This window comes from Balaenoptera acutorostrata, chromosome 12 (genome assembly GCF_949987535.1).
Source record: "Balaenoptera acutorostrata chromosome 12, mBalAcu1.1, whole genome shotgun sequence".
Taxonomy (NCBI): Eukaryota; Metazoa; Chordata; class Mammalia; order Artiodactyla; family Balaenopteridae; genus Balaenoptera; species Balaenoptera acutorostrata.
The window spans coordinates 57,554,687-57,698,865 of NC_080075.1; the positions used below are offsets into that span (position 1 = coordinate 57,554,687).

The 144,179-nt window shown below is 37.0% G+C and overlaps 2 protein-coding genes across 4 annotated transcripts in view; both read right to left on the reverse strand.

Moving 5' to 3' along the window:
- The window catches only part of SLC3A1 (solute carrier family 3 member 1), a 48,162-nt gene extending 42,466 nt beyond the window's left edge, over positions 1–5,696 (reverse strand). Inside the window, exon 1 of the mRNA XM_007190087.3 lies at positions 5,556–5,696. The gene's annotated coding sequence lies outside the window, so the exon portion shown is untranslated. The remainder of the gene's footprint in view (positions 1–5,555) is intronic.
- Positions 5,697–25,275: 19,579 nt separating this feature from the next.
- On the reverse strand, positions 25,276–106,165 carry PPM1B (protein phosphatase, Mg2+/Mn2+ dependent 1B). Of its 3 annotated transcripts, none has more exons than XM_057557941.1 (6): positions 106,025–106,165; positions 58,416–59,275; positions 44,004–44,121; positions 38,958–39,069; positions 38,507–38,564; positions 25,276–27,033 (listed from the first exon to the last, which is right to left on the reverse strand). In XM_057557941.1, exons 2-6 carry the CDS (start codon positions 59,259–59,261, stop codon positions 27,004–27,006), a joined length of 1,164 nt encoding a protein of 387 aa, XP_057413924.1. In that variant the 5' UTR covers positions 59,262–59,275; positions 106,025–106,165; the 3' UTR covers positions 25,276–27,003. The 3 variants fall into 3 exon arrangements, with proteins under 3 accessions (XP_057413924.1, XP_057413925.1, XP_057413923.1); XM_057557942.1 differs by lacking the exon at positions 25,276–27,033 and adding an exon at positions 27,883–28,935 and having other exon boundaries at positions 59,133–59,275; XM_057557940.1 differs by lacking the exon at positions 25,276–27,033 and adding an exon at positions 27,883–28,935.
- Between the last annotated feature and the right edge of the window lie 38,014 nt (positions 106,166–144,179).

The window sequence follows — 144,179 nt, forward strand, 5'->3', positions numbered from 1 at the left end:
AAAGCATAATTAGGTCCTTCTGTGACATCATCGGACAACAATGTAATTGAATCCACAGTGTAATAGGCTGATTTATAGAGGGTTTTAACCTTGGGGTGTCTCAATTCTTTACTGCTTAAAGACTTTGTTCTCCAAAACAGTCCAGAATCACAAAAGAAACAGTAACACATAATATCTGGTCTTCAACAAAGTTCTATTGAAAAAGATCACCCAACAACTAAATGCTAAGTTACCTATCCCGTGACAAATATGTCAAATTCAGATACACTGAGTTGTTCTGGAAAACTTGTAATTATTAGCATTGATAGACATTGTACTGTCACGAATAGTCTCACTGAAAATTCAAAGAGCATGAATCACATGTTATTTTTAAAATGCTACAGTCATCTGAGAACACTGCATGCTAGAACTTCATTGGGACACAAACATTATTCTCTGCAATCTACAGCTGCAGAAATGTGGTTCTTGGCTGTTGAGTGAAGTCCTCAATTCCCAGGCTGACCCAGTATTCCTGGGGGAGGCTTTATGATCCCCTGGCCTTTAATGGATGGTCTCCCAGCTAGGCCTGACTCAAAGCCCGGAAATGTTCAAAATGGTTTGGGTGCTGGGTCAGGGTCTTTGAGAACATACATCAGAGGAACAAGTGTCAATATACGTAGAAAAAACACTAAACATGTCATACTTTTGGGAAATTGCTTTACCCACATTGAGCCATGCACATAAAACCATTGTGAATGCATCTCTATTTTTTTTTATTTTTCATAAATTTATTTATTTAGTTAGTTATTTTTGGCTGTGTTGGGTCTTCATTGCTGCACGCGGGCTTTAGTTGCGGCAAGCGGGGGCTACTCTTCATTGCAGTGTGCGGGCTTCTCATTGCGGTGGCTTCTCTTCGTTGCAGAGCATGGGCTCTAGGTGCGCGGACTCAGTAGTTGTGGCTCGCGGGCTCTAGAGAGCAGCCTCAGTAGTTGTGGCGCACGAGCTTAGTTGCTCCATGGCATGTGGGATCTTCCTGGACCAGGGCTCGAACCTGTGTCCCCTGCAGTGGCAGGCGGATTCTTAACCACTGCGTCACCAGGGAAGTCCATGAATGCATCTCTTTAAAATGAAGCCCACTTACACTGCACAATTTGTCAGACCATTAATCTCTCAACACTCATACTGCAACTTGAAAGCTGTCAGTGGTTTCTCATTATAAAGAGAACAAACTCCAAATATCTTAGCCGAGAAGTCTAAGCTACAATCTACACACATACTACATTTCTAGTCTTATTTCTCTCTTAATTTCTCCAAATCAGGCCCTCTGCTCACTGTCCCCTCACTGGAGGCTAGGAAGACCTAGTTCAGGACATTTGTTCCTGTCTCTCTTATAGGCCCTGCTCCATCCGCCTTTCCCCTACCACCAATATCACTCCAGTGGACACTGATCTAGCCTTCCCAGAATTCCTGTCTGTGTTATTCACTTGTATATCCATCCTTATAATGACAGTTACTTTAATATATGACTTTTTTGCATTTTCCCACCCTAAACGACTGAGAGTTTTACTTCTTACCAAAGTGAATAGTCCAAGGTTTGGCCCATGGTCAACATTCAGAATTTTGTTGAGGGAAGGACTTTGGAGATCAACTCCAGCAGAGCTTCTCAAACTTTAATCTGCATACAAATCGCCTAGAGATCTTGTGAAAATGCAGATTCTGATTCAATAGATTTTGGGTGAAGCCTGAGAGTCTGCATTTCTAACCACCTCCCAGGTGATGCCAGTGGTGGGGTGCCTGGATCACACTTGCATGAGGGTGCAATGGTGCATATAAATGAATGACGCAGGCAGGGTGGGACGCAATGGAAAGTGGTGGGGATGCTACTGTCTAGCACAGAGAACTACATTCAATACCCTATGATCAACCATAATGGAAAAGAATATTTAAAAAAGAATGTGTATATATGTGTGGAACTGAATCACTTTGCTGTACAGCAGTAATTAACACAACATTGTAAATCAACTATACTTCAATTAAAAAAATAAATAACAATAATAAAGTAGTAGGGATGGGGGATGGTGGCAAATCAGGAGACTAATGCCCCGCCTGAGGGACAGCAGCCACTTAGCTCCAACAACAATGAAGAACTAAGATTGACAGATCTACTTTTCATAGAGAAGCTGGAAATCTGTATTAATATGTAAAATTTCCCAAATTTCATATGTGGGCAATTTCTTCAAATCCATGTCTGAGAAGATCTATACCACACACCCTTAATCTCTTTAAAGTACCCCCTGTGTGACTGAATAATACTTCGTCTTTGCTCTTTCTGAAGTTTTAGCTTTCTCTCTACACCAGAGTATCTATCTATCTATAGACCAGAGTAATTAAAACTGAAAAAAAAATTTTTTTTTAATAAATTTTTAAAATTTATTTATTTTTGGCTGCATTGGGTCTTCGTTGTTGGGTCTTCATAGCCATGTGTGGGTTTTCTCTAGTTGTGGCAAGCAGGGGTTTCTTTTCATTTTGGTGTGTGGGCTTCTCATTGGAGTGGCTTCTCTTGTTTCAGAGCTTGGGCTCTAAGCACGCGGGCTTCAGTAGTTGCAGCACGTGGGCTCAGTAGTTGTGGCTCACGGGCTCTAGAGCTCAGGCTCAGTAGTTGTGGCGCACGGGCTTAGTTGCTCTGCGGCATGTGGGATCTTCCCAGACCATGGCTCGAACCCGTGTCCCCTGCCTTGGCAGGTGGATTCTTAACCCCTGTGTCACCAGGGAAGTCCTGAAAAAAATAATCTGTGTCCTAAACAATAAATATTCCATCAGCTAGTTTGTGTGTAATTAGAACAATGATGCCCAAACTTTGGGATTTTATAGGCAAGGAAAATTAAAAAAAAAAAAAATTGGAAATCAAAATATGGTACCAGCATTTTATTTTGCTCAATAAAGATATTAACAAATAATCTAGGATTCAGGCCAAGATGGTGGAGTAGGAAGACCCTGAGCTCACCTCCTCCCACGTAAATTTGGCACACCAAAGTCACAACTATTTGCAGAGCAACTATGGCTGAGAACAACACGGAGAATAGCAGAAAAGATCTACAACTAAAGATGTAAAGAAAGAACCACAATGAGACAGGTAGGAGAGGCAGAGATGCGATGTAGTCAAGACCCATACCCCAGGGTAGGCAACCCATAAACGGGAGGATAATTACAATTGTACAGGTTCTCTGCAAGGAGCAAGGGGTCTGAGTCCCACATTGGGCTCCCCAGCCTGGGGGTCCTGCACCAGGAAGACGAGCCCCCAGAATGTTTGGCTTTGAAGGCCAGCAGGGATTACTTTTGGGAGAGCCAGAGGGCTGTGGGAAATAGAGTCTCCAATCTTAAAGGGCACACACGAAAACTCACATGCTCAAGGACTCAGGGCAGAAGTAGTAATTTGAAAGGAGCCTGGCTTGGACCCACTTGTGGATCTTGGAGAGCCTCCTGGAGAGGCAGGAGACAACTGGGACTCACCCTGGGGACACAGATGCTGGCAGCAGCCATTTCTGGGATCTCATCCCAACATGAGGACACTGTACTGGCAAGTGCCATTTTGGAATCCTCCCTCTAGCTGATTAGCGTTGGGACCTGGTCTTGCCCACCAGCCATTTGGCACTAGTACTGGGACACCCCAGGCCAGGCATCTAGCTGGGTGGGGACACGGCCATACCCACCAGCAGGTTGGCTGCTGAGAGTCCCCTGAATCTGCAGTCTCCCTGAGACCTGGCCTTGCCCTCCAGAGGGCCCAGGACCTGTCCCCACTCACCAGTGGGCCAGCATTAGCTCTGGCACCAGCCTCACCCACCAGTGGGGTGACATGAGCCCTGGGGCCACAGTGGCCCCATAGCCAGCCATGTCAAGACCTGGCCCACGGGGCTTCCCTGGTGGCACAGTGGTTGAGAGTCTGCCTGCCAATGCAGAGGACACGGGTTCGAGCCCTGGTCTGGGAGGATCCCACATGCCACGGAGCGACTGGGCCCGTGAGCCACAACTACTGAGCCTGCGCGTCTGGAGCCTGTGCTCCGCAACAGGAGAGGCCACGATAGTGAGAGGCCCGCGCACCGTGATGAAGAGTGGCCCCCGCTTGCCGCAGCTAGAGAAAGCCCTCGCACAGAAACGAAGACCCAACACAGCCAAAAATAAATAAATAAATAAAATTAAAAAAAAAAAAAAAAAGACCTGGCCCACCTACCCAGCAGGCCAATACCAGCTCCAAGACACCATGGATCCCACAGCCAGCATTGTCAGGAACCAGCCTCACCCACCAGCAGGCTGACACTAGCTCTAGGACCCCAGACCCTGCAGCCAGCCAACCTGGGACCCAGCTTGCCAACCAGTGAGCCAGCACTAGCCCCAGCACCCCCGTCCCTCCCACGAGCTCTGTAGCCAGCTGCCTTGTGACATGGCCCTGCTCCACCAGTGGGCTGGCACCAAGACCAGGACTCCCTTGGCCATGCAGCCAGTCATGCCAGGACCCAATCCTGTCCACCAGAGCCTGGCAGCCTCTGCACTAGGCAGGGCCTGACAACCAACCAGACCAGAGGCCAACCACACCTACCAGCACACCCACAGTACCCTCTGACACAACAGAAGGACTCAAGCAGCCCACATAGAGGGAACTCCTAGAGCATATAGCTCTGGTGACCACAAGGGAGTGCGCTGAGCCCCACAGGATGTTTCCTACATAAGGCCACTTCTCCAAGACTGGAAAATGTAACCAACCTACCAAATACATAGAAATAAAAACAGTGAATTAGGCAAAATGAGGCAACAGAGGAATATACTACCAAACATTTAGAGAAGAGTTAACACCTATTTTTCTCAAACTATTCCAAAGCAGAGGAAGGAATGCTTCTGAAATCATTCTATGAGGCCAGCATCATCCTGATACCAAAACAAGGTAAAGATATCACACACAAACACAAATTACAGGCTAATATCACTGATGAATGTAGATGTAAAAATCCTCATCAAAATGAATTTAATAGTATATTAAAAAGATCATACACCATGATCAAGTGGGATTTATTCCAAGGATGCAAAGATGGTTCAGTATTCACAAATCAAACAATACATCACATTAACAAAATGAAGAATAAAAATCATATGAGCATCTCAATAGGTACAGAAAAAGTTTTTGAAAAAACTCAAGATCCATTTATGATAAAAACTCTCAACAAAGTGGGTATAGAGGAAATGTACCTCAACAGAATAAAGACCATATATGACAAGCTCATAGTGAACATCATACTCAACGGTGAAAAACTGAAAGCATTTACTCTAAGATCAGGAACAAGACAAGGATGCCCACTCTTGCCACTTTTTATTCAACATAGCATTGGAAGTCCTAGCCATAGCAATCAGATAAGAAAAAGAAATAAAAGGAATCCAAATTGGAAGGGGAGAAGTAAAATGGTCATTGCACATGACACAGAAAATCCTAAAGATGCCACAAAAAAACTACTAGAACTCATCAATAAATTCAGTAAAGTGCTCTCCTCTCTTCTTGTGGGTAGAGTTACAATTTCATGGTAACTTACCTTCACTAGCATGGTGAAATGGGAAAGTCTGGGGCCAGATAGACATGGGTTTGAATCCCAGATCAGCCGGTTCTAAGCTTTGTGGTCTTGGGTAATTCATTCAGCCTCTTTAGATGGATCTCAGCTTTTTCATCGGCTACACTTACTTCATAGTGTTGTTATGAAGATTAAATAAAATACACATAAATTTTAAAATTTAATTAAATTTAAATGACTTAAATTTAATTAAATAGCATATACAAATTACCTACCAGTGGTAATAGGCTCCTCCTGTAAAGGTTGGTTAGGTTCCTCCCCAGCAAAGAGCTTTGCAGAGCAAGGCCTATGTCGTTGATAAAAGTTGCTACTGTTAACATTATAATTATAATAACAATTACTATCAAGTATTAAGTATCAGGACAATGGGGTCTACTCACTACATTTACAGAACTAAAGGGAACCTCTTAAATTATTCTTCACAAAACAAGAATGATCTGCTTAAAGGTAATTCCTCCATCCTCAGTTATCCCAAGAGGCAACTGGAAAGTTCTCTCACTAAATAAGAAATAAATATTAGTTTTAATAAATATTAGTTCTAAAACATTAGTACTAAAACTAATAAATATTAGTTCTCTTTCATAGTAAAAACTGACAAGAAGCGGCACATCATAATATCTACCATCATATACTTCTTGCTTCTATTTCCTCTATTTCCACTTTAAAAATATATTTGTTTAATTTGAATAAGACCATGAGGACAAGGACTCAGTTCTTCCAAGTTCTACTTAATGATAGTACTTTTACTCGAATCATAATTGATCATTTGTTAATCCTTAATTAGTAACTCAGCTTTAAATCGGGGGAAATGATCTCAGTATAGGGAGCACCACAAGTTGTATAGGTTCTAGTCACTGATGTTAGTCATGTCCTTATCTACTCCTTATAACCAAGAATGAAAAATTGTGGAACTAAATCTTCAACAGAAGTGAATTTGATTTGTTGGACTATTTTAACAAGAGTAGTAGTCATCTGTGGTTACTTGCTAAATATAAAAAAGTATAATCTTATCAAAGGGGAAACAAAATAGAAGTAAAACCTACTTTCTGAAATTTACACTTGTAACTAAGGCAAACTTTACCGAGCAAAGTCATAATCGAATACATGAAATATTTTGTAAGCTATCTTGGACAAATATCTTCATATTTTCTAGGAATGAGAGGTTTTTGTACACAGTTAATCACACAGAGTCACAGAATATGCATACCCTGATTTTCTGATATGGAGTCTTCCTAATGAACACTTTAGTATTGTAGGGGAGGAAAAATATCTTTCTCCTCTACCCTTTTAAGTTCTCGACTGAGACCCCTATAACAAAAGACATATTAACAAGAAAAAAGCATACAAATTCATATAATGTAAGTTTTATCACGAGAGCCTTCATAAGGGGATGAGAACCCAAAGAAACGGGTTTTTATGCTAAGTTTGCTGAAGAATGGAAAGATATAATAGGACAAAGGGTATGAGGTAAGTGTAGGAAACTGGAGAAACTTAGCAAAGCTAATATTTATTCAGAGTCCTCTCTGTGTCCCTTTGTCTTCAGAGATAAAGATGCTCCTTTCCTCCTGTTATGCGGAGGGCACAAATCTCTCACGAGAGGGTTTTATGACCTGCTTCAGGGAAGGTTAGAACATCTTTCCTGCATGTGCCATTTCTCAAATTCCTTCAGCTTAAAATGCTCAATATGCCAAGGTGCCATATTTTGGGGTAACATGTCCTGAACCCCATCGTTACCATTATTAGTTCTCTTCATAGAAGTACCTATGTTATTTGAGTCTACGAACCCTTTGTCACAACAAGTAGTGGATTTGCTTTGGGGGGTGTTTATAATTTCCAACCAGGGTCAGCTAACTTTGTCCCAGGTCAAATCCAGTCCAATACATGTTTCTGTAAATGAAGTTTTATTTGAATACATCCACTTGTGCTTGTTTATATCTGTGGCTGCTTGCCACAATAGAAGAGTTGAGAGACAGAGACCATTTGGTCCTCAAAGCCTAAAATATTTACTCTCTCGCCCTTTACAGACAAAGTTTGTCAACCTGGACCTACAGAATAAAGAGCAATAACTAAATATGTTAAGGGATTATTATTTTTAAAAAGTTATCACTCTGGGCTTCCCTGGTGGCACAGTGGTTAAGTATCCGCCTGCCAATGCAGGGGACACAGTTTCGAGCCCTGGTCTGGGAAGATCCCACATGCCACGGAGCAACTGAGCCCGTGAGCCACAACTACTGAGCTCTAGAGACTGCGCCACAACTACTGAGCATGCGTGCCACAACTACTGAAGCCCGCACTCCTAGAGCCCGTGCTCTGCAACAAGAGAAGCCACCACAATGAGAAGCCCGCGCACTGCAACAAGGAGTAGCCCCCACTCGCCACAACTAGAGGAAGCCTGCGTGCAGCAACAAAGACCCAATGCAGCCAAAAATAAAAAAATAAATTAAAAAAGAAAAATTTATCACTCCAAAAGCCTCTAAGGATGCAACCCTAAGCCTATATACCTTTGTACCAGAAAGGCAATAGTCTTGCTTTAAAAAGTAGAATTCTACTTTCCTAAGCTTGAGGAAACACCAAAATGAAAGTCATAATTAAAATGGAGGCACTCTACTCCTTATAAGTAGTAAATGAAATTGTTTTTGGTTTGGGGAATGTTGCATTAGTGAGGATGCTGTGCAAAAGAGAGTTCTAAAAGGTTACAAAACTGTGGCTCTTGAGGAAATCAACCATGGGCATCTTCTATAGCTGGATTTCAATAAAAATTTTAATTACTTACAAAATTTTAACGTTATGTTTTATTAGTAAGTCTTCCTGATTGTTGGGAGAGGGTAGCAGATGGGATTATATAATAAAGTGGACTTGATCAATTTATATCCATCAATATCATATAATTCAGTCCATTTAAATAGATTACTTAGCAAAGCTTCCTGATCATCCAACCCCATCAGCCCAGCAGCTGCTCAAGAAAACCAAGTAATTACTCAAATAAAAAATACATTCATATATACAGATAACTACTAAATAAATACATAAATAGTAAATCCCTGGTGTTACTTACCCTAAGCAGGTTACAAAGAGGAGCGCATGTGAAAAGTAACTCGGTATAAAATTTGGACTATTCTTCTCTTGTGAATTTTATCTCAAGTTCATATCTTTGGAAATATGTTAAAATGAAAATTATTAAATATAAAACAGATCTGAAAGAATATTATAGCAAATACCCATAAACCCAAATTTACATTAACACATTTTTATTCTTTTTATTATTTTTTTCTTTTAGTCAGATTCATGACATATAAAATACATACTTAACCACTTCTAGGTGTATGATTGGATGAGTTTTGACAAATGTCTACAGTTATGTAACCACCACCACAATCATGGTATAGAACAGTTCCATAGCCCCCAAAAGTTCCCTCGTGTCCCTCCCACCAGCCCCTGGCAACAACTCGTCTGCTGTCACTAAATTTTGCCTTTTCTCAAATTGCAGATAAATGAAATCATAAGAGTATGATGTTTTTTGTGTCTTTTTTCACTTAACATAATGCTTCTGAGATTCACCCATGTTGTTGCATGAATTAGTAGTTTGTTCCTTTTATTGCTAATTAGCATTCATTGTATGGATGCGGTTTACCCTTTCACCAATGATGAACTTTTGAGGTGTTTCCAGTTTGGGACTATAATAATGCTTTTATGAACATTCATGTAGATTTTTGTGTGGACATGTTTTCATTTCTCTTGGGTATATACTGAGGAGTGGAATTGCTGGGTCATAAGGTTAGTATAATATTTAAGTTTATAAGAAATTGCCAAACTGTCTTCTGAAGTGGTTGGACTTTTACCTACCCATGAGCAATATGTGAGCGTTCCACTTACTCCACATTCTCGCTGACTTCTGGCAATGCCAGTCTTTGTAACTATAGTCATTCTAGTGAGTTGTAGCAGTATTACAATTTGCACTTCCTTAATGACTAGTAACTTGGAGCATTGGTGCTTATGTGCTATTTGTATGTTTTCCTTGGTAAAATACTCAGTTTTTCAATATTTACGTATTTAAAAAATATATCTATTATAAACACCACTCCTTAATCAGAGATGTTTTGCCTAAGGCTTGCCTTTCCATTTTCTTAACAGTGTCTCTCTCTGGAAGAGTGGAAGTTATTCTTAACTGAGCTTTGCCTAACCCAAGTTCCTCCAATGTTTTCATCTAGAAATTTTAGTTTTAGTTCTTACAGTTAAGTCTGTGATTCAAGTTAATTTTTGTGTGACATAAGGGGATAAAAGTTGATTTAAAAAAATATATAGCTATGTGTTTATTCCAGAACTATTTGTGGAAGAGACTTTCCTTTCTCCAATCAAATTACTGTCAGCTTTGTGAAAAATCAAGTGACCATATAGGTGTTACATACAGTGTCTATTTTTGGACTCTCTATTGTGTTCCACAGATTATATATATATATATACACACACATATATGTATATATGTATATTTATATATATACACTGACTCCAAAAGCACATTATCTTAATTACTGTAGCTTTATAGTAATTCTTGCAATCAGGCATTATAAATCCTCCAATTTAATCCTTTATCAAAGTTGTTTTGACTATTTGAGATCCAATTGCATTTATATATAAATTTTAGAATCAGCTTGTTAAATTCTACCCAAAAAATGGCTAAGCATTTTGATTAGGGTTTCATTTAATCTATAAATCAATTTGGCTTTAATTGACATCTTAACCGTATTAAAACTTTCATCCAAGAATGTGGTATCTCTCCATTTATTTAGGTCTTCTCTCAAAATGGTTTGTAGTTTTCCATGTTCAGGTCTTGCACATACTTCATGAAATTTATCTCCAAGTATTTCATGGTTTTTGATGCTATGGCATTATTTTCTCATTTCAATTTTCAATTGTTTGTTCCTAGTATATAGAGAAATATATTTTGGAACATTGACATTGTATCCTGTGACCTTGCTAAGCTTGAGTTGTAGTATCTTACTTATAGCTTATCATTTTCTACTTACACAATCATGTCATCTGCAAATACGGTTTTATGTATCTTCCTTTCCAATTTGTATGTTTTTTTTTGTTTTTGTTTTTTCTGTCTTGTTTTTTTTTAGTCTTGTTGCACTGGCTAAAACCTCCAGTCAGTATTGAATACAAGTGGTGAGATCAGACATTCTTGCCTTGTTTGGTGTATTAGAGGGAAAGTATTCATTCAGTCTTTTACCATTAACTATGGTATTAGGTTTAGGTATTACATAGTTACCCTCTATCAGGCTGAGCAAGTTCCCTTTTATTTGTAGGTTGCTGAGAATTTCTACCAGGAACGGGTCTTGAGTTTTGTCAAATGCTTTTTCTGAATGTAATGAGATATGGTTTTTCTTTTTTCACTCCCAGTGTGGAATTACACTGATTAACTTTCAAATGTTTCCTCTATGGTATCAATTTCATGGGCATAAAATATTTCATAATATTCCCTTTTTTTAAAAAGAAAGTCTATAGGACCCATGCTGGTATCTCCCCTTTCGTTTCCTTTTTAAAAAAATTGTATTGGAGTATAGTTGATTTCCCCTTTCATTTCTGATATTGATAATTTCTGTTTTTGTTTTTTTCCTGATCAGTCTGGTTAGAAGTTTATCAATTTCATCAATATTTTCAAAGAGCCAGCTTCTGATTTTTCTTTTTTGTTTCCTATTTCACTGATTTCTGTTCTTATTCTTCTTTCTTCTTTTCTTGCACGTGTAGTTACTTAATTTGGAAAGTACCAGTTAATTAGCTGGAGACCCTACATTCTTTCTAATACGTGTTTCAAGCTATAAATTTCCCTCTAAATATTGTCTTAGCTGTAGCCCACAAATTTTGATATGTTGTGATTTTCATTTTCATTCTAGCCAAGATATTTTCTAATTTCCCTTACAATTTATTCTTAGGCATATTGATTATTTAAGTGTGCTGTTCTTATTTTTCTTTTATTGATGTCTAGGTTAATTCCATTGTGGTCAGAAAATATATGTCTTGTATGATTTCAATGCCCCTTAAGTTTAGTGAGACTTGTAAGAAGCAGGTGTACCTCTTCCTTGCTCACTTTCCTCTTCTGCTGGTTGGATACAGATAGCAAGGCCCTGGGTGATGATATAGCCACAAGATGGAAAAAGTCTTAGACTTGAATCACTACACGGAAGAAAGAAGCCACTTACCTGGAACACTCAACTTGGTCTATACATGAGCAAGAAATAACCTATTTTTTGAACCATTACAGGTTTGGTTCTGTTTGTTTTATCAGTTTAGCTTACCCTGATTAAAATGCTGCCTATTTTTTGAAGGCTCCCCTCTACCTCCCACTTCCCTGAGTTTTTCACAAAACACATGATCTATATTTCAGTTCACACTATCTAAAGCATACCCATCACATCTACTCAATATTTTCATGTCTTCCATTAACAAGTAAAACCTTCACATAAATAAAAATAAATATATAGGAAGTTTACTGCACCAGCCAAGTTTCTTTTTTTAAAATAAATTTTTATTGAAGTATAGCATGTACACAGAACTGTGTGCCAAGAAATATACTACCTATACATTATATATAATTCATATATCTGCAGAAATTTATAAAGCTGTCTACAATTGGGGCATTTTCTTCCATTCCAATATCTTCTTTCTTACTTGCTATTTTTGGAGCCCTAGTAATCAAAAAAGTCAAGAAAAACAAGTGAAAAAAAAAGCAGCCAGAGTGTATCACAGAGAGGCTCTTCCAAGAAGTCTGAACTCAAGGCTAGAAAGCCAAAGCTGGTCCTTTTCAATCACCTATATGCTCCTCAGTTCCTCTGCCACACTCCTACAGTGCTACCTTTTCCCATTTTTTTTTAATGGAAAGAGGATATAATATAGGTAGGGAAGAATGTAAAGAGAGAAGCTACATCATCTCCTTTCCTAGAATAAATACCAGGCTCCAGCGCTGCTGCTGGCCCTTGTGGCATCTTTGATAAATTAAAAAAAAAACTCTCTAAAAAGGACTCCTTTCTCAAGTCACCTTACTTCCCACCTGACAGATACTTGTTGTAATATAACTATATTAATTTTATTCATAAGAACACCTTCCTGCCACTTGCTAGAAAGTTGTATAGAAGAGCCCCCAATGTCTGTGATGTGAATAGCATCTTCTGGACGTGGCACTGTTCTTTTCTGTCCAGTCCACATGCTGCACTTGGCCTCAGGCTGTAGGCCAAGTTGTAGCTTTGATTTCTTTTTTTTTTAAATGCATCAGGGTTATTTTTTTAAAATACTTCTTAAATTGAAGAATCATATACATACAGAATTAAAAGGGAGATGTACCTAAAAGAAGTAAAACAACAACAAAACAAAAACAAGAACCACGAGTTTACACAGGAAGAAATGTAACAAGTTCAGAATCTCAAAAACACATAAATGATACAAGAAACACCATAAGCAAAAATAAACACCTAAATTTGCATGGGCCTACAGGAATAGGGTCAAAGTGAAAATTCCAAATAAGTTGAATTATACACGAGTGATAGGGCCAATAAGAACTCGATTTCCTATTTTATGCTAATGGAAAACAAGGAAAGGATACTGAAAATCTGGGAATATTTCTGGGTGGTCCACTGTAGTTATACAGTGGAGTGGGTGTTGGCCACAATATCAGAAAGGGTAAATGTCATTCCAAGTTTTGGAAGAGGTAAAAAATGGTGACAACTTCTAGGGCCAGGAAAGGCTCTAGAATAGATCCTTATTTATAATGATAATGTTTTTTAAGCCTTTTGGAAGAGAACATTGTTCACTACGTATCAACAGGTTTGACTTAACTTCATGAACTTTTGGGGGCAGTTACCTGACTAGGGAAATGCAGGACTTCAGCAAGGAATGTAAGATCCCATGATATTCTTATAGACAAACTTGGAGAGAAACGGGCTGATAGATGAATCAGTAAATTGCTGAAACTCTTACCTAATGGGTGCTGATTAATAGATTGGGCAATTTGTATCACATCAAGGAGCAGTTTCTCAGGCCACTGTCCTCAGACTTGTTTCATTCAATACTGTTTACCTATCAAACTTTGGAGTGACCAAAAAGAATAAGATAGCATATATATCTTAGATGAATCCAAAAACATTTCAAAAGGTTAATAAATCTAACACAAGAAAACTTATGAAGGTCCTGCAAAGCAGGTTAAACAAAACACCAACTGCACAAGTGTAGGATGGGGAAAGACTATTAACAGCTGTAAAAATAATTAACCTCAGAGACTGAAACAGTTTCATGTGGGTGTCAGAAAAGCTAGTTCAGTATTTGAGTGTTAAATAGAAGAACAGAAGAGCATTAACTAGAACAAAAGACAACAGTTCTACTACCTATAAATGTTCAGTTCTGGGTTGTATACTTTAAGATACAGAAAACTAGGGCTTCCCTGGTGGTGCAGTGGTTGAGAATCTGCCTGCCAATGCAGGGGACACAGGTTCGAGCCCTGGTCTGGGAAGATCCCACATGCCGTGGAGCAACTAGGCCTGTGAGCCACAGCTACTGAGCCCGCACGTCTGGAGCCTGTGCTCCGCAACAAGAGAGGCCGCGACAGTGAGAGGCCTGCGCACCGCGATGAAGAGTGGCCCCCACTCGCCTCAACTAGAGAAAGCCCTCACACAGAAACGAAGACCCAACACAGCCAAAAATAAATTAATTATTTAATTTAAAGTAAAAAAAAAAAAAAAAAAAGATACAGAAAACTAGAGCCTTTGCAGAATTGGGGTTTGAATGGTAAAGACAATTGAAGCCACAATGTATCAGTGAAATAACTGGTGACAGAAAAGAGAAGATACTGGGAGTCATCATAACAGCCGTGGTTAAACGCTTGGCCCCAAGGGGTTCATAAGACAAATGATAGGAAGAAACAGAACCAACCAGGACAGGCAGAGCTGCCCCAAAATGGAGGTAGATTCTGGTCCCCGGAGAATCGGATCAGAGGCCCATCTGGTATTCAGGGATTTTCCAACTTTGAGATTTCATAAATATGTATTTAAAGATCTGTCCAGTTATAAAATTACTCTTTGAAGAATACACAAATGACAATTCTTCAGAACTACTATGTTAAAACTTTTGAGGATGTAAAACTACAAAACATTCAGAGTTTGCTTTACGGGCCACAATTTCTCTCTCAAATTGACAAACATTTGTGAGTGTGTTGCTTTCTGATGTGAAATTTTCCCAAGTGTTAAAGCAGCCAGCATTGACGTGTAAACTTTTGATTGTGAAAGACATTTGACTAGCGTACTGTATACGCTGTTATATTATAATAGGGAACATTGTCTTAACTGCCAGATTCATGTGTGTCCCTACCTGAAAAAGCCAACAGCCCTAAAAAATATAAATATATACAAACATGGGTTCTTAGAAAGGAGTTGCTTCCTTTTCAAAGATAATTTTACACAGCCAATCTTCCAGGTGTATTTAACTTATGGCTTTATTTATATAATTTAGGTTACCCATAACTATTTGAAAATATGTGGCGTGAACCTAATTCTAACTGATTTCAACTTGTCTTAGTTAAAGGTATGTCTTGGTACACTACACAAAAGCTCTAGGCATAACTACTGCATAGCTGAGATTCCCTTAAGACCATTTCAACATTCATTCTCAGAGATCACATAAAACATGAATAAATCCATGTAATATATGAAAGAAATTTGCTGTTCCACATAACTATATCCTAGAATCATCAGGGATTTAAAAGGAAACTTTTTCATGATTTGCCTTAAAAGAAATTATTTACTGTTTGTCAACATTTTATCTATATTACCTCCTAGAATATTTACATCAATTTTCTTTGGAAAAGCAAGAATTAACCTTGGCATACCATTTTGCATAAGGACCAAACCTGTTCTTTTTGTTCTTATACTTTTTCATACCTTTCAATCTCAGAGTGGAAATAAAATCTCTCAGAAAGGGAATGTACATAGTTACTGTTCAGTCAATTACTAGTCCCTGATTATACCAAGAAGGTATGAATTAAAAATATATTGGAAGAAAAATAGTTCATTCATAACACAATAAGAAATATAAAATAAGTAAATTAGCAAATGGAATTGTAATAAAAGGTACAAAAGGGGAGCTTACCTAGATGATGTATTGTTGTCCAAAAGGACTCTCTTTTGGCCACTGGAAAAAGCATCTATGAGAAAATACTTGAGCCAATTCCTTGCCTGATCAAGAAATTCACTACCTTCTATATTCCTAAAGGCAGGTCTTTGAAGTCATCAAAATTAAGCTAAAAAGTGTCTAATTTAGGGGGGTTATTAAGATTTGTATTCATGTAGAATAAGCCACTTACAAACCTATTTTCCTTTACATTAACTATAAACACTGGTACCTCATATTTCAGATGAGATCTGGGCATCATAAAATCAGAGTCACAAGATGCTCTTACATAAACATTTAGAAATCCAGTAACTTCTGATTTAAATGGTGCTTTTAGAAGGGAAACAATAATGACATTTATTAAAGCCTGCCTTTAACCATGAAAGTCCCTAGAATAAAAGCAAAAGTACTGCCAAGAAGCCACAGGTATTTAACACATGCACAGAGAAAAATACGATTTTGAAGGGTGCAGTGACCTTCTTCTCTGCCTCCATTAATGAATGGGCTGTAAGATTAAAGGTTAATAGCAGTATAAATACTATAATTACATAATGTTGGGTTCGTTTGTCTTTCATGTTTACAAAAAACCTTTTTGTTCCTGTACTTTTAAGGCCTTGTAAGGTCTGCCAGCCACTGCCTTTCTTGTCACCAGAGTTCTCAGCGGGTTTACAAGTGGATGTACCCATGACTGCCATCTGGTGGAAATGATAGAAATCGAAATGGTTTTTGTAAGTGATTCAGTTGTCTACTAAGAAGGTATGAATTAAAAATATATTGTAAGAACTTTTTTTTTTTTTAGATTCCATATGTATGTCAGCATACGGTATTTGTTTCTCTCTTTCTGACTTACTTCACTCTGTATGACAGTGGCATGGACATATATACACTACCAAATATAAAATAGCTAGCTAGTGGGAAGCAGCTGCATAGCACAGGGAGATCAGCTCGGTGCTTTGTGTCCACCTAGAGGGATGGGATAGGGAGGGTGGGAGGGAGATGCAAGAGGGAGGAGATATGGGGATATATGTATATGTATAGCTGATTCACTTTGTTATACAGCAGAAACTAACACACCATTGTAAAGGAATTATACTCCAATAAAGATGTTAAAAAAAAAAAAGTCATGAGGATGTAATGTACAGGAGGGTGATTATAGTTAATAATACTGTATTGCCTATTTGAAAGTTGCAAAGAGTAAATTTTAAAAGTCCTTATCGTTAGAAAAAATTGTAACTATATATGCAGACATGTTAACTAGAGTTATTTTGGTGATCATTTTGCAATATATACAAATATTGAATTGTTATGTTGTACACCTGAAACTAATATAATGTTATATGTCAATCATACCTCAATAAAAAAACTGTAAAAACTAAAAAAAAAAAAAAAAAAAGAGAGAGACGATGGGAAAACAAACAAACAAAAAAGACTGGCTTATGTATTAGCTACTGAGGGAATAATGGAAAATATTACATTACAGTTTTGCACTATAGTAATACTCCAAGTAAGTTCTATTTGTATTATATATTTATATATATATAAACTTATATTTATTTATAATAAAAAGGTCAAAATCGTAAAAGAAAATATATGTACTTACTCAGAATGTGAAAAGGCTGTCTAAGTATACAACTGAAGGTTCAAACTGTTAAAGAAAATGATAAAATTCTAAAACTACTGAATGTAAAATTCAAGAGACACTTCTCAAAACTCATCAAATTGAACACCTAAGATCTTTGCAGTTTACTTCATGTAAATTTTCCTTCAATTTTTTTAAAAAAAGTAAAACAAAAAATACACCCCACTCTATTCTTAAAACAGCATATGGAGAATAAAAGATAATTATTTTTGACCAAGGAGAACTATCCAGTACTCCTCAGATGACAGCATCTTAGCTCTCTCTAGTGACTCTCCAATCATAGTGATTAGAAAGCCTTTATTCTGCTTATAGGAAAAGCTGGCATAGAAACAAAAAGTTATTGTGTAAGAAAAAGCACAGACACAGAGTAGCATGATATAAGATTTTCTGGGGAAAAATCCTGTCATTGAGCTTGTAGCTTTTCAGCAATTAGGAGGTTTCAGTATCAGTTAGATGTGTTTTGTTTGGTCCCATCCATGCCTTGACATCCTTATTTAAACAAACACACAAACAGTATTGAAAGGTAACTGGTGAACTCAGGAAAATAATTTGTGACATATGTAACAGAATAATGGCTAATTTCCTAAATACATAAAGGGCTCTCACAAATCAATAAAAAAAAATGATCAATGTGTTAATAGAAAATAAGCAACTTATGTGAACAAGCTTTGATAAGAGACATACAATTACCAAAATGAGAAAAAAATTCAATCTCACTAGTAATCGAATAATTGAGAATTAAATCAAGAAAATCACAAATAACAATATTTTACCCACAAGACTGGCAATGTGCAATACTGGCAAGAAAGCAGAAAACATGAGCATTGTTGTTGTATACTGTTGGGATTATAAATTGGTGCCTGCTTCCTGGAAGGCAACCCAGAACCACTGAATTCATTTAGTTTCTGTATTTTATTTTTTAATTCAAAATTTTATTAAAAATTCAAACATACAGAAAATTACATAAAAGAATGTAAGACACCCTTACTTACTACTCAGATTTAACAGATGTTAACATTTTTATAACTTTATTTTTGAGGGAGGAGAAAATAAAACTCTCACACTTCCCAACGCTTCTGAAGAAGTAACTACTGTCTTAATGTGTATTTTTCCCATGCATGTTTTATACATATTATGTGTCTATAAATTATGTATCATACTCCCATCAACTTTAAAATTTCATTATTTACGCAGCATTCCTTTATGTATAACTAAGAAAAAATGCTGCCAATTAAACCATGAAACAATCCTTTAATAACACTTAGGATTATTTTATACTTACTGTAACAGAGGTTTTTAAGACTTAGACTTTGACAAAACCGAATTATGAAATTAAAATATGAAGTTATGACAAGTTGGTGCAACTATGCCATGACAGCTGCCTAGCCAATGGCAATTGTAAGATGTCACTGATTTAAGACACTTCTCAATTTCAAAGATACTAAAATATTTTTTTTAAAAAGTTCACTTAGAAATATATTTTGGAGATTTAAGCTTTTCCATAAATGACATCCTTTTGGAACTTGCTATTGCCCTCAGCATTATGTTTTCAAACTATAAAAAGATGGCTCACCGCCTAAGGAAGCAAAGTCAGTAGCAACTAGCCGCTTCTAGAGCACAGGATTCTCTTCTTATACCAGCCTTCCCCCCATTTCTCTAAGTGCCGCAGGAAAAAAAAATTGATCTATGCTAAAGGGGACTAGTAGGGAGAGTTATTCCTCCGTGGTAATGTCTGCCTTTAAACAGGAAAACTGTCTAGAGACAGTCACTTCAAAGGCCCAGGAATTAACATATTTATCAGTTGGGGCTAAGGTGATACAAGTGAGGCACTTGCCTTGGAGACAAAATATAAGGGGTGCCTAAATTTGGTAATCAAGATAAATATTTTAATGCCAACAGTTAAAAGAATCAAAATGAATGCAAAAACCATGACGCATGAAATATCAAAAAATTTAAAGCGACAATTATTACTTAATTTTCCTTTTGCCTTAAGCTCCAACAGAGCATGCCAGGGCACTCTTACTGGTCCAATCTTATAGGGGAAGGAAGGAGGTCAGAGTGATGGATGTGATTACCAGGCTACAGTTTAAAATGTAAATATGCGGGACTTCCCTGATGGTGCAGTGGTTAAGAATCCACCTGCCAATGCAGGGTACATGGGTTCGATCCCTGGTCTGGGAAGATCCCGCATGCCGTGGAGCAACTAAGCCCGTGCGCCACAACTACTGAGCCCGAGGGCCACAACTACCGAAGCCCGTGTGCCTAGAGCCCATGCTCCACAAGAAAAGCCACCACAATGAGAAGCCCACACACTGCAACAAAGAGTAAGCCCCCGCTCACTACAACTAGAGAAAGCCTGCGTGCAGCAATGAAGACTCAATGCAGCCAAAAATAAATAAATAAATAAAATGTAAATATGCAACAGGAACACACAAAGTAATCTTCATAGGTAAGGTGAACAGTTTTCAGTATTAAATCTCCAAAACGGATGCAGGCTACTAAGAATTAGAGAATGTAGATTATTGATTGTATTTTTATTAAAAGTAACTAGGTTTATATAAGATGAAGACAATGCATGCCTGCCAGGTATCAGCATTTATGAGGCTACAGTAATTAAAATGGTATCATATTTGCATAGGATTAGACAAAAAGACAACAGAACTGAACTTAGAAACTAGAAATGGATCATATACGTATGGGAAATTAGTATCGGACAGGGCTGGCATGGTGTTGGCACAATTAACCTGTTTGCAAAAAAAAAAAAAAAAAAGGATTATTTCATACCATATACAACAGTAAGTTCAGGATGAAATAAAAATCTAAATATATGTGCTTGGGAGGTGGGAAGAAGACTCTAAAACTCCTGAAAGAAAACAGAGAATACAGAACTTGAGATAACAATGACTTCTTAAGACAGTAACACAAACCATAAAGAAAAAGATGGATAAATAACAAAAAACTCCATACACAAAGTAAAAGAATAAAGACTGGGTTTTGCAAAACATGTAACAAAGGACTAGTATCCTCACTACATAAAAAAAACTACAAATAAATGAGAAAAACACAACCCCAAAGAAAAATGGGTAAAAGCCATGTGCATTCAATTCAAAGAGAAAACTCAAATGGCCAACACATACAGGAAAATATGTCTCCCTCACATGTAATTGTAAATGCAAATTAGATATTATTTCACATTCAACTGACTGGCAAATTTAAAGCCTGACAATATTTGCTGAGTGTTACTGAGGATAGGGAGGGACAGAGGAACAGAAATTTTCATACATTTCTAGTGAAAGTATGTTAGTACACCTTTGGTATAATGCATTTGCAATATTAACTTGAAGATATGCATACTCTATATCCCATTAATTTGATTTCTAGGCAAATACTAGAGAAACACTAGTACACGTGCTCAAGGGACATATGCCAGGATGCCCACTGCATTCGTTTTTTAAATATTAAAAAGTTGCAAATAATCTAAATCTCTCTCAATGCGGGAATGGATAAATACATTGTGGTGCAGTCACACAAAGGAATACTACACCAGTTTATTTTTTGAAACATTAGCTTGTTTTATGGAAGAGGGGGATGTAGAGGTACTAATGTGAGCAGATAAATTCAAATCTGACGCTGGGAATAACACCCTTTCCTCCCCAATACTCCCTGAAAACTCAAAGCTAACCAAACGTGGTATGTAGCTGTGTAGCTGACTCTTGCTCCAACCCAACACCCCCTTCCCCACCTTTATAAATATAGTTGAATAACAATACTTGGGTAGATCACCAAATCAAAGCCTGTAAATATTGTTCACAGCTCAAACACTGTTCTTATCGAGTTTCCTTTCTTGTAAGAGTAATGTCTAGTTTCCTTTGCCTAAGTCACGTATACACTCTCTGAGCCTACTGATTTTCAAACTTTTCAAAGAACCTTTATTCAAATGAAATATTAGATGGAATCCCAACAAATAACAGAAAAAAAGCAGAACCACTCTGGAGAACCGGTACCCTAGAACTTCCTCTAGTAATCATAACATTTTAGGGAGAGTTTAAACTACATGAAAATTCTCAAGACTATTAGCTTATTTTTGACTATACGTAATTTAAAAATGTGAACTCTTCATGAAAAGCTTTGTAGATTCCAAAAGAAACTATAACAATTAAAACCACTGACTTTCTATTCAGGAGTATTCTTCAATAGCATCAAAGTGCTACAATAATTATAACCAGTCTTATCTAAGACTAATTTTTTTAAATAAATAAGTAAGGGAGAAGATACCATTGCCAGGAAAGCCAGCAAGAAGTGAGAATCAGTAGCTATGCTGCCTGAAAAGCAACTTACTCTGTATTAGTAGCTACACTGTTTTCCTTCCAATTACAATGTAACATACATAAGTCACCAAAACAATGGGCAAAAATAAACACTTGCTTAGCATTTTCATTAAGGTTTACAGAATAATCCCCAAAGTTGAATAGAAAAAAAAACTCTTACACAGCAATTGAGCATAAAAAAATGACAATGCATGGGAATTTCCTGGCAGTCCAGTGGTTAGGACTTGGTGCTTTCACTGCCGTGGGCCCAGGTTCAATCCCTGGTCAGGGAACTGAGATCTCCTAAACCACATGGTGTGGCCAAAAAAAAAAAACAGAAACAAAAAGACAACGCAAATTGTTATAACGTGCACCTAATAATTTATTTGCAAAAGCAAGTAACTCTCAGGATTGCATTGAAATAACTTAAATTCTAGTCTTAATGATTACATTAGCTTTTGACTATCTTACAGATTTTACGCACATTGTGCATTGTTTTAATATGTGAAAATCACATGGTATTTTTTCAATAATACTATTTAGCTACCCAAAACAGAATGTGTCCTAAAATCTTTATCAAATTCTTTCCCTTATCAAACCAGACTAATTTCAAAATACAAATAAAGGCAATTTGGAAGAAGAAATATAAATACGAGATGTCATTTAAAAATGCAATCTAAATTCAGGAGAAGGATAAGATTTGGCTAGCAAAAGGAAATCAGTGGACATCTTCAGGTTAACTTCAACGACTGAAGCTGAATAAAAACTCAGTTTAACTCAAGCAACATAAATTGCTTGACAGACCATGAAAAGACAAGACCCAACTGAATCCTACATATCTGAGAATAAACCTGGCTTAGGGAGAAATGAGAGTTGCAGTCATTCTTGGCTATCCAAACACACTTAAAACCAAAAAGCCAAGTAATAAGTATCTTAAGTAAATATTATAATTACGTAACTGGGTGAGAAATTTGTAACAGAAATTGAGTGCTTTTTCTTTTTTGGCCGCCCTAACCAGGGATCAAACCCATGCCCCCTGAAGTGGAAGTGCAGAGTCCTAACCACTGGACCCCCAGGGAATTCCCAAGAGTGCTTTAAAAAAAAAACACTTCCATGGTAACTTTGCCCAACCTTGTTGAATGTTCAGAAAATTTTAAAATCTAACAACAAAAAAAAATTCAGCATAAAACCCTGATCCACTTAATCACCATTAAAAAAGAAAAGTCCTGTCTTTATCTGGCCCACCTGAAATGACATCTCAGTCATGGTAAAATGATTTTATTTAAAATATGAATTTAAAAATTCAATATTGGGGCTTCCCTGGTGGCGCAGTGGTTAAGAATCCGCCTGCCAATGCAGGGGACACGGGTTCGAGCCCTGGTCCGGGAAGATCCCACATGCCGCGGAGCAACTAAGCCCGTGAGCCACAACTACTGAGCCTGTGCGTCTGGAGCCTGTGCTCCGCAACGGGAGAGGCCGTGACAGTGATAGGCCCGCGCACCGCGATGAAGAGTGGCCCCCGCTCGCCGCAACTGGAGAAAGCCCTCGCACAGAAACGCAGACCCAACACAGCCAAAAATAAATAAATAAATAAATAAATTTATTAAAAAAAAAAAAAATTCAATATTGAAGTGAGACCGTCTCAAAGAAATAACATAAATCTACAATAATTGAAGACCTCTTAAAAGATTTAAATAATTCAAATATATGCCATACAAAAATCAAACTCTACTGTTAAACAATCTTAAGTCATGAGTTTTCCAAGTTGAAACCCATCACAGGAATTTTCTGGGAGAAAAAAAAAAACCAACACAATATTAAAGCCTCCACCTTGTTTATCTTGCTAAGTATCAGTGTAACAGTAAACATATAAACACCACCTCTCTCCCCCAAGTAAATTTTATGTCAGATCTGTATGTCTTAAGATTCACTTACTATGACACTAATATTTGGAATAAACGACACTGTCAATTTGTCCAAAAGGATGAGGCAGCAACTCTGAAAGTCTGGGGGTCCCAGAGAACCTTTCAAGGAGGTCCAAGAAATCAAAACTATTTTAATAATACTAATACTTATTCTTTTTCAAAGTACTGACATTTGCACTGACTATGCAAAAGAAATGGTGGACAAAACTATAGGCACCCCAGCATGAACCAAAAAAGTAGCATCAAACTAGTCAATTTCAGTTAACAATGTTCTTTAGCAGTAAAAATTTCATTACACCTCTACCCTTGAGTACACATCTTTTTAATATCCTATATGATGAAATGAGAAGTACTGGCTATATAGTATGCTGTAGTGTGATGGCTGTCTCTTATGTGATTATTTGAGATGCGTGCTGAACTAGTAGCCACTTTTCATGAAAAATGTTTTTACTTGAAAGAATGACTCACAGACTATGGTTGTTCAGCAGACATTTTCTCTGAAATGAATGAAGAAAGCCCTGTCACTTAAGGAAAACAACTGACAATATTTGTTGCCAATGATAAAATTTCCCCTTTCAAATGAAAGTTAGAATTTTGAAAAATCTGTATCCATCACTGTGAGCTTGACAGCTTTCTAATACTTAAAAGATTTTTCTGATGAGATCAGTTATATTAACATTATAAACATAGCATAATAAGATGTCAATGTTCTAAAGAACTGCATAATTCAATGAACCAGTATTTTCCAAATGACCAATGCATGATATTATAAAATCATGCAAAGTCAAAGATCTACTATCCACACTGCGAGATAGATCAAATCTATCTTTTAATGTAACAGAGAACAAAACTGATTGATAAAGTTTCAGATTTCACACTGCAACTAACCTTCAAGAAACTACCCATTCCGAAGTTTTGATAATGTATCAAAGAGGAATATCCACAATTATCTGAAGCTTTTAAAATACTCTCTTCCAATACATATTTGTGTGAAGCCAGATTTCTTCATATACTTCGAACACAGTGCCACATTGCAAGAAATTGAATGCAGAAGCAGATAGGAGAATCTAGTACAACATTAAAGGATTTACAAAAATGAAAACCAGTGCTACTTTGTACACTAAATTGTTTACAAAATAATTATTTTCATAAAACAATGCTATTTATGTTAACAGGTAATGGTTTTATTTTTAATGAATTAAAACAGTATGTAAAATTTCTCGGTTTTAACTTCTAATATAATAAATATCAACAGATATAACCCACAAAAGCAAAAGTTCTTTGGGATCTTCAATTTTTAGAAATATAAATGGGTCCTGATACCAAAATGGTTGAGAACAGCTAGACTAGGGAATTCAGATTAATAAGTATTGAATATGGGTTTTTTTTTTGCTAACTCACACATTATTTATATTTCCAGGACCACCAAACCCCCTAAAAAAGATTTTTTTACGTAGTATAAAAAATGTTTTTGGAGTGGATAAGGGGTTACTTAGTACTGTCCTTTAGAGTTTAGTTAATTCTTCCTTGGAATTATAATTCAACTACATGGTTTTGTATGGAATTTTTCATAATAAATATTCTAACTATATAAAATGTTTAAAATAACATTCAAAACTGGACTTTCATTTTTAAATATCATATGAAATAGTAATATGTCACACTGTTTTTATCAGTTCTTTATTTAGGTAACAAGTTGGTTATGTTCACTGCATTGTATGAAACATCACAATATCATACTGGAAAGGTACTATCAGTACAGGGTTGGATCAGAGTGGACAGTTTGAACAACAAACCATTTTGCATTCTTCATTCCCTAGCTTTTAACAACCCCCCAAACCCAGTCAAGGGACAAACAGCTTTTAACATTATCATGTAAAGCACTTCAACTTACAAGGCTAAAATCTAAAGAATAAATAAAATATGTTGTGGCAATAATTCCTTTTTAGACCAAAAATCAGGTGCACAATAAATCAAATGATCAAGAAAGCTGTATTCAAATGTGTGGCTCTCCAGAAACAGCTTCAGGAAAATGTTACAGAAAATACCATGAATTCCATTTCACACAGGACCAGATGATGACTCATTTTAACTACACACAAGGGCAATTACATCCTGCTGAAACACAATTTAAACAGACAGAAAATGTTTACAAAGCATCCACAACATGTAAACCATGTACAAATGGATACATTCATTGCTTCTCCTACCCCAATAGCTTCTTTTAGATAAATATTTCACTCTTCATGTTCAGCATTAACTGGATACATGCAAAACTCAAAAGAATTCAAGGATTCAAGGTTATTGTAAAAATAGAATTAAACTAATAATCTTCAAGTACCTTATGTGACAGCCACTCCGTACCGTGCCCAATGTTATAAAATGAAAGGTTACTGAACCCATGAAAATATCTCTGTAATATTTCCTTAGATCTAAAATAGATAATTTTAAATGTATTTATAGTCATTTCAGTGTGATATTCTGAGCTTTTAAAATAACGTAAACAATTAAAAATTATACCAAATTACACAAAACTTGTTGTATCTTAAAAGCTGAAAAATTAAAACTATAGAAACCCACATGTAAAACAAAATCACAATTTACATTATAAAGGCAAATCTCATTTAAAAAAATTTGCAGCAGTGAGATGTCAAAGCAAATTATAAATAGCTATAAATTAATCCATTTGGTTTCAAGAGATTTTTCTAGTGAGAGTTGAAGGATGTAGTAGGTACATGCATAAAATTTGTAAAGGTTTATAATATTATTGCCAAATACACTTTATCTTGAAGCAGGCAACATTACAATTTGGACATTATTGGAGAACCCAGTTTGGTAATACAGGTAAAATTGGAAAAAAATTAAATAACAATTAATAATAAATATAAATCCTATAGTAAATTGCTCAAATGAAATTTTAAGTCACAGAGCTGCAAAAGGCTTCCAACTTGGTGAACTGAAAAAAGGAACATCTCATACAATTCTTTACTCTTACATGCTTATATGTTGTGTGTCTTGTTTAAAAAAAAAAAAAAAACACATAATGTATCTTCAGAGTACAGCTAACTATATTCCCATGCACCTCAGGCATATTCGTTATTTGTGGTGAAATAACTCCATTGGTGTCTAGGGTCAAAAGTTCAATATAGATGTAACCAGTGTGCCTGAGGTTGGCAAAAAATACTGTAGTACAGGCAATGCTACAAGTGGCAATTACCAGAAAACACAAATATGAACAAATGATGGGAAATGCTAATGATTTTCTGCTCATATCACAAAACGCTGGGAATCCACAAGAATATTTTTTCCCTTGTACTGAAGAAAATTGTGATTAAAAGTTTTTTTCCCCCAATTTTCAGAATCAAAAGCATTTTAGAAGGCTTATAAGGCTACCATGGGTCTTCTAGATCTCCAGCACCCTACAGGAAGAGAAAAGGAAGAATATTATTATTATTTACCTACACCACTTCCAGGTTGGATTGAATTTCAAAAGAAAACAAAATTAGATGAACAAGTTACCTTCCTTTCTTTGTTTGAAAAGGTAATTTTTACATAGAGGTGTGTGTACTGTATATTGTGTGTATACACACATGGATCTATCTAACATAGACAGATAACTGGTTGGGTTTTTTCTCCCCTTTCCACCAAATGCCTTCCTCTTTCTCAAACCACTTAAAAATATTCTGGCATTGGAAAAATAGATCAAAACATCAGCTACATCTGAAGATTCCAAAGTTTCAACTTATGGTACCTTAAGCAACTTTAGACACATGATAAATATAAAACATGAAAAAGATAAGTTAAAATGTTCTACATATACAAAATAATTGTTTTTAAAAACACTTTCCCATGTGACTGAGTCATCTGTATTTTAAAAATTCATTTTAACAAATGACAAACTCATATGTGCCACTATTTAAAATATCTTATAATTCTTGCATTTATATCTGATGAATACTTATAGCAAAACTCACAGTCTTACAATCTTTAAAAAGCTCATCACGGCAATTTTCTGACATGTCTACATGTGTCCATACTGTCCAAAGATTAATATTTTGTATCACAAAAAGGGGATAAGAACCAGAATAGATTTACTTTGAGTAAGCAAGACTTCTCAAAATTTTTTTCCTTTTAATTAATGAAAACCGCACCAAGCCAAAGTTTTCTAAATTTTATATACATACAAATGAAATTCGAATGAGTATTTTTCCAATATACCAAACCTGGTTGTTTTCAAAAAACTAATTTAAAAATAAGTACAACATGCATAGGTTATTCCACATCACATGCTTTATTTGGACTTAAACACTTATAATTTCATTCTAAACACTTGGTTGACATACATTTTGATGTATGTAGTTAGGCTATACAGAATATACAAACCAAAGCTGTATGAATAATACATAGGTTTTTCAAAAATTATGTTTCATAAAGAATACAGAGAAAGGAAAAATAACCACACATCCAGTACCTCAGAACTACTAAAAAATAAAACTACAGAGATGTAAAATATAAACAAGTCAAAGAACACACAAATTATCATCCTTGAAAAAAGAAATTACAGGCCAGCATCTGCCATTCTTTGAAGAACTAAAATTACTAAAGAAAACATAAATTTATTACAAAGCTAACTATGAGTGTACTAATACGTGAAGCAGTATAATTCTACATTAACAAGTTCTTCCACAACATAAAGTAATCTTGCTAATTGGTAATCTCTAATCCTATTGAGTATGAATTTAACTACTGACTTTAATAACTAGTAGCCTCATTTCTGGCATACAGTATGAAATGACATATAATTTTATTAAATTCAAAGTACTCTCAATAGCCAATTTTAAACTATCTGATAAAGATGTATGCAAAGGCCTTCTTAAAAAACAAGGCTATATGACTATAATAGAACTAGTTTACCAAGATTCAAATAACAAAATGGTTATATAAATGCATACTTTATACTTCCTAAGTAAAAACCATCAAATCAAAGATCACAAAAATATTATCACAAAGTAAAGTCATAGTTTTTCACCACTCATCTTTGTCCCTGCATCTTCAGTACAGCTGTCTAATTCAGCAAGATCACTTTTTGATTCAGTATGGCTTTCCTGCATTGTCACTGGGTTTCCAGCATCACTGTTCGAAGAAGTAGCTGTAGCAGCTTGTTCAGCAGGGTTTTCTTCTCCCTCTACTTTAGCTAGCCTGTAACTAGTCAGCATCTCCTCCAGAAGTTGTCGGTAGTTTCCCCTATGATTAATTCTCATTTGCCTGAGAGCTTCCACCAATTTCCCCTGTGATCCACTTTCCTCTGCTTCATCGGAGGCCTTTTTTTAAGATTCAAGACCCCAGTGTCAGTAGACAAACTAGGATATCACATGTATTTCATAACATATCACAGCAAAACACTCACTTCTTTACCATGAGTAATATAGTCTAAGCACGAGAACATTTCGTTAAATAAGTAGTGTTACTTGTGTCAATTAACAAAATTTCCAATTGAAATATCTCAAGTTATTTTTAGCAAATGATCATGAACTAGTTTATGTTTTATTTCACATCGATACTTCAAGCTTAATCTGAAATTTACTTGGCTACTAAAATTCAACAGCAACACAAGCATCTCCTAAAACTGACTTACTTAATTAAAAAAACAATAATTGGCTGTAATTATTTAGTACAAAAGGAAATTAGTGTTTAAAGCAATAGGAAAGGACAGAAAAGCAAGCCATTAGATTCTTCATTTCTGCTAAATGACAGGAAGGAGAGGAGATACAAAATGTAAAATTATATAAATTTAAACTAGATTTTGCGGGAATTGTAAAGCTTCTGTGGATAAAATTTCTATTTACTTTTTGTCTTTAAATTTTACTAAAAACATCTCTAGATTAAAAATAGACAATCATTTTATTCATTATAATAAGATATGAATAGTAAACTACTCAATTCTTTTATATTTTATTGAATTTTGTAAAACCTACAGGTTTCTACAATAGTAGCTACTTAATCTTGTTTACAGAACAAGCTCTAATATCCAAGCTGATCATACTGATATGCTGACAGCCTAAAAGCAAGTCAACCTTGTAGCATGTGACTCCTGAGGTGATGCGTTAGGGAGTACAAAGTTACGTCCTGTGTTCTTGCCAAAAATGTTTAACATGACTCTAATAAAGCTAATTCCCAACTTACAGGAAAACAGGGAATAAAAGAATCGCGTGAAAGGGCACCACAAGGAAACAATCATATGATCCAAAATGTAGGACATCCTATAAAAAGCTGGCTTAGACTCTTCATATTCAGTTAATGGGAAAAAAAATTGGGAGCTTCATTAAAGGCTTGCTTAATGTGCTTGATTGGTAACAACTGGACTAGACCATGTAACAATGATAACAGTCATTCTATGGGCAACTGGGAAAATTTGGACTCGATATTAGATAATATTAAATTTATTATCAATTTTCTTAGGTATAATAATAATGTTATGGTTATGTATACAGAAAAATGTCCTCATTCTCAAGAGCTGCATGCCAAAATATTTACAGCTAAAATACTGTACCTGCAATTTGCTGTCAAAGGTTCAGTCAAAAAAAACAAAAACAAAAAAAAACAGTAGGGGCTTCCCTGGTGGCGCAGTGGTTGAGAATCTGCCTGCCAATGCAGGGGACATGGGTTCGAGCCCTCGTCTGGGAGGATCCCACATGCCGCGGAGCGACTGGGCCCGTGAGCCACAACTACTGAGCCTGCGCGTCTGGAGCTTGTGCTCCGCAACAAGAGAGGCCGTGGTAGTGAGAGGCCCGCGCACCGCGATGAAGAGCGGCCCCCGCTCGCCAGCCACAGCTGGAGAAAGCCCTCGCACAGAAATGAAGACCCAACACAGTCATAAATTAATTAATTAATTAATTTTTAAAAAAAAGTAATGTATGTATACATAGAGAGAGAGAAAGCAAATATGGTAAAATGTTAAAAACTTGAGTCTAGGTAGAAGGTGTACAGGTGTTCACTTTATTATTTCAATTTTTCTATATGTTTAGAAGTTTTCATCATAAAATTTTGGGAAAATAAAATACAAAAAGGTTACTGATATAGATGATCTGACACAAACTCTTAACCATCTTTGGAGGCTGTTACTCTATAATTCTTCAACAAAGATAATACTACTATAACCACATAATAAATGGCAATGTTTATTAGAAAAATCAGAGCACTTGAATTTTTTTTTTTAAATCGCTCCTCTGGCAAAAAGCAACAGATGACACTGTGTACAACATATGTTTCATGTGTAGGTATATGTGTGTTCTGTCCATATTTTTTAGGATATTATTATGTAAAATGTCTGGGAAGAAAGGAAATACAGCAATATAAAAATGATAATAATGGGTAGTGAAGTTTCAGAAGCTTTATTTTTCTTTGAATTCTCCAATTTTCTACATCAAGCATATTAACTATCAAAATAACTTTTTTTAATTTGCACAATTTATTGTGTGGAGAGAACATAATAAAGTGTGCTCTCTGTTAAGATTTTTCTCTTTTTTCCCCCCTTACCTTTCCTTCTGTACTAAATAAATGTTATTTCCCTAAATAAAGTTTCTCATTTGAATCCACTCAGGAAAGGTTAAGATGGAACAATGAGATAAATGCTTGCTAGTCGTAAACCTTATCAGTCTTTAATCAGGTCTGCCAAAAGGAAATTTTCTATTTGAGAGTATATCACAAAGAACTTTTAATGAAGGGCATAAGACTCCTCTCTGCCCTCCAAATAAAAACCCCTCAAACCAACAACTCCCTTTGACAACTCCCTAGGACACAAACAAAATCTGCTTCAAGTGGACAGTTACACATAGAGAGCTCAACCTTGGTTTCACATCAGAATCACCTGTAGAATTTAAAAAATTATACAGATGCCAAAGCTCCATCCCATGATATTCATATTCAGTGGGTTGGGGTGATTTTCTTAAAGCCTGATAGGTGATTCTGATGCACGGCAAAGGTTGAGAACCACTGATAAACTGTCTTACTTCTTAGAGCTTATTGATAAGGTTGGATCAAAGGTTGTTGTATTTGGATGTATCTCACTCTCCATCTGACACATTTATTATTACAGTAATTATCTATGTTTCTGTGAATTGCTGTAATAGTGGTAGTTGGGGAGAGAAAAGTAGTTGCTTTATAAAAAACACATTAAAACCCAAACTGTAAATTAAGTAGGGATGGATTTACAATGGCCAATTGAAAAGAATTTGAGTTAATGACCACATTTAAGTCATTTTATATTATAGCAAATTACATTTTCCTATTGTGCTAGATAGCCAATGGATGGGTGAAACCTCTTCCCCAGCCATTTCATTTGATTCTTCAAAATACTGTTATACAACTCTCTCATGGATTTTCATTAATATCAGAAAAGGAACCTATTGTTTAGCTGCACCTTCTTTACCTGAACTCACACACAAAGCACGTCACGTTTATAGATTTATCACAGCAATTAATTCCACCTTGCAACTGTTCACAAGTCTCTCCAAATCTTTGTAAAATCTTTGAGATAAAGATAATTTCGATTCCTTTCTGTATCCTCCCTACCACCTAGAGAAGGAAAATTAATGCCTGTGGCTAAGAACTTTACATACATAATCTCATTTAATCCTTACAGGTACCCTACGTAATAGATATTGCAACTCTAGTTTTTATAAGTGAAGAAACTAAGGCTCAGAAAGATTTAAGTTATTTGTCAGGGTTAACAGTGCTAGTAAGTGACAGAACTCAGATTTGTGTACAGGTGTAATTAACATCAATGTCCCTCTGAATGTTCTTCTGAATACACTATGGTAACAGTTTTTGCATACTAAGTGCCTCATATAAATAGACACTTACTAAATAAATATTGGTTAAAATTATTGTAGAATTGGACCACAAATTATTTCATTTTGAAGTCTATAATGCATTTCCTTGTCACAGAAAAATTAATAAAATTATAGGACAAAAAAATCATATTAGATGGGATGGTTTAAATTATTCTGCAAATAAATTTAAGGCAATTACAGAAATGGGAATTTAGGACTTTTGCCTCAGATTTTGTTTGTAAGGTTTTACTGTCATCTAGACTAACACAGCTTGAGAATCAAATTTCTCATTATGAAAACACTGCCTTACACCAAATAAGACACAGGAATATGGATAAATCAAGCAGAGAGCAAAGAGAAGGGGGGAAAATTTTTTTTAATGGAATTTAACTAGCTAATATTTATTTGCAGCAATTTTTAAAAAACAGTTGCCATTAGTGAAATTCTTCAAATGATTAGCTAAAACAGTGGAGAGAAAGTGAAGAATGCTAGTATATTTACTATGTTTTTTGGAGTCCCATGCCCTGCTTATCAGGTTAAAAATAATTTTTAGAAGATTCTCAAATATGACTTCATGAGATACAATTAACAGTGACTAATAAAGAATCTAATAAATTATGTTATCTTCAAGGATCATGTAAACTTCAATCAATGTGAAATAATTTTAAAGAGTCACTTAAATGGTCAAGACCACACAGCTACAAGAAGTGGTATGTCAAATGACACCTTAAAAAATAGTGACTAAAATTAGTGCATTTTCAAACAGTGTAGGTAGGTCTTCTCCATAAAAATGCTTTGACAAGTGAAAAAGTAAACAAGAAACTATTTACAAAAAACCTAGTATTCACAAAATCCTAAAACTGCGATATAAAAATATAATTGATCTATTTGAAATAAAATTAAAAAGAAGACTGTATATAAAACTTAATAACGTGAAAACAGAACAGGGAGATTTTGGGGGGCTTTTGTCCTGTCTTCCCTCCCGTTCTCAAAATCCAAATGCCTTAAAAAGTTTTTTTAGTTAGAATAAAAATGTGTATTTAAATGAAAAATAACTAATAAGACACTGGGCTTGACTACTTAGTCTCAACAAGTTTATAAAATATTCCTCATCAAAAAACAGAGTATATTGGGCTTCCCTGGTGGCGCAGTGGTTGAGAGTCTGCCTGCCAATGCAGGGGACACGGGTTCGAGCCCTGGTCTGGGAAGATCCCACATGCTGCGGAGCAACTGGGCCCGTGAGCCACAGTTACTGAGCCTGCGCGTCTGGAGCCTGTGCTCCACAACAAGAGAGGCCCGCGCACCGCGATGAAGAGTGGCCCCCGCTTGCCGCAACTAGAGAAAGCCCTCGCACAGAAACGAAGACCCAGCACAGCCAAAAATTTAAAAAAACAACAACAACAAAAAAAATCCCATTAAAACATGCTTGTTTAAAAAAAAAAAAAAAAAAAAAAAAAACAGAGTATTTTAAGACTATTAAACATGAGATTCACTAAAGAACGGGAAATGATTTTTCTTGCACGACAGACAGAGGTGGGGTACAGACACATATGTAATCTCTAAATATCTTCAAAAGGCTGCATAGAAAGGTGTAAAGGGAATAGTTTTTGGAGTCATTCTGAGTTAGATTCAAATTCTGGCTACTCGATTTATCTAGCTTTGCAACCTGGGCAAGCTACTCCGCACCAATTCTTAGTCTTCTCTGTAAGAGAAGGGTGTTGAGGAGATTACCTGTAATTAATATTTAGATATAGATATATAGATATGGCTTAGCACAAGTAGGAGCTGGGTAAATACAAGTTCCCCCTTTATCACTGGAAAATCATCAACTTACACAGCTACCTGATCAGTGGTATACTGATTCAAAAGCATCTTAAGTCTCCTTTGGGGGAAGAACTGAACCTTTTGGCATGGAAAATATAAAGCTCAAAAAATAAACTTTCCTTCTAATTAGCAACCTCTAATTATTTTTTAAAATACATGACTTAAAGATAGTCTTAGCCATATATACACTACCAAATGTAAAATAGATAGCTAGTGGGAAGCAGCTGCATAGCACAGGGAGATCAGCTAGGTGCTTTGGGACCACCTAGAGGGGTGGGATAGGGAGAGTGGGAGGGAGGCTCAAGAGGGAGGGGATATGCGGATATATGGGTACATATAGGTGATTCACTTTGTTATACAGCAGAAGCTAACACAACATTGTAAAGCAATTACATTCCAATAAAGATGTAAAAAAAAAAAAAAAGTCTTGCAAACTACAAGAAAGAAATATTTCTAACTTAACTAGTATTTATTGCGCTCTCAGTGTATGCCAGGTGAGAGCTCAGCACTGCTGTAGGTGCTGAGATATAGCCATAAACAAAACAGATGAAGTCCCAGATCGCAAAGAATTTAAATTCTAGTAATAAAACCAGACTAGCATTTTTTTAGATAAACAAGGACTTACTGTATAGCATAGGGAACTATATTCAATATCTTATAATAACCTATAACAGAAAAGAATCTGAAAAAGAATATATATATATGTAAATACATAAACAAAACAGAAAACTGTATATCACTTTGCTGTACACCTAAAACTAACACAACACTGTAAATCAACTATTCTTCAATTAAAAACAAGCAAACTAGCATTTTAAAAGAAGGGCGGTCGGGGGAGGGGGTGATTCCAGAGCCCTACCTTATATAACAACAACTTAAGCAAAATGCAGTTTTAACTTTTTCTGATCCTCTGGTGATTATTCTTTTGGGGGTCACAGACTCCTCTGAGGAACTAATGAAAATCACAGACTTACTCTAAATCATTAAATAATGTGTATGCACACACATAAATACATTTGCAAAAACTTTTTGGGGATTCACGAACCCCTTTATTAAGAATTCACGCTTGACTCTTTTCCACAGATTTTGATTTTAAAGCTGGGAAAATATCAATATTGCTTATATTAAGAAGACTGAACATATTCCAGAAAGTTGAACTAAAAAACAAAAATTTAGTAAAGCAACTTAAGAAGAGTCCCCTAAATAATGAACTTTCTGAACATATTTTAAATGATTTACTTTGACTTATATCCAACTGAGCTTTTAAAAATACTTTTATTAATCAAAAGATTTTTTTAATATAAGAAAAATGAATGAATCCCTATTTCTAATGGTACTACTTATAGGCATTTACAGCAGAACAATTCTATCTTGGACATAAAGCAGACATTTTAGGAATCTAAATAATCTCTGATTTACTCTGACTAGCATTCATTTTTTAAAAATATCTGAATAAAAAATTATTTTTGTTATTCAAAAAGATTTAAAAAAAATAACTCCTCCCAACTGTCTCCTCCTCTGTATTTCTACCATACCTCTGTCTTTCCCATTCTGCAAGTTAACTATATCAGCCCCTGCCACTGTGAACTTCCTGGCAGCATCTTCCGCATGGCACAGATCTAACCAAGCTGAGAAGCATTTATGGAGCACTTCTGTGTCTCACTCATTGCTATAGTGGGTAAAGTTAAGAGCTAAGAATTTAATCAAACCTCTATAAGTTCTTCAGTTTTCTGTTTCTTTTGTATTTTTTAGTACATTTCTTCTACTTGTGATTATGGTTCAACATTTTTCTAAGGTTGTGATTATTCTGAAAGGGTAAAGTAATGTTTCCCAAAATAGGATTCTGGGCTGCAAAAGTGAGTTTTTACAGTAAACAAGGAAGTTTCTCTAATCCACACATCTACCTACTAATGATGAGTTTATACTTATCATCTCTGTGATCATTTCACAACTACTTGACTTCCAGCATCTCTTTAATCTAATATTGCATATGTTTCTAACAGATTAAAATACCAGATACTCCTTTGAGTCTGTCATTCTTACGCTGCAAACACAGGGTGTCTCCACACTCTAAAATACAAAGTTCAAAAGGTGTGTCCAGTCTCCTCACAGATACTTCTGGCATCCTGAATTCTTATTTTTCACCGTAGCAATTCTCTGCTCTCGCCAAAACGATGTCCTCTCTTTCAAAGATAGCTTAAACTTTGTTCTCGCCTTGACCATCCATGTGAACTATCATCCTCCTCCTTTACTTTCTGCCATTCAAACCATTCTTCAAATCCAATCTTTTCTCTGAAAATCTGACTTCCCAAGCAATCACTGTACAATTCACATGGCAATTAATCACATTCTATATTTTGTCATTTCTTTTTATCCTTTAGTAAATGACATGAAACCTTTTTATTAATTAACTTGTATGTTTATATCTACATTGCCAGGTGCATTGAGAGTAGGGATGGGGGACCATGCCTTACGTTTCATAGTCTCCTCCCACACCAATTCATTACACGGTGGATTGTTTAGTCTTAGAAAGCTTATATATAAAGGTGATTAACTATACATCTCCTTAATTTATACTCATATAATAATGGTCTTTAAGGCCAGTGTTATATCCTGAGCATCTCTTCTGAGTTTCATGGTTCTGTTGCCTATTTATTCACTGTTTATATAGCTACTATGTATAATAAGTATTTTCTATTTTTTAAAAAAGTTTAAAATTCATCCTTGGTATATGTTAAACAGAAATTCTGGGTTATAAACTCTTTTGTTTTGGAGTAAAAGCTGCCAACTTTCTTGAGAGACCAAGAAATCCAGCAAGTATATTATGAAATAATTTTTTCAGATTACACACTGGGGTTGCATTTTCAAACACATGAGGGAAACAGGAGTACTTACATGGCTAATAATGAATCAATAACTATTTGAGGTCTTATTTCCTCCAAACCTGGTGGTGGATGCTGTGTGGAACCTATAATCTAGCTGAAGAGGTAAGACTCTCTTTACTCTACCTCCCAATTACTACCATCTTTTTAGTTGTATCGACATCCTATCCTCACTTGTTCGGTTTAGGGTTCTTTAAATGCATCACATGACATATCTTTATTTTTAATTTTTAATTTCCACATCTTTGTATACAATTCTTAATACTTTAAGGGACGTGCCACAAAAGAAAGTGTCAGAATCACTGCTCTAGGCCAAGGTATCAATTCTGTTATTAGCAATATATAGTATCATTTATTCAACTAACTAAAATGCATTAATTATAAAAATTTCCCTTTTTGTCAGTGTAACTTTTATTGTTAAGAAAAAAGAAATTATATGATATTGCTGTGCAATAATGAACCCTGGAAAACAATGCAATTGAGATGATACATAATTTCTACCAGTGGCTGATGTCTCTCTCAAGACCTGCCAAGAGGAGCTAGAGACTTGGAGGGTGAGTCTATTTCTTCTCAACAAGTTTCATTACTATGTTTGGCTCCCTTAAATCTTTGAAGCATACATGTTAAAATTAAGTTGTTCATTTTTAGATGTACAAAAACTTGAAAACTCATAATCTGTCTCTGATTGAAAACTCATAACTTGTCTATGAGAAGACAGTTATTTGAATTACTGACTTTGAAATTTAGGGCAGTTTTTTTTTAAAAAAGGACACTGTTTTGCCTGCTGGTACTAGTATTAAAACAAAAAGCCTACAGAGGAGCAGCTGATCAGTATTTCTAAGGAAGGTAAAGGGACAAAGAGTTTTGCTCTGATGAAGCACAGCAGGATACAACAAAATGGTTATCCCAGTTCAACATATATACCCACAGCACAACAAGAATGTTAGAAAGAAATTATCCTCAGGTGTTCAACTGGGCACAAAGGGGCACTGAAAGGTCTAGTCTTTAAAATAATATCACTATTGCTAACTTCCAGTGATGATAGCAGCCTGCTGGAGGAGAAATTGACATATTTAAAAGCACATTCTTTGTTTGCCTCAAAATTAAGATCTAAGGGAGAAAGAGAAGGAAAGGCAGACATACATGGAAGAAGTAAGTACAGCCCACACAAAAAGGTATTTGATGCCCATTAAATGAAAGCAAACCTATCTACAAAACAGAACTTTATCTCTACCTTCCACTTCAATATATTTCCTTTAATTTTAACTGACTCCTTAAAACGAAAAGCAGTCATAATTTCCAGTATTTATATTATAAAATTATTTAAAATATTTAAGAAATAAAATAAAGCTTACCCCATCACTTTCTCTATGTGGATTCAGCCTACTATAAACAGCTTCAATAACATTGCGCCTAAAAAGAAATATGCTTTAGTTTTATTAAATTACATACAGTTGTTAAGCTTCTGAGTATTTTAAATAATACTTCATATCTTAACTACACTCAAAAATTAATTGCCTCATTAAATATCTGCCAAGAACATAGTATCTGCATTTCACTCAGGATTTGATCCTGCACAATCCATCTGTTCTCATTTACCAAGGAAAGAAGGACCTTCATCCTCAAAGAGTATAATAAATAATGCCTTGAGAAGAAAATCTCTTCTCAATGAAATTTTAGAGTTCTTCTCTAGTATAAGAACTATCAACCCATTTCATCTTTAGATAATTGATGTACTTCTTACCAAAAATTATTTAATTACTAACTATACATGAAGTCAAAATTAGTTCTTTTTCTTCTACTTACTTGCCGGCAAGACCTCCCCCAGGAGGCAAATTCGGGATATTTTCTGCAGACAAGATGCGCATGACATGGGCAAGATCAGGCATTCCTTCCTCACCAGACTTCTCCATAATTTCTGTAGGTTTTTAAAAAGAGTTCCTAAATTAATGTGCTAACTCAGAATTCACACAGTGAAACAAGAGGTACTATTTGGTAGTACCTATTTTAAAATATAAAAAGCAAATATTACCTTACTATCACACAAGGAACAAAAAAAGTAAGATAAAAAGTTATTTGCATATATATACTCATTTTAGCATTATTCATAAAAGCAGAAACTGGAACAAATTAAATGTCCAATAAAAGGACAGTTAAGAAAATTTTGGTATAGCCACTGAGTGAAATGGTTTATAATCACTAAAAATGATCCCTATGAGCACAGCACAGCCACATGGAAAAACACTTTTGATCTATTATTTTATGTAAAAATATAAGTTATTAATGCTATAATTACAGGAAAACAAAAGCAATGGAAAGATAAGGACTATAAGAAGGGGAAAGTTAAAAACTGTTTTATAGGTTTTTTGATACCTAGTTATGTTCCACAATTTATTTAAAACAGAAAAGGAAAATAAACCTCAGAACTTGCTAATACTTAGAACAAAATAAAATATTTCCATGTTCATTTATATTTACAATTTATGGAAAACAGATTTTTAAAGCATGATCATTTGGCCAGTATCAAGACATAAAATCCTCAAAAATCAGACAACAGCAAACTTACTTTTAAGACAACAAAAAAGCAGAGTCCTAAGCAGCCCTCAAGATGCAAACTCCAAACTGTTTACCATGTGTCCCTCACAGGGGCTTCACTGTGACCTTGATTTTCACTGCTCCCGTTCAACTCTGCTCGGACTCCTACCTGTATCTCCAAAGGTGCTATTCAAAGAAACCTAGATTTTCACATATACTTCCTCCCTTGGTTTGGAACACTTTTTACACCAATTTTACTGTCTGCTTACTGTTGTTTTTCTTCTATTAAAAAAAAAGTGTATTTATACTTCAGGTTTCAACTTTATGTGTCACTTTCTCAAATTCTTCTCTGACCCACGCCTGGAGTAGGTGTATTGCTAGATACTCCAACTATACACAGTATTTACTAGATCATGGACCGCAAGCTTCATGAAGGCAGGACTGTAATTTTTCCATGTTACACTTGTATCTCTACAGTGCAGGGTTTCTCAACCTCAGCACTACTGATGTTTTCTACAATTTTTTGTTGTGAAGGCTGTCCTATGCATTGCAGAATGTTAAGCAATATCCTGGCCTCACTCACTGGACGCTAGTGGCACCCTCTCAGTTATGAGACCAAAAGTGCCTCCAGACATTGCCACATGTCTCATGAGGGACAAAATCCATCCTCCTCCCCACACCGGCCACTGAGAACCACTGCAGTCTAGCACTTCACCAGCCAACTTTCACAACCCACTGGTGCCACTGCAGTCCACTCCTCCACCATCATCTGCCACCTGCTTTAATGCATGATTCCTAATTGTTCTCTTGGCTTCCTCTCTTGTCCGCTCTTTACAATCTCTTCTTCACATGGCAACTGAGAGAGATCCTTCTAAAAGTCAGATCAAGGGACTTCCCTGGTGGCACCGTGGTTACGAATCAGCCTGCCAATGCAGGGGACACGGGTTCGACCCCTGGTCTGGGAAGATCCCACATGCCGGGAAGCACCTAAGCCCATGCGCCACAACTACTGAGCCTGCGCTCTAGAGCCCGTGAGCCACAACTACTGAGCCCGCGCGCCACAACTACTGAGCCCACGCGCCACAACTACTGAAGCCTGCACACCTAGAGCCCGTGCTCCGCCACAAGAGAAGCCACTGCAATGAGAAGCACACGCGCTGCAAATAAGAGCAGCCCCCACGTTCCACTAGAGAAAGCCTGCGTACAGCAGCGGAGACCCAACGCAGCCAAAAATAAATAAATAAAATAAATTTATTTTTAAAAAAAGTCAGATCAAGTCACTCTCGCACTCTTCCAATGACTTCCCAGCACCATTTGAATGAAGTCCAAAGACCTCATTTTAGTCTGCAGAGCCCTACATGATCTGCTTCTTAGCAATCTCTCTTCATCTTTCACTTTTCCACCAGCTCATTCTCATCTAGCCACACACTCTAAGCATATTCCCTCCTCAGTCCTTGTTGCTCCCTTTGCTGGAATGTTCTTCCCCAGATAGCCACTCTCTTCCATATATAGGTATCTGCTCAAATGTTTTTCCTCAGAGACCTGCCTAACCAATATTCCTTGTTACTGTCTGCTTACTGTTGTTTTTCTTCTATCAAAAAAAAAAAAAAAAGGTCTCCACTATATTATAAACTCCATGAGATCAAGAATGTTTTTGTTTTGTTTTCTGCTGCATTCCCAGTAACAGACATGCTCAGGGACAGCTGAAGAAATGAATACATGTAGAAGGCATTCACCAAATATCTAATCAATTTAGGTTAAAGGCTATTCCCTGTTTATTTTAACATTATACCTCCCCTCTGCATTCCCAATAAAAACACATACAAAGACTTGCCAATACACCAGAATGCTTTCAACTCAAAATTTTAATGTCAGATTACATGATTTAAAACCCTAATAGAAATATAATGCTCTTGAACAACGCTAACTTATAAAAAAGAAGTTAGGTACCAAGGCATATTGATTTGTAGTGGATGCTTTTTCAAGGATTTTTAAGTGTTTTTTGATTGAATGATTAATAATCAATTATCTACCATAGCCCCCAAGACCATATCATATTATTACATATCTGTCATCTCTGCCATATAACATATATTTTGGAAACTTTAAAACTATACAAAAGAAAATTAATTTTAAATGTTAACAACCCACATTGAGCTGAACTGACCACACATTTAAGAAATTAAAACTTAGGGGGCTTCCCTGGTGGCACATTGGTTAAGAATCCGCCTGCCAATGCAGGGGACATGGGTTCGAGCCCTGGTCCGGGAAGATCCCACATGCTGCGGAGCAAGTGAGCCCGTGCGCCACAACTACTGAGCTGTGCTCTAGAGCCCGCATGCCACAACTATTGAAGCCTGAGCACCTAGAGCCCATGCTCTGCAACAAAAGAAGCCACTGCAATGAGAAGCTTGTGTGCTGCAACGAAGACTCAACACAGCCATAAATGAATGAATGAATGAATAAATAAACAAATAAATAAACAGAAGAAATTAAAATTTAGCTGTTACAGAAGAGTTGATAAAAGCTACAGTTTGCTGAGGACATAGGCACCATACCAGGTACTTTAAGTTATCTCATTTATTATTAAAACAAACTGTATGGTTGGTGTTTTTACCTTTAGTTCACAATAAAGAAATGGGAGCCTTAAGAGATCAGGCAAGTTGGTTGAGATCATATAACAAGTAACTGACCAAATTTTAGAGTTCTTCCCAAAATGAAAACTATCTAGTTTCTTCTTTGTGAATGAAGAAATAGGACAATAAGAAAATTCAATAGATAGCTAGTGGGAAGCAGCCACATAGCACAGGGAGATCAGCTCGGTGCTTTGTGACCACCTAGAGGGGTGGGATAGAGAGGCTGGGAGGGAGGGAGTTGCAAGAGGGAAGAGATATGGGAACATGTTTATATGTATAACTGATTCACTTTGTTATAAAGCAGAAACTAACACACCATTGTAAAGCAATTGTACTCCAATAAAGATGTTTAAAAAAAAAAAAAAAAAAAGAAAATCCTTCTTGCCTTCTGATAAATTTGAGCCAGCAATCCCCCACCCAAATACACTAGACCTTTTAGAAAACATGTATTATTAAAAACGCCTATAAACAGCTCCTCTTAATAATTATGATATTATCAACAGGAATAAGAGTGCCTCTGACATTGTCTTCAAAGTGTTCCCACATGTTTCTTATCTTTCCATTACCCTGAAAACAGAACTCACTGACAATTCAGAGCTGAAGAAATTGCAGACCAACAAAAACAAAACCTTTATGCACCTTTGTTTATGGTGTGTGGCTAGATAGCTGTAAAGCTAGAAAAGATAAATCTCCCCCCGCTCTCCAAATCTGCAAGAGAAGGTAGTTTTCCTTTGGTAATTACACATTTGAAATTGCAAATTTTTGTATTTCAAAACTATTACCAATTACTATAGCTACTGTTCATCTAAAACATGACTTGTAATAGGCCAAATCTGACAAGCCGACCACAACATAATCATTAATTATATCATTCAAGTGTACTATTAAAAAATAATAATAATCAAGCCATAAAGGTGTTAGGAAAAAATATAGGTCAATATGTAACACTGAACTCTGCTCAATATTATGTAACAACCTAAATGGGAAAAGAATTTGAAAAAGAATAGATACATGCACATGTGTAACTGAATCACTTTGCTGTATGCCTGAAACTATCACAACACTGTTAATCAACTATACTCCAATATAAAATAAAAAGTTAAAAATATATAAAACAAAATTTTACATTTTGTTCAAAAAAAAAAAAATGTAACCGTGAATTGAGGAAAGAACTTTGTTAAGAATGACATCAAGGCAAAATAAATAAATAAATAAGACTGATATAATATAACTTCATAAAAAGTAATTTTATATCTAAAAAGCAGCACATATAAAATCAAAATGAAGTATTAAGTTGGAGATCCTGTCATAGACTCTAACATGTATTCTCTCTCAGGGTAACCACTAAATGAATATTTAAAAGAATGTATAACTGATAAGCAAATGCAGCGATGAAATGGAATAAAAAATACCGATTAACCCAAAAGGGAAGGAAGGAGAAAAAAGGGAAAAGAACAGATGGAACATATGTAAACAAGTAAGATAACAGATTTAAACCCAAACAAATTAGCAAATTATGTTGAAGATAAAGAGACTAGGTTTTCCTCTCCCTCATTCCTGAATAATAATGGATTTTTAGTCCAAAAGCTGCAGGAAATTTTAAAAGAACTATTTGATAAACAAGGAATAATAATTTTCCTTTCCTTCTAAAAAAAAAAAAAAAAAAAAGCATCTTTCTTACCTTCCACCCGTGATTCCAAGTACTTATCCAACTCTGAGTCTTTTCTCATTGCTTCATCTGAGACCTTGGGGGCATTTGAAAAGCAAACTAGTACAATACTCATGTTATCTCGACTTCCCTGTATATTAAAAAAAGAAAAAGAAAAATTATACTTCAATAGTCTATCAACTGTCTATTATTTACTTCAAAACAGATTTAATTACATTAAGCAATTACTTATTTAATCATCTAGAATGTACACCTTCAACACATTCATTTTCATTCCAAAGAACTATTTGAAGCACACCCTGAAGAAACAAGGACTCCAGGTATGCACAGATCATAATTATTTTATGACTTTTGATTCCGTGTACCTTTTCTTATCCACCACCATTCCACAACCTGAGAAATGAAGATATCTTCACATATATTAAATCTTCTAAAAACTTTGTTTCCCACTCAAGATTGCATATTCCCAAAGTGACTTAAGCCCAAAATGCATCCTCCCAAAGAAATATACATTTTTTTCCTAGCTAATTAACCTGCATCAGAGCCGTGCTACTGAAACTCTATTGAACTGACGTGGCTGAAAATTGTTGATCATTAGGATACCCAAGACACTAAAATGAACAAGCAGAGAAGAAAAGTTAAACTGGAAACTCTTCTGAGGGTACAGTATCAAACAATCAAACTGAGATACACTGTAGTCAGATGTAATAACTTATGAAGAAATGACATCAGACTGTTACACAGAATTACAGTGTCAGGATTTGTAGAGAGCAGCTAAAACTGCTAATTTAAGAACAAATTTTACTGCTGCCTTTTTAATCACACCATCACAAAAGGAAAAGGAAACAGAATATATACTACTCTATTACCACGAGACTACAAGCAATAAATTTAAAACATTTTCTCACTACTTTTCTGATCGGTATATTACTTTTATTGAGTTTTTTTAGAAAAGAATGAAACTGTTCTTGGAATAGTGATTTTTTTAACTCCCTTTTTAAAATTTTATTCACCACTCTAAAAAACTAAGTCAATGACAGTGGGATTTGCCAACCCAAGTGAAAAGAGCCAAGGCCACATCCATGCTAGTCTAGTCTTTTCAGTCATCATGGCCAGAATCTAGGCAGGCATTGTTTGGTTAAGACTCATCACCTTTTTGGGACCCACATGACATAGCCAAAGATAGGCAGGTCTTGAAAAACTTCTGCCACAATCTCCTAAAACTCAGTGGAGCAAAGTTTGAAGGCACTAAAGGCTGGGTCTTAAGAAGGCTTCAAAAAGAGTAACTCTCTGCACAGAATTCTTATGCTTTAGTAGAAAGAATCATGATGAGTATATAACCCAGTTCTCAATATCTGGAAAAAGAATTAGGATTTCCAAATTGGCCCAAAGGATTTTACTCCTTAATGAAACCCACCAAAACTTGCATAATGACTTAATATTAGAAATACTACATTGGCTACATGAAAAAATATATATATATATATGAAGATATACACACACATTTCCCACATATACACCCTATGGTTCCAAACAGCAATACATTCCACAGGAATCAGGATTTACCATATAAATTCAGGTCAGGCAAAATCTTTATACCACAGATATTCAAGAATCAAGCATCACTTGAATGTCAATGATTTTTTTTAAAGCAATTTTATGAATAAACAGAATTCACACCTTACATTTTTAGAGATCCAGTTTCTTCTAACCATTCTCTATTTTGATAACAACAGCATGAGCATTGTTTAGCCCATTCCTAATCAATCAATCTATCTATCTATATAATTTCCATTAGATTTTTATAAGTTATAAAACATACATCTTATCATTTGGAAAATTAACTAAAAGATAGTTTCAAGAAGTTTAAGTACCCAAAGATATTTAAAGGAAATAATTTAGATTAACATCTTGGCACGTGTGATTTCAATGATGGTGTTTCTATTTCTACATAAAGATGATTTTCCCCTAAACACAAAGTATGAGTGTGTTTCAGTAATTTTTATACAGCAATTGAAAAAGATCCTTCCCTTTATGCCTCTTCAGTTTTCTAGAGATAAATCATCCTTGCATATTCAGTATAAATTTTCTGTAAATTCCAGAAATGAAATATGATTAAAAAAAAACTAAATCAAGTTGAACAACTAAGGCAATTAGCCAGATGTTTAAAACTGATTATTTCAGCCCCTTTTCATTTTTTAATTTTGACAATAGCACAGCAGTAGTACTCTAAGGAATCAGAGCTTTAATAGACAGTTATAGATCAAAGTAGCCAGTGCCCCTGCTATAAGCAAGGGTATCTAAAATTAATCATTAAATAATTTGATGCTGTTAGCTTTAAAGTTGAATGCTGCATGGTTACAAAGAAGTGTTCTGGATCAAGTCTTAACACAGCACATGAAATAGGTTGTGAACAGAATCTCTAACACTACCAAAGTTAGTAAATGAGTATCTGATAAGTGAACCATAAATATTCCTCATTTTTTAACCTGTAGCTCACTGTAGTTATCTCATTTACACAGAGCTCAAAAACCAGCCAAACTTAAGGAATAGCCCAAATTTTCAGCCATCCATGAAAGATGAAGCCTATCATTACTTCCTTTCAAGAATACTCAATTCTCCCACCATTTCTTTATTGCTTGAACCTATATTTCCCTTCATACAAATCTACCTCTGTTTCATAACCATCATCAATAGAACTAAAATTTATTGAGGACTGTAAACCAGATACTGTTCAGGCACTTGCCAAAAGCTTTACTCTCAGCAACTCCATGAAGAAGATATTATTACCTCTATTTTATAAGATGAACAAACCCAGGCTTTGCACTAAGTGGCAGAGCATAATTCAAAACCCAGTTGTCTGGTTCCAAAGCCTATGTTCTAATATCAAACCCATGGTTCTAAACAGTGTGCCAAGAAGCCCCAGGATGCCACAGTGCACTCACAGAGATATTTTAAATGGAGGGGGGAGGAAGACGACACAGTGATACTCAACATCTGTGGACACCCCACAAACTAGCTCAAGGTAGTTCACACTTTTAACATTAGACAGCACTATATTCCTCTCAATGACATCCTATTTTTCCAAAGCTGGGGTTCTGGGACTTACTGTGATTAAAAAGCAAGTCCTCATAAAAATCAATGTGATACAGGAAACAAGTGTGACAGTGCCTAATGATTCCAAGGTTTGAGAAGTTGTGCAGTGTCCAACAGGTGCACACATCTCATCAGTATGTAACTGTAGTTTTTAAAAGAATGAAATAAAACGTTTTTTCAATGTATGTGTATTATTTAATTATTTTGTATACTCATTAAGTTTGGCTCTAACTACTTAATACTCGTAACTATTAGGTATTAATATGGCTAAGTAGCACTGTAAAAAAACTTACTGAGATACTCAAGACACCATCAACAAAGAAAGTTGGGGAGGGGGGGCTTCCCTGGTGGCACAGTGGTTGAGAGTCTGCCTGCCAATGCAGGGGACGCGGGTTCGAGCCCTGGTCTGGGAGGATCCCACATGCCGTGGAGCAACTGGGCCCGTGAGCCACAATTACTGAGCCTGCGCATCTGGAGCCTGTGCTCCACAGCAAGAGAGGCCGCGATGGTGAGAGGCCCGCGCACCGCGATGAGGAGTGGCCCCCGCTTGCCGCAACTGGAGAGAGCCCTTGCACGGAAACGAGGACCCAACACAGCTAAAAGTGAATAATAAATAAATAAATAATAAAAATAAAGGAAGTCCTTTTTTAAAAAAAAAAGTTGGGGGATTTCTACACTACGTATACTGTATTTTTACATTCTTCTCTTCAAAAAACCCAGCCACACCCCACTCTAATATTATCTATGTCTACTTTTAAAGTAGCATTATTTATGATCATATTTTCTGAAAACTATAGTGGAAAAACTCCTGAATTCATCAGGGCTAAACAATTATTTTGGGGGGTATACAATTTAAGTACATTTTCCATGTTTTATCAATAATTTGGATTGAAATTGCCTTTGGAAAATGTTATTAATTTCCCCCTAACTTAATCCAACTATCAGGTATTATATCTCATGTTTTAAAATAAATAAGCTTCTAATAGGTGATATATAAATTGAATTAAGGGAAATCAAATTGTATTTTAAAAAAACAACTTAAAGGAATATTGACTTTTATGATTTAAGAAAAACAAAGCAGGTGGCAAAGTAACATGCATAGCATGATCCATTTCTGTAAAAAGCAAAAAACAAAAACAGGAAAGAAGAGGCCCTGAACCAAGATGGCGGAGTAGAAGGACGTGCTCTCACTCCCTCTTGCGAGAACACCAGAATCTCAACTAGCTGCTGGACAATCATCAACAGGAAGACACTGGAATTCACCAAAAAAGATACCCCACATCCAAAGACAAAGGAGAAGCCACAATGAGATGGTAGGAGGGGCGCAATCACAGCAAAATCAAATCCCGTAACCGCTGGGTGGGTGACTCACAGACTGGAGAACACTTATACTACAGAAGTCCACTCACTGGAGTGAAGGTTCTGAGCTCCATGTCAGGCTTCCCAACCTGGCGGTCCGGCAACGGAAGGAGGAATTCCTAGAGAATCAGACTTTGAAGGCTAGAGGGATTTGATTGCAGGACTTTGACAGGACTGGAGGAAACAGAGACTCCACTCTTGGAGGGCACACACAAAGTAGTTTGTGCATGGGGACCCAGGCGAAGGAGCAGGGACCCCAGGGGAGACTGAACCAGACCTACCTGCTAGTGTTGGCGGGTCTCCTGCAAAGGCGGGGGTGGCTGTGGCTCACCATGGGGACAAGGACACTGGCAGCAGAAGTTCTGGGAAGTACTCCTTGGTGTGAGCCCTCCCAGAGTCTGCCATTAGCCCCACCAAACAGCCCAGGTAGGCTCCAGTGTTTGGTTGCCTCTAGCCAAACAACCAACAGGGAGGCAACCCAGCCCCACCCATCAGCAGTCAAACAGATGAAAGTTTTACTGAGCTCTGCCCACCAGACAACAGTCAGCTCTACCCACCACCAGTCCTTCCCATCAGGAAACTTGCACAAGCCTCTTAGATAGCCTCATCCACCAGAGGGCAGACAGCAGAACCAAGAAGAACTACAATCCTGCAGCCTGTGGACCAAAAACCACATTCACAGAAAGATAGACAAGATGAAAACGCAGAGGGCTATGTACCAGATGAAGATAAACTCCCAGAAAAAGAACTAAATGAAATGGAGATAGGCATCCTTCTAGAAAAAGAATTCAGAATAATGATAGTGAAGATGATCCAGGACCTCGGAAAAAGAATGGAGGCAAAGATCAAGAAGATGCAAGAAATGTTTAACAAAGACTTAAATTAAAGAACAAACAAACAGAGATGAACAATACAATAACTGAAATGAAAACTACACTAGAAGGAATCAATAGCAGAATAACTGAGGCAGAAGAACAGATAAGTGACCTGGAAGACAGAATGGTGGAATTCACTGCTGCAGAACAGACTAAAGAAAAAAGAATGAAAAGAAATGAAGACAGCCTAAGAGACCTCTGGGACAACATCAAATGCAACAATATTTGCATCATGGGGGTCCCAGAAGGAGAAGAGAGAGAGAAAGGACCAGAGAAAATATTTGAAGAGATTATAATCGAAAACTTCCCTAACTTGGGAAAGGAAATAGCCACCCAAGTCTACGAAGCGCAGAGTCCTGTACAGGATAAATCCAAGGAGAAACACACCAAGACACATAGTAATCAAACTGGAAAAAATTAAAGACAAAGAAAAATTATTGAAAGCAGCAAGGGAAAAATGACAAATAACATACAAGGGAACTCCCATAGGTTAACAGCTGATTTCTCAGCAGAAACTCTACAAGCCAGAAGGGAGTGGCATGGTATACTTAAAGTGATGAAAGGAAAGAACCTACAACCAAGATTACTCTACCCAGCAAGGATCTCATTCAGATTCGATGGAGAAATCAAAAGCTTTACAGACTAGCAAAAGCTAAGAGAATTCAGCACCACCAAACCAGCTCTACAACAAATGCTAAAGGAACTTCTCTACGTGGGAAACACAACAGAAGAAAAGGACGTACAAAAACAAACCCAAAACAATTCAGAAAATGGTCATAGGAACATACATATCAATAATTACCTTAAACGTGAATGGATTAAATGCTCCAACCAAAAGACACAGGCTTCCTGAATGGATACAAAAACAAGACCCATACATATGCTGTCTACAAGAGACCCACTTCACACTGAGGGGATGGAAAAAGATATTCCATACAAATGGAAATCAAAAGAAAGCTAGAGTAGCAATACTCATATCAGGTAAGATAGACTTTAAAATAAAGAATGTTACAAGAGACAAGGAAGGACACTACATAATGATCAAAGGATCAATCCAAGAAGAAGATATTAACAATTATAAATATATATGCACCCAACATAGGAGCAACTCAATACATAAGGCAACTGCTAACAGCTCTGTAAGAGGAAATCAACAGTAACACAATAATAGTGGGGGACTTTAACACCTCACTTACACCAATGGACAGATCATCCAAAATGAAAATAAATAAGGAAACAGAAGCTTTAAATGACACAACAGACCAGAAAGATTTAATTGCTATTTATAGGACATTCCATCCAGAAACAGCAGATTACACTTTCTTCTCAAGTGCACATGGAACATTCTCCAGGATAGATCACATCTTGGGTCACAAATAAAGCCTCACTAAATTTAAGAAAATTGGAATCATTATCAAGCATCTTTTCCGACCACAACGCTATGATATTAGAAATGAATTACAGGGGAAAAGACGTAAAAAACACAAACACATGGAGGCTAAACAATACTTTACTAAATAACCAAGAGGGCACTGAAGAAATCAAAGAGGAAATCAAAAAAACCTAGAGACAAATGACAATAAAAACAAGATGATCCAAAACCTATGGGATGCAGCAAAACCAGTTCTAAAGAGGGAAGTTTATAGCTATACAAGCCTACATTCAAGAAACAAGAATAATTGCAAATAAACAATCTAACTTTACACCTAAAGGAACTAGAGAAAGAAGAACAAACAAAACCCAAAGTTAGCAGAAGGAAAGAAATCATAAAGATCAGAGCAGAAATAAAGGAAATAGAAACAAAGAAAACAATAGCAAATAAAACTAAAAGCTGGTTCTTTGAGAAGAGAAACAAAATTGATAAGCCATTAGCCAGACTCATCAAGAAAAAGAGGGAGAGGACTCAAATCAATAAAATTAGAAATGAAAAAAGAGAAGTTACAACAGACACCGCAGAAATACAAAGCATCCTAAGAGACTACTACAAGCAACTGTATGTCAATAAAATAGACAACCTGGAAGAAATGGACAAATTCTTAGAAAGGTATAACCTTCCAAGACTGAACCAGGAAGAAACAGAAAATATGAACAGACCAATCACAAGTAATGAAATTGAAACTGTGATTAAAAATCTTCCAACAAACAAAAGTCCAGGACCAGATGACTTCACAGGTGAATTCTATCAAACATTTAGAGAAGAGCTAACACCCATCCTACTCAAACTCTTCCAAAAAAATTGCAGAGGAAGGAACACTCGCAAACTCATTCTACGAGGACACCATCACCCTGATACCAAAACCAGACAGAGATACTACAAAAAAAGAAAATTACAGACCAATATCACTGATGAACATAGATGCAAAAATCCTCAACAAAATACTAGCAAACAGAATCCAACAACACATTAAAAGAATCATACACCATGATCAAGTGGGATTTATCCCAGGGATGCAAGGATTCTTCAATATACGCAAATCAATCAATGTGATACACCATATTAACAAACTGAAGAAGAAAAACCATATGATCATCCAATAGATGGAGGAAAAGCTTTTGACAAAATTCAACACCCGTTTATGATAATAACTCTCCAAAAAGTGGGCATAGAGGGAACCTACCTCAACAAAATAAAGGCCATATATGACAAACCCACAGCAAACATCATTCTCAATGGTGAAAAACTGAAAGCATTTCCTCTAAGATCAGGAACAAAACAAGGATGTCCACTCTCACCACTATTATTCAACAGTTTTGGAAGTCCTGGCCACGGCCATCAGAGAAGAAAAAGAAATAAAAGGAATACAAATTGGAAAAGAAGAAGTAAAACAGTCACTGTTTGCAGATGACATGATACTATACATAGAGAATCCTAAAGATGCCACCAGGAAACTACTAGAGCTAATCAATGAATTTGGTAACGTTGCAGGATACAAAATTAATGCACAGAAATCTCTTGCATTCCTATACACTAATGATGAAAAATCTGAAAGAGAAATTATGGAAACACTCCCATTTACCATTGCAACAAAAAGAATAAAATACCTAGGAATAAACCTACCTAGGGAGACAAAAGACCTGTATGCAGAAAACTATGAGTCACTGATGAAAGAAATTAAAGATGATAACAACAGATGGAGAGATATACCATGTTCTTGGATTGGAAGAATCAATATTGTGAAAATGACTATACTACCCTAAGCAATCTACAGATTCAATGCAATCCCTATCAAATCACCAATGGCACTTTTTACGGAACTAGAACCAAAAATCTTAAAATTTGTATGGAGACACAAAAGACCCCAAATAGCCAAAGCAGTCTTGAGGGAAAAAAACGGAGCTGGAGGAATCAGACTCCCTGACTTCAGACTATACTACAAGGCTACAGTAATCAAGACAATATGGTACAGACACAAAAACAGAAACACAGATCAATGGAACAAGATAGAAAGCCCAGAGATAAACCCACGCACCTATGGTCAACTAATCTATGACAAAGGAGGCAAGGATATACAATGGAGAAAAGACAGTCTCTTCAATAAGTGGTGCTGGGTAAACTGGACAGCTACATGTAAAAGAATGAAATTAGAACACTCCCTAACACCATACACAAAAATAAACTCAAAATGGATTCGAGACCTAAATGTAAGACCGGACACTATAAAACTCTTAGAGGAAAACATAGGAAGAACACTCTTTGACATAAATCACAGCAAGATCTTTTTTGATCCACCTCCTAGAGTAATGGAAATAAAAACAAAAATAAACAAATGGGACCTAATGAAACTTCAAAGCTTTTGCACAGCAAAGGAAACCATAAACAAGACGAAAAGATAACCGCAGAATGGGAGAAAATATTTGCAAACGAATCAACGGACAAAGGATTAACCTCCAAAATATATAAACAGCTCATGCAGTCAATATTAAAAAAACAAACAACCCAATCCAAAAATGGGCAGAAGACCTAAATAGACATTTCTCCAAAGAAGACATACAGATGGCCAAGAAGCACATGAAAAGATGCTCAACATCACTAATTATTAGAGAAATGCAAATCAAAACTACAGTGAGGTATCACTTCACACTGGTTAGAATGGGCATCATCAGAAAATCTACAAACAACAAATGCTGGAGAGTGTGTGGAGAAAAGGGAACCCTCCAGCACTGTTGGTGCGAATGTAAATTGATACAGCCACTATGGAGAACAGTATGGAGGTTCCTTAAAAAACTAAAAATAGAATTACCATATGACCCAGCAATCCCACTACTGGGCATATACCCAGAGAAAACCATAATTCAAAAAGACACATGTACCCCAGTGTTCATTGCAGTTCTATGTACAATAGCCAGGTCATGGAAGCAACCTAAATGTCCATCGACAGACGAATGGATAAAGCAGATGTGGTACATATATACAATGGAATATTACTCAGCCATAAAAAGGAACGAAATTGGGTCATTTGTTGAGATGTGGATGGATCTAGAGACTGTCATACAGAGTGAAATACGTCAGAAAGAGAAAAACAAATATCGTATATTAACACATATATGTGGAACCTAGAAAAATGGTACAGATGAACCGGTTTGCAGGGCAGAAATTGAGACACAGATGTAGAGAACAAACGTATGGACACCAAGGGGGGGAGCAGCGGGGGTGGGGTGGGGGTGTGATGAATTGGGCGATTGGGATTGACAGGTATACACTGATGTGTATAAAACTGATGACTAATAAGGACCTGCTGTATAAGAAAATAAATAAAATTGAAAAGTTTTTTTAAAAAAAGGAAAGAAAACCATGTTTTTATACTTCTATTTGTATGAATAAACACAGAGAATTATTTGGAAGGATATATAGCAAACTGTAAACAGTGGTTACTTAAGGGGAATGAGACTGACAAGGAGGGACATAAAGATTAATAACTTTACTTCAAACATCATTGCAGTTGTTTAAAAAATTTTAATCTTATAATTATTGAAAAAAGAAAAGGAAAGTCTTAATGTTTCCCTTAGGAAAAAATTTTTCATCAAATCCTCTGGGAAAGTTTGGCGACATATATACAAAACTTAAGTCAGAAAACTTGGATTCTAGACTCTGCTTCAAAACTCACCAAATATCTGACTTACAGCTTTTCTTTCTTCCTTTCTTTTTTTTCTTAAAGTCTTTTAATGACAAACCTCCATTTCCTTACTTGCAAACTGGAAATTAAAATTTTTATTTTGTTCACCTGAGAAGGTTACTATGAGGATAAATAAAATGAGTGTGATCTATAAGTTATGAAAGGCTATGCAAACAGCTGTCACATATTCTATGTGACCTGAAATTAGTTAGCATAAACACCACGAATGCTAGCAGCACTGGCAGTAAAATGGGAAAGCTGCTTTCTTAGGGACCATTCTTCCCTAGAGTTAATCATCGAAATAGGGTAATACCTGACCAGAGTCATGCAACACTTGTAGCTTCATACTGTTAAACAGCAACTCTGAAAAATGACTGTCTTTAACAATAATAATGCTAACTACCTTTTATGGTTGTTGTGAAAATTAAATAAATTAAAATATGTGTAAAGTGCTTAAAGTATACTGCATTTGGCTCATAAAAAGCAATTTTTTGATACTATTGTGATTTTGACGGTTATCATAATTTCCCAAGAGTTCATGAGTTAACATATAAATGTCTCTGTAAACTATTAGGGAATGACAAACGTTAGAAGTGCTAGAAAATTTTAACACTTAATTAATTTATTTATTTTTTATTTTATTTTATTTATTTATTTTTTGGTTGCGCCATGCAGCTTGCGGGATCTTAGTTCCCCGATCAGGGATCGAACCCGGGGCCTGGCAGTTAAAGTGCCAAGTCATAACCACTGGACCGCCAGGGAATTCCCAACACTTAATTTAAATCTATTATCAGGAAAATATCTTAAAAACACCTACTTAAAACATCTACTTAAAAACCGGATCTACTCTATCTTTTCTCTTAAAGCAGCTAACACCTGGACCTAGAGATTGTCATACTAAGTGAAGTGAGTCAGACAGAGAAAGACAGATATCATATGATAGCACTTATATGTGGAATCTTAATAAATGGTACAAATGAACCTATTTACAAAACAGAAATTGAGGCACAGATGTAGAAAACAAACTTACAGTTACCACGGGGGAAAGGTGGAATGGAGGGATAAATTGGGAGATTGGGACTGACATATACACACTACTATATATAAAATAGATAACTAATAAGGACCTACTGTATAGCACAGGGAACTCTTCTTAATACTCTATAATGATCTATATGGGAAAAGAATCTAAAAAAGAGTGGAGATATATATATATATATATGTATAACTGATTCACTCTGCTGTACAGCAGAAACTAACAACACTGTTAAATCAACTATACTCCAATAAAAAAATTAAAAATTTTTTTAAAAAAATAAATTTACTCCACCATTAAAAAAAAAAAAAAGCAGCTAACACCTACTGAGCAATTGCTAAGTGCTAGCACTGGTCTACCTGCTTTCCATGGATTTCAAAATTTAAATTCAATCTTTCAGACTAAATTCAAAGCAATCATATGTTCTATTTTAATCCTATTGTTTTATAATATTGCTAACCCTTGGTTTTACAATACAAACAAGTGGAATGACAAAATTATGGAGTCAGAAAAACAGGAATGGATAAGAAGCTTATCTAATTCCATAAGTAGCATGTGGCAGTTCAAAAAATTCATGACTGTTGTGTTTCAACACAAAACAGCTAACTAAGCTTCTCAAAACTGATTTCAATTTAAATGCAACTTCATTCAAAGGAACTATGATGGTCAACGTCATTCAACTAAATTAAATGAAAAGGTTGGTGTTCCAACCCCTTGTCCCTGTATAACTACCATTTACCATTTCTGGGATTCTGGGATTCTGCCTAGAATCTTTTAACACCATCAACAAAAAAATTTAATCAATTTAAACTGACGAAACCTATCAAATGAAGATATACCACCAGAATCATTCAAACCCCATTCAGAAGGGTTGGGTCAAAATTCCTGAAAACATCCTTTCAATGGAAGGGAGAGTGCAGTTTATCCATAATATAAACTTCTTTCTTTACTCCAAATTACAGATCTAATAGATTTCTGGCTATTCCCTCAAAACTACATGACACTCTGCTATGCAACCATGAAAAATGATTTTGATAGATACATACAGACATGGAGATCTTTCTACAGTATATTGTTGAATGAAAAAGTAGACCACAGAATAACAAATATAATGATCTCATTTTTATAAAAATATACACATTCAGAGGCAGGCAAAAAAGACTGAAAAAATAAATACCGCAATTATGAAGATAGCCCACTTAGGTGGGTGGCAAAATTTTTGAGTGTTTCTTTGCATATTCTGTATTATATAAATTTAAAAAAAATATATATATATATATATATATTCTGTATTATCTGGCTTGCTTTTCAATAACTTTTTTTTTTTTTTTAATAATCGGGAAAATGCTGTTTTCACTTCCTAGTTAGGCAAAAACATATGCTTGCTTTTGTCTCAAAAAGCTGCAGGTCAGACTCTCTCCATATAGAGTCCGAGGAGATAGACATCTTTAGAACCACTTACTATTCCAGCACTGACAACCATCAATATTTCTGTACTTAATTCATCTAGAGAAGCAAAAAGGATACAATACAAAAACAAACAAACAAAAAACAGAAGAGCTAGAGATACCATCATTAAAATCCTTTCAGAAAAAAGCTGGAAACACCAGCCCTTATATTTTCTCTTTTTGAAGTTGTCTCTTCCCATTCTATGGAAAAGAAGTAGATACTTCAACAAAACCTGGGCATTTCCACAGACTCAGAGAGCCTTTGAAAAACTTTTTGGCTATGCCTGTATCTTCCACAGCATCTTACATGGTGAGGAAGTAGAGTGGCTCTAATCTAGACAGAGTAAGTAAGGCAAAACCTTTGTATCACATAACCAAAGGTTGGTTTTGTCTTGATAGCTTTTCAGAGTCATAGAATACTTACATATTTTAGGCACTGGCCAGATAACTCAAATTTTAATTGACTGCTATGTAGACGCTGTCAAAAACCCACCTGAAACTACTGAACATTTTAAAGACATCCAAGGAAACTGCTAATTATCTGTTAGTCTGGATTTTCCTCCCTATTATTGTATCAAGTTAAGATTCATAAAATATTGCAAATGTAAATTAAACTTTTGTGTTCCAAAGGAATTCTTAACAAGACTGCACTTTATATTAGTCTTCGGTTTTTTAGTCAGTAATGACAAAAACATCTATATGAAAAGAATTTTGATTATCTCCTCTAAAAATATTATCTACCATGTCATACATTATTTATATAGAGTCACATGTAAATTCCTTTTAGATTTTATGCTAGGAAAAAGCTTCTTTTACTACAGAATAAGAAATATACAACTCTTACTTCAGTTTTTGTCTTCGCTGCTAGTGGGCTCAGAACTAAATTACAAAACTTTACTTAGTCTAGGCTTCTGATGTATCTTCCAATACTATGTGGCTCTTGATCTTTTGTATATCTAATATAGAATCATACCCTCTCTACATGTTTTTTTATGAAACTGCTGCATAGTCAGGCATTAGACAGCTATTGCCAGGAGTTCCCTGGTGGCCTAGTGGTTAGGATTCTGGGCTTTCACTACCGGGGCCTGGGTTCAATTCCTGGTCGGGGAACTGAGATCCCACAAGCCGCACGGCGCAGCCCCCCCCCAAAAAAAAAAAAAAAAAAGATGGCTACTGCCAATGTTGAGAATTTTAATCAAAAGTCACAATTGTGTATAGATGCCTCTGCCACAACAAAAAGTCATAAATTATTTAAATGACAACATGCCACAAATTTATTAAACTTAATTTGCAAATTAGAAGATTAAGACAAATGAGGATGGCAACCAAAAAAAAAAAAAAGATTTCATTTCTGGTGAAGAAAATAATTTTTAAATATATAGGTCTTCCCTAAAGAAAATACTAAAAGCTTTAAAACTAAGTTTGCTTAATTTTACTTACCGTGTCTTTTCAAAATTAATAGGGCATTTTAATTATAACAAAAAAGACTTACATACCTTATGCAAACAAGTGTCCACTACCCAATTGCACACATTTTCCAGGTCATCAGATACCTCAAGCCTAGATTTAACAAATTCACAGAGCTCCTCATTACTCATAACATCCCAGATCCCATCACAAGCCAAGATGATAAATTCATCCTCTTCTGCTCTTAAAATTTCATAAACCTCAGGCTCTGGAGAAACAAGTTGTTCTGTTGGGCCCTTGCCATCAACACACTTGTAATCATAGTCCCCCAGAGCACGAGACACTGCTAATGAACCATTAACACGCTGTATCATTACGCTGCCTCCTGCATTTTGGATTCGCTCTTTCTCCCTTGGGTTGCAAGGTTTGTGATCTTGGGTAGAAAAGCAGACTTGTCCATTCCTATACAGAACAGCCCGTGAATCACCACAGTTGATGAAGTAGATATGCTTAGGTGAAATCATAACTCCCACTGCAGTTGAACCGCTCCTGTCCATGCCATTTCTGAGATCTGAAAAGTTACGCATGTATTCATCAATTTTCAAAAAGCCAGTTCTGATACCATTCTTGACGTTTTCCACTGAAGGCTCAAGAGCAGATCCTGATTTTCCAGCTGCCCTAAAGTCTTCATTATTAGTGATGTGTTCTAATAAGTGTGTTGAGCAGTAATTTGCTACTCGGGATCCAGCGTGACCATCATAAACTGCAAAAAACGACCAGTCTTCCAAGCCGTGAGGAATACCTACAACAGCTGTGTGTGCATCTTCCATTTCCACTCTCCATCCTTGCATGCTACTCAGGCCGTAACGTAAACCATTCCCAGCACCATGAGCATTATGTTTCTCAGTTTTGGGTTTATCCAAAAATGCACCCATGTTTAGTAATGAATCTGAAAGGAAAAAAAAAATGTAGGTGTTACATGTTTAAATTTGATACAGCATTTATCTACAATATTTCATCTATTTTCTAGTAACTCCTGATCAAGTATATTTTTCAGTATTATCAAAATTTACTGGAACAACAACAAAAAAGAAACCAAGAAAATTTCCCCGTATACCCTTCTTCTAGAATAGTAGTTTCTCAATCCTAGCGCATTAGAGTCTCGGGGGATGGGACCCAGATATCAATATCTTTTTAAAAATGCCTCTCTGAAAAAAAAAAAAAAATGCCTCTGGTGATTTGTCCATGCAGCAAGTTGAGAACCACCATTCTAGGAGAAAGGAAACCAAGAAACAAAACCTGGTTAAGTTTTGTTTTGTTTTTTAAATTCCATTTATAAGATAACTCTAGGGTTCAATATATAAGACGCAGGAGTGAGAATATTCAGAACGATGCAACATCTTGTTCAATCTACTAAGGTAGAAAAGTATGCTAACATATTTTAGAAAAACTTCCAAAAGCAAGTGCTGTAATCAAGTATTTTCCCCCCAGTAATCCTGAAGACAACCCCCCAAATTAATTAAAACATAAAATCTCAGTTTTATAAACATGTGATTTTACTTAGGTTTTACTGCACGTCAAATAAAAAACTTTACTTCGATTGACTGAAGCCCATTAACCCATAAAAACAAATATAACTTTAATGATGTGCTAAAGAACATACTACTTAATATTGCCGTGTTTCACAATCCATGAAGTAGCATTAAGACAGCTTTCACTCAGTGCTGGCTGACAAAGACTTAAAGCCCGCAGAGAGAACTGTAAAGTACCACTATGCATCACCCTCCCTCTCAGCTTTACTATTACTTTAGAATAAAGCTCTTCCAATTTCAAATGACTTGGACTGGAACAGTGGGGATGAGAATGCCTGGTACGTTTTCCACATACAATCCTGGCCCTAACACTTGCCAGCTGTGTGACCTTGAGTTTCCTAGTCACTGGTACCTCAAATTCCTTCTCTGTCAAATGGGAATAATAACAATAGCACCTACACCTGACAGGGTTGCAGTGAAGAATGAGTTAACATCTAGTGCTCAGAATAGTTCCTGAGACACAGTAAACACCACAAAATGTCTGCTGTTATTATCTGCTCAAAATGCAAATTCCATGGCCCTATCCCCACACCAATTTTTTTTTTTCCAGTAGATCTTGGAAGGGATCTTCAAAAAAGCATGCTGGTGACTAAAGAATCACATTTTGAGACACACTAGTCTAGATCAACTGACTTTCATTTGGATCTAGGTATCTTTGTGAGATATCTTTTTCAGCTGTAACCATTACCTAACTTTACAATAAAACTAAATATTCCTATTCCTAAAAACCCAATGAACCACCATATATAATACTTATAAATTACAGCAATTTTATAACTTTTCATGAGTTATATATAATACTGTACTAATAAATTACAAACACAAATATTTATAAAAAGGAATTTTGGAAGGACAAGATTTTACTCAGACCTAAAAATTAATTTCATTCAAGTACAACAAAAAATTATATTTTGTATTGAGAACAATGTAATAGAATATGCTTATTTGTTAGCACATTGGTTTGATATTTTGATACAATGATTTGAAAGCCTAGTTCTAAGCACATTTTAATTTAGATTGTTTTTAATGCTTACTTCACCTGAAAAAAAAAAACCCTTATAAAGATACCTAAACGCAAATGAAACTGAATTGTTGACTGTATTTATCACCCACTCTTCAATCCCAACTACCAATTATAAAAAAAATTTGTTGTCATTTCCCTTATCTTGATGTTCTTCGAATTAAGGTTCTGCTGTTTCACATTTCAAGAAATGGGCTCAAAATTCACAAGAGTTCCTCATTTAGAAGAGTTTTAAAAGTAGTTTGGAAATTCCTATTTCCAAATTTGTTTTTAATTTAGGGATAAAGAGAGAAGGAAGGAGGGGTCTTCAATAGAAAGCTGTAGGAGACCCTAAGAATCAAAGGGAGCCTGGAACGCCAGCTTGGAAAACCATCAGGAAACAGAGGAGCCCTGAGGCTGGGCAGCCAAACACTGTGAAAGTTACACGAAGAACAGCCTTGCCTGCTGCTGCAGTGATCTCTACCTTCCGTCTAATTCCTTTCTGAAAGTCACTTGCTCAAGATTCAAAGTTTGGGAAACAGGTATCTAAGTGTCTAATTGACTGAGCTTCGGTCACCAGCACACCTATTGGCTGTAACTAGGATTGCATTCTTTCACAAATTAGTAAAATTTTTTTTACGTTCAATATTGATCTCATTTTGAAGTTAGGGTTGTCCCATAATGATTTAATTCTTTAAACATCATGAAATATCATACATATTTTATATAATGTATACACACAGCTAAAGAGTACTAAAACTACCATACAGTTTAAGAAATAGAACATTATCAAGACCACTGAAGCCTCCTATTATCCTGAATTTTATAATTAGTATTTCTTCTAGTTTAACCATATTCATGTGTGGTTGTTTAGTTTTATATGTTTGACACCTTACACTGATGTAAATTACAGTATGTTTTACTCTAGTACTTTTTTTTTCCAGCTCAACACTGTATTTCATTTACATTGATGCACAGAGCTGTAGTTCATTCACTATATGCCACTGTATGTTTGTACCACAATTTTTATCCATTCCACTTTCAATGAGTTATTTCTCATTTTTTTAAGTATAAAACAGTGCTGTTTTGAACAATCGTGGTGCACATGTGTGAGTTTTCCTAGAACATATACCTAAATTCCCAAGTGTTTAAAGTTTATATAGATGATCTTTTTTCCCCAACAAAAATCACAAAACAAACCATCTCCAAACATTTGTTTCTCAACTGTTCTTTTGCTAACACTACTTTCTTTAAAACAATTACTTTCTTAGTAAGTAAGCTTCATCTTGAATGGCATGATTAAGAGTGTATTTTCTTTTATCCAAAAATATCTGCATAGGAATTAGCAATTACTATTTTAAGTTCTCTAACTCTTCAAAAGCAAAAAACTTTGCTATGAGATATTCATCAAAACTCTACGTGGCAGACTGTACCTTCTTGGTCATTTCTCATTTCATTCACAGTAAGCCCTCAGTATCAGCTGGTTCCGCATCCTCAGATTCAACCAACCACAAGTCGAAAATACCCAGGGAAAAAAAATTCCAGAAAGTTCCAAAAAGCAAAACTTGAATTTGCCTTGCACCAGCAAGTTGTACATGGGATTTATATTGTATTAGGTAATCTAAAGATGATTTAAAGTATATGGGGAGGTTGTGCATAGGTTATATGCAAATACCACACCATTTTATATAGGGGACTTGAGCGTCTGCATATTTTGGCATCACCACTGTAAATAGCTCACTGAATTTTAAAGTTAAAGGTCTTGTTTTTATAAAATTAACTACACTGATGACACCCTAATAGCTCTGAACTCCTGGTTCAATTTCTTTGCTGCAGTAATTTTCCTATGAATGTTGCAGTGAACGACTTTCACCTTAAGTGACTATGATTTTTCTTCCAAAAAAGGTTATCTTTATTAAAGAAGCATTTACTGTTGAGAATATACATTTGTCTAGCATCTCTTTGCTTTTACTCTTCACTCCCCCCCAAAAACAGACTTTACTACTGAAACAAAACTTACCAAATACTAAGAGGAAAGTATGTTACAAACACCTATATTTTAGTCAATCTTAAATCTCCCATGTGTAATTGTTCTCATACTGGTTTCTTCAACTTGGCAATGATTACTACATGTTTCAAAGGCATGTGATGACAAAGGAATGTATTTTAATTTTTGGCCATGTATTCTACGTATTATTTCAGTCATTTTGACCAAGGCAGGAAAAACTAGTGTTTCCCCAGTGGTATGCTTTGTCTTTTACTACTCAACAAGAAACCTCAAAGGGCCTTGTAAACATTTATAATTAAATTTAGTGAAATTTTGTAGTTACTCTATTGAATACTGTATGGCTCTATCAAACACCTCTGGGGGGGGGGGACTCATAAAGGTTAGTTTTTACCCTCAGAATGCAATTTTTTAAATGTCTTGCTAATTTGCTATGATTTTATGCTATGGTTTAGCCATATGTCAAGCACACTATACACTTAGCCAAGCTATGGTTTCAACAACAGTAAATAGAGATCCACATTTCAAATCACCTTTGACAATCTCAAATTTTGAGAGGTTGATATTTGAGATCTGATTATATTATAGGTTTTGCCCCATAATAAGAGCCCATACTGGGATTAGGAGTTCTAACATTTTTTACACTGTGTGCTTGTATGTGCTCTATTATAATTAAAATCAATCTAATGTTTTGATAGGCATCTTTTACAGTCACTTGCTCATTTTTTGAAGACTGTTTAGTTAAAACTAGATCACATGGAGGGACTTTCCTGGGGGCTCAGTGGTTGGGAGTCCACCTGCCAACGCAGGGGACACAGGTTCGAGCCCTGGTCCGGGAAGATCCCACATGCCGCGGAGCTGCTAAGCCCGTGTGCCACAACTACTGAGCCTGCGTTCTAGAGCCCGCGAGCCACAACTACTGAGCCCGGGTGCTGCAACTACTGAAGCCTGCGCCCCTGGAGCCTGTGCTCCACAACAAGAGAAGCCACCACAATGAGAAGCCCGCGCACCGCAACAAAGAGTAGCCCCAGCTCACCGCAACTAGAGAAAGCCCGTGCGCAGCAACAAAGACCCAATGCAGCCAAAAGACAAATTAAAAAAACAAAAACAAAAAACTAGATCACATGGAAATCAATGTAATCACAAGTAAACTTCAGTGTGATACAGCAATGAATACAAGTGAGGAAGTAAAAATTCTACCGTTCCTTAGGATCTCTCACCAGCCCATTTGACATACTAACAGTGTGGGGAAGCCAGTATCAATCACTATATTAAATGTAATTTGCCTTTTTCAAGATGAAAGACAATAAACAAAGGTTCTAATCTTTAAAAAAATAATACTGATGGATGGTCCTGCATACTCCCTGTAGAGACCACTTGATCTATACAACTCTGTGGGCCTAAGAGGTTTTACAAGACTGAGAGAGAATATATGCATAGCAAGCATTGTCTAAAGACTGAATGAGCAATATTCTCTGCACATCTGTCTTTTTCCATTGCCTTCTTTGAGATAAATACATTACTGAACTCAGAGCAGCATAATGTTATTATTTATTTGCTTAATCAATGGAACACAGTAATTGTACTATAAAGTAAGCACCTGAGAAATGGTATTTTTAAAGGAGTTATACATGGAAGACTGGGGACTACTGGCTGTCTTTTTTATTTAAGTAATTTGCTATAATCACTTTAAGTAATCACATTTTTAATAATCACTTAAAAGGTTTCACATGTGTGTATATATTATATAGCATTCAATTCTGGGCTGATTCTAAAATTTTTCGTTCATAATCAGTGCATAAAATACAACAATAAATCATACATACTTGTATTTGCCATAGGAATACCTTAAACGTACTTTAACCACAGTACATTAGACACTCACTCAAGCATTTTCTGACTGCCTACTACCTGCCAGGCACTGTATTAAGTACTAGGAATAAGATGCCCCCATCCCTAAAGGAATGTATAGCCTGGTGGAAGATAAAGACCAGTGCACAGGTTTTGAAGGCACACTGTGATACAGGGGCTATAATGGGATAAATATAGGTATGCCAAGAAGAGGTATCAAAAAAGTCTTAGGTAGTTAAAATTTTTCCAAAGGAAGAAGCCTAAGCTGGGACCTAAAAGGTGGAAGTGGGAGAAGGAAATAGCCAGCATATACAAAGACCAGAAGAAGAGTAAGAGGCACAATTAATTTGGTATGGTTGGGGGGGTGGTGGTGGTGGTGGTGGTGGTGGTGGTGGTGGTGGTGGTGGTGGTGGTGGTGGTGGTGGTGGTGGTGGTGGGTGTGTGTGTGTGTGTGTGTGTGTGTGTGTGTGTGTGTGTGTGTGTGTGTGTGTATATACACATGAGCATTTCAAGGAGCAAAGCAGAAGCACTGAAATTCTAATAACATTATTTCCTACTGAGATGTCCATTGTCTACTTATCTTAGAATCACAGATTTGGGAACTCAAAGATGTGTCATGCCCTTCTTGCTTAAGCAAGTAGCAAACCAAACTGATAATAACTGCTTTTCACTGAGAAGAACAAATCTGGAAAAAAGTTCTAGAGGCCTTAAAATTTAGATGGGTAGATTTAGAGTTGACATTTTTTTCTGGAATAAGCCTCCACATTAAAAAACTCTGATACCTTTGAGTTTGCTTACAAACCAACTCTGAAAGGGGGTGAGGGAAGAGGGTGGGCAATCTTTACACATAACAAGCCAAAATTTGGTTAAACGAAACTTAAAGGGCTGTTTAAATACTCAAATTGAAATATTACTATAATGTTCAAAATAAGGTCAAATACATGCAAAAGCACACACTAAGATACTAACACTACTCATCACCAAATAAAACATTTTCAAAACTGAGTATTAGGTTCCCGTTTTCTAAACCCCTCTTTAGCTCACTCAAAGTCATCTCTACTCCTTAAATCAAATGATCCATATAACAGAGGCTTTTTTCTCCCTTTCCCCCTAAACATATCTAGGGAATAGAACTTCATCTAAAGAAGTGGATTCATAGTTGCTGGAGAAGAACAAAAGCTAATCTCAACTTACAAAACACCCGATTTCCTGGATAAAACTCTCTACTATGCCTAAAAACATTAAACATAGTGCACTTGGCTAATAATTTATTTTGATGATAAACTGACAAAGAACAAGAAAAATTATCTGAAGCATTGTGTTTTAAAAATTCTTTTGAATTTAAAGTTCTAGTTCCCTTGCCTTTGCTGGCAGATTGGCTGATTTGTTCTCATCAATCAAGTAAGAGGGACCAACTTACTTCAAAGCTGTCCTCAGTTTACAATCTAGCCACCTATATTACGTATTTATAAACAAAACTGACAGCACAGTAGGAAACAATAATAGGTCCTCAAAGACTATAGCTTCATTTTTTCAAATAACAAGTAACTTAGAAATATAAAGGTGAAGGAAAAAACACTTATTGTACTGAACATTTGTACTAACTGATTCTAATATAGTCTAAAATCAAAAGCAGGGCTGTTTTGTCTACCATAATTTAGACAATGAATTATTTATAAAATTGTGCCCTCCTTCCTTAACTTCCTCCCATCCTTGCAGTTACATCCTTCCTGAAATGTCAGATTTGGGTCCTATCTTTCCCAGAAATCCTTTCCTCCATGGTGCTCTACTAAACTTCATTAACACTTAGTTCTTTACCATCCACTTAGCACATGCTACTCTGCATAATTAATGGTCCTTCTGTGTATACCTATTTCCCAAAATAGTAATTTGTTTCTTTATTTTCCTGCCAAAACAAATACTAAATAAGTGTTGGAAGATTTTTTTAAATTAGTTTGACAGAAGTGGTTTAACAAAGCAACATTTCCATCCCCAATAAATGTGATAAATTTCTTATGTGGCCTTTACCCTAAGTCCATACACCCCCTAGAACTGGAGTAGATTCCATAAAGAAAATAGAGACATTCCTTACATTACCGAAAAGAGAAAGGACTAAAGCCAAAAAAAAAAAACCAAATCCCTGAACTCATCACTCCTGTGTTATAGAAGACTCTCATTCTCTCAAAGGAAGACTTCCAGGGAGGACAGCATCCAGGAGTGGAATCTGGAATAACGGATGCTTAAATGGTGTCCACCACATGAAGGCAATCCAAGAATTATAGCATACGAATGACGCTGTACGCAGGCTAGGCATAGACTAGATTATGTATTTGGCTATTGTGCTCTATGTTTATTTCCCCTTGGATTTCCTCTACCTTTAATAAAGTTTAAAAGTTCTTATCTCAATTATCTCATGTCAAATTAAGTAGGAAAAGTCTCATGTCCATGTTCTAGAGAGGGCACTGAAGGTAAATTGAATGCTCTCTGCCTCAGTCAATATTGAGGGGCAATAGTAAAAAGGGACAGAGTCTCCCGAAGGGGAGAAAAATTCTGGCTTAAGAAAAAGAGCTGGGAATGAGAGGACTGACCACTACTTGCTTGGACCTGGATTTTTTTTTTTTTTAAAGAAGTAATAGTTTACTCTCACATACTCATAAAGTCATTTTAACTATTAACAGTTTCGCTTCATAGAATCACCTATAAGGTTTGGCCATGAAAACTTTCTCATATGAATTACAAAAGTATCTATTAGAAGAGATTATTAGGACCAAGTGCCATATTTTACTGAAATGATCTGGGAAACCTTCATGCAATAGAAACCCTAGAAAACTATGCGTTTGAGTACACACATCGATCTAGACTTCAAAAGAACCAAGAAACCTATAGCACCTAAAAAATTAAACATTTTCTGATAATAAATAAAAGAGTACCAACTTGTACCCAAAATACATACACATACAATAAACATATAATCTTAAGACAGTGAACTGTAGGAAACAAGAAAAAGAATGCCTAAACATTGGGTTTGATTCCTTGCTCTACCAAGTATCTGTTTTCTTAGAAAAAAAGCTATATACAACAATATTGAACATCTACTGTTCTGAAATTCTATGTTTTGGGAGTCTGATTAGTAAGTGAATTACCAGCTACCAACAGGTAAAAGATTATATATGACACTGTAAGACCAAAATACAACTCTTAATAGATAGAACAGTACCACTGGCCAAGTTCATATCTCATATGCAATACCTGATTAATGTAAAAAAAGAATAAAAAAGGACAAGAACTTGAACCAGATTTCACAATTTCTAAATGAAAGTTAAAAGTTATGTGGGCTTGTTCCCCAAAGCTTCCAAAATGATAGCAACCATATCCTCTACTCCAACTTAAAAAAAAAAATAAAACAAAACCTCCAAGTCAAGCATATCCTCTTATATGAAATCTTATAAAACATTCCAATCAAAAGTATTTATCGTCCTTCTGAACTCTTGGAAGTAGCGTCTCTCACACACAAGGCAATTAACTATATACTGTTTTATGATAAGCCTTATATTAAATATTAACATTTACACCACTCTAAATGTGCTCATGTCATGCGGAACCAAGTTTCAATATCAACATTTTATTCAAACCAAAAGCAGTCTTCTTGCTGAAATTTACCTTTTCACAGAATTATGCTTGCTTGTTATTATATTTTTCTTATTTACCCAATTTGGATTTTTTTTTTTTTTTAAAGGAGTCACTAATTTGGCACAGCTATCTTTGGGGGAATTTTAGTTTTACATTCTACATAAAGGAAGTCAACGCTTCTCCATGTTGCTGGGCACTGTTTGACAAAAGAAGGGACTACCATTTCAGTACAGAATACCCCTAACTGATAGAATGTAAATTCTAAAAAATAAAATGTATACAAAATACTGTGTATTTATTTTAAATATTTTTTCTCAGAGGAAGTTCGAAACATTCATCAGATTCTCAAAGAACTTTCTAATAGCCCAAACAGATGAAAAACAACAGCCACAAAAAGGCTGAGACATTTAGTTTTACCTGATCCAAGCTTATCTCTGAATGAGCTAAAATATTTAATGACTCACGTAAAGGACTTCCAGTTAAAGATGAAGGATTGAACATAAACATTTGTTTCTCTTCTGTTCTAAAATTCTGCTACACTTCATAAGGGACCTTTTATATCCATAAAGATAAAGTTAATGGGAGTGGAGACAGCAACAAGTACACCGTGAAGCCTGGGAAGCAGAAGAACCAAGACCCTTAGTGGAATGCTAAGTTACAAACTAAGCCAGCTGCGAGGAAAGAAAAAAGCAAACTAGTTTAAACTCCTCTGGAAGTGGAAGTGAAGCTGGGGCTACAAACTGGAGCACTGACTGAAAGAGTACTGAAGAAGTAGTTGGACTCCCCAGAATTCTCCTCTCCCGTTCAGTGTAGCAGAATGAATGAATACAACGCTCACTCCCCAAAGAGAAGGCTTATTTCTGAAGAAGGTAAAACAGGACTTTGGGAACTGAAGAATACCAGGCAGAGATGAGGGCTGGAAGCTACACTTAAAAAACATAAGTGAAAGTTTATACTTATTATTTGACATACTAACCTTTTTCAGACACCTGATTTTCAAAATGATGGCAATCAAATGTATACCCTCTAAAAAAGATGAGAAGAGTTTTTCTACTCTTTAGAATCTCACTAGCCCAAAAGGAAGATCAAAAGGTGCTAACATTGGAGGTTACTCAAATAGTTCAGCCAAATCACCCTACAGTGAAACCCACAGCCAACAAATCCCACGGACAAGCACAGAGCTTCCAATCAGCTATTCAATGCCCACTTTAAAATATAAGCAGACAGTCCATGGTCAAACATAGAAGAAGTTCCCTAGAAGAAGAGAGGGGGGCCAAAACAAGCAGAAAAGGGCAATTTGGAAGAGAAAGGGATGAGGTTAGGAAAAGAAAATTTAAGGAAAGAAGGGAGGAAAGAAGCAAGTGAGCAAACTCCTTTCAGAAAGATAAGATTTTGAATACAGGATGTTATTAAAAGGAAAAACAGAACATTCAGAGGAACAAAAGAGCTCCTGTAAAGTAAAAACATAATCATAGAAGAGAAAGCTGGGAAGATAAAAATTGAAGGAAACTCTCAGAAATTAGAGCACAAGGCAGACATGGTAAAACAGCAGAGGATCAGTCCTGGAGGTTCAAGAGCCAAATAACAGGAGTAAGAGAACACAGAAAACTGGAGAAGAAATAATTTTTTAAAATAATCTAAAAAAATTTCCAAACTGAAGGGCATCAATTTCAAGACTGAGAGGGCCCACTCTGTGCCAAGCACAATGGATGAAAACAGATACTTACAAAGGCACATTATCAAAAATTTCAGAACACTGGAGGTAGGTAGAGCCTATATGCTTTCAGAGAGAAAGAAAAAGGTTTCATACAAAAGCTCAAGAATCAGAATGACACTGATCTCAACTGGGGGTTAAATTAATGATTAGTACACCAAACAAAACTTATTAACTCCAAGGAAAACAAGAAATTGTGCAGGAAATAAAAAGTAATCCTATCTGGAAAACATGAGGAAGAACGGGGGGGTTTGGGGGGGGGGCGAGAGGGGTATGTGGAGTATATGTGCATGTGTGTGTGTTTGGGGTAATGGAGTGATTAAATCTCACCTTCCATAATGGGATAGATAATTCCTAGAACTAAAAAAAATCAATAAGCACAGTTGTTTAGAAATTTGAAGATAAATTCCAAAGGAATCAGCTGCAAGAGTTCAAAAAGGTTCTGGGGAATCTTCTCCAAGAAGAGGAGCTTATAGGACTATTTGGTTCTTTAAACTGTGTAAATGTTTATTTTAATTAAAAAAGAAAACACACTAAATTAAGGAAGCATAAAGTAAAACAAAAGCACACTACATGGATAAGAAATAAAAAACTGTATTGCATATCATGAGCTCATTTCCCTAATATAAAAAAGGTCCCATAAATCAGTAAGAAAATGACCAACATGATAGAAAAATGGACCAAAAAAACCCACAAATGGATCTTAAACTACACCCAACTTCACACTCAGAAAAGAAATGAAAATTAAGACTACACTAAGGTAACATTTTTCATGTGTCAGATTATCAAAGGTTTGGTAATCATTCTCTTGACGAGATGATGCAGAAACATACACTGCTGGCACCAACAGACTGGTACAATCTCAGTGGAAGTCAATTTAATAAAGTGTACCAGAAATTACAGTTGCACATAGTCTTCAGCCAAATTCTAAAAATTTACCTACAGGTTTACTCCTACACGTACAAAATGATATGTAGGCAGAAGTAAAACACACAAAAAAATCTTAGTATCACTCATTTGGGAACTGATAATTTTATTTAATAGGGATGAATTATGATACATACTTAATGATAAAACATAAATCATAATACCCTACAGTTTTTTAAAAAAGAATATATACACACGTGTGTGCATGTGTGCACATGCATAGCTGTATGTATTCATGCATAAATGTATATATTCATTTTCTGGAAGAATACACAGAACTGATACCTTTGGGAAAGAAAAATCAAGAGGCTGGAAGACAGGAATGAAAGATATACTCTCCATTATACACCATGTTGTACCTTTTCCATTTTAAACCATGTAAATGTAATAAAAATTAAATAACAAATTTAATGCCATTTAATGAATGTTATTTCAACTAGGAAAATTCCTTTATAGTGAATCCTTCTTTAGCAATCAAAAGCTATAATCTATAAAAATGTAAACCATTATAAATATCAATATATTGATACCCAAAGGTTTTTTTTTCCCCTGCAAACAAATCAAAGAAACAATCACTCATACTGACATGGTGAGTGAGCTATTAACACCTAGCAGATACATCCTGCTCATTTTAATATACTGTCATTTCCTTGAAGTAGTAAACCCACTGGTGAATCCTGCTATTAAAAAGAATAAATAAAAAGCATGAATTCTACACTCAATGCAAGATAAAAACTGAGACGTAATTAATGGTCTCTATAAGTTAGCATCAAACTAGGGCAAAGCATATCATAAATTCATAAAGAGATGTATATACCTCTAACAGACAGAAAAGCCCCTTTCTGAAAAGAATTTAGAACAAGACTAAATATTTAGTACTGCTATGATATAAATAAAGGTATCAAATTCTACTTAAATGAACTGCACTTCTGTAAGAGACAAGGTGAAAAAATTCTCATGGTGTATTTTATAATTTTATAGAAATAGGATTAACAGATACTTTTCTAAACAGGAATATAAAATCTGTATTACGAGGCATGTTAGCAAAAACCCAATATTTCTGGTACCTCTTGCAAGACATTTCTTCAGTGTAAGATACTGTAGTATAAGCACACTCTGAAAGAGACTTGATACAAATGCAGTATTAAGCAGATTTTAGCTAGCAACACAGAGCTACAGGAAAACAAAAAATAATTTTTTCATACTTTCACAATGGCAGTAAACAAAAAATTACAGATGTCCCTGAGGAAAAACAAAAAATACGAAGCTCCAATTAAAGAGAACTGTATCTTACATAGGGATTGGTGTATAAAGTCAGCATATGGCTAACATTATGTAGACTCAAAATTACCCTTGCAAAAACCTTTAAAAGGGCTTCCCAGGTGGCGCAGTGGTTGAGGGTCTGCCTGCCGGTGCAGGGGACACGGGTTCGAGCCCTGGTCTGGGAGGATCCCACATGCCGCGGAGCGGCTGGGCCCGTGAGCCACAATTGCTGAGCCTGCGCGTCTGGAGCCTGTGCTCTGCAACAAGAGAGGCCGCGATGATGAGAGGCCCGCGCACCGCGATGAAGAGTGGCCCCCACTTGCCACAACTGGAGAAAGCCCTCACACAGAAACGAAGACCCAACAGAGCCATAAATAAATAAATAAATAAAAATTAAAAAAAAAAAAAAACCTTTAAAATAATAAAAGTTAACATTTACATAGGCTCTTTAATATTAGCAGCCACTGAAGCCTACTACACCTATATCAATCAACTCATTTAATCTTTGCAACAACCTTACAAGGTAGATATTATTATTGTCCTCATTTTATAGATGAGGGTGCTGAGCCAAAGAATGGCTGAGTAACTTGTCCAAGGTAGGCAGCAGAGCTATTGTAACCAAGCTGTCTGGCTCCAGAGTCCATTCTCTTAACCATCAACAACACACACCATAGTAAATATTTAAAATATGCCAGGTTTTTTCTCCAGAGTTGAAACAAATCTGTTTCCTCACATGAACAAAAATATCTGTATGTCAGAACATTGACTCTGCATTCTCTCAAACACACCATTTATTTCATTAGCAAATCCTATCAGTTATATCTCCAAATATATCCCGAATCAGAATCAGTCCACATCTCTCATCTGTAGCTGCACCATCCCAGTCAAAGTGACCATCGTCTCTTGCCTAGAATACTACTGTAACTAGTGGTCCTGCTTCCACTTCTGCCTCTCTGTAATTCATTCACCAGAGTGATCTTTCTTCAATGTAATGAAATCATGTCACTCTTGACTTCCCATTGAATTTAAAAGAAAACCCAAACTTACAGCCCTCTATGATCTGACCCCTGTTTAGTTCTTCAACCTTACTTCCTGTAACTCTTCCATCATCACTTACACTCTCTAGCCACTGTGGACTTCTCTATTCACTCAACATGTCAAGTTTGTTCCCTTACCTCTGGACTTCTGTTTTTACTGTTTTCTCTTCTTGGAATCGCCCTTACCTCTCCACCCCCGTACTTGCATGGCTGGCTCCTTCTTGACATTTAGATCTCAGCCCAGCTGTCAACTCAAAGAGACCTTTCCTGACTACCCAATCTAAAGTAGTCTCCTAATAACTTCACAGCTCATTTTCCAGTTTTCTTTTACTCATAGCTTGCTGAAAGTTTCTCATTAAATTCTTTACTTTTCTGATACCAACCAGAATATGAGCTCCAAGAGAAGAGAAACATGTCTTGCTCACTGACAAAATGATTAAAACTACACGTGGCACATGGTAGGCACTCCATAAATACTTATGGAATGATTGAATGAGCAAGTGAGCACCAAATGAAGTAGCTGGCTTACTAGAAATAATCTGCATTTGACAATGCTCACATGGTTCAGAGAGGCTGAACCATGGTTCCCAAGTCAAGCTCATTAAAGCTATAAGGTTCAGTACTCTGACTTACCAAACATATAAAACAACACATTCTGTTCTAAAGTACCACATTTTAAGAGGAACATTGACAAAACTAAAATATATCCCAAGCAGAAGAATGAGAACAGCAGGCAGCTCAAAAAACACATCATATAACAAACATCTGAAGAACCTGGGACTGCTTAGACTAGAGAGGAGGTAATAAGTCCCTGTGTCCTTGTAAAAGAAGAAATGGCATATTCATTTATTCCAGAGGGCAGATCTAGCAGGTGTCTGGATAACATTAAGACATTTCTTAAAAGACTGCTATTTATTAGGGATGCTGAAAGGATGCAATTAAGTTAAAAACTGGAGTACAGTTGTCCTTCAATCATTTAACTTTTAAAAATTTACATGCACTCCTCACCTACCCCCACCAAAGATTAAAGAGAAAAAGACACCTCTATATTAGAAGATGTCTATTGTTTATAAATACATAGAAACCAAGATGCATCATCTTGGCATCTACTGCAACATAAAAATATGAGTGTCCTTTCTAAGCTAAAGTCAAAATAGAATATGGAAAGAGGAGCTAATAAAGACGGGGGAGTTGAGGGGCATAAAATAAAAATTGTGATCCCCACTAAAATGATTATTGCTAATACTACTTAGAAACATAAATAATACAAAAATTGTACTCATGTAATAATGTAAAATTTGTACATATAAAGGAAAATATATAAAAAATGAATATGATTGCTGTTAGACCGATGATGTTATGAGAGTTCACAGCAATTAAAAAATACTATCTTTTTTTTTTTTAAATATGATTTAAATTAATTCCACCCGTTTCTTTGTACTATTTTATTTTTCCAGATGATTCTTTTATTTATTTATTTATTTATTTTTAGCTGTGTTGGGTCTTCGTCTCTGTGCGAGGGCTTTCTCCAGCTGTGGCGAGCGGGGGCCACTCTTCATCGCGGTGCGCGGGCCTCTCACCGTCGTGGCCTCTCTTGCTGCAGAGCACAGGCTCCAGACGCGCAGGCTCAGCAGTCGTGGCTCATGGGCTTAGTTGCTCCGCGGCATGTGGGATCTTCCCAGACCAGGGCTCGAACCCATGTCCCCTGCATTAGCAGGCAGACTCCCAACCACTGTGCCACCAGGGAAGCCCAAAAAATACTATCTTTAATTGGCTATATGTTAATAATTGTTGAAGTAGGGTGATAGGTACATGGGGGCTCAATTTACATTGTTATTTCAACCTTTATGTATGTCTGAAATTTTCCATAACCAAAATGTTTTAAAACTAATTTAATGCTGTCTCTCTAGGTTCTACCAAAATTAAGACCACTTATTCCTGAGCAACCACACTTAGATACTTTTAATTGTAATGATATTTAAATTGCAGGACATGTAGAGAAAAAAAATGCCTGAACCACTTCATTCTGCCTTTATTCCCTCATAATTACAAATGCCAGATACTTCTCACACTTTTATCAGGCTCTTGGCCAAAGGTAAGAATCTTTTGCAGTCTCAACAGCATGAGGGGGCGGACTGCAGAGAGCTTTGGTCAGAAACCAAACCCTTTCAAGGACAACCAGGTGACTAACCTGAGAGGGTTAATGGTCCTCTCACCTCTTATTTCAGTTAATTTTTGCTCCAGAGGCTCATTATAACAAGCAATCATAATATGCTTTTATCTTATTTGAAGCACTGAAGAATAAGTAAATACTTCCACAGCACTCATTCTGTGGCAGGCACTGTTTTAAATGCTTCACAAACATTAACTCATTTAAATTCTACCCTTTAAAAAAACAAATATCAAAAAAGCAAACAATTCTCAAAGAGACCTTTAACCAAAAATCTTTAAACAAAGCAAATCATAAAATTTCAACAAAGGACATTCAGATACTGCAAAATTCCCCCTCTCCTTTCTACATTTGGCACACTATTTCTTAGAGGGGGCACATGGACATTGGCAAGCCCTGCACAAGAATAACACAATCTGTCAATCCCATCTGCTTCCTATCAAACAGAAGAGGTAGTGTCAGGGATGCCTCAGGCCCATGGACAAGATTTTCCCCAAGGGTTTCTAAAGATTAGTATGTTGTTCTTTTGACTAAAAAACTAATATAAACAGCAATAATAAAAATGCTTAGTTTTTTTGTTAGCTCTTCATGCCAGGCTTTATATTAAGAGATTGATGTGCATTATATCATTTAAATTGAGTAACAACTTCGTACAGTTAGCACTATTCATATTATTATTTTACAATTGAGAAAAGTGAGATACCTAGTGTACCCAGACAATACAACTTAGGTGGCAAGTCAGGATTCAAACCAAAGCAGACTAGCCTAGCCTAGAATTCATCTTCTTAAACTCAAGGCTTAAGTAGTTGATGCATTACAAACTTTTCCTTCTTTTTTAAAAATCAAAGATAGTTATACAAATGTATGGGGACCCAAAAGGCAAAGGTACTAAATGTAATGTGGTACCCAGATTGGATCCTGGCCCAGAAAAAGGGAATTACCAGAAAAACTGGTGAAATCCAGATAAAGTCTGGAGTCCAGTTAATAGAATAGTACCAATGTTGGTTTTTTAGTCTAGACAAATACACCACAGTAATGTAAGAAGTTGACACAGACGAAAGTGGTTAGGGGATATGCAGGAACTCTCTCTATTATCTTTGTAACTTTTCTGTAAATCTAAAATTATTTCAAAATTTAAAGTGTGGATAAAACAAGGATTATAAATTGGCTATGGAAAAATCTTTCTACCTGTGATTTTGCCAATCATGCTAGGGTGGCTTAGAAATGCATCCTAAAAATACCAAGATTATATAATTGGAAACTCTGACTCAGTGGTTCTGTTTCTGAGAAGGTACCTAAAGAAACAACCCCAATTGTACATAAATATTGTGTTATTGTTTTAAAAGATTAAAAATACTAGCAAATAGAATCTATCAGCATGTGAAAAAATCCTCTATAATAGGAATAGAAAAATAGTTGTATATTTGGAAATTAATGTAATTCACCATTAATAACAGATCAAAAGGGAAAAATCTTTGTGTATAATGATGTTCAGTACAGTGTTATTTATACTGAATATAAAAATAACTTGTGGGCTTCCCTGGTGGCACAGTGGTTGGGAGTCTGCCTGCCAATGCAGGGGACACAGGTTCGAGCCCTGATCTGGGAAGATCCCACATGCCACGGAGCGACTGGGCCCGTGAGCCACAATTACTGAACCTGCGCGTCTGGAGCCTGTGCTCCGCAACAAGAGAGGCCGCGATGGTGAGAGGCCCGCGCACCACGATGAAGAGTGGTCCCCACTTGCCACAACTAGAGAAAGCCCTCGCACAGAAATGAAGACCCAACACAGTCATTCATAAATAAATAAATAAATAAATAAATAAATAAATAAATAAATAAAAGAACGTGAATTTCTTTAAAAAAAAATAACTTGCATTTCTAACAACAGAGGAATGGAATAAATCTATAGCAGTGGTTCTCAACCAGGAGAGATTCTGGCCCCCAGAATACATCTGGCAATGTCTAGAGACATTTTTGATTGTCACAACTGATGTAGGGAGGGAATAGCACTAGCACCTAGTTAATAAGAGGCCAGGAAGGCTGTAAAACGTCCTACCCTGCAAAGGACAGGCCTGCAGCAAAGAATAGTTCAAATGTCAACAGTGCTGAGGCTAATAAATCCTCATCTACAGGATGAAATATCATACAGCCATGTCTACAAAGGATTTGGGGGAAACGTATTTACAATTTAAGGAAAAAACAGCCGCTATATTTAAGCTATTTGATTTTCAAGGCAATTAAAGAATGCCATGAGAATTCAATTCCTCACTCTCCCACACCCTTCTAAATAAAGCCACTTAAAGCAGGAGAGGAATAGATAAATCAGGCTAGTTTCAGTCTTCCAAAGTGCTATGCACAGGAAAGTGGCACAGTGTCAGACTTCAAGGAAGCAACGCATGACAGAGTGTTTTAACTCTAACTCAACTGTTGTTCTTTCAAACATGTGAAGGGATGCAAATTATCTCCCAGTGGCATAAAAATTATTTCAAGACATCTGAAAATCAATAGATGCAGAAAGAGGTTTTGTCTAAACCCCACTCTCCTTATCTACCTAAAAAGCAGAGTCTTCCAAAAGAATTTAACTAGACAAAAATGCCACTTTCAAGGGAGGTTTCCAATAATAGAGGACATTGACTCCTATCACCTGAGATGAGAAATCAAACACTGTCAAAGACTATCGTAACTCCCATCTACTTTCCTAAAGACCTATTTGTCTTTCCTAAAAGTTCTCTGGTTTTCCATTAAGTGGAATAACACTACACCAAAGTACATAAGTAAAAACTACCAGTAACACAAGGGTAAAGAACCAGAAAAAACAGAACAGAATTAATTCACCACTCCTGGCCTATGGTAGATCAAACAAAAAAAAAAAATTTTTTTTACATACAAAGCTAGAATAATCTGAGCAACAAAATAAAGTAGTATTAGATTATAACCCAAAGTATAAATATTCATGAGTCCATACTGATAAAAATAAATGGCTGAATAAATGAATAAATAAGAGAACAGACAAATCTCCAGTGCAGACAAATGCCAGGTAATTTATGTAGATACTCCACACTCAAATAGATGGACTATTTAACGTACCGCCCTTTAAGTGTAGATTGGGCTTGGGGACTTCCTTTTCAAAGAGTACAAAATGAAAAGGGGGCAAAAAGAGTAATTACAGTGGAGAAATCTGACACACTATTTCAGCCAGGTGATCAAGGTCAACATCAACAGTCATAATCATGTTCACTGTATGTTCTCTTGATACAGTGTGATGAAGACAGCACTTAATCTCTCTGGTCTTCTTCCCCAAACCCCATTACTCCAGTCTAATCATGAGAAAGCATTAGACAAATCCCAATAGAGACATTCTACAAAATACCTGACCAGTACTCCTCAAAATTGTCAAGGTCATAAAAAACAAGAAAAGTCTGAGCAACCCACATACCCAAGAGGGGCCTAAGGAGATATGATGATTAAATGTAATGTGGTATATCTTAAATGGGACCCTGAATAAGTATGAGTTTTAGTTATTCTTATAACCAATATTGGCTCATTAATTGTAAGGGCTCAACTGGGCAGTTCTCACTTGGGGTTTCTCATATTATAGCACACAGACAATGGCTGGGGAGACACAGGCAGTCCCCCATGTCCACAGGTTCTGGATCTGTGGATTCAACCAACTGCAGATTGAAAATAACTGGGGAAATAAAATTCCAGAAGGTTCCAAAAAGCAAAACTTGAATTTGCCATGCTCTGGCAGCTATTTACATAGTATTTACATTGTAGTGGGTATTATAAGTAATCTAGAAATGATTTAAAATATACGGGAGGATATGCATAGGTTATATGCCAATACTTCACCATTTTACAGAAGGGGCTTGAGCATCTGTGGATTTTGGTTAACTGTCAGCGGTCCTGGAAACAATTCCGACACCTCCCCCCCCCAATACCAAGGGATGACGGTAGTCACCTGAAATCTCATTTAATGATTAGCAGCTGCTAGAAGCTGTTGGCTAGGAATTCAGGTGGGACTTGTCCCCGGGAGTGCTTGTAAGTGGTCTCTCCAGTTTGACTAGCTCAGGGTAGTCAGACTTCTTACATGGCACCTGGCTTTCCCCAGAGGGAATGTCCCAAGAGAACCAAGCAGAAGCTGCATGGCCCCTTCTGAGTGTCAAGAGAGCTACATGCTGTAGGTTACAAGCAAGTTACTAAGGCCAGTGCAGAGGGACACAGACACACCTCTTACATAGGAGGATTAAAAATCAATTTGCAGACATCTATTAAGACTACTACACATGGGGGACTTCCCTGGTGGTCCAGTGGCTAAGACTCCATGCTCCCAATGCAGGGGACCAGGTTTGATCCCTGGTCAGGGAACTAGACCCTGCATGCTGCAACTAAAGATCGCACATGCCGCAACTAAGAGCTGGCACGGCCAAATAAATAAATAAATAAATAAATAAATAAATATTTTTTAAAAAAACTACTACACACGGAAAAAGACTGGAGGTTTACTTTGAAAAGGCTGAACTACAAAGGCTCTGGATTCAGAGACAGATTGAGTTGACAGTCAGAGTAAAAAAGCCTTAGTGAAACCCTCAGCCTTCTTTCTCAACTCGACTTCCAGAAATCTTATAAACCTCAGGCAGGCAACAGTTCTACTGCTCTCTGAGGAAAATTCAGTAATCCCTTACAGATTACTTATAGGAACACTCTACAAAATCGTCAGGTCACCCTACAGGGAGGCCTACCAAATGACAGTCCCCATCCATTCACACAAGGCTTCAAAACTTAAATATGAATAGGCATCCAAAGATTACCAGACATAGAAGGAAAACATACAACATGAAAAACAGAATCAAAGATAGAAACAAAAAGGAATCAGAGAGAAAAGAGAGTAGAAAAAAAAAATCATCAAGAGAAATAAGAGTATTGTATTCATGAAACAAGAATGAGATGTTATAAAAATTTTTTTTCAGAGAAAAATAAAGTACTCTTAGGAACTAAAATGAGGACAGACGTTTTTGAATAAAAGGTCACAAAATCAAGTTGGAAAAACAACCCCAAAAAGATTCTCTGCACCTTACCCCCACACCCAGCCAAAAACAACAACAGAGAGACTTAAAATAGGAGAGAATAAAACTAAGAAAATTTTCAGATCACTCCAACTAATAGAAAGAACAAGAAAAACAAAGAGAAGAACTTTATCAAAGAAATGATTCAGAAAAGTTTCCCAGCACTAAAAAGTATAAATGTCAAGACTGAAAGTGCCTAGTAACTGATGAAAGTACAACCACAAGAACAACAAAAAAGGTAACTGAAATTTCAAAACACTGGTGAGATAAAAACCCTGAAAATTCCCAGAGGGAAAAGAACAGGTCACACATAGAGAATCAGGAACCAGACAGCATCAGAAATCTCAGAGTAATATCTGGTAAAGTTAAGATGCACATAACTTCCCATGGAATTGTTGGTTTACAGACTATTCACCCTAGAGAAATTCTCACCTCTACGCAAGGAGAAGCAGCCAGTGATGCTGATGCAATGTAACATGTACAGAAATTAAAAGTATGGGTTACACGCACATGTATCACCATGAATAAATCTCAAAAACAAAGCTAGCTGTAAAAAAATACATACAGTGTGACGCTATTTATGTAAAATTATAAAACTTACAAACCAATAAATAGATTAGTTTAGATGCATGAATAAACAGCAAAGGTATTTAAAAAACATGCTTAAGCAGTATAAAAACTAAAACTACTATCAAGACCAACTTGATAATAGTTAACTTCCAGGAAAGAGGAGATGGGGTGAGATAATACTCATATAAAGCTGGTAACATTTTCATTCTTTATGAGAGCAGTTTGATGCAAACAGCAAAATTTAATGTCCATTAAATCTTGATGATGGGCACATAAATCCTTATGTCAAGAATCAATTTAAATTTTCATGCTGTAAGAAAATTTTCATGCTGTTCAAAAAGCTGCACGCCGCTGTAAAATTTCAACAGAATAATTCTGCAACAATTTCTCTTATTATTAAATGGTCATCAATAACCCATTTCCTTGACAAATGTTACAGTAAAATTTAGTCAACCCACTTGCTCTGTTCAATTTATGGAGTGTGAAAATGCTATGTAAACACATATGTAGAACAGAAACTGTTTAGCCAAAATAAATGTCACTTCTGTTTTAACAGACGCCTAGTCTAACACTTATAAATAAGAGATTAACTCATTTAACTTCATCAGCCTACTAAATTTTGAGAGTTCTTTAAAATTATTTTCAAAAGAAAAGAAAAAATCTTTTAAAAAATGGGAACAAGTAAATGGGAGAAAAGCTTCAAAAATGCTATAGGAAAGAAGACATGAGACTTAAAAGTTTCAATATTTTCTCAAAATCCAGTATTTTTAAATTTCTCTATACTATTATTATCCAATAATGATCTGTGCACAAACGCCCTATGGTAGCTTAATCTTTAGTGAAATATTTTTGTAACTAAAATAATGATTCATACTGATATATTAACCCAAGTGATAAACGATTTTCTAGTTCAAGACATGGAACACAGCCATTTTCTCTAATCGCTCCCAATACACCATCAAAATGATAGTAAAAGAATTTTTTAAAGTAGAAAATAAACAATGACAACTTAGGAGGGAGAAGAGGGAAGTAAGAGGTGCACCATCCATGGGTAGAGATATTAAAAATCTTTGGAAGGTATAAAACAGATGGAAGCATGGTGATTAAAAAAACAGAATGGAAGGATTGGCAGTTAGAATATGCAAGTAACAAATTAGAAGTGCAGAGAGACTCATGGACAGAACTCAGACACAGGCTGCACGTGGACACAGTAAAATGGGAGACTGTACATGAATGAAAACAGGGGGAGCTAGTGACAGTTATAGAGAACCATTAACCTCACCCTCTGTTCACACCTAGTCCATATCCAGAAAAGCTTCTGTCAGACTTTTACCCCCAAACAAAAATCAGAAATTTAAGATGAATTTTCTACTCATATTTAAGAGTAAGAATGAACAGACAGCCAAGGATAATTAGACATATAAGGAAACCCAGCAGCATGAAATGCAAAGACCATGATAAACAGTGGGGGAGGGGACAAAGACACCACTGTAAAGGGAATTTCAACAACAAAAAGGGATTTTAAAAAAATCAGAAATCAGAATCCTTAGAAACTGAAAAAGATACTGGTTCTTGCGTCCATAAAACAAGAACAGGATGGTATGAAAATGGAACACAGGATAAGAAATAGATCTTCAGATTTAAATATATGATTACCTCTACCACTCCCCCACTCCCACTCCCACACCAAAAAAACCTTCGCTGGAGAGTGTTTGGTAGTTTAAATAAGTCAAAGCAACCTCCCAGATTGTACAACAAATACAAAAATAAAAAGAAGTGAACATCATAGTGGTTCAATCTAGGAAGTACAACAACGGACGAAATAAGTATTCCACAAACAGAACAAGAGAATTAATTAACAAAGAAGGAATACAAGAAAAACAATTTCTCAAAGCTGAGGTAAGATACAAATACTCAAAGCTTATTGCTTAGAGAAGTCACAGAGGTGGGAGTCTGCGCGGGCAGAATCCAGGGCACACAGATCCAATAGTGCCTGGTTCAGGTTCTTCTCCCTAAGAATGGCGGCTTCCATAGCGTCCTGGGTTTTACCCGACTCATCTTGAGAAGGCTTCCACACATCCTAGAAAAGGGCGCGGCCGCAGCACTGGTTTTGCATTTTCAAGAGACACTGGGCGCCCTCATACTTCTCCTCGGCCAACTGGTGAAAAAAGTGGTCCACACCGTCCAGAGTCACGTTGTTGCTGTCGAAATAGAAGCTCAGAGAGAGCCGTGTGGCTGACAGGGTCTTGGTGCTGCGGCCAGGTGTCAGGTCTGTGCCTCTGAGGTGGGAGAGCCGAGTTCAGGACATTGGTCCCCCAGAGGCCTCCCGGCTCCATGTAATATCAAACAGCAAAAGCTCTCCCAGAGATCTCCATCTCAACGCTAAGACGCAGCTCCACTCAACGACCAGCAAGCTACAAGGCTGGACACCCTATGCCAAACAACTAGCAAGACAGGAACACAACCCCACCCATTAGCAGAGAGGCTGTCTAAAATCATAATAAGGTCACAGACACCCCAAAACACACCACAGGACACAGTCCTGCCCACCAGAAAGACAAGATCCAGCCTCATCCACCAGAACACAGGAACTAGTCCCCTCGGCCAGGAAGCCTCCACAACCCACTGAAACAACCTTAGCCACTGGGGGCAGACACCAAAAACAACGGGAACTACGAAGCTGCAGCCTGCGAAAAGGAGACCCCAAACACAGTAAGTTAAGCAAAATGAGAAGACAGAGAAACACACAGCAGATGAAGGAGCAAGGTAAAAACCCACCAGACCAAACAAATGAAGAGGAAATAGGCAGTCTACCTGAAAAAGAATTCAGAGTAACGATAGTAAAGATGATCCAAAATCTTGGAAATAGAAGGGAGAAAATACAAGAAACGTTTAACAAGGACCTAGAAGAACTAAAGAGCAAACAAACAATGACGAACACAATAAATGAAATTAATAATTCTCTAGAAGGAATCAATAGCAGAATAACAGGCAAAAGAATGGAAAAGTGACCTGAAAGATAAAATAGTGGAAATAACTACTGCAGAGCAGAATAAAGAAAAAAGAATGAAAGGAATTGAGGACAGTCTCAGAGACTTCTGGGACAGCATTAAACACACCAACATTCGACTTATAGAGATCCCAGAAGAAGAAGAGAAAAAGAAAGGGACTGAGAAAATATTTGAAGAAATTATAGTTGTAAACTTCCCTAATATAGGAAAAGAAATAGTTAATCAAGTCCAAGAAGTGCAGAGAGTCCCATACAGGATAAATCCAAGAAGAAACACACCAAGACAAATATTAATCAAACTATCAAAAATTAAATACAAAGAAAAAATACTAAAAGCAGCAAGGGAGAAACAACAAATAACATACAAGGGAATCCCCATAAGGTTAACAGCTGATCTTTCAGCAGAAACTCTGCAAGCCACAAGGGAGTGGCAGGACATATTTAAAGTGATGAAAGGGAAAAACCTACAACCAAGATTACTCTACATGGCAAGGATCTCATTCAGATTCGAAAGAGAAATTAAAACCTTCACAGACAAGCAAAAGCTAAGACAATTCAGCACCACCAAACCAGCTTTGGAACAAATGCTAAAGGAACTTCTCTAGGCAGGAAACACAAGAGAAGGAAAAGAACTACGATAACAAACCCAAAACAATTCAGAAAATGGTAATAGGAACATACATATCGATAATTACCTTAAATATAAATGGATTAAATGCTCCCACCGAAAGACAAAGACTGGCTGAATGGATACAAAAACAAGACCCATGTATATATGTTGTCTACAAGAGAGCCACTTCAGACCTAGGTACACATACAGACTGAAAGTGAGGGGATGGAAAAAGATATTCCATGCAAATGGAAATCAAAAGAAAGCTGGAGTAGCAATTCTCAGATCAGACAAAATAGACTTTAAAATAAAGACTATTACAAGAGACAAAGAAGGACACTACATAATGATCAAGGGATCAATCCAAGAAGAAGATATAACAATTGTAAATATTTATACACCCAACAAAGGAACACCTCAATACATAAGGCAAATGCTAACAGCCATAAAAGGGGAAATCGACAATAACACAATCATAGTAGGGGACTTTAACACCCCACTTTCACTAATGGACAGATCATCCAAAATGAAAATAAATGAGGAAACACAAGCTTTAAATGACACATTAAACAAGATGGACTTAACTGATATTTATAGGACATTCCATCCAAAAACAACAGAATACACTTTCTTCTCAAGTGCTCATGGAACATTCTCCAGGATAGACCATATCTTGGGTCACAAATCAAACTTTGGTAAATTTAAGAAAATTGAAATCATATCAAGTATCTTTTCCGACCACAATGCTATGAAACTAGATACCAATTACAGGAAAAAATCTGTAAAAAAATAAAAACACATGGAGGCTAAACAACACACTACTTAATAACCAAGAAATCACTGAAGAAATCAAAGAGGAAATCAAAAAATACCTAGAAACAAATGACAATGAAAACATGACGACCCAAAACCTACAGGATGCAGCAAAAGTAGTTCCAAGAGGGAAGTTTATAGCAATACAATCCTACCTCAAGAAACAAGAAACATCTCAAAAAAACAACCTAAACTTACACCTAAAGCAATTAGACAAAGAAGAACAAAAAAACCCCAAAGTTAGCAGAAGGAAAGAAATCATAAAGATCAGATCAGAAATAAATGAAAAAGAAATGAAGGAAACGGTAGCAAAAATCAATAAAAGTAAAAGCTGGTTCTTTAAGATAAACAAAATTGATAAACCATTAGCCCAACTCATCAAGGAAAAAAGGGAGAAGACTCAAATCAGTAATTAGAAATGAAAAAGGAGAAGTAACAACTAACACTGCAGAAATATAAAGGATCATGAGAGATTACAAGCAACTATATGCCAATAAAATGGACAACCTGGAAAAAAATGGACAAATTCTTAGAAAAGCACAACCTTCCGAGACTGAACCAGGAAGAAACAGAAAGTATAAACAGACCAATCACAAGCACTGAAATTGAAACTGTGATTAAAAATCTTTCAACAAACAAAAGCCCAGGACCAGATGGCTTTACAGGCGAATTCTATCAAACATTTAGAGAAGAGCTAACACCTATCCTTCTCAACCTCTTCCAAAATATAGCAGAGGGAGGAACACTCCTAAACTCATTCTACGATGCCACCATCACCCTGACACCAAAACCAGACAAAGAAAGAAAGAAAAGAAAACTACAGGCCAATATCACTGATGAACATAAATGCAAAAATCCTCAACAAAATACTAGCAAACAGAAACCAACAACAGATTAAAAGGATCATACACCATGATCAAGTGGTATTTATCCCAGGGATGTAAGGATTCTTCAATATACGCAAATCAATCAATGTGATACACCATATAAACAAATTGAAGAAGGAAAACCATATGATCATCTCAATAGATGGAGAAAAAGCTTTTGACAAAATTCAACACCCGTTTATGATAACTCTCCAGAAAGTAGGCATAGAGGGAACTTACCTCAACATAATAAAGGCCATATATGACAAACCCACAGCCAACATCCTTCCCAATGGTGAAAAACTGAAACTATTTCCACTAAGATCAGGAACAAGACAAGGTTGCCCACTCTCACCACTATTATTCAACATAGTTTTGGAAGTTTTAGCCACAGCAATCAGAGAAGAAAAAGAAATAAAAGGAATCCAAATCGGAAAAGAAGAAGTAAAGCTGTCACTGTTTGCAGATGACATGATACTATACATAAAGAATCCTACAAGATGCTACCCAAAAACTACTAGAGCTAATCAACGAATTTGGTAAAGTAGCAGGATACAAAATTAATGCACAGAAATCTCTTGCATTCCTATATACTGATGATGAAAAATCTGAAAGAGCAATTAAGGAAACAGTCCCATTTACCACTGCAACAAAAAGAATAAAATACCTAGGAATAAACCTACCTAAGGAGACAAAAGACGTGTATGCAGAAAACTGTAAGACAATGATGAAAGAAATTAAAGATGATACAAACAGATGGAGAGATATACCATGTTCTTGGATTGGAAGAATCAACATTGTGAAAATGACTATACTACCCAAAGCAATCTACAGATTCAATGCAATCCCTATCAAACTACCAATGGCATTATTCACAGAACTAGAACAAACAATGGCACAATTTGTATGGAAACACAAAAGACCCCGAATAGCCAAAGCAATCTGGAGAAAGAAAAACGGAGCAGAGGAATCAGGCTCCTGGACTTCAGACTATACTACAAAGATACCGTAATCAAGACAGTATGGTACTGGCACAAAAACAGAAATATAGATCAATGGAACAGGATAGAAAGCCCAGAGATAAACCCACGCACATATGCTCACCTTATTTTTGATAAAGGAGGCAAGAATATACAACGGAGAAAAGACAGTCTCTTCAGTAAGTGGTGCTGGGAAAACTAGACAGCTACACGTAAAAGAATGAAATTAGAACACTCCCTAACACCATACACAAAAATAAACTCAAAATGGATTAAAGACCTAAATGTAAGGCCAGACACTATAAAACTCTTAGAGGGAAACATAGGCAGAACACTCTATGACGTAAATCACAGCAAGATCCTTTTTGACCCACCTCCTAGAGAAATGGAAATAAAAACAAAAATAAACAAATGGGACCTAATGAAACTTAAAAGCTTTTGCACAGAAAAGGAAACCATAAACAAGATGAAAAGACAACCCTCAGAAAGGGAGAAAATATTTGCAAACGAAGCAACTGACAAAGGACTAATTTCCAAACTTTACAAGGAGCTCATGCAGCTCAATATCAAAAAAACAAACAACCCAATCCAAAAACGGTCAGAAGACCTAAACAGACATTTCTCCAAAGAAGATATACAGATTGTCAACAAACACATGAAAGAATGCTCAACATCACTAATCATTAGAGAAATGCAAATCAAAACTACAATGAGGTATCACCTCACACCAGTCAGAATAGACATCATCAAAAAATCTACGAACAATAAATGCTGGAGAGGGTGTGGAGAAAAGGGAACCCTCTTGCACTGTTGGTGGGAATGTAAATTGATACAGCCACTATGGAGAACAGTATGGAGGTGCCTTAAAAAAATAAAAATAGAACTACCATACGACCCAGCAACCCCACTACTGGGCATATACCCTGAGAAAACTGTAATTCAAAGAGAGTCATGTACCGCAACGTTCACTGCAGCTCTATTTACAATAGCCAGGACATGGAAGCAACCTAAGCGTCCATCAACAGATGAATGGATAAAGAAGATGTGGCACATATATACAATGGAATATTACTCAGCCATAAAAGAAAAGAAACGAAATTGAGTTATTTGTAGAGAGGTGGATGGACCTAGAGTCTGTCATACAGAGTGAAGTAAGTCAGAAAGAGAAAAACAAATACCGTATGCTAACACACATATATCGAATCTAAAAAAAAAAAAAAAAGGTTATGAAGAACCTAGGGGCAGGACAGGAATAAAGATGCAGATGTAGAGAATGGACTTGAGGAGACAGGGAGGGGGAAGGGTAAGCTGAGATGTAGTGAGAGAGTGGCATGGACTTACATATACTACCAAATGTAAAATAGATAGCTAGTGGGAAGCAGCTGCATAGCACAGGGAGATCAGCTCGGTGCTTTGTGACCACCTAGAGGGGTGGGGTAGGGAGGGTGGGAGGGAGACAGAAGAGGGAGGGGGTAATGGGATATATCTATATGTATAGCTGATTCACTGTTATAAAGCAGAAACTAACACACCATTGTAAAGCAATTATACTCCAATAAAGATGTTAAAAAAATAAAAATAAAAAAACCCACAAAGCTTATTGCCTGGGACTTGTGAGTCACACAGTATTAATACCAATCCAGAACCTTAAAAAACATATTCTTCCACAAATATCTGCATCAAATCCTAAACGCTAGTCTCTGAATAAGAAGCAAAGGAAGAATACTTTTCCCCCCTCACTAAACGCAATATTTGGCTCTCATCCTTCCTTCCAATTCTTAATGCTTTCAGAATTAAATCAAAAGTTCTCTCTGCCTCCAAATCAACTCTGGTGAATTGTTATATGAGTGGCATTTGTTTAAGATTTTTGAAATAATAGTAGATATGGAAAGTTCAAAAGGGTCTGAATAATTGTTAAATTGATAGTTTTAACAGTTTTCATTATAGTTGGGTAACTAGGCATTGACTACACCCAGCTCCAGTAATAAAGAGATGTTACTGATGAGAATATGCTGCGTAGTTTTAAGAATCTCCCCAAATTTGGAAACTACAGCTCTAGATTAGATTATGAAAACAATTCAGTAAGTCAAATTTTGTGAAATTAATTTATAATAAGTGAAGTTCACCATATATGAGAATAACTTAGATTTCTTGTTCTAACTCAAAAGCATAGCTAGAAATTTCTCAAAAGCATAGCTAGAAATTTCAAATTTGGGGCAACAGTACCAGTTCTTAATCCCTCCCATAGTCCTTCAGTAAGGAAAAAGTAGGTCATAAAATGGAAACAGGTTTGGTAACAGTGGCATTTCGTTTTAGCTGCCAATTTAATGAGAAAACAAAAACCTATCACTGTTTGGATATGTATAGTGTACTCTAAAAATTAGACTACATGCATATCTGAATGAACTGTGAAGAATATGCATTCAGGCTTTGTCAGATTTTCATCAAAGTGACAGCAATGCTCTATGCCAGAAAACAATGATACTTTAAGATATGCAAAGAAAGAAATGTTCTCATAGATTTTACATACAGCAAAACTGATTTTCAAGTACAAGAGTATAAACAAACTCTTATGAACATGCAAGAACTCAGGAAATATTGTTCCCGTGAGGCCTTCCAGGGGAACCTGATTTGAGACAATGACATAAGCACGTGAGGATGAGGAAGAGAAAGAGGAGAAAGGGTCTCCTGAAGGCACAGAACCAGACTGTTGCATGAAAGACCTTAGGAATGACAGAAACCTCATTCCCAACGGCCATCATGACCAGATCCATGAAGCACTGCCTGCCATCATGAGCTATCAAAAGCTAGAAACACCAGATTCTTTGGTATCAAAGGTACACTTATTATGAGTCACAGGATCTGCAGAAACCCCAAGTCATGCCCTCTCTTTTAAATTACCACTCCCCCCATCAAGACTTCTTTTTTTACATTAAAAAAAATAAAAACAAAAAGGTATGGGCGTTAAAACGAAGTAAACTTGAATTCAAATGCCAGCTCAACCACTTACTGTGTCACCCTGACCTAATTATTTAATTTCCTCAAAGCCATGATGTATTCATCTAAGAGATAAGAGTAATAAAAGCATCTATATCACAGAGCAGTTGTAGTAACTGAACAAGACAGTGCAGGTTTACTGCATAGGTCAGTGTCCGGCATAAAGTAAGTGCTTTAAAAGTATTACCTATTATTATCATTATAATCCACAAATCATACCTTAGTCTATCATAAGCAACATAATACATAAAAATCAGATATATTCAAATAGCAAAAAAAAAAAGTACACTTTATGTCCCAGATCAACTATTCATATATAAACTGACATTAGAAAATATCTGATGTTTAAGAGAATGATTGTCCTATGGATAATGAACTCTCAAGTTTTTCCAACTAGGCAAAACTATACTATTTAAAAACTCTTTAATAGCTTTTTTCATTTCTGAAATCCTTTCAATGACTTCTGAAACCAGCAAACCAGAAAAAAGTTTTTAATAAACTAGATATTATCAGATCATTTTAGTTGATTTTATATATATACATGTTTACTTATATTCCCAATATAGTAAAACCACTGCATCTGTCTGAATTACCTTCTCATATGTATAACTCCCTATTAGGACACATGAAGAGGTAACACCAGTGTTAGACAGCTTTACTGCCAAAAAACAGGTCACTTCACTACGAAAATCTCGGATTAGAGTCCAATCCATAAAGTTCCATTCTGCTGCCCAACTTGTCCTTGTTGCTGAAGACCCCGGCTGCTGTTGTTTTACGTATGATAAAATGTACCCATTTTACATATACAGTTTGATGAGCTATGACAAACGTATACACTTGTGTAACCACCACCACCACAATATACAGAACATTTCTATCACTCCAAAAAGTTCCTCTGTGCCCCTTTGAGGATAATCTCCCCATCACCTCTAGACTTAGGCAAACCCTCATCTGCTGTCAGAGTAGTTTTGCCTTTTCTAAAATTTCATGTACATAGAATCATACAGTATGTACTCCTTTGTGTCTGGCTTTTTTCACTTAGCATAATGTTTCACAGATACATCCATGTTGTGTTTATCACTAGCTTGTTCCTTTTTATTGCTTCCATGGCTTTTGAAAATTTCGGGCCCTCACAGATTTGGAAGAAGGCTGAGGCAAAGCCCAAAGAAAGTAGTTTAGGCTGGTGTAAAGAACACATCACCAGCTACCTGCATGTGTCCATTAAAAGCTTGATATTATAAGGTAAAAGCATTTTCCCCCTTGACCCTAACACTGTATTTTTCAGCTCAAGCTGCTGAAATCAGAGGGAGTTCATGTCCTACCTGTATTTGACTACAAAAAGCAAGTAAAAAAAAAAAAAAAAATCAGAGAGCAAAGGTTTCATGAAGCTTTTGGAGAAAATTTTATTTGCAGGTTTGATTATCTAATCATTTTAGTGCTATGTTTATAAGAAGTTAGTGAAGTGGAACAGAACATGACTCTAAAGTACAGTCATAATCCTAATATTCACCAAAGTGAATTTACTTTACCCTGGAACATGGTCATAGTATGAACAACTTATCTAGAATGTTTCATATAGAGAATATTTTCTCAAGATATAACCATTATCAGGGCTTCCCTGGTGACGCAGTGGTTAAGAATCCGCCTGCCAATGCAGGGGACACAGGTTCGAGCTCTGGTCCAGGAAGATCCCACATGCTGCAGACCAACTAAGCCCATGTGCCACAACTACTGAGCCTGAGCTCTAGAGCCCACGTGCCACAACTACTGAGCCCGCGTGCCTAGAGCCCGTGTTCTGCAACAAGAGAAGCCACTGCAATGAGAAGCCCGCGCACCGCAACGAAGAGTAGCCTCCGCTCACCACTAGAGAAAGCCCACGCACAGCAACGAAGACCCAACACAGTCAAAAATAATAAATAAATTTATAAGAAAAAGATATACTATATAACCATATCAGTACAAAAATCCCCAATATTCCTGGCAAAACAACTCAAACACTGATGTTTTGCTTGGTAGAATCGGCTCCTGCTTAAAAAAATTAGCTCATATATCAGTCTGGTCCTAAAAAGGAGGCTTCTCAAGACAAGATACTTTGTGGCACTTCACACTACTGATAATTCCTCCCTTCCTGAAACTCTTGACACTTCTGCTGACTTTCAAAACACTCGAATTCAAAACACTTACAATCATTCATGTTCATACTTTTTCCTTCAGCCTCCTAAATTCAAGAGGGAAGTGGCCCCCCAAAACAGTAATTAGCCTTCAACCCAAAACACTGTATCTGCCCTCTGATCCAATCTCATTGCTTCAACCACCACTTCTAGATTGACTTCTCAGATGAATTTTAGTCTAAGATTTTAATCATTAAGCTTGGCTGCTGTACATAGCTCTTCAAACATAACATAACCAAAATCTTCATCTCTGCCCCCCAACCACCTTCATATCCCAATCTAACTACTATTTGTATTAACTACCTGTTAATCAACCTATTTGTAATCTCTCTTTTAGTAACTTGGGCTAGAAACCATAAATCTTTTATATAAATCCAACCACTACACACCATGTCCCAACACATCTTCCATTTAAGTATCTCACTTATCCTCCATCATAATCTTGAGCCTTATGATCTATTCTCTGGATTATCTAACAGCCTCCTAATTGGACTCCCTGACTTCAATCTCCCCTTCCTTCAATCCACCTTACAGATTACCACCAACTTGATTTCCGTAAAACATACCTTACCTGTCTCCAAAAGATAAAGTTGCTTCCCACTTCCCAACTAAAATTGAGTACAAAATATCCAGTCTGGAACCTTCTTCTCTAACCTGCCCAACCGAGGACTTACACAGGCCAAGTACATCATGCTCACTCCCACCTCACAATTTGCCCTCTTTAATTAAGCTAACCAAATCATTCAACATGCCTATGAAATAACATCTCCTCCTTGATACCTTCTCCAACCTTTCACCCCACCCTCTCACCACTCTTATACAATCATTCATATTCCTTTTAACGTTTTCACCTTCCTTATCCCCTCACATCCTAACTTGTGACCTTGGCACCTAGCAAGTATTGAGTAAAATACACATTAAGTTAAAAAATACTTCTTCAAGAAAAGATATCCTGTCAGCCATTCCAACATTCACAAAAATATTATATTGGTCCATTGTAACATTTATTAAGTACAGGCAGTTCTGGATTTCCAGGAATTTTACTTTTTGCGTTTCACATTTAAAGCACCCAGACAATTATACCCACTTAACTGCAGACAGAGGACACACTAATGAATTTGTCACCTGGTTTGTTTCCAGATGCAGCATAGAGCATCCCCAACCGCCTACCTCAGTGGAGCCCTACAGCCCTTTTTGAAAACATCTTTGGCTCTAGGCCAGAATCCACTCCGCCTAGCTCTTCCTACAGGTCCTTGAGATTAGAGTTAAGGAAAGAAGAAGCAAGACTAAGCCCTGAGCAAAGGGAAGGAAAACAAATATACACAAAGGATTGTTTAAGTATAAAGCAATCACTGTGTCCCCCTTCTCTCCCTCATATAACCATTCAAGCATTATTCTTCCAAGCATTCACTTCAATCCAAATACTTTTGGAGTCATTTTAAAACTGGCTTTAGGTTAAAATGTTTAATGTGTCATTTTATAGAGACACTGTCTAATTAATCCGTAAAAACTCTTAAACACGATTAACAAAAACACCAGCATTCTAATGGCAAAGTAAATCCATATCTATACCTATAAGATTTTGTCATGAAGAAAAAAACAGGGACTTCCCTGGTGGTCCAGTGGTAAAGAATCTGCCTTACAATGCAGGGGACACCGGTTCTATCGCTGGTCAGCAAACTAAGATCCCACATGCCGCGAGGCAACTAAGCCCACGCGGTGCCTCAACTCCAGAGCCCACATGCCCTGGAGCCTGCGCACCACCACTAGAGAAGAGAAAACCCGCACGCCCGAAACGAACGATCCCACCTGCCTCAACGAAGAACCCACGTGCCCCGACGCAGCCAAAAATAAATAGATAAAATTTTAAAAAAAAGAAAAAAACAAACAGGAAAATAGAAAATAGGGGAAATGATAATAGCAAATACACAAAAGGTGAAATTTAAATGGCCAATAAACATATGAGAATGTTCATCCTCACTAGTAATAGGAAAAAATGCAAAATTAAGGTCACAATGAAACATCAATTCTCTCTCATTACATTGAGGGGGGAAAAAGATTCTCAGTACCAAATGGAGACAAGGATATAGAGCTGTGCTGTCTGATACAGTAGCTACTAGCCACTTGTGACTAGTAAGAATCTGAAATGTGGCTAATGCAAATTGAGACTTGGTGTTAAATATAAAATACATGCCATATTTTGAAGATTTAATAGAAAAAAGAGAATGCAAAAATCTCACTGCTACTGTTTACATACCAAAATGACATTTTTGATATACTAAATACATCACTAAAATTAACTTCACCTTTTTTGTTAATGTAACTACACGAAAATTTTAAGTTACATGTACGACCAACATTATATTTATATAGGACAGCACTGATATTGATATAGAGCAACAGGCACTTTTATATACCACTAGCCAGAGTATAAATTGGTACAGCCACTTCGGAGAGAATTTCAAAATATTTAGGTAGGTTGTAGGATAAGAATAACCTACAATTCAGCAGTTATACTCCTAACTTTGTGCTCTAGAGAAACTCTCACACATATATACAAAAAGATGTAAATGTTTCAGCACGATTGTATATAAATACAAAAATAATCCAAATGTTCATCCAAAGACACTAGACAAAATGTGTTATAATCACACAATGGGATACTATGCAATACTATTTAAAAAGAGGAATAGATCAACAAGGAAAAACTCTGCAGAAATGTTAAGTAAAAAAAGCTAATTGTAAAAAAAAAAATTTCATATATAATCATGCTCAGAAACTATAAACTATCTTAAAACAGTCCTACACGCTATTTACACATAGATACATACATGGAGATTGTATATGTGAGGGTAGGCACAAAATTCAAGACAGTGGGAAAGAAACGATGGTATCCAGGAAGATTACAGAAGGGCTTCTACTATACCGATAGTGTTCTATACCCTAAAATAAGCTGGGTAGTGGGTACTTCATGTTCCTTATTCTTTTTATGCCTGAAATATTTGTTTTTAACATATGATTTAGTATACCATGTATAGCACTATAACTGGGTATACTTTATGGTTTGGGGGACATAAGCAAAAACTTCACAATTTTAATCATGTGAAGAGCAACCTTTATACCTTGAATAACATCAGGATGCAGGAGAGGCAACATTGAAACACCAATTATATAAACACCAATTTTATACCACTACTATCAACATAATGAGAAAAATGGAAGAATACAAATCAGGGGTCAGCAAACTTATTCTTTAAAGAACCAAATAGTAAATATTCGGGGCTTTGCAAGGCCATATGGTTTCTGTCACAGCTACTCAACCCTGCCATAGTAGTGGGAAAGCAGCCAGACAGTATGCAAACAAATGAGTATGGCTGTGTTCCAATAAAACTTTATTTACAAAAACAGGCAGCAGACCAAATTTGGCCAGTGAGCTATGGTTTGGTAACCCCTGTCAAGATCCGTCTTTAAAAAAGAAATCAAGGGCTTCCCTGGTGGCGCAGTGGTTAAGAATCAGTCTGCCAATGCAGGGGACACGGGTTCAAGCCCTGGTACGGGAAGATCCCACATGCCGCAGAGCAACTAAGCCTGTGCACCACAACTACTGAGCCCGCATGCCACAACTACCGAAGCCCGTGTGCCTGGAGCCTGTGCTCCGCAACAAGAGAAGCCACCACAATGAGAAGCCCGCGCACCGCAACGAAGAGTAGCCCCCACTCACCACAACTAGAGAAAGCCCGTGCGCAGCAACAAGACCCAACACAGCCAAAAAATAGAATAAAATAAAAATAAAATAAATAAAATTTAAAAAGAAATCAATAAATCCATTAAGTCAAAGTCTGAAGGAGAAATGGATTTCTATAGTAACAAAGTATGCCATGAATTACCCGGTAATCACAAAAGAGAAACGTTTCTTGTCCATGGAGACATCTAGCAATCACCACCTTAACCCAGCAATCAAACTTAGTACCACAAATAGTGCGACGCAATCATTTTGTACCTCCTGATGTGATGTAATATGAAGCAGCATCACCTATGAAGTATCCTGGCCAAATGTTTAACCTGAATTCAACGCAGTCTTTAGTTAAGTTTTAAACAAGTTTCAACAAACAATCAGACAAATTCTGAATACAGGACATTTTACAAAATAATTGGTCTCTTGAGAAAGTCATTTTTTAAAACTGGTGTTTAAATTTAAAAGAGAATTGAGACACAACAGCAAATGCAATGTAATGCAAGATCCTCACTGGACCTTGGTATGGAGGGGAAAAAACTATATAGGACATCTGGATTGGGGATTACATGACTTCTGGGGATTAGATAACTGTGCTACGTACGGTAGTATTTTAAGTATTGAGGAAAATGTCATTTTTTGGAGATTCATACTTAAGTATTTAGGGGTGAAGTGACATGATGTCTATAATTTATTGTTAAATGGTTCGGCAAGATTATGGATGAAGCATATGGGGCAAAAATATAAAATACCATGGAATTTAGGTGGTGGCATATATGAACTCAATGTACTGTTACAATATTCCATAGGATTAAAAATTTTCATAATAAAAACGCCAGAATGAGTTGAGATTATATACAGAATGCAATGAGATTATATACTTATTAAATTTTTTTCATCAATCTCCTCCACAAATATTAGTCTTAAGTTTCCCTAAAAGCTCTCAAGGTCCTAAACTTTCCTAAAGTTCACAATCCTGATGTTTTTCCTTTTAAGCATCTGATTTCTAAAAGTGAGAACAAGGCAATTACAAGGTAAGACAATCTAATTATACTGCCATTTACTTTTACACATTTTATAAAGATTCTTAATATATAAAACATACTTATAATTCCTTTATAGCATTTTTACTTTTCACCTTGTATAATAATTCATATACACGTTTACTCCTTTCCTCATACCACACATGGCAGACTCAGATAATCTTTGTTCCCCAAAGTATCTAACACTAGCAGACAATATTTACTTACTAAATAAAAACTGAATAGCAGGAAATTTGTGTTCATACCTTTAACACGTTAAGCATCAAGTCCTTGAGAAGGAATGCAAACCTCCCTCCCCTCTTCTTACTCTCTATTCTCCTCCCCCTAAAAGATACTGTCTTTATGGGAAATTTTATTCAGCAACTATTTACAGAATATAATATAGATACATGGATAAATCTGCACACAAAACTAACACAGTTGTTGTCCTTATGTTGCTTACACTTTGGTAGAAAATGACAATCTTAAAACGGAACTCTTAATTTAAGAGTCAAAAGGACCTCAAGACATCAGATGGTCCAGCCCTCTGCCTTAATGCAAAAATATTACATTACCGATTAAAGCCACTAAATTGGAGAAAGAATAAGTGACTCACAAAGTCACAGGATCATTAAAAGGCTCAGTGGGAACCTCAAACAGGGTCTTCTGCCTCCTGGTTTACTATATATCATTTAGTATAGCAATAAGAGAAAGCACTCAAACATTCCAAGGCTCTATGGTAATGACTTTACCTGGAATACCCCAACCCAACAATTTTATGAAATATCCTCACTTAACAAACAAGGACACTGAGGCTTAGAAACATTAAGTAACTTGCTTTAAATTACCCATCTACAGAGTGGTGGAAGAGGGATTCAAATCCAGGTAGTCTGACTTTAGAGTCTATGCTTCCAATCACCTTCCCCCTTTTGGAACTTTTTCCAGAAACATAACCCACTCCTAGTACAAAGCTTTCTTACACTTAATATACACATACAAACATACGCAACAAAACAGTGCCAAGCATCCTACAACATTACCTAAAAGCATAAACTAGCAAACATTCAGAAATACGTATCTAAATCTTTGGAAAAGACGCCTCATGCACATTTGTGAAACAGTAATTCTCACCTAGGTCTGTGGATGTAGACCAGTTTTCATTCTTAGGTGACTAAGAAGAATTACAAATAACAGAGTTAAGGCCTAAAAACATACTCTTTTAATGACGTCACTGTTTGGCCAGCACCTCTGACCATCGTTCAAGTATAATCCTGAAGCTACTGCTATCTAGCATCTCCCAAACTTTGTTAGACAAAATATCACACAACCAGTTAACCATCACGCTTATTTTTACCTTGTTAGATCGTTTTCAGTCCTCTTAAAATCCAGGGTCAGGGTTATTCCAGCCAGCTCTCTATAATTAACTATGCATCTCTACTCCTTTATATTCAAAATATACCTTATCCCTGACTCCATAACTTGGCCATGTAATATATATCCGAACCAAAACAAAAGACCCACCTGCATGAATTCCACTTTGTAGGATTGTCATAAAGTCTGAAAACATAGATATTATTTTAACATATTCTATAACACCAATAAACCATTTATTGTATATGCATCTGTGTTTCCAGACCTGGTAGCCACCCTGTACTTAAATAAAAATCAAGTAAGCAAAGACAGAGGCAGAAAAAGCAACACAAATCAAAAGTACAACAGCAAATAACCTGAACTAAAATACAAACCTATCTCTGAGAAAAAGACTCAAGATGTAAGATAAGAGCAATAACATCCTAAATCATCACTTAATCCTTATAAGCCTCTACTTCCCTTATGAACTAGAGTTAGATTTTATAAAACAAAAACAAAATGAAAGTATAACTGAACTCTATTATGTATTGAGCTAAAAGTTACCATTTCACTTTCACATTTTGATTCAAAACACTCGAGAACAGCTGAACATAAAGAAGTTAAACTCAGTTTCCTTACATTTAGGACCTAGAACCACCAAAGCTTTAATTAAATTCTGAATCATATAAACAAACCCAATTATAAGAGATAATTTAAGAAATCAAGTAAGGTTGTTTTTGTTTTGTTTTTCCATCTAAAATACAGGCACTCAAAGATGCCCAAATGTTGCACAGCTTAATGAACCTGGTCTGAATTACAGTACTAAATTTAATATATTCAAAAGTTCAAGTTCTTTTGCACATCAGAGTTTTGATAAAAGTGATAAATACATTAAAAGTGAAACTAGAAATTTGAAGGCTTATTTGAGTGCTATAAAGGAGGTCTCTTAGGTCATGAATGGAACTAGTGTTCATTTTTATATTGGGGCACTGAAATAAACACAAGTTGATTTGCTTTAAAATAAAAAAATCAATCTCAATTCACTGCAGCAAGATCACATGAAACTCTGACTCAATGACTCACTAATGAAAGCAAAAGACCATTATGCATTAAAACAAAAACAAACATCAAAGATCTCTCATGCTTATCTTAAAAGTGTGCAATGTTTGTGTAAACTCAAGAAGAGCCATCTTTACCAAACTGGATCATCACTAGTAAAGCTAAAGAACAGAAAGTAGAAAACTAAGCACCTACTTCATCTCTAAGTGCAAGAGGACATCCTCATGCAGAAACTTACAATGCAGGAAGACAAAGACACAACTTCAAGTAATATACCGCAACTACGGAATTAAGGGAAGCAGTGGCTATATACAGATCACTATGAGCACAATAAACCTAAGAGACAGATTGACTCCATCAGCTATCTTCAAGAGAATCGTCTTATAACTAGAGACAGAATAGCAGTCACAAATCAGTGACAGTATTTCAGACACTACTGGCCAACCATTAATCTTTCAGCTGTATTCGCAAAAGAAGAGAAACAACAGGGTCTTTTCCGAACACAAATAATAACATATATTTTATAGGTACATCCCAAGTTATTTAAACCAGACTTGTTAAAAGTCCTGTTTACCCTCCTCCCATTATCCCATCTTTTCTCCCATTCTCCTGTCCAAGGACTCCTCTATCCAAGGTTGGACAGTACATGGTGTTTCCCCCAGCTTCCCTCATGCCTAATGTAGGGATTTCTTTTTTTACCTTTGGCTCACATTTTAATCTTAGGTACAACAATATTTCCCCCTTCCTACTTCCTCTTTTCATATTCCAGTTTTTGTCCAGTTACAGAAAAACTCTTCTTCCCTCTCTGTCAAAAATAGTAAAGCTCTAATCATAGCTTCTCAGCAAAGTGTAGAAAACACCATACATGCCAAATCCCACTCATAATTAAGTCATCCACAAAGGGAGCAGAGTTGTAATGTAAATTAAGGAAGAGTTTGTTATCGGAACAGAAGATCTCCGAGGGCAGGGATTTTGTCTATTTTGTTGGGCCTCCTGCCTGGAATGGAACCTTGCATATTAGAAGGCACTCAGTGAATGCAAGAATAATTGGGGGGTAAAAGGAGGGTAGCCCACAGACTAAATACTATTAAGCTCTACTGAATTTTTTACTTCTCAGTGGGTTGGTAGCCTAGAGAAGTAAAAGTAACAAGAAGCCTCTCATATCTAAACTTGATCTCCCACACATTCTATCATTTAGAGTTGCTTTGAGTTTAATTATTTCCTCTTTGTAAGAGACTAGGAAGGGCCACCTGTGTTCAATAGATAGCACCAGTTCCTTAACTCAGAGTTGATTGCTTTAATCAGAAGAGGGAAAAAGAAAAACTCTTTGCCAAAATAGCTTAAGCACCCATGAGTAATATGGACACTCCTAGATTCTCCAATTCATAAGAACATCTATTAACCATCCCTTTTCAAAGTTAGGAGTGCACTATACATACCTACACCAAGAAAATGCAATTATACTTAAGAATCAGTGACATTACCCTCAAGCTTTTAAAAGTTCTTTGAAATCTTTCAGAACTTCACAAATTTATCAAACCTACTTCTTCTCAGGTATGTACTATCTATCAAACAAACTCTATACACTTAGCTTTTTTCTTATATAACAAACTTGATTATACCTAATAACATAACCACATTTGACAACAGTTTTCCATGAAAGAAAAGGTTTTTCATGTTTCTTTCATACAAATGCATTTTCATTCACAGCCTATTTTGAAGTGGAGATCATTCTACATAGACAAAAAGCACCAGCAATACCAGACACAGGTCTTACCCTCCCTCTATCACTACCAGTAATTGGTCCCATCTCTAAAAGTAAAACAAGCTCCTTAATATTAAATACAAGTCTTGCAATGTTCCTCTCTCATCTAAACTTCAGACCATGTTTTAGTAGATCTTCTTTTATTCAAAAGGATGCAAAACAAGTTTTCCAACTAGCATTATGTTTCTAAACTTTAAGATCTTTAATTTTCAAGAAATAAATCAATTTAAAGCCAATAAATATAATCTTGATATTTTAACATACTCCAAAAGAAAACTATGAATCCATTTTTAGCAAGTTACTATTAAACTACTTATTAAGTCATAAAAGCATTAAATTGGCAAACTATGCTTTAAATGTTACAAATCATGTTAAATGTCTAAATATATGAACAAGTTAAACTACTACAATTGATTGTTAAACTACTGGGTTCTTCAATAAGTTATTACAAAGGGTATCATATGTTAAGACATTGTAGATGTGGTCAGAAGTTAGCTGTAGTAAAAGAAAAAAAAAATTTACTTGAGAAATTCTGTGTCATGGCTTACCATAATTCAGAGCAAAATGTTTACGTCTGTCATTAACATTAAACTTAAGAGGAAAAATAAAACACTTGAAAACTTAAAAATAAAAAAAAAGGTATGAACTACCACATGGTATTTGTTTCCTAGGTTGCTAGATGATACTAGAAACTAAATCTCTAAATCTTCATAACATCTGAGAAATGAAACTACAGTAGATAGACTACACTTTTGGAAAGCTTTATACCTTTATCAAGAATTCAGTGAAGACTTATTTTTATAACACTGATTCAACTACCTAATCAAATCACTCAAGTTAGTCTAAATGGTGGTGGTCTGGTCTGGGGACAAACCAGAAGAGACAGAATGCTGAAAAGTGTAACTCAAGTCAAATCTAAACAAGGAGGTTAATTCACCTTAGAAATGTTTCATTTGAAAAAGAGATTCCAAAATGGCTAATCAGAGATATATGCATACTTAAATTAGTTTGAAAGATCAAAAGTTATTTTATTTTAAATCAATGTTTTGATGTAAAGTATACCAACAAAGACAAGAATAAAAAACAGATTATGAACCCCATGTATCTTTTTCTTCACCTATACTTGTTAGATCAGCTGCTAGAAGCTGATGACAAGCTCTGTTATTTTATAAATTTTATGACAGTCAAGCAAAAACTATAAAAATCAATATTCCCCAAATCAACACTATTTTACCTTCACTGTTTAGTTTGAGTACAGGATAGTGAGATGGGTAGTAATCCAGATTACACTTTTGGAGTTTTCTCAATTTCTAGGAATCTTACTCATATCCCCAATTAATCAATCCTCCTAATTCACACAGAGTGTGAAAAAATCATCAAAAATCCATATTCCCCCAAATTCTCTTACCACTCATTGTAATTTTAACCTAAGTATTACTTAAATAAATTTTCCTATTAGAATTTTGGAACTTAAAAAAATTTTAACTCTTAGGACTCTGATACTTCAGTTGTTTCCCTACTAATTTTTGCTTAAAATCAGTGAACTGTGAAAGGCATATTTCACAAAAAAGTAAAATGCCATGTATATTTTAATAAGTTAATTTTATTCACCTTATTAATATCTTATGAAGGACTACTGTAGAGTTCTATTTTAGTTACTTTCTATGCTAGATAATGTCAAAAATACTTTTAAATAATTACATATAATATACAAATATTCATATAATGTAGATAATATGTGTAACTACCACCACTGAGTATGGGGGGGAACATTCACTCCCAGTAGCACGTGCAATAAAAGAAATGTTTACCAATCCATCTACAAGGACATGTTTGCAATCTTTCCACCACTGGCTCAGCCAGTTTTCAATGAAACTCCACAATCGCTAAACAATACTATGGCAAATTGTACTCCTCCACGAATGCCAAGAGATAGTGTATCAGCGTCACATCAAGAGATAGTGTATCAGCGTCACATTTTAATTCAAAAAAGTACGTTATAAGAAAATAAACTTTCAACGACAGCCACTTTTTCTGACCTCGTCAACCTGTGAATGAGGCGTTCTTAGAAGCACAGACATTTTAAACACTATACCATTCCTTCAAATGATGTAATCTTAAGGGATTTGGTAATTACATGTGAATTACTAACATAAGCTAATATTTACTGACCTATCAGATAAACTGAAAAGGCTTTCACCTGTTCCTGGAGTCTTTATAGAAATCACACCCAGTATAAGAAAACAGGTGTTGAAAGCTCTGATGGTCACATCTCAGAGAATAATCACAGCATGAACAAATCCAAAGGGTAATGTCCAAGAAACTGGGGAAATCTTAACTAATGGGTATGAAAGATCAAATAAAAATACTATTCCATGCTGACAGTGCAACATAAACACTGCTGAAACTGTAGTAAGACTTTTTATGAGAGCAAAAATAAATGAAAAGGAGAAAACACAACCATTAAAAAAAAAAAAAGATAAGGAAGACACTGAGAGAAGGTAAGAAGCACAGTAAAAATCAAGATTATCCCTGAAGAAAATCTGTTGACTAACAAAATCTGTTCTAAATACTAAATAAAAGTTCTATTGAAACAACCCATTGTCCATTCAAGAAGCCTACAAAATTATTCCTTTAAGAAATTACCATTTCAGGGCTTCCCTGGTGGCACAGTGGTTAAGAATCCACCTGCCAATGCAGGGGACACGGGTTCGAGCCCTGGTCTGGGAGGATCCCACATGCCGCGGAGCAACTAAGCCCGTGTGCCACAACTACTGAGCCTGAGCTCTAGAGCCCGCGAGCCACAACTACTGAGCCCACGTGCCTAGAGCCCCTGCTCCGCAACAAGAGAAGCCACCGCAATGAGAAGCCTGCACACCGCAACGAAGTGTAGCCCCCGCTCGCCGCAACTAGAGAAAGCCCATGGGCAGCAACAAAGACCCAACGCAGCCAAAAATAAATAAATTAAAGAAATAAATTTAAAAAAAAAAGAAATTACCATTTTAATAGTAAAACTGCAACTATATCTTTTTAAAAGGCTATACACTTGGAAAAGACTACTATAATAATTAGAATAACTTGCCTCACCATTTAGAAATGCTCTATTTAAAAGTAGGCCAACAATAGGAACTTTGCTATTGCACAACAGAGAAAGTAAATGAAATAATGTCTATTAACATTCAGTGTTGATAGCATGTTTCTCCATCTCCTAGAACATACTGATTTACGCTAACCTGAACAATTTACCACTTCTACATCCATGCAGTAGCTCAAATAAAATGAGTTCCTGTGTTAATCCCACAGTAAACCTCGGTAATTCTCACATCACAGGAGTTGTAAACGTTTGTTAACAGAAAAAGAATGTTTTTCCCAAAATAGCTACATAACTCTTAAGACTACTCAAATTCCTAAATAATCCTTTTTACAAGACTCCCGCCAACTTTATTTTGATACATTAAACGTGGAGGCTATTTTAAAAGGTATTTAACAGTGACTTCATCAAAACAGCTTCCTAGTTGTTCTCATAATGTCTTTTTTCTAAAGTTTTCAAGTTGTTTTTAAGCCAACTTGAATAGTGATGAACGTGAGCCGCTATCAAAACGCTTAAGAAGCATTCTGCCAAACAAGATGGGCAAATGTTCTAGATCTGCTCAATCTGACATTAGAGGTCATGCAACTTGAAAAATGAAATAACTATTTCCAACACTCATTGAGCCCTTCATTTTAAAAATAACTTCAGGGCTATTTTCACACTCTACATTTAATAATACAATTTCTTAAAAAGGATGTTAGGCTCGCTGAAATCAAAAACTGATCTGCCACTTAAAACTGGTGAGTCTATTCTTAATGGGCCTCTGGTAGATTTGGGATACTGACGATAGCAGTTTCATTTAAGAACTTCACTAGTAAAAAGAATGACATCCGAAAAGGACTGCTGGGGAAGGCAGGGAAGAGAAGACCGGAGTCTCCTAAGAGAAAGAGAAACGATTTAAATAAAGTCGCTAAGGAGGAAGGAGGTGGTGAGACGCGTAGACAGAAGAGCGAGAAAGAAGATTTAACGAGGAAGTGAAATGGAGCGCAGAGGAGGGCAGAAGCTAATGAGGAAACAAATGGGAAAAGGTAGTGTTTTCAAACAGGCATGCACCAGGAAGGGACGAGTTACGGCCTGGAGTAGCCCCAGTGCTTTCAGGTGAAAGAGATGCTCGCAGAGAACAGGGACAAGCAGTTTACTTCCAGGCTTTGGAGCAAACTAAAATTCCCTGCCCCGAGCCTCTCCCAGCCTCGGCCGAGCGCGGAGGCGGCGGCTGGGGAAGGGGCCTAGCCAGGAGCCAGGCCCGGCGTTCCGCTCCTCTGGGCTCCGCGGCCGAGGGAAAGAGACGAGGATTAGGCGGGGAGAGGTCCCGGCCGCAGCTCGGCGGCACCCCGAAAACGGTCCGGGGCCTCGGCGGTGCCCGCGAGCCGTTTCCCCTGCGGCGGGGCGCCCAGCGGCCTTACCTGGGGCGAGGGAGGGAGGCGAGGTCTAGGGCGTCCGCTCGCGCCCGCCGCAGAATCCCCCTGCTGCACTCAGCCCAGGCTTCCAACGGAGGCGCGACCCTGGCTCAGCCGCCGCTTCCCCCTCGGGGTCTTGGCCACCGCCTCCGCCGCCTCCGGGGCTGTTTACACCGTTGGGCCCCGCACGCCGCCGCCGCCGCCGCTGCCGCCTTCTCTCCACCCTAGCGCCGTTGTCAATTCGGCCGCCGCCACCTCCTCCGCCGCAGCCTCGTCTCTCTGGAGCATCTTCCAGCCACCGAACCCTGAGAAACAGAGACTCCAGCCGCGCCGGCAGGAAACTCCCCCGCAACTGCTAGGGGGACGAAGCGGTCAGAGCACCGGCGGCTTTTCCGCCATTGAGCAGCAGCCGCTCCGCTCCTTCTGCAACCCCCCTCCCCGCACCCTGTCCTTCCCCGCCCCTCGGCGAGCCCCGCCCCCAGCTCCCACCCATTGGGACGCCGCGCGGTATCTCGCTGTACCCGGTTTGCTGGACGGCCCGTCAATCACCGCCCTCCCTCCCAGTCCCGCAGCCCCTGTGCCGCCGTCCTTAGTTTTCCCCGCCCACAATGCCCCGCCTCTGGGTTCCTAATTTCCCATTGGGCATCAGTGACCACCTTCAATTGGCAAGGTCAACTATCCATCAAACACCGCCCACTGAGTGAGACCCAACCCTTCATTACCCTTTACTTCATTCAGCCCCGCCTCTGCTATACCTCCGGACGTCAGGGACCAACCCACCCTAACAACCATACGTAGAGACCGTCGTCAATCAAATAACGCCCACCTGCGCTCCGCCTCTCAAAGCCCGAGTCCTAGCGATAGTCTTTTCTTATTGGTATAAAGGGTGGCCCGAACTCTCAATCATTGGCTTTCTCTACATGTCCGTCACGGAACCAATTTCCAAGTCCGTCACACCGGCTTTTTTTTAAATGAACGCGCAAAAGGCGCGGAAGTATTCGAAAAGCGATTGGCTAGTCTTCGGAAACGGTCAAATCCAGAGTCTATGCGGAGCCTTCTCGTTCTGTGAGGACCATGTCCCTTTATTTTTGACCTCTAAGCCTCGCGTAAAACAAACGCCATAAAGGAGCCAGCGGGCTGTCCAATTATAGGTGTGGAGGCCTAGTCCCACCCGGAATTGCAGGGGGTTGGCTGCTGATTGGCAAACAAAGTCCTACTAGGCCCTCATTGGAGGATATAAACGCCTCTCTTAGACGTCGAGACGGGAAGGGAAGGCGCAGGCGAGGACAAGAAGCGATCTAGGGAGAGGCGGTTGTTTTGCTTTAGCCAGCGGGTGGGGCGCACGCGGGAGAGGGAACCTCGGCAGGCAGGGCTCTGGGGGAGGTGTTGCGGGGAGGGGAAAGGCCCGGATGCTCCCTAACAATGAAATCATCGCCGACCAATCAGAGCAGCTGAACTGGGATACCTGCCTAACCTGTCCTCAGAAGCGAAGAAAATGAGTTAGAGAGCGGGAAATTGGGGTGTCAGGAGAGGACAAAAAGCGACGTGAGAAAATCAGACAGGCGATCCCTTCAGGAGGATTCTGTGCTGTTAGGGGTTATTTTTATTCCTTCTCGGCCCGCACTGTCTGGCATTCAGCCCTTGACATTTCCGTGTTTTGTTTCTTAGTCAACGTTGATTTTAGAAACTCTTGGCCTAGTCTTTGACATTCGTTCGCTCCACAGTTATTGAACGCCTGCTATTTGCCAGGCACTGTACGGAGAGCTGAAGTACAAAAATAAATTAGGTATAAGATGATGGGTGCTATAACTGAAACGTGGTGACGATGAAGTAAAGGATCTCCTGTGAGTAAGTTTACGGAGGAAGGCTTCACAAAGATACAGGTTAGTCTAGAATGAATGACTCAATAGGAGGATGAGGGAAGTGGACTTAATTCTTCCAGCAACTGAATTAGACTAAAAGGTACTGCCAGGTTAATCTGCCCCTCCTCCACCCCCAGCAAAAGAATGATAACTAGAGTGTAATGAAGGCATTCTAGTACCTTAAGATACATTTTTTTTTTAAATGAAAATTCCCTGAAAGAGAATTTAAACCTTATTCATACTTTGGTGTAAATTGGTTTGGGTAGACAATTTAAGCTAAGATCCAACAGAGTGCTGTTCAGCTTAAGGGCTGTCAGTGTTTGGGGGAGAAGGGCAAATTTAAGAATAGGGCAGTTGTCCTAGCCATGGTGAGGATGGCAGAAAAAAAGACTTGATTGCAGTTCAGATTTCTTGATCTACTCAAGTTTGTGTAAGGACAGTGTTTCTTACAGCATGGTGGCTAGACCACCAGCATCAGAATCACCTGGGGTGCAGATTCCTGGGTCCACTCACATCTATAATATCAGGGACTCTGGGGACAAGACTTAGTTGAATTTTTTTTTTTTTATAAGTATATGCTCAACCACAGTGTTTTTTTTTTTTTTAACTTTATTTATTTATTTTATTTATGGCTGTGTTGGGTCTTCGTCTCTGTGCGAGGGCTTTCTCCAGTTGCAGCAAGTGGGGGCCACTCTTCATCGCGGTGCGCGGGCCTCTCACCATCGCGGCCTCTCTTGTTGCGGAGCACAGGCTCCAGACGCGCAGGCTCAGCAGTTGTGACTCACGGGCATAGTCGCTCCGCGGCATGTGGGATCCTCCCAGACCAGGGCTCGAACCCGTGTCCCCTGCATTGGCAGGCAGATTCTCAACCACTGTGCCACCAGGGAAGCCCCCTTGGTTGAATTTTTAAACAATTCCCCAAGGTGGTTTTTATGAACACCAAAGATTGAGACCTTCTAGCATAGGTAATGAAGACACCGCAAACTAAAATTCAGTTTCCCTACTTCTGCACCTTGGGAAGACAAATAATAAGAAAAAGAAGTAGGCCCATTTAGATTTTGCCTCTCCCTTGTCCCCTTTATTATCAGCATGGGATCATACAGTTCTCAGGAAATATTTCTTCAATGACTTATAGAATCTGTTTCTTTAAATCATACTCCTTTGCCTGACACACCTTACATAGGGGTAAGGGAATCTAGGATCCCAGCTTCCAGAACAGGAATCAAGCTAAAGATCATAAAAATGGAGACATCTAGGGACCCTTGTCTTGAGAATCCAAGCAACCGCAAAGGGCATCAGAGAATTTTCGTGGTCTGCTTGATGTCCTTCTCACTTTCCCTTGGTTGACCTCAAAATTAATACAAAGCACAATCATTTAGGTGGGCTCATCATGCATTCTTTCAATCACTAAAAATAAGGATGTTTTGAATACTGTTCTAGGTGCTGAGAATATAACAGGGATCAAAAAGATTTTAGGTTAACTTTGTTATATACTTTATCTAATTAAAACACTAAACCAGGGCTTCCCTGGTGGCACAGTGGTTAGGAATCCGCCTGCCAATGCAGGGGGCACGGGTTCGTGCCCCAGGCTGGGAGGATCCCACATGCCGCGCAGCGGCTGGGCCTGTGAGCCACAACTGCTGAGCCTGCGCGTCTGGAGCCTGTGCTCCGCAGCGGGAGAGGCCGCGACAGTGAGGGGCCCGCGCACCGCGATGAAGAGTGGCCCCCGCTTGCCGCAACTGGAGAAAGCCCTCGCACAGAAACGAAGACCCAACACAGCCAAAAATAAAAAATAAATAAATAAATTTATTTTTAAAAAAAACAAAAACAAAAAAAACACTAAACCAATAGAGAAGGTCCAAGAAGATTCACAAAATTGATGTGTACCATTATAACATACAATGTGTCAGAAACATTGAGTACCATCATAGTGGGCTCTGCTACAAACTAGCTATGTGGCTTCAGCTAGTAACTAAGCTATCTTCAGCTAGTCAACAAGCCTTGGTTTGCTCTTCTGTAAAATAGGAATCATAACATCTTCCAAAGTCAGATGAAGAGCTTTTGACACTCTCAGTAATAATACAAAGCACTCCCCAATACATAATTTAAAATGGAAATAATACTAAACGTAATGTAGAAAAGGTTCTAATTTTTCCAATGTTGACTATAGTATTCTCAAGTTCTTTTTTAAATAAGACATCAGATATCAATTTTTTCCAAATTTGGGTGCCCCAGTTTTGCTGGGGCACTAAGCCCACACTTGGTAATCCAGTGCTGCCTACTTCACGTGACTATTTTAAAGATTAAATGGGATATGGTATATAATAGCACCAAATACAGTGCCTGTCACAGTTCAATCAGAATCTTTATATGTCATAGAGAAGAAATTTCATTTATTCATTCAGCATATTTATGTGCCTGTTATATGCAGATGACTATATTCTCTGACAAGGAGCTTCAGAATCAAACTTCAAGTAGTCTGATTTGAGCAGATTGATCCTCTCCCTTCTTAACCACTGCAAATATTCCACTAATAAACCTGTTTTCTTCACTTAAAAAAAATTTCACCAGCTCCACTCTACAAATGTTTATTAAGCGTTCACTGTGAATCAGCTACTATGGTAGGTGATAGGCATTGCTGCCTGTGGAATTAATTAACTGATATTGTGGTATAATAAGAAATATATATTTGGTCTTCATCCATAGTTTTGCAGCTATGTTTCTGTTTTATCTACGCACAGATGAAAATAAAATCAAGCAGAGGCAAAACCAAGAAATCTTTGCAGATACCAGTAGGTCCTCAACGCACCTAGCTCTCTCTTTCCCAAGCCATTAAAGACCTTAGGCTCTGAGACACCAGGGCTTCACAGCTTTCTAACTTCCATTAAGATCAAGTGGATCTGGTGCCATGGATGATACTTTAACTGAAGTTTATCCCTAAGGTCATGTTACTCTCAAAGGTTGCATTAATCAGAGTCTGGCAAGAAACAGATGGTGCAACCAAATTAGGAATTTTGAGGAGAGTGTAATAGTGGGACTATTTTTAAAGATGCAGGCAGGGTAGAGATAAATCATAAAGTCTAATCCCCTCAGGCTAGTAATAGGGAAGCATGGTATCATCTCTATTCCTGAAGGGATGAGAGTAGGAAGGGCTTCCAGAAACCTGTACCTGGAGAGCGTTGTATGCAGAGGGTTCCGTGACAAGAACTCTGACTTGTGGTGAAGGACAAAGTAAGCCCTCTTCAAGTAGGGGATAAATTCCCCAGCCTCACTCTCCTCCCTCCCTTTGATCTCCCACAGGTGCTACCCATTGGCCAAACCCAACTGGAGCCTGTTGATGCTATCCATATAGGTCACAGAACAAGATGGAGAAATGGAGGGACAGCTGGATGTCTAGAGGGACACCAAGAGATATCCAACACACATATATTTGAAGACAACAAGCACACACATATCATTTATTTCTAATTATAGAATTCGTCTTTTTCCATAGCTGAAGAAAATTCAAATCATAAAACAAAGAAGAAAAATTTTAGAAGAAATCCCTAAATCAAAGATCTCAAAATATGGTCTGAGGACCCCTGAGGGTCTACAAGGTCAAAACTACTTTCACAATGATACTAAGACATTATTTGCCTGTTCTTTCACAAGAATACAGTGGAGCTTTGCAGGGGCTATATAACATGTGCTGTTGCAACATACTGAATGCAAAAGCAAATACAGATTCCAACTGTCTTTTTTTTTTTTTAACTACGATTTTTTTTTTTTTTTTTTGGCTGTGTTGGGTCTTTGTTGCTGCATGTGGGCTTTCTCTAGTTGCAGTGAGCGGCGGCTACTCTTCGTTGTGGTGCACGAGCTTCTCATTGCAGTGGCTTCTCTTGTTGCGGAGCACGGGCTCTAGGCAGGCATACTTTAGTAGTTGTGGCTCACGGGCTCTAGAGTGCAGGCTCAGTAGTTGTGGCGCATGGGCTGAGTTGCTCCGCGGCATGTGGGATCTTCCCGGACCAGGGATCGAACCTGTGTCCCCTGCATTGGCAGGCGGATTCTTATCCACGGTGCCACCAGGGAAGCCCCTCCAACTGTCTTTTATTAAGCCAGAGTTTAAAGAGATTGGCAAAAATATAAGACAATGTCTGTCTCCTTCCTCACTAATATTTTTGTTATTATTATAGAAAATAGTGATGTGTCACCAAAAAATGCTATTTCTGTAACATATACTATAAATTGATAAATATTTTTAAATTTCTCAGTTTTAATTTCTAGTATAATAAATATTTATAGATATAACCCACACAGACAAAAGCTCTTTGGGTACTCAATAGTTTATAAGAGCGCAAAGGGATACTGACATCAGACTGTTTGAGAACTGCTCTAAATCATACTCCACCTAGGGCTAGCTCCAACAGTAAGCCAGGGTTAGTCAGTTTAATGAGCTGAGGAGTAGGAGGATGGGAAGAAAAGGATGACCCAGAAGCTAATATGCCTGCCTCCCTTCTCTCCACTCTCTTTTCTTCCCCTTTACCTATTTTTAAGCCTTTTCAGATTTCCTCTCCCTATTGAATCCCTGTAGCACTTTGCTGCTGCAATCCTACAGCACTTATCCTATTCTACCTCACATTTTAATTATTTAGGTAATTTATTATTCCAACATGCTACCCTGTCTGAAGGACACGTGTATGAGCACATGTGTGCACACACACACATACACACACATCCCCAATGAGAAGTTCTTAACCTGAGGTCCACAGAGTCCAAGGGGATTGAATTCACAAGTTTATGAATTTGGAGGGGAAAAAAGTTACACATTTATTTTTATTAACCTCTAACTGAAATTAAGCCTTTCTTTCTTATGAATGTAGACAACAAACCACAGTAGCAGTAACCGTACTGTGAACTTTATCATCATCATAGATTGCTGATCTCTTTATATCACATTAGAGTTGTTACAGAGCTCTCGAAATATTTACAATCAACACTATTTTGAAATTACAGGAATTATTAGACTCACCACTAGATCTTGTTATTTATTCATAAAGAAACATATATATTACTGTATCACAAATTTGCTTCTTTAATAGTTTGATGACTATTTCAATATAATTGGTTTCCTTTGAAATCTTATGAACTTTGTTTTATGTATTTTAAAACATTATCCTGGGAAGGGATCCACAGGATTCACCAAAGGAACCCTTTGCAAAAAAAAAAAAGAAAAAGATAAACTCTGAGGAGTAATAACCCCTGCTGAGACAGTAATCTCCATTTCAGCAAAGACGTTATTTCTTTTGTTGTACATTGTACACAGTGGCTGCTCAATAATCACTTATTGAATTGAATTTGGGGTATCTCGAGTGGTTCACTGGATGATTTCCCCTTCCTCAGTGCCACTCTGCCAAGGCTGGGCCAGCCCTACCCTGCTTCCTCTGAAGAGAGGAAGTTGATCAAGCTCTCGCCATCCTGCATGCAATCCCCACAGCCTTGGAGGCCAAAGCTGGCTGCCTCAGAGCTAGCTGCGCCTCTGTGTTTTAAAGTGAGTGTCATGCATAAGAGATCATTGAGATTATGGTTACAACACAGGGGGTGTTATCAGAAACACTTTTCACTTGGAGCCCAGCGATATAAATTCTGCAAAACTACAAAATGTTTAAACATGCTTGGCTGTAGAAAACTACTATCAGGCATTTATGTTGAGCATTACGCCCAAACTCATTTACATTATTCATTTGCTTTGTTATATTTTGTTTTCTTTTTTACAGTAAACTGTACATTTCTGCCAACTTTTCATCTTTTGCTTCTTGGTAGCACTTCCATTTGCTTATGCAATCTGGTAGTTTGCTCATGTTTCAGAAACCTAAAGGGAAACATTGGGCTACTTTTCCCTTATTTTTCTTCCACACCTGCAAGTACTCCTTTCCTGTTTACCTTGTCTGAAAGCTCTTTATCTCCTGCTATTAAAGCTGGATATGAGTGCTGATCTTGAGAATCTAAGCAGACTTTGAGGATGAAGCAGTCATCAAGGTGATGAGCACAGGAGTAAAGTCACAGGTTGGTTACATTAGCGACAAGTTTGGAGGGATATAGTTGTAAGGAAACTCTCAAATGAAAAATTCATGATGAAAGGGACATGCCGGACTTGAATGCTGTTAGTTTAAAATGTTTCATAATAAGGCCCACATTTAATGTCCTTTAGATAAAGGCCTTATGTTTCTGGAAAACAGCAGAGACCCCAGCAGTTAGATAACTGGTCCAGAGGCAGGTATCTTATCAGGACCTGGCCACAGAAAGATTGAAGATCAGGGTTGAGAAATTCAGGCTCTGAGGCCAAGTAGAAATGGTGACAGGAGAGGAAGCCAGAGAATCCGAGAATAGCCAGAGGAGATCAGCAGCAGAAATGAATGGAAACCAAACCAGTGAGAGGCCAAACTAGGGCTTCTTATATTTTCCCTGCCTGGGACCAGAACTTGTCTCAAAGTCCCAGAGTGGGTTCAAACCTTAGACAAGGGTTAAGGAAGGTACAAGGCCGCAGAGGGGCTGGGGAAGCAAGGACAGGAAGTCCCTTCCGAGTGAGAGTTTCCAGAGTCTCCATGGTTGGTTTTTGTTTTGCTTTGTCTCTCAAAAATTTTCATTAGGGAAATTTTCAGACACACACAAAAATAGACAGTGATATTATATAACGAACCCCATGTACCTACCACATAGCTTAAACAGTTCTCAACATTTGGACTATATTGCTTCAACCATCCTTCCCCTCAAGTTTCAGTTTTTAGCCCTCTGATTTCTATACCATCTTCCTCAGAAATCTGTCCCATTCTTGTGACTCTGGCTACTGCCTCAGTGAATCTGAGCCCCAAATGTGGAACACAAGCCCCTTCCTTTGATGAACCTCACTTAGTTGATGTATAGGGGGAGGTTTAGTTACCCTCCAGCCCCAGAGATTAATCTTGGTTAGTCTAAACTATCTATGACAATTTCATTCCCCTTAAGGTGATTTGGTTTAGGAATGTGCATGTGATGCAAATCAGGCTAGCTAGTGACACTTGAGGGGCAAGAGGCAGGAAATGGGGCGGGGTGGGGGGGGTACTCTTATAAGGGAACGTGAAAAAGGCATGCTCTTCTTTTGTTGGAGCCAAACTGCCTGCAGTTGTATCTCAGTGATGCCACTCACTAGCTAGGTAACTCTGAACAAGTTACATAACTTCCACACCTCAATTTTCTTATCTGTAAAATAGGATGATAGAACCAATTCACAGGGTTGTTGTAAGGAACAAAGGAATTAATATACGTAAAGTGTTTAGAACAGTATCTGGCCTATCAAAAGTGTGAAGTAGGGACTTCCCTGGTGGCACAGTGGTTAAGAATCTGCCTGCCAATGCAGGGGACACGGGTTCGAGCCCTGGTCCAGGATGATCCCACATGCCGTGGAGCAACTAAGCCTGTGCACCACAACTACTGAGCCTGCGCTCTAGAGCCCGCGAGCCACAACTACTGAAGCCTGTGCGCCTACAGCCCATGCTCCACAACAAGAGAAGCCAACTCTTCTCACAACAATGAGAAGCCCGTACACAGCAACGCAAGAGTAGCCCCCGCTCACCGCAATTAGAGAAAGCTGGCACGCAGCAACGAAGACCCAATGCAGCCAAATAAATAAATAAATAAATAAAAGTGTGAAGTAAATTTTAGCTATTATTATTATTTTGTAAGGATGTGATGCTTGGAACTGTGGCAGCCATTTGTGACTATGGAGGGGCAAGCTTGAGGAGAAAGACCAGCTCACTGCGCATGAGAGGAAATGTAGAAAGGACCTTAATCACTGATGTCAAGCTACTGAGTTAAACAACCTTGGAATCATTCTATCCCTGAATTTCTCAATAAAGGAGAGAATAATTTTCCTTATTATATGTCTCTTTGGTTGAATTTTCTATTATTCATAGCTCAAAGCATCCTAATGGATACATATGCCCCAAATAAGATTTCTTTTCCCCAAAGCTTGCTCAAGTTTATTGCCTCTTTCAAGGCACTGCGATTTCCCCATTCAGTCTTCTATATAATTCCCCATATCTAGCCAGTTTTGTCAATGTTTTTATAGTATGTGTTTTTTTGTTTTTTTATAAATTTATTTATTTATTTTTGGCTGTGTTGGGTCTTTGGTGCTGTGCACAGGCTTTCTCTAGTTGTGGCGAGCAGGGGCTACTCTTGTGTTGCTGTGTGCGGGCTTCTCATTGCGTTGGCTTCTCCTGTTGCAGAGCACGGGCTCTAGGTGCACAGGCTTCAGTAGTTGTGGCACGTGGGCTCAGTGGTTGTGGCTTGCGGGTTCTAGAGCACAGGCTCAATAGTTGTGGTGCACAGGCTTAGTTGCTCTGCGGCATGTGGGATCTTCCCAGGCCTGGGCTTGAACCCGTGTCCCTTGCATTGGCAGGCAGATTCGTAACCACTGCGCCACCAGGGAAGCCCTTATCAATGTTTCTTTCAACTTTTTCTTTCTCTCCATTAACAAAGTTACTGTTACTGGCAAAACAAAAAATAGTGCAGTTAATGCCTGAAATAGCCCTTATGAGAAGTGAGGGGCTCATATAATGTAAAAATTGGTCATGGCCATCTCTGTCTTATTTACAGAATCTAGCACATAGTGGGTATTCAATATCTATTTGTTGAATGAATGAATGGAGGGATGGATGAGGCATTTTCCAAGTGAATATTTTTCAGTGAATAATTTTTCAGAGAAAGAAATCTTCCTCTGCCAAATAAGTTTGTTTATTTGATTAACCATTAAATAAAGTTGCTCCAGGACTTCTCAGAGCCTTCTATACGCTTCTATGCGTTAAGAATCAAGAGGAGACACTACTGTTCAGTGCTTCCCTAACTTAATTGACTAGAGAGGCATTTGTTTTCCAGTCACCATTTTCTGGAGTTCCACAGAACATAACTGGAAAAATGTTTAAGGCAGTGTTTTTTTAAATGAACACGATAACATTAGCTAACAAATGAAATTATACTTGAATAGAAATCAACTGTAGTTGGATTTTTCTTAAAAATATAGGGGCAGCATTCTGAAATTGGTACCCCCCTCCCACTTTTATATGGGACTGAGCCTACATGATAATACAGTAGGTGAAATTCCATAAATATCCCAAGGTCTCTGTAAGTTAACTCAGATATCCTACACTCAAATGCCTACAGAGGCCAAGAAGTAAATGAGTGAAGCACGTGAGTATAAAAAAACATACAGCACTAGCATGATAGTAAATGGCAGTTGGTCCTCAGTATCAGTGTCAGGGAATAACAGGTACCCAGCTAATGGGCCAGCTAATTCACCACTCTGCCTAAGTAGTGAATAAAGGCCCAGTGGCAAAAGCATTCCTCTTTTTTATTTTTTTCCCAAGAGAAACCTCACATCTGGACTTTTATGTAAATTTCCCAGTTTTTCAATATTAAGAATTAATTCAATTCCTTTTTAAAAATTGCATGGGCCAAACACACCTCTGCCAGTTTTAGACCAATCAGCCTATCAACGGCATCTTTTAAGGTCCATCCTCATAACTGAAAAAACACCTGTAAACTCAGATTACACAGAACAGTGAGCAATCACTCATGCTAAATTTCTGTGGCTTAATCTTTAAAAGAGCAAAGAATTTTCTGGAGTTTAGGTATCCTAAAGTGCATGATGAAAGAAAAAAAAGAGACATTTTACCATTTTATCTATTATAAGCTTAATATTCATATACATTTTATATATTCATGTAACATATGCACAGATATAAAATTTCAATTTAACACTTTGAAACAGTAGTTACTCAGAAAAATTAAGCCATCATTTATATCCTAAGTAGATCATGCTGTCACTTCTAACTACCACTACAGCAAATAATTCTTACATCACTTCATCGGGTTGATTTTGTTTTAACGGTTGACCATTAAAACAATCCTTTTAGAAAAGTTCTGTTGTCTGAATGCCATCAGTGTCTTGCTTCTCAGATTAGCAATCTTATACTCTAGAGAAGAAATGTAAACAGATGGATATTTTAATATTAATAGATCATAGTATTTGTCAAATTTACCCTGTATAATTTAGATTGCTGTTTTGTTCCAAAAAAGAGAAAGCTCTGGCATTTATTAATAGCAGGTAATAGGAACAGAACTGTTGGTCTCAAACAGTTTTTGCCAATGACAGCTTTAGGCAGTAGAGAAAACTCTAGAACAATCTACACCCTATACTTGCTTTCCTATATACTCATTCTCATTTCCCAATGGAAAAAGAGTTGGGGATAACAATGAAGTGCCACTCAATGGGAAAGTTGGGGGAGATTATGTATGCATCTATTTTTGCAATTCTAGTATGACTTATTTATTATTTGAACAATGTGTACATATTCTGAAGTCTAAATATTGTAAAATTCCATGCTAAAACACTATTGATGCAAACATATAGTACTGCATGTTGTTAGTTAATCAAAACCCCTATTGAAGCTTAATTGAGCATGGAATGGAAGAACAGCAACTTTGGAAAACCATGACCAACCTAAAAGAATACTGATGAAGCAATGAGAACAAAAGTGTCCTTCCTGAAAATTGTGGGAATTTCTGCCAACCATTTATGCGCATATGCTATAGCTTTGCATGCATCCTATCTTCCTAGAAGAACACTGCATTAGTCCTCACTAAATTCTAACAAATCACTAATTTTAGCTTATGAATATCAGAATCTCATAACCCTCAATAACTCAGTAGGTTTCAAGTAGGCCTTAGTTTTATGTGAAAATGAATGTCATTAAAATTGGCTAAGATAATGCTTATAAGAACCAGGGACCATACTTCTGAGAATGACTTCATGGCCTGCCTAACTCCGTACAATGTGCAGAGAGATCATCTGTTCATCTCCCTTATATGTTGGAGCCCCTCGTGGAGGGGCCCAGATTAGCTTTTACATGGGGCCTATTTTACCAGCTGCCACTAGTTACTGCCTACCATATTAGCCCACACCAACATCTCCTCACACCTAAAGAACCTAATAGCTACTGGCAATGAAAGTTACCAGCCCCTACATTAGTAGCTAGCACCTCTAATGGTGTGCAAAATTAATCAAAGGAACCTAAGAGCTCACAGTTCAGGCGTACAAAAATGCGTTGGGCAGCCATTCAGGATCTAGTCTTAGACCCATCTCTGCACCATCTCTGAGGCCTTGAACTTTCTTTGAATTGTACCAGACCCAAGGACACCACCTGCCATATTCAGAATAGCACCTGCCAACTGCAACCTCATGGGTCTCAAAGTTTCCCCTTGTAACTCTGCAACCATTTTGGACCCCAACTAATCTTTATTTAACAAGCACTTTTACTTCTTGCCAGCTCCAATTATAATTCTTGATAAACAATTCATGTAATTAATGTACTGTTGCTGTTTTTGCCTTTAAAAACCTCCTCCACTTTGTATAATAGTTCAAGTGCTTTTTGAATCTGTGTCTCCTGGGCTACAGTCCTAACAAACCCCAAATACAAAGTGGGGGAGGCTTATAAAGGCCCCAAATAAGCACCTTTTAATTTCAATTAGGTCTCCATTTCTGAAATTTTGGCTCACATAGCTATTTTCAATATATCAAAAAACCTAAAGGAAATCATGCATTTACTTGTAATATAGTTGCATTGACCACATTTCTTACTTTTAGTCTGGAATTATGCCAACTCAATAAAGAAGTACCAGTATGCTCCAAGAGATCTGAAGTTTAGAATGACAGTTTTATATCTTTGATTTATAAAACAAGTAAACTCATCCTCATTTCCATGTCTTTGTTCATTTTGATTCACTCAACTGCAATCTTTTAATTCTTCCTTTTCAAATCCTCCCCATTTTTAAAGGATAGGCTCAAGATCCCACTAGTGCAGTCCTCAGAGATCTCCCATTACTCTTAAACTCTCCAACACTCATTGATTATTTTATTATCCTAATTTCTTAACATGTGCTAATCTTAATCCCAAACGCTGTATTTTTGTCTTCTCCATCACTTTTGAATCAGCATTGCATGAATGCAATGTTCTCCACTGAGTAGATACTCAACAAATGAATAAAACTCACTTTTTGAATGGAACTGATTTGAATTTGTAGGACAGTTGACTGAAGTTCATCTATTTAATTTACATAATTTGTGGTGTCCTTAAAAAAAAACTGAGGTTAAGCAGAAGCTTACACACTTGATTTTTATCTCTCCAACCTTTTTATTATGAACTTATTCATACATGGAGACAAATTTAAGAAAATTACAATGAACATCTGTATACTCTCCACCCAGATCCAACAATTTTTATGATTTTACCATATTTATTTCATCACTCACCAATGAACTATCTATACATATTTTATACTGTTGCTGAATCATTTAAAATAAGTTGCAGGACAAGAGAGGCCGCGATAGTGAGAGGCCCACGCACCGCGATGAAGAGTGGCCCCCGCTCGCCGCAACTAGAGAAAGCCCTCGCACAGAAACGAAGACACAACACAGCCAAAAATAAATAAAAATTAAAAAAAAAAAAAAAAGTTGCAGGTATCATAACACTTACCTCTTAAATATTGGGTTGGCCAAAAAGTTCATTCGGGTTTTTCCGTAAGCTATTACCCAACGTAAATTAATAATTAATTCACTTATGTCATTCAATATCCAGTTCTTATCCAATTGTCCCAAAAATATCTCTTCTTTCTGTTTTTTTCCTAAACGGGATCCAATAAAGTTTTATGCATTGCATTTGTTTGTTATATCTTGTAGAGGAGGAAATAGTTTTCCATGTTTTGGGGTAGCGTGCCCTGGATCCCCTCAATCTCTTTACATGCTTTTAAACTAAAAGAGTCCTCCCTCTTTCTTTCTTTTTTTTTTTTTTAACACCTTTATTGGAGTATAATTGCTTTACAATGTTGTGTTAGTCTCCGCTATATAACAAAGTGAATCAGCTATATGCCGTACGTATATCCCCATATCCCCACCCTCTTGAGTCTCCCTTCTACCCTCCTTATCCCACCCCTCTAGGTGGTCACAAAGCACCAAGCTGATTTCCCTGTGCTATGCAGCTGCTTCCCACTAGCTACCTATTTTACATTTGGTAGTGTATATACGTCAGTGTTACTCTCTCACTTCGTCCCAGCTTACACTTCCCCCTCCCCGTGTCCTCAAGTCCATTCTCTACGTCTGTGTCTTTATTCCTGTCCTGCCACTAGGTTCATCAGAACCTTTTTTTTTTTTTTTTTAGATTCCATATATATGTGTTAGCACACAGTATTTTCTTTGTCCTTCTGACTTACTTCACTCTGTATGACAGTCTCTAGGTCCATACATCTGACTACAAAAAACTAAATTTCGTTTCTTTTTATGGCTAATATTCCATTGTATACATGTGCCACATCTTCTTTATCCATTCATCTGTTGATGGACACTTAGGTTGCTTCCATGCTCTGGCTATTGTAAATAGAGTTGCAATGAATATTGTGCTACATGGGTACATGCCCTATGGTGGGATTGCTGGGTCGTATGGTAGTTCTATTTTTAGTTTTTTGAGGAGCCTCTGTACTGTTCTCCATAGTGGCTGTAACAATTTACATTCCCACCAACAGTGCAAGAGGGTTCCCTTTTCTCCACACCCTCTCCAGCATTTATTGTAGATTTTTTTGATGATGGACATTCTGACTGGTGTGAGGTGATACCTCATTGTAGTTTTGATTAGCATTTCTCTAATGATTAGTGATGCTGAGCATCCTTTCATGTGTTTGTGGGCAATCTGTATATCTTCTTTGGAGAAATCTCTATTTAGGTCTTCTGCCCGTTTTTGGATTGGGTTGTTTTCTTGATATTGAGCGGCATGAGCTGCTTGTATATTTTGGAGATTAATCCTTTGTCAGTTGCTTCGTTAGCAAATATTTTCTCCCATTCTGAGGGTTGTCTTTTTGTCTTGTTTATGGTTTCCTTTGTTGTGCAAAAGCTTTTAAGTTTCACTAGGTCCCATTTGTTTATTTTTGTTTTTATTTCCATTTCTCTAGGATGAGGGTCAAAAAGGATCTTGCTGTGATTTATGTCAGAGTGTTCTGCCTATGTTGTCCTCTAAGAGTTTTACAGTGTCTGGCCTTACATGTAGGTGTTTAATCCATTCTGAGTTTATTTTCGTATACGGTGTTAGGGAGTGTTCTAATTTCATTCTTTTACATGTAGCTGTCCAGTTTTCCCAGCACCACTTATTGAAGAGGCTGTCTTTTCTCCATTGTATATCCTTGCCTCCCTTGTCATAGATTAGTTGACCATATGTGCGTGGGTTTATCTCTGGGCTTTCTATCCTGTTCCATTGATCTATATTTGTTTTTGTGCCAGTACCATACTGTCTTGATTACTGTAGCTTTGTAGTATAGTCTGAAGTCAGAGAGCCTGATTCCTCCAGCTCTGTTTTTCTTTCTCAAGATTCCTTTGGCTATTCAGGAACTTTTCTGTTTCCATACAAATTATGCAATTTTTTGTTCTAGTTCTGTGAAAAATGCCATTGGTAGTTTGATAGGGATTGCATTGAATCTGTAGATTGCTTTGGGTAGTATACTCATTTTTACAATATTGATTCTTCCAATCCAAGAACATGGTATATTTCTCCATCTGTTTGTATCATCTTTAATTTCTTTCATCAGTGTCTTATAGTTTTCTGCATACAGATCTTTTGTCTCCTTAGGTAGGTTTATTCCTAGGTATTTTATTCTTTTTGTTGCAATGGTAAATGGGAGTGTTTCCTTAATTTCTCTTTCATATTTTTCATCATTAGTGTATAGGAATAGAAGAGATTTCTGTGCATTAACTTTGTATCCTGCTACTTTACCAAATTCGTTGATTAGCTCTAGTAGTTTTCTGGTGGCATCTTTAGGATTCTCTATGTATAGTATCATGTCATCTGCAAACAGTGACTGTTTTACTTCTTCTTTTCCAATTTGTATTGCTTTTATTTCTTTTTCTTCTCTGATTGCTGTGGCTAGGACTTCAAAAACTACGTTAAGGGCTTCCCTGGTGGTGCAGTGGTTGAGAATCCGCCTGCCAATGCAGGGGACACAGGTTCGAGCCCTGGTCTGGGAAGATCCCACATGCCGTGGAGCAACTGGGCCCGTGAGCCACAACTACTGAGCCTGTGCGTCTGGAGCCTGTGCTTCGCAACAAGACAGGCCACGATAGTGAGAGGCCCGCGCACCGCAATGAACAGTGGCCCCCGCTTGCCGCAACTAGAGAAAGCCCTCGCACAGAAACAAAGACCCAACACAGCCAAAAATAAATTAATTAATTAATTAATTATTTTAAAAACCTACGTTAAATAATAGTGGTGAGAGTGGACATCCTTGTCTCGTTCCTGATCTTACAGGAAATGCTTTCAGTTTTTCACCATTGAGAATGATGTTTGCTGTGGGTTTGTCGTATATGGCCTTTATTATGTTGAGGTAGGTTCCCTCTATGCCCACTTTCTGGAGGTTTTTTTTCATAAATGGGTGTTGAATTTTGTCAAAAGCTTTTTCTGCATCTATTGAGATGATCATATGGTTTTTATTCTTCAATTTGTTAATATGGTGTATCACATTGATTGATTTGCATATTAAAGAATCCTTGCGTCCCTGGGATAAATCCCACTTGATCATGGTGTATGATCCTTTTAATGTGTTGTTGGATTCTGTTTGTTAGTATTTTGTTGAGGATTTTTGCATCTATATTCATCAGTGATATTGGTCTGTAATTTTCTTTTTTGTAGTATCTTTGTCTGGGTATCAGGGTGATTTTGGCCTCATAGAATGAGTTTGGGAGTGTTCCTTCCTCTGTAACTTTTTGGAAGAGTTTGAGAAGGATGGGTGTTAGCTCTTCTCTAAATGTTTGATAGAATTCACCTGTGCAGCCATCTGGTCCTGGACTTTTGTTTGTTGGAAGATTTTTAATCACAGTTTCAATTTCATTACTTGTGATTGGTCTGTTCATACTTTCTATTTCTTCCTGGTTCAGCCTTGGAAGGTTATACCATTCTAAGAATTTGTCCATTTCTTTCAGGTTGTCCATTTTATTGGCATAGAGTTGCTTGTAGTAGTCTCTTAGGATGCTTTTTTTTTGGTGCGGTGTCTGTTGTAACTTCTTTTTCATTTCTAATTTTATTGATTTGAGTCCTCTTCCTCTTTTTCTTGATGAGTCTGGCTAATGGTTTATCAATTTTGTTTATCTTCTCAAAGAAACAGCTTTTAGTTTTATTGATCTTTGCTATTGTTTTCTTTGTTTCTATTTCATTTATTTCTGCTCTGGTCTTTATAATTTCTTTCCTTCTGCTAACTTTGGGTTTTGTTTGTTCTTCTTTCTCTAGTTCCTTTAGGTGTAAGGTTAGATTGTTATTTGAGATGTTTCTTGTTTCTTGAGGTAGGCTTGTATAGCTATAAACTTCCCTCTTAGAACTGCTTTTGCTGCATCCCATAGGTTTTGGGTTGTCGTGTTTTCATTGTCATTTGTCTCTAGGTATTTTTTGATTTCCTCTTTGATTTGTTCAGTGATCTCTTGGTTATTCAGTAGCATATTGTTTAGCCTCCATGTGTTTGTATTTTTAACAGTTTTTTCCTATAATTGATACCTAGTCTCATAGTATTGTGGTCAGAAAAGATACTTGGTATGATTTCAATTTTCTTAAATTCACCAGGGCTTGATTTGTGACCCAAGATATGATCAATCCTGGAGAATGTTCCATGTGCACTTGAGAAGAAAGTGTATTCTGTTGTTTTTGGATGGAATGTCCTATAAATATCAATTAAGTCCATCTTGTTTAATGGGTCTTTTTTTAAAAAATTAATTAATTAATTAATTAATTTTTTATTTTTGGCTGTGTTGGGTCTTCGTTTCTGTGCAAGGGCTTTCTCTAGTTGCGGCAAGCGGGGGCCACTCTTCATCGCGGTGCACGGGCCTCTCACTATCACGGCCTCTCTTGTTGCGGAGCACAGGCACCAGACACGCAGGCTCAGTAGTTGTGGCTCACGGGCCTAGTTGCTCCACGGCATGTGGGATCTTCCCAGACCAAGGCTTGAACCCATGTCCCCTGCATTGGCAGGCAGATTCTCAACCACTGCGCCACTGGGGAAGCCCCTAATGGGTCATTAAAGCTTGTGTTTCCTTATTTATTTTCATTTTGGATGACCTGTCCATTGGTGAAAGTGGGGTGTTAAAGTCCCCTACTATGATTGTGTTATTGTCGATTTCCCCTTTTATGGCTGTTAGCATTTGCCTTATGTACTGAGGTGCTCCTATTTTGGGTGCATAAATATTTACAATTGTTATATCTTCTTCTTGGATTTATCCCTTGATCATTATGTAGTGTCCTTCTTTGTCTCTTGTAATAGTCTTTATTTTAAAGTCTACTTTGTCTGATATGAGGATTGCTACTCCAGCTTTCTTTTGATTTTCATTTGCATGGTGTATCTTTTTCCATCCACTCACTTTCAGTCTGTATGTGTCCATAGGTGTGAAGTGGGTCTCTTGTAGACAGCATTTGTACGGGTCTTGTTTTTGTATCCATTCAATCAGTCTATGTCTTTTGGTGGGAGGATTTAATCCATTTACGTTTAAGGTAATTATCGATATGGATGTTCCTATTACCATTTTCTGAATTGTTTTGGGTTTGTTATTGTAGGTCGTTTCCTTCTCTTGTGTTTCCTGCCTAGAAAAGTTCCTTTAGCATTTGTTGTAAAGCTGGTTTGGTGGTGCTTAATTCTCTTAACTTTTGCTTACCTGTAAAGGTTTTAATTTCTCCATTGAATCTGAACGAGATCCTTGCTGGGTAGAGTAATCTTGGTTGTAGGTTTTTCCCTTTCATCACTTTAAATATGTCCTGCCACTCCCTTCTGGCTTGCAGAGTTTCTGCTGAAAAATCAGCTGTTAACCTTATGGGGATTCCCTTGTATGTTATTTGTTGCTTTTCCCTTGCTGCTTTTAATATTTTTTCTTTGTATTTAATTTTTGATAGTTGGAATAATTTGTGTCTCGTGTGTTTCTCTTTGGGTTTTTCCTGTATGGTACTTTCTGTGCTTCCTGGACTTGACTATTTCCTTTCCCATGTTAGGGAAGTTTTTGACTATAATCTCTTCAAATATTTTCTCAGACCCTTTCTTTTTCTCTTGTTCTTCTGGGACCCCTATAATTTGAATGTTGGTGTGTTTAATGTTGTCCCAGAGGTCTCTGAGACTGTCTTCAATTCTTTTCATTCTTTTTTCTTTATTCTGCTCCCTGGCAGTTATTTCCACCGTTTTATCTTCCAGCTCACTTATCTGTTCTTCTGCCTCAGTTATGCTGCTATTGATTCCTTCTAGAGTATTTTTAGTTTCAGTAATTGTGTTGTTCGTCACTGTTTGTTTACTCTTTAGTTCTTCTAGATCCTTATTAAATGTTTCTTGTATTTTCTCCATACTGTGTCCAAGATTTTGGATCATCTTTACTATCATTACTCTGAATTCTTTTTCAGGTAGGTTGCCTATTTCATCTTCATTTATTTGGTCTTGTAGGTTTTTACCTTGCTCCTTCATCTGTAACATATTTTTTTGTTGTTTCTTTTTTTTTTTTTTTGATGGGTGGTACCGTATTCCTGTCTTACCGGTTGTTTGGCCTAAGACCTCTAGCCCTGGAGTTTGTAGGCAGTTGGATAGAGCTGAGTCTTGGTGCTGAGATGAGGACCCCTGGGAGGCCTCACTCCAGTTAATATTCCCTGGGGTCTAAAGTTCTCTGTTAGTCCAGCACTTTGGACTCGGAGCTCCCACCACAGGAGCTAGGGCCCGGCCTCCAGCCTGGGAACCAAGATCTCACAAGCTTTGTGGTGTGGTAAAAAAAAAAAGAAAGAAAGAAAAAAGGAACCGTAAAATATCAAAGAATAAAAAAGGAAATAATATTAGAAAGATAAAAAATATATTAGTAAGAATAAAACTATAATTAAAACAACCAGTTGCTGGGGGTTCCTCCCATCCCCTTAGGTGTTTGCGGTCCCCCACCAGTGCCTAGTAGGTGCCCTAGTTGTGAGGAGATGCGAATTCTGCATCCTCCTAGTATGCCATCTTGACTCCCTCCCTCTTTCTTTATTTCATCGACTTTTAAAAGAGATAGGGAGTTGTAGAAACAGTTTTAATAATGTTAAATAATTCTATAAGAGAGACATTTTTCAGTTTCATCTGATTACAGAAAAAGAAATTCCTGTTCTGAGATTCTGAGATTTTGAAATTTAACCTGATCATTGGTTGACACAGTTTCAAATAAAATAGCTACTGAAGAGAAAAGAGAAAACTGTGAATTTACAAGATAATAACTGGGTTCCAGCAATCACTAGTCAGGACTCCTTGAGGAAGTTATTTAGCTGCTATGAGGTTCATTTTCTGCTACATAAGAGGGAGATCATATCTACTTTGTAAAGTAAGGATTACTATGAGATAATTATGCAAATGCCTAGCATAGCATAGAAGCTTAATAAATGCCGGTTTCTTTCCCCTAAGTCCCTATTTTTTGTCTAAGAATGGGGTATTTCCAGATTGGTAAACTTCTTATGTATGATTCTTTCTTTGAATATTTTGTTGCCAAGTCAATTGCAAAAGAAAAGTCCAGACTGGAGTTTTACACTACATTTTACCTTGCTTTGCTTCTGAGTTATGTTTTGAAAGTAATATCTGTACACCCTCATTTTGAGTTTCTTATGTAAAATGATTTCTAAAAAGTACTTCTAAAAACAATTTAAGACAAAAGCATTACTATTCTAAATTAACATTTTAATCTAAATATGTTTTTAATTTTCTTTAGATAGTATTTATGCCTGCATTATAAATTTAAAATACGACATTTAAAAAATAACAAATTATGGGACTTCCTTGGTTGCACAGTGGTTAAGAATCCGCCTGCCAATGCAGGGAACATGGATTCGAGCCCTGGTCCGGGAAGATCCCACATGCCGCGGAGCAACTAAGCCCGTGTGCCCCAGCTACTGAGCCTGTGCTCTAGAGCCTGCAAGCCACAACTACTGAGTCCATGTGCCACAACTACTGAAACCTGTGCACCTAGAGCCCGTGCTCTGCAACAAGAGAAGCCACCGCAATGAGAAGCCCACGCACTGCAATGAAGAGTGGCCCCCACTCTCCGCAACTAGAGAAAGCCCACCCAGCAACGAAGACCCAACACAGCCAAAAATAAATACATAAATAAATTAATTAAAAAAAATTAAAAATTACAATTTCAAATTACTTGCATAAACATATGGACATCGTTCTAATAAAACTTCTTTTAAAATTAAAGAGATATATTTTAGAAAAGCTTCACCATCTTGCTGGTTCTCTTATTAATGAATCAATAAGTCTTTGATAAGTGTTGATTCTAAGTAAAATTAAAGAGATACATAGTCCACGAAATTATAATTTTCTAAAAAATAATTAAAATAAATGCTAATTAATTATCTTTGAAGTATAAAGATCAAGTAAGTCACTAAAGATTAAATGAAAATTATCGTGGGACTTCCTTGGTGCTCCAGTGGTTAAGACTCTGCACTCCCAATGCAGGCAGCCCGATAGATCCATGATCAGGGAACCAGATCCTGCATGCTGCAATTAAAAAAGATCCCGCGTGCAGCTATGGAGATCCCGCATGCCGCAACTAAGACCTGGCACAGACAAATAAACAAATAAATAAAACAACTATTTTTTTTAAAAGAAAATTATCCTATTCAGAAAACCATTTTAAACAAAGATATAGGGGCTTCCCTGGTGGCACAGTGGTTGGGAGTCTGCCTGCCAATGCAGGGGACACGGGTTCGAGCCCTGGTCTGGGAAGATCCCACATGCCGCGGAGCAACTAAGCCCGTGAGCCACAACTACTGAGCCTGCGCATCTGGAGCCTGTGCTCCGCAACGGGAGAGGCCGCGACAGTGAGAGGCCCGCTCACCGCGATGAAGAGTGGCCCCCACTTGCTGCAACTGGAGAAAGCCCTCGCACAGAAACGAAGACCCAACACAGCCAAAAATAAGTAAATAATTTAAAAAACAAAACAAAACAAAAAAAACAGTGATATAGAAAGGACAGAATGGATTGTGTAAATTCTCTATTCAGAATTCTTTTGTGTTCATCACTATACTTTAAGGTTAAATTTGACACTGTAAATATCTATAGAGAGAAAAAAAAATGAGCCATCTTTTAAAACATTGTTTTCATCATATTGTTTTGGAACATGATTGATCATCAACAATAAATTAGATATAGTTATCAAACTATATCACAGTAGTCATTTACCCACATAGGACAACTATTTTGGTGGTTTTATTAACAGATTCATGTAATCTATGGCAAGGTTAACAACAAATAAAGGTCATTGTTCATTAATTATACAGGTCAATTCTGGAATTCTAATAATAGTTTCATAATAATGTCATAAAAGAGTGTACATATATTTTTGTTTCATTCTCCAGGCTATATTTTTTGTGTGTGTTAGAAGATTATATATAATGACTGTAACAATTTTCTTTTATTATAACTTCCTAGTGTTATTTCTATATACTTACTGTAGGGTGATTATTTTATAAAGTAAAACATTTTGTGAATTTCAATTGCTACATGAATATTCACATGTTTGTTCATATTTAGATGACTGTATTTGGTTTATTTGCGATTAATCATCATCATACAGGACAACATACAATAAAGAAAGTGAGATTTTTAGACACAATTGTTAATGTTTTTTACAAAATACTTCATTGAGTAGGACAAACAGCTGATTGGCCTCAGAAAATTTAATCTCCTTATATTAAACTGAAGTGAGTGAAAGCAGACTGAGCATTGAAAATGCTATGAGATTACAGAGAAGAACAACATCAATTAAAGCAATGTGCTTTCATAATTTCCCAACATTACAAGAGAACTCTCCACCAACTAGAAGCCAGTAATCAGAAATAAGAGAACTATTCTTAAGCAAATTTCCTACCAATTAGCCATGTGAACCCTCTTCTCCAGTCCTGCTGGTTTGCTCACTGTGGAACCCTTCCCCCTCCTCTCTCAGCTCTGCCCATTCAAGCCACAAGGATCTTGATCTGTCTCTTGTATGGTAGTAATGTTTCTGTGCCCTGAAATTTAACACTTAATTATATATTGTTTTTTTCTAGTCTCTAATTGTTTTAGGTGTGTTTTGTATTCTCTTCTCAACTAGATTGTAGCCCCTGAGGCTACGACCACGTGTCTTATTTCTTTGTTAATGCTTTTTATGCTAAACATGGTAGGCATGAAATAATGTCTTGTTGGAAAATCTAAAAATAGCCATTGATTTTGTAAAACTGTGGGCAGAGCTCAAAGCAAAAAAACCTCATGTCTGTGTGCGGTAGAAAGGACACTCGCTGGGCCCTGATGTTCTCAAATTCATTCAGATTGCTCTTGTTACAGTCAACATAAATCTACTCAAGTTGACTGAGCTAGTTTGGTATCTGCAATAAACAGACAAGATGATTTCATGGAACCCAACTGCACACTGGTGATTAAGACTGCACGAGACTGAACCTGGGAAGGTCAGAAACCAGTCAGTGTTTTGTTCTTAAAACCAACATGGTCTTTCTTCCATTTCTCCAGTCAGCTGCTTCTAACTCACTGAGTATCTGTAGGTCAGTTTCCCTTGCCTGAATGTGTCTTAGCGTGGCTACTCCAGTATCAACCTTCTATGGTTTTACAAGTCCAGGACCCATGAGTAACTGACCCAGCTTTCACATCTCATTTCCAAATTTCAGACAGAAAAACTATGATTGGCCTGTAATGTGTCAGATATTAAACCCTGGCCCAGTCAGCTGTCACCTGGATAGCAAGAGTCAAGTGGTTTGATATCCATTCTCAGCAGGGTTGTGGGAACAACTCTCAAAGAAGAGGAAAGATAGAAAGCAGGCAACTTGATTGATGCAACTACTACAGTTAAAATCTATAGGAAATTGCAACAAAAGCTTTTATGGATGTCTTCCCAGCTCATAACTCCCTTTTTCTGAAAACTTACATCTTGCCCACTGGGGTAGTCCCCCAGTGGACTATTTGTACTAAACACATTTGTACTAAATGACACTGTACTTCTGGCCAGTTGACCAAACCAGAGTGATCATTCTTCCCAAGCCAGGTTAAACTGATTTTCTCCCAGGAAATTTTCTTTAAGGCCAAGAAATTGCCCATCAGGCTAGGCTGGTCTTTTGAGAGGAAAGACTGTCAGCTCAGAACTGTTTTAGGACCATCCTTCCCCATTCTGTGCACAGGGAAGGAAAGAGAACCAGTCTGTTGTGAGGGAAGAATGAAGCAGACAACCTTAAAGAGGCGTGGCTGAGACAGGAGAGCAAGTTCTGCCACGTTCTTCAAGGCTGAATAGTTTCTGATTCCAGAAGCCCAACTGCTTTACTACCCTTGAGTTCTCTGAGACATCTCCACATTCTTTTTTGCTTAAGTTAGCTTGAGTTGGCTTCTGTTATTTGCAACCAAATAGTTGAGATATCCAGATTAAGAGTCTTTCCTACACTTGACCACTGAGACAAGTCAGTTGTGTTAAGATGCCAATATTTTGTTACCGTGAAAAGCTTCTAAATTTATCTTGTAGACTCACATATCTATGTGGCCATATAGTACATCTGTTTGTGACTCATGAGGATTAAATAGTATGGGAGGGCTCCGTTAACTGATTCTCAGTTGGGTGTTATATGATTTTTTGAAAGAGAACAATTTGTGAAGAAAAATTGGCCTTGAAATTTTTATCATTTATATATACCTGCTATTATAACTGATGCTTGTTACAGTTTTCAAAGCACATTTATATATATCCTGTCATTTGACATTTACAACAATCCTCTGGGGAAGGATTAATTACATCATTCCTATTTCATAAATGAAGAAACTGAGCCTCACAGAGATCAGTTCGTTGTCATTAATCTAGGAAGGAAACAACACAGACTCAAAATCAGTGTTTATTAATATTTCTGACCCACATTTGATCTTTGTCTTTTTATAGAATGTTTTTCTCCCCTTAAAGAACTTGCTTTTCTATTGAAGTATAAAATGGGTACAGAAAAGTGAACAAATCATACGGTTATAGTTCAATGAGTAATCACAAAGCAAACACACCATGTAATACCAATAGGCCATGAAATTGGATATGACATTTCTGCCCTCTCCCAATCACTATTCCCTCCTTCTTCCCAAAAGGAAATCACTCTTCTGACTTTGAATACCATACATATGCCTGTTTTTAAACTTTATATAAATGAAATTGTGCAGTATGAATACTTTTGTGTTCAACTTCTTTTATATAAATGAGATTCATCTATTTTATTGTAACTGTAATTCATTCATTTCTACTCCTGCATGGTATTCCATTGTATGAATATACCACAATTTATGTATCCATTCTATTATCTATAGATACGTAAATTGTTTTCAGTTTGGGGCTATCATGAATGATGCTGATAGAAGCATTCATGAGAATATCTTTTAGAGCACAACATGAATGCTCTATTGAGTAAATACCCAAGGAATAAAATTGCTGGGTCAAAAGTTCAGATTTAATAGCTACTGCTAGGCATTTTTGCAATGTGGGTGTATTAATTTACACCCTCACCCCACTGGTATAGGAAAAATTTAGCTGCTCCTTATTCTCATTAATACTTGGTATTTTCCGTTTTTTATTTTAACTCTTCTGATGAGTGCATAATGGTGTGTGTGTGTATCTCATTGTGTTTTAAATTTGCTTTTCCTTGATAACTCCTGAGCTTGAGCACATTTTTATGTTCACTGGTCATTTGGATATCCTCTTTTTTGAAGAGCCTGTTCAAGTTTTTGCCCATTTTTCTATTTTTTTGTAAGAATTATATATTCTGAGTAATATGCATTAACTTTTGTAATATGCATTGCAAATATCTTCTGCCCTTGTGTGGTTTGCATTTTCAGTCTTGAATTTTTTTTTTTATAAATTTATTTATTTTATTATTTATTTTTGGCTACGGTGGGTCTTCGTTGCTGCATGCAGGCTTTCTCTAGTTGTGGAGAGCGGGGGCTACTCTTCGTTGTGGTGCGCGGGCTTCTCGTGGCGGTGGCTTCTCTTGTTGCGGAGCACAGGCTCTAGGCTCATGGGCTTCAGTAGTCGCAGCACACGGGCTTCAGTAGTTGTGGTCACAGGCTCTGGAGTGCAGGCTCAGTAGTTGTGGTGCCAGGCCTTAGCTGCTCCGCAGCATGTGGAATCTTCCCGGACCAGCGCTCGAACCCATGTCCCCTGCATTGGCAGGCGGATTCTTAACCACTGAGCCACCAGGAAGCCCTCAGTCTTGAATTTTTGACATCAAAGAAATTATAGCATCTTATTTGCATTTTTTTGCTTCATTAAAAAATGTAATTATTTTAATTATTTGGGATAAAATCCAATGAAACAAGATATTCAAATGGCACTTCTCTCTTCATTTTTGGCCAGGCTCCCAAAGCTGAAATCAACACAATGGGTGACCAGTACTCCCAAGTCACTCTGCACCTGCTAAGTGTGTAAATACTCTGTCTTTCATGAACTCACCATTGACCTTGACAGTATAAAGAGACTGAGGTAGAGAAGATGGGAAGGTGAGGATTTCTTTGGAAACAGCTTTCTCTCCCCCCCACCTTCACATGGAGTCAGGGAGAAGTGTGCTCCCCCTTCACTTCAAGCCAAATGAGAAGTACCTCAAGGAGACCTCCCGGAACTTGTCTCCAGGAGTTTCAGGAAGAAGGACTTGGGTCTGATCCTTGCCAAATGTGAAGGCTGGAGACATAGCTGAAGCTTCACTTGTTTGCAGGGCCATACTGGGTGTAAAATGGCCTTTCACATACAGGGGGCAAAGGGTAGTATGTTTCAGGGAATAAAGTGGAATCCACAAAAAGCACTGGCCTGTGATCATCTGAAAAGGAATCTTGCCTTCTTGCTCCCCAATTGGGAAAGAAACCACCAGAAGTCCAGATTTGAGGGAGTTATCAAAAGCTGACAGCCAGAGAAGTGCTGTCTGCAACAAGGAGCTATAGTCAGAGTATGCGGAAGCAGACGGTGTACTTCTGGGAAAAAATTTGGAGAGAAAGTGTCATTTTTAGATAGTCTTCATACCCAGAGGGCACTGACACCAGATGACACAGTACCAGACATACAAAACTGTTTCCCTTTCCCCCTAATCACTTTTTCCCCTGGCACAGGGTGGCAGAGGTCAGAAACAGCCCACAGAAGTGGGGGAGGTATTTTGGGAGGAAAGAAGCAGCTGACAAGGCCACCTCCCCGACCTCAGGTTCTGAAGCCTGAAGCAGGCCTGCGCTAGAGAAGCAAAGAAGATTCAGCTTTGAACAAATTTGGAATTTTGAAATTGCCCTCAACAGAACTGAAGTTACAAGATTAAAAGCTTGAACTGGACTCTTCTACAAATTCTCTTCTCAGCTGTTTCTACTCTGAAGCTTAATTCATCTACTGAGTTTTCAACTTAAATTATTTTTTTAAATTTTTATTCAATTTATTTAAACTAAAAAAATAGTTCACCCACTTCTTCTACTCCCTACCCTTCACCTCTTGCAACCATCAATCTGTTCTCAGTAGTTATGAGCTTGCTTTGTTTTTTGATTCCACATATAAGAGAGATTATGCAGTATTTATCTTTCTCTGTCTGACATATTTCACTTAGCATAATGCCCTCGAGGTCCATCCATGTTATCAAAAATGGCATTCTTTTTATGGCTGAGTAATATTCCATTGGATATGTGTACCCAATTTCTTGATCCATTCATCCATCAATGGACACTTAGGTTGTTTCCATATTTGGCTATTGTATATGATGTTGCAATGAACATGGATGTGTATATATCTTTTTGAATTAGTGTTTTTGTTTTTCTCAGATAAATATCAAGAAATGGAATTGTTGGATAATATGGTAGTTCTATTTTTAATTTTTTGAGGAACTTCCATACTGTTTTCCACAGTGGTTGCACCAATTTACATTCCTATCAATGGTGCATGAGGTTTCCCTTTGCTCCACATCTGTGCCAACATTGTTATTTCTTGTCTTTTTGATAATAGCCATTCTAACAGGTGTGATATCTCATTGTGGTTTTTATTTGCATTTCCCTGATGATTAATGTTGTTGAGCACTTTTTCATGTACCTGTTGGCCATCTGTAGGTCTTCTTTGGAAAAATGTCTATTCAGATGTTCTGCCCATTTTTAAAGTAGATTGTTTGGTTTTTTGCTATTGATTTGCATGAGTTCTTTGTGTATTTTGGATTTTAGCCCATTACCATATATATGATTTACAAATATTTTCTCCCATTTAGTACGCTGTCTTTTCATTTTGCTGTTGGTTTATTTGCTGTGCAAAAGCTTTTTGGTTTAACGTAGTCCCAACTTGTTTATTTTTGCTTTTATTGCTTTTGCTTTGGGTGTTAGATTTTAAAAATCATTGCCAAGACCTATGTCAAGGAGTTTGCTACCTATGTTTTCTTCTAGGAGTTTTATGGCTTCAGGCTCTTACTTTCAAATTTTTAATCTATTTTGATTTAGTTTTGGGGTATAGTGTAAGATAGTGGTCCAGTTTCATTCTTTTGCACTTGGCTGTCCAATTTTCCCAGTACCATTTGTTGAAGATACTATCCTTTCACCATTGTATATTCTTGGCTCATTTGTTGTAAATTAATTGACCACAAATGTTTGGGTTTAATTCTGGGGTCTCCAATCTGTTCCATTGATCTGTGTGTCTGTTTTTACGCCGATGCCATACTGTTTTAATTACTATAGTTTTGTAATATAGTTTGAAATCAGGGTCCATGATGCCTCCAGCTTTGTCCTTCTTTCTCAAGATTGCTTTGGCTATTCAGGGTCTTTGTGGTTCTGTACAAATTTTAGGATTGTTCTCTTTCTGTGAAAAATGCCATTGGAATTTTGTTAGAGATTGTCTTGAATCTGCATATTGCTTTGAGTAGTATGGACATTTTAACAATATTAATCCTTCTAATCCATGAGCATGGAATATCTTTCTGTTTGTGTCTTCTTCAATTTCTTTCATTAATGTCTTGCAGTTTTAAAATACACATTTTTCACCTCCTTGGGTAAATTTATTCCAAGGTATTATATTATTTTGATGCAATTGTAAATGAGATTGTTTTCTTAATTCCTTCTGATAGTTTGTTATTAGTGTAAAGAAACACAACAGATTTTTGTGTATTAATTTTGTATCCTGGGACTTCCCTGGTGGCTCAGTGGTTAAGAACCCACCTGCCAACACAGGGGACATGGGTTCGATCCCTGGTCCAGGAAGATCCCACATTTCACGGAGCAAATAAACCGGTGTGCCACAACTACTGAGCCCACGTGCCACAACTACTGAAGCCTGCATGCCCTAGAGCCTGCATGCTGCAACTACTGAGACCATGTGCCACAACAACTGAAGCCTGCCTGCTCTAGGGCCCGCGTGCCGCAACTACTGAGCCTGCATGCTGCAACTACTGAAGTCTGTGCACCTAGAGCCCGTGCTCTGCAACAAGAGAAGCCACCACAATGAGAAGCCCACACACCACAATGAAGAGTAGCCTCCACTTACTGCAACTAGAGAAAGCCCACACGCAGCAAAGAAGACCCAACACAGCAAAAAAAAAAAAAAAAAAAATTGTATCCTGCAACTTTACCTAAGTTATTAGTTATAACAGTTTTTCGATGGAGTCTAGATCTGTACAGTCTTTCTATATATAACATCATGTCATCTGCAAATAGTGAAAGTTTTACTTCTTCCTTTCCGATTTGGATTCTTTTTATTTCTTTTTCTCACCTAATTGCTCTGGCTAGGGCTTCCTATGTTGAATAAAATCATAGAGAGTGGACATCCTTGTCTTGTTCCTGATCTTAGAGGAAATGCTTTCAGCCTTTCATCATTGAGTAAAATGTCAACTGTCAACTCTCTGGTCACGGACTTTTGTTTGTTGGAAAGCTTTTGATTATTGATTCAAGCTAGTAATTGATCTGTTCAGATTTTATATTTCATAATGATTCCTTCTTGGTAGACTGTATGTTTCTAGAAATTTATACATTTCTTCTAGGTTGTTATATATGGCCATTATTTTGTTGCAGTCAATTCCCTCTATATGCACTTTGTTGAGAGTTTTTAATCATAAATGGATGTTGAATTTTGTCAACTGCTTCTTCTGCATCTATTGAGATGATGATATGATTTTTATTTTTCGTTGTGCTAATGTGGTATATCACATGGACTGATTTGTGGATATTGAACCATCCTAGCAATCCCTGGAATAAATCCCACTGGATCATGGTGTATTATCCTTTTAATGTATTGTTTAATTTGGTTTGCTAATATTTTGTTGAGGATTTTTGTATCTATGTTCACCAGGGATATTGGCCTGTAATTTTCTTTTTAATAGTATCCTTGTCTGGCTTAGGTATCAGGGGAATGCTGGCCTCATAAAATGTGTTTGGAGGATTTTCCCCCTCTTCTATTTTTTGGAGGAGTTCGAGAAGAATTGGTATTAATCCTTCTTTGAATGTTTGGTAGAATTCACCAGTGAAGCTCTCTGGTCATGGACTTTTGTTTGCTGGAAGGCTTTTGATTACTGATTCAAGCTCCTTGTTAGTAATTGATCTGTTCAGATTTTATATTTCATAATGATTCCTTCTTGGTAGATTGTATGTTTCTAGAAATTTACACATTTCTTCTAGGTTGTCCAATTTGTTGGCATGAAATTTTTAGTAGTATTTTATTATGATCTTTTATATTTCTGTGTTATCTGTTGTAATATCTCCTCTTTCATTTCTGATTTTATTTATTTGAATCCTCTCTCTTTTTTTTTTTTTCTTGGTGAGTCAACCTGAAGGTTTAGCAATTTTGTTTATCATTTCAAAGAACCAGCTAGTAGTTTCATTGATCTCTTTGTCTTTTTAGTTTCTGCTTCATTTATTTCTGCTCTAATCTTTATGTCTTTCCTTCTACTAACTTTTGGCTTCATTTGTTCTTGTTTTTTTAGTTCCTTGAGGTGTGAAGTTATGTTGTTTACTTGAGACTTTTCTTATTTCTTGAGGTATGCATTTATCACTAAGAACTTCTCTCTTAAAAGTGCTTTTGCTGCATTCCATACATTTTGGTATGTTACATTTCCATTTTCGGTTGTCTCAAGGTATTTTTAAAATTTTTCTCTTCTTTGACCAATTAGCAATTCAGTAGTATGTTGTTTAACCTCCACACATTTGTGAATTTTCCAGTTTTCTTAGTGTAATTAATTTCTAGTTTCATACCATTGTTGGAAAAGATTCTTGATATCATTTCAATTCTCTTATATTTATTAAGACTTGTTTTGTGACCTAATACATGGTCTATCTTGGAAAATATTCCATGTGCACTTGAGAATAACGTGTATCCTGTTGCTTCTGGATGGAATGTTTTATAAATATTTGTTGTCACTCTGTTCTACCATGTTTCTTAAGGCTGATGCTTCCTTATTGACTTTCTGTCTAGATGATCTGTCCATTGATGTAAGTGGTATATTAAAGTCCCCTACTATTATTGTATTGCTGTCTATTTCTCCATTTAGGCCTGTTAATATTTACTTTAATATTTAGGTACTCCTATGTTGGGTGCATAAACATTTACAAATGTTATATCCTCTTGTTGGATTAACCCCTTTATTATTATGTCATTATGTAATACCCTTTTTTTGGTCTCTTATTACAGTTTTTGTTTTAAAGTCTACTTTACCTGATACACGGGTAGCTACTCCAGCTTTCTTTTGGTTTTCATTTGCATGGAATATCTTTTTTCATGCCTTCACTTTCAGTCTGTATGTGTACTTACATCTAAAGTGTGTCTCTTGTAGGCAGAATACAGATAGATCTTGGTTTTTTAAATCCATTCAGCCACTCTGTCTTTTGATTGGAGAATTTAGTCCACTTAAATTTAAAGTAACTATTGATAGCTATGTGCTAATTGCCATATTGTTAATTATTTTCTAGCTCTCTTTGTAGTTCCTCTCTGTTCCTTTCTTCTTCTTTTGTTCTCTTCCTTTGTGGTCTGATGACTTTCTTTGGCGGTATGCTTATATTCCTTTCTTTTTATCTTTGTGTACTTACTATAGGTTTTTGCTTTGTGGTTACCATCAGGGTTACATATAATAACTTATGTCTATAACAGTCTATTTTAAGTTGATAACAACTTAAGGTTAATCCCATTCTATAGCTCAACATTTTTATTCTTTCCCCACCCATGTTTTATGTTTTTGATGTCACGTTTTACATCTTTTTATCTTGTATATCCCTTAACTGTTGTTATAGTTGTTTTTACTACTTTTGTCTTTTAACCTTTATATTAGCTTTTTAAGTAATTAACATACTACCTTGATTATATATTTACTTTTCCAGTGAGATTTACTCTTTCATACATGTTCTTATTACTAATTAGCACCCTTTCTTTTCATCTTAAAGAAGACCCTTTAACATTTCTTGTTAGACCAGTTTAGTGGTGATAAACTCCTTTAGCTTTTGCTTATCTGGAGAACTCTTTATCTCTCCTTCAGTTCTGATGATAACTTTGCTGGGTAGTGTATTCTGATGCTTAATTTGTCCACTGAGTTTTCAACTTTAATTATTAAAATTTTCATCTCCAGAAATTCTGTTCAGCTCTTTATCATATCTGCTTAACCGTTTTTATAGTCTTCTGTTCCTTGCTTGTATTTTCAAGCCACTCTTATTTCTTTAAACACATTAAACACAGTACTTTTATGTTGGGCTTGACAATTGCAATTTCTGAAGTCTTTGCAGATCTGATTCTTCTGTTTTGTTTCTGCTAGCTCTAGCTTTGAGTGCCTTATTTCCTTGCATTGTTAGATTTTTTTTTTTTTTTTTTTTACTGAGAGCTGAATCATTGGCCTTGGCATTTCATCTGTGGAATTTCTTTGAGGTCCAGTTTGAAATTGCAGTCCTCCTGCCTGTTGCCTGGGGGAACTACCAACCTGAGACCACTTCAAGTTCAATGATCATTTGAGGTTTTCAAAACTCACAGGGGGCAGGCTTTTGGAATGAAAATCCACTTGGAGATCAGCTTGTGTTATAAATGCTCAGGGGAAATTTTTCAGTCTCATTTTTCTATCTCATTGTCTTCAACTAGGATCAAGTTCAAGATGCAAGTTTCTTGCTGTCTACTCCTGAGTGATAAGTTAATTTTTCCTTGGGATTTTTGGGGTCCTGGTTTTATGCAGATCTCCTAGTAGATGCTCTACTTGAATAGGCCCTTACCTTTATCTCCTGTCCCCCAAACTCTGTGCAGCCATCAGAGTGGAATCTCAAGGTCACCAGAGTTCTTCAGAAACTTTAGGGCTAATCCAGCTTTGGTGCTCACTTTACCTCTTCGAATTCCTGCTTTAACTTCATTTTAGGCCTTAATAGTTCTCCTTGCACCATGCCAGCCAGCAACACATTTCAAATATTTTTTTCAATAACTTATTCCAGGTAAAACCACAAGTGAGGGTTTACCAAACCTCATACAGCCTTTTGGCTGCTCACCAAAACTGTGTCACTTTCCTCCTGGACATACATACTTCTGGAAATCTGGACAAGACCCCCTCATGTTTGAAAGAGACAAAAGGACTTGTTATCTGGGGAGTAACTGGATATAAGTCTGAGTTTTCACCCGGGCAGGGACATTTAACTAAAACTGGTGGTGATGAATAGGGTCACTTTCATACTTGTACATTGCTGAGGTCAGCTTCTATCTAAAACTTATCATACACTCTTTACAATTAGGTGACTAGCTAGAGATGCCTTTAACATTTCTAAAAAATATTAAGAAAGTAGTGGGAGTGCTTCTCAGCTACTGAAGTAATCCTGCAGAGGAGTGAGTTTGAGACCTCAGTGAAATGTAGCACTCATTGACATATATTTAATACAAGTAAAAGTTTGCAGCAGTGAGGCCAAACCAGCCAAAAACAACAGAGACCATCAGGCTTGGAGTGTTTGGTGACTGCAACTTCTCTAGCATTCACAGTCCCTCTCAGCTTCACAGGTAACCATGAGGTGGAGGTTTGCCAAAACTCCTACAGCCTCTGTGGGAGAGAATGACTGGCTCTTTTCAAAGCTGTTATCACTTTGCTCCTAGACCATATTTCCTAGCCTCCTTTACAGATGGGTGTGGTCTGAGTTTTGGCTGATAGAATGTCAATGTGGGCAGAAGTGATATGCAGCACTTTCAGCCTGGCCCATTAAACCCTCCTGCATAGTTGCTGGTGAGCTATAGCTTTTGGCCAGGTGTATTTGCCCCTGTTTTTCCCCAGTGGAAGTAGCCTGTGTCGGCTCTTTCCATATGTTGAAACTCTTCGCTCGACCACTTGTGAACACTGCATAACATAGAATTCCAGTGATCCGTCCACCCTACTGGTACCTTATTTTAACCCTGGTTATTTATCTCATTCTCTTTCCTCTTGTTCTATGTTTAAAATTGATTATATAAACCATGTACTTCTAAAACCAAAATCAAAAACCTACGTGACCTTTCTCTTCTGCCACTGGAAGCAAAGGACCCCAAGGCTCCAGAAGATGGCAGATCATGAGATGGAAGATATCAGAGAGTCTGAGTTGTTATATGGAAGATCATTCACCAAACACCAATTGGACATTGAGAGAGGAATTAAGTTTCTATTGAATTGTCATTGAGATTTGTTTTTCTATTACTACGATTATTATATTAACAAATACAACCCACGTCACCCTGAAATTCCAGCAAAATTACCTAATATGGTTGTAAAATCTGCCTTTAGCAAGCCAGGTCATCTGTATCTAGCAACTAGGATTTGGATATAATGTCTGTCACTAGTTTCATCATGCTACATTGTCCACAGAGTTATGACAATGACTAAGCATCGCAAACAGCACAGTCTCATTGCAGCTAGGTAACAATGATCAGTCCATGGGCTTGTGTATCATTTATCTGAGGCATAGGAGGGACTGAGCTAAGCAAACCTGACCAGGGCTCACCAGTTACACATCCTGATAAAAAATGTTTTTCTACATGTATCCTGAAAAATCTGGAGGTCCTGTATGCATGGGCCTTTGTGTGGTATCATAGTCATATTTGAAACCCTGAAGATAATGTTAATCTTTACCCCAGTGAGGTAGGAATTTTATACAATGTTTTCTCACATTGTAGGAATCGGTATTTGGTGGAAAATAACAAAAGCCAATTCTAGCTAACTCAAGCAAAAAATAAAACAAAACAAATTATATAGGATACTTCACATACTAAAAACAAAAAAAAAAGGGATACTTTACATACTAAAAAAAAAAAGTTTTCTGGTGAACCATACTTAATAAACTGGCAAAAACTACTAAGAAGGTTAGGCCAGATGAGAACTCGAAGACCACAATATAGACTAGTTACATGTCTTAAAATATCACCCTATGGATTACTTATTAACTAAAATAGAGAAAAGCCACTTTTACAAAGGAGGGATCTGAAAGACTTAATTTAGTGACCTAACTTAATATTGTTAATAATGGGACAAACTGATACGACGTGTCTCCTGAAGTGATACAATGAGAGGATACATTATATCCTCTGTGTAGTATACTGTGTAGTATACTTATAAAAATATTTAACCCAAAACTAATCAGGGGAAAACAATCAGACAATTCCAGATTGTGGGATTACTTGCTTGTAATCTTCAAAATGATTAGTGTCACAAAAGACCAAAGAATGTAGAAGACTTTTCTAAATTAAAGCAGACTAGAAAAACATTAACCTTGACTAAATCCTACCTTGAAAAAAGAAAAAAACTGTTTTACAGGGCATTTGGGGAACAATTTTAAAATCTGTATATATATTAGATAGTATGCTGTATCAATGTTAAATTTCTAGAGTGAGATAATAATATTGTGGTTTTATAGCTGAATGTCCATGTTCTTAGGATATGTATACTAAGTATTTAGGGATACAGTTTCATGATATCTATAACTTACTTTCAAGTCATTTAGCAAAAAATAAATATAAATAGGTAGATAGATAGATAGACAAAGACAGAGAGAACAACCAAACGTCACAAAAGTTAATGATAGGTGAATCTAGGTGAAGGGTATATGGCTGCTCATTGCACTATTTTTTCAACTTTTTGTAGGTTTGATATTTTTCAAAATAAAAACTTTGGAAAGTTTTAAAAAATCTGTAATGCCTCTGAATTGTGCCTAGGAATTTACAGTAAAGGTTTGGGTAATATTACACTGGGAAGGGTCTGTGGGCAACTACCACATTAAATGTTTATGTTAGTCTCTGACAAAACTCATGTACCTTTTTGTAGATATAATTAAATTTTCTAAATGAGAGAGAGAAAGAATATTACCAAAGATCACATGGCTCACTCATGGCAAAGCTGGGATATAAGCTCATGCTCACACTTTTTTCCTCTATGGACAGCAAATAAGCCAGAGGCTCGCTATGGTCTGAAATCAAATAACATACTTCTCAATTTTGCAGAAGGCCAGTCTTGAAAATAATTTCTAAATAATTCTTAAATGCTAAAGATAGTCACAGAATAAAAGGAAAAGAATGCTTTAAAAATGATGTTCTATTGAGCCAAGCTTGAGAATATGTTTGGGATTTGTAAGAGGATTTGAGGAATTTAATAAAACTATTATTTAAAAACAAGAGAACAAGAGGTTCTTTGATATGGAGTTAACAAGAGTTTAGGAACAGTTAGGAATGACCCACTTCCAGGTAGTCTAATTAATATGTTGGATTTGTGGGAGGAAATTAATTGCTAAAGTAGAGCAATATTCTGAAAAATAAGATGATTTTATAAACATCACTGTCTTATAGTAATATGACCTTTGTGTTTTCTCCCAGTCTTTCAAAATTCTGTTCTCAGACCACATCTCCTCTTTGCCCTTTTTCAGTACTCTTACCTGCTCCCGTTCCTTTAACCAATAACTCACTGCAAATGTCTCCTAAAATCTATATCTTTGGTCTTAGCCTCTTTCTAGGCTCCACAAGTACATTTTTAGCTGCCTCTGGAATTATGCTAAGGTATCCAGTTAAATCTCAAACTCAAAACAAATTCATCATTCTCCCTTAAAATTTGGCCCTCCTTCTGACTTCTCTATTCCTGTTCCTGACATCATCTTCCCAGATATCTGCTTTAAACCTTGGAATGTTTTTTGTTGTTGTTGTTTGTTTGCTTCTAATTCTGCCTTCTCCTCTGCTCTATAGACACAGTCATTTTCAAAAGTCTATGTATTCCCCTTCCACAGTGCCACTCATGTCTGCCGCATTTGTTCTCTTCTTGTTATGC

Excerpts from the sequence above, each read along its gene's own strand:
- PPM1B (XM_057557940.1), bottom strand. The coding sequence starts at position 59,261 with ATGGGTGCATTTTTGGATAAACCCAAAACTGAGAAACATAATGCTCAT. Across the intron at positions 39,070-44,003 it reads CTTGGAATCACGGGTGGAAG|AAATTATGGAGAAGTCTGGT; the intron begins GTAAGAAAGATG and ends AAAAACCTACAG. Across the intron at positions 28,936-38,506 it reads CACATAGAGAAAGTGATGGG|GCCTCCGATGAAGCAGAGGA; the intron begins GTAAGCTTTATT and ends TCTTAAAAAAAG.